The sequence below is a fragment of the Indicator indicator genome, chromosome 11 (genome assembly GCF_027791375.1).
Source record: "Indicator indicator isolate 239-I01 chromosome 11, UM_Iind_1.1, whole genome shotgun sequence".
Taxonomy (NCBI): domain Eukaryota; kingdom Metazoa; phylum Chordata; class Aves; order Piciformes; family Indicatoridae; genus Indicator; species Indicator indicator.
In genome coordinates this window covers 30,719,828-30,864,006 of record NC_072020.1, presented here as the reverse complement: position 1 = coordinate 30,864,006, position 144,179 = coordinate 30,719,828, and the positions used below count along the sequence as shown (strand labels likewise).

At 41.2% G+C, this 144,179-nt stretch overlaps 1 protein-coding gene across 1 annotated transcript; it reads left to right on the top strand.

Annotated features, from left to right (window-relative positions):
* The first annotated feature begins 48,832 nt into the window (after positions 1–48,832).
* Positions 48,833–126,339, top strand: SATB1 (SATB homeobox 1). The gene is made up of 12 exons (XM_054384871.1): positions 48,833–48,976; positions 51,845–52,080; positions 55,937–56,113; positions 57,032–57,158; positions 57,922–58,045; positions 76,473–76,584; positions 79,166–79,620; positions 88,516–88,728; positions 98,342–98,497; positions 122,405–122,608; positions 123,084–123,179; positions 125,851–126,339. Exons 2-12 carry the CDS (start codon positions 51,870–51,872, stop codon positions 126,337–126,339), a joined length of 2,364 nt encoding a protein of 787 aa, XP_054240846.1. The 5' UTR covers positions 48,833–48,976; positions 51,845–51,869.
* The last annotated feature ends 17,840 nt before the right edge of the window (positions 126,340–144,179 follow it).

The window sequence follows — 144,179 nt, the reverse complement described above, 5'->3', positions numbered from 1 at the left end:
GCCTGTGGCTTGAGGCTGTCTTAGTCCAGGCTGGTGTCTCACCTCTTCTGCTTGACCTCCCTCTCACTGCCTAACCAATTCACACAGGGTGGAGAAAGCATTTGTGTGGAGTAGTGGGGAAAATCCCACCCTTAAAAAATGCTAGGATGGTGTGAAAGGGGACATGGTAAATTAAAATGTTCAGTTTGAATGAAGCAAAATCAGGGCTCGCAGTATGGGTCTCTGTCTTCCATGTGAGTATCCTAATGACCTCTGGGTTACTGGATTCTCCAGAGTCACCTTAGAACACTTGTTTAATTGTGATACAGAGGAAAGTTTCTGGATTTTTGGCAGGACAATAAAACCACCCAGCTACAGTCTCAGGGCAGGCACCCTCTCTCCATGGGAGGTGAGCAATCACACTCCACACTGTTCCCTCAGGTACTGGCCGCACTCCATGGGCTGATAAGGAGGGATAATAAGTCTGTGGCCCCACCTCCTCCCTTTGCCTTTTTGACATCCTGCTCCCCAAATCTGAGTGACAACAACGGCTAGTGCTGTAGTTCCTGGGCTGTCTAGGACGCCCACAAGGAAGCCTGTCAGGTCCTGCATGGAAGCCAGGGCTCATCTGGGAGCAGATCCTCCACAACACAAACAGCTTTGGAGATGTAAAAGCACGCGCTTTCATTTCCAGCCACTGGCAGAACCACCCTGGCTTACCTGAACGAGTCCAGGGTCCAAAGTTTCCTTCCTACTCTGCCATCCCTCTCCTGCACAACATATTCCCTATGGGTACAGGCCAAACCTCACTTGCTGGAGGGGTGGGAAGAAGGGAGGAATTAAGCAGACATTGCAAAGGCTCACTCAGAAAGCGGAAAGATAATGACAGCTCCAGCCAGCGCCGGCAGTCCCTGCACAAACTTCCCTGCACAGCACTGCCAACCTCGCTCGCTCCTGACTGCGGCACACCTGCTTGCTGAGGGCTGTGCTGCTCCCTGCCAGGGCTGCCCACTGCACTGACTGCCTCTGACTGCTCTCCTCCTCCACACTCCAAAATAATACATGTGGTGGAGGGGACTCAAACAGCCCTGTGCACTCCACTTTTCCATGCCAAGAGCCAAATTTAGACCTATAGCTCTCGGTCCTGGTGTAGCAACCCACCCTTTCACATCCTTACCATGCTATATACCAAACCAGGCAGTCACATTCTCCTGTCTGTGTAGAATCCTCTTTGTGATTTGCAGAACATCACTGAGTTCATTTGAGGAAAAATTCATTGCTGGAAAATGATTTCCAGCATGAATGTTTTATTAATCAACACAGGCCAAATTGTTATCTTCACCCAAAAGAACCAAACCAAAACAAAACACCACAAAAATGTAATCCCCACAAACTAAAAGAACCCCAAACAAACACAATAGAACAATTATTGCTTGAAGATTCTGATTGCCTATAAATGACAACTCTATTCAGCTCCATGACAATTTATGTGGTTTCATTTATGAAACCATTCTTGTTATTAACTTTCAATCTTGTTTGCTGGGGGAAGTAGGAATACACTAAGCAGACAAATAATTTTAAACCACGTTTTGAAAACCGAGGGTTATGGCACATGGGACACATTTATTACCACTGTTTTAGAGCAGATGATAAGTTTCAAATGGAGCCTTATTTCAAAAGACAAGGGGTAGTTAGGACAAGGAACTTAGCAGGCCCACAGTTTCTGGTGTGAAAGCGTCATTGTGCTTGGTAAATGCATAATGTGTTTGTTCTCGTTATAGTTTTCAATTTGTCAGTGTTTTACTGGCATGCAACCACAAAGCATAGACTGCTATTGCTGGTTAACCTTGTTATTGCAGACAAGTTACAAGTCCTGACAGGAGTTTGATAACTGTGCCTATTTATTTTAAGCTGTATATGAGGAAAGGGTAGGAGGTTCAAAGTAAGTTATGCTTTCCTGTGTGAGTCCCCATATGATCACTCAAAGTTACAGTAAATATAAAAGCAGAAATGCCTGATTGTCATTTTGTCACTGCCACAGTAGACAAGAAGGTAATAATAATATTAAAAAAAAAAAGCCAGAATCAAACATGAGGCTGAAGTTACGAAAGTGTAAAACTCAGAGGATACAATCCTCTAAAGCAAATGTGTGGATTTAGTCACCTGTGCAGGTGTTCGCAGGATGGAGGACTCAAGCACTTGCAAGTAATCTTTCCTGGAGTCTATATCCCAGAGGAAACAGTGAACAAACAGGTAGAGTGGAAATTATTATTTCTTATGGAAAAAATATGCTTTTCTTCTCCTCCTCCTCCTTCTCTTCTTCCTTTTGCCATATTACTGCCTATTCATCTGCCTCAGCCCTTTGTTGTATCTTGTTGTAGACTTTGATTGTAAACTTGCTGGGTCAGAATAATGTTTTTTCCTAATAGTTCAACAAAGGCAAAACAGCTTGCAAAAAACCCCATCATCCAGTCCTGACCCTTGGCTAAGGTCACATATCACTACTGGAATGTAAATATAACCTTACTATTTGAACAAATGCTCCACAGCAGTTAAATAAGAAATATACGGTGGCAGGGAAAAAAAAAAAAAAAAAGAGAGAGAGGGATAAAAAGATACATTAAAAGTTGAGGCAGTTCCTGGATGCAGTTTCACAGATCATGGTAAATAAGATCTCTTTGGACTTCCCAGAAAGAGACACACTTAAATAAAATTGTTTTGATAGTCAGAGACATTGGCCATGTGCTGTTCATGAGGGTTGTGGATGTGCAGCCCTACAATGAAAAGACTGATTTCCTATTTACACTTTGTCATCCAAATTAGAAAACCTCCACAGACTTCCCCCCCCCTCCCCCCAAAAAATGTGAAGGTATATAGAGCATGAGAAAAGATTTAAAAAAAAAAGAGGGGGGGGGGAAAGGTCATCGATCTTTAGCAAGCATCTGCCAGTGGCCATTTGCACATCAATTCTGATTGTTGTCCTGCTGTGGAGAAACGTGATGCTTCTCCATGTGTACCTTTGGCTTGAGCAAAACTTCCTTATCATTAAGATCCATTAGTGTTCATTAGTGTTCTACAACATGAGCAGCCAACATATGGGAGGCAGAGCAGAGGGAGGCAGAATTCTGTTCCCAAACGGCATCTGACACAGCTTGGAAATCCTGCTTCTTGGGTCTGGGAGCATGCTGCCTCTGAAAAGGAAATATCTTACATGGTGCTTAATATCAGTGGAGGTCCATTTTACCAGAAAGTTAAAAAAAAAAAAATTAAATAGCAGCCTAACTCAGAGAACTGTGAAGCTGCTGTAAAATCAAGAAAATCATTCTCTCATTCTTCTTTTTATTGTTCCTTCAAATTAGATGGAAAGGAAATGCAGCTTCTGGCTTCACCCTCGCACCCTTCTCCACCCTACCACTTAACCACACAAAAGACTGATCTGTAACAACAGTAACTTCTGCACTATCAGACAGCTACAAGTTTTTCTGCCTGCACTTTTGCTTGGCATGAATAAGTACTACAGACTTCACGTGCTTCCAAAAGTTACAACTGTTTGAATGAGTTGCTTCGAAGGTGACTACACTTGTGAGAGCAAGCAGTTCTTTCAAAGGTCTTTCCAAGTGAAATAAGGCTTCTGAGATTTATTATAACACACACAATTCTTTTTCTTAAAACTCAGTAGAGTTATGCTTTAATTATTCTTAGGTATTTGTGTGGTGGGTTGAAATCACCCCCCAGCTAATTTAGAGAAACTACCCCCTCCAAAAATAAACTTTCAGACTTAGCTCAGCTTGGGATGGAAGCAAATGAAGCTCTAGTTACAAGCAAACTAAACTCTAGAAATACGAAATGCAACGAATATGTACAAAATATACAAGAGATGTACAATATATATAGATATATTTACAAATTACAAACGCAGAAATTCCTCAGTCCCCTGGACCGATGCAGGGGGACCTGTTTACTGCCTCCCCCACTCCCTCCCTCCTCCCTATTACCTCACACAGTAGTCAAAACAGAGATCCCCTGGCAGGGCCACAGAAGAGAAAGAGGAACGTTGCAAGCAGAAGAGGCAGAAGAAGAAAAGAGAGAGAACTGTTTATGCCTCTGCTCTATATTCCCATTAGCAATCCAATGAATTCCATAGACCTTAGCATTATTTTCCTTTTGCATCCAATGGTAATTTATTTTACTTTCAGTCTTTGCCATCAGGGACTAGGCTAAAGTTCCCCCTTCAAACTGTAACAATTTGAAGGTTGGTTATTTTCTTCTTTGAAGGCTGTTTTGACCCAAGATTGGTTTTAAAAACAAACAAAAAAACTCAAAACTATCCATTTCTGTATTTGTTGTTTGCAGCCCTTTGGATCTTCTTCTGCCTTAGGATACTCCACCTCAGAGAATACATTTCCTAAATAATTTCACAAAACTTCAAGATGGAACACTTATTCTTGCAATATTTTTTTTTTTTTTTTTGAGAAAAGCCTCAATTTTTAAGCTCCCTGGTGCCAATTTTGCCACCTGGTAGACATTAATAGGTGAGTCTATGATTCTGTGAGGGCCCATCTCTGGAGACATCCAAGGTCAGGCTTGATGGGGCTCTGAGCAACCTGATCTAGTTGAGGATATTCCTGCTCACTGAAGGGGTGTTGGACTAGATGACCTTCGAAGGTCCCTTCCAACCCAACCCTTTCTGTGATTCTGAGTCACAAGCTTCTGAACAAAAGCTTTAGACTAAACCTGAGTGAAGCACTGATGGTAACATGCATATTCATGTTTCACTTCTCAACCTTGTATCTGCTGCTATTCTAGGAAAATCAAATGCCAAATCATTCTTCCACTATCTAAAGGGGGCCTGCAAGAAAGCTGGGGAGGGATGTTTTTGGGTGTCAGGTAATGATAGGACTAGAAGGAATGGAACAAAAATAGAAATTAGTAGATTCAGATTGGATGTTAGGAAGAAATTCTTCCCCATGAGGGTGGTGGGACACTGGCACAGGTTGCCCAGGGAGGTGGTAGAAGCCTCATCCCTGGGGGTTTTTACAGCCAGGCTGGATGTGGGTGTGAGCAACCTGCTGATGTAGTGTGAGGTGTCCCTGCCTATGGCAGGGGGGGGTTGGAACTGGATGATCCTTGAGGTCCCTTCCAACCCTAACAATTCTATGATTCTATGATTACAATCAATTTCGGTTCTATATTTTAAGCTGTGTCTAAACTCTACTTCTTGAGGCTCATGCTGAGGTACAAACAGAATGTTTCTTTATGAATCATACAGAGATGTCAGCACTGTGCATCTTGGGTAAAGTTCACACACCTAAACCTTAAGGGACTTTTTTGTTGTGTCTGTGAGAGTGAAATGACATGTTGAAATCGATTCTGTTTAGAGCCAGCACACAAAAGAGACTTATTTTTATCCTCTGGTACACCTTGGTATCAGGAGGTGAAACATCCAAAGCAATAAGGAATAAAGGGGGTCACGGACGTTGCACCAGCAGCAGAACAAGAAGACACAGTCCCAAGTTGTGCCAGGGGAGGTATAGGCTGGATATTAGGAGGAAGTTCTTCACAGAGAGGGTGATTGCCCATTGGAATGTGCTGCCCAGGGAGGTGGTGGAGTCGCCATGCCTGGAGATGTTCAAGAGAAGCCTGGATGAGGCACTTAGTGCCATGGTCTGGTTGATTGCTTAGGGCTGGGTGATAGGTTGGACTGGAGGATCTTGGAGGTCTCTTCCAACCTGGTTGATTCTGTGATTCTATGACCAAAATGAATAAACTTTATTGTAGATGAGTTGCCATGCCAGGGATAATCCCATTTTTAGCTTTATGGCTGACAGCCCACAGGGACCGTGGTGCCTCCACACAGCTGTGTTACGTAGCTGCCCTGTGTAACTGTCACAGGGACAGTAGCTACCCATATGAGCACCCTGCTTGAGAAAATGTCACTTTAATTAAAGGGTGGGTGGTTGGGCTTTTCTTCAAATGGAGTGACGAAAGGAGAATTTAAGAAGTGATGTGAATAGTGTAGGGCCCATCACCACAGGATTCCTGCCCGCTCTGGTGGGTTGAAATTACCCCCCAAATAATTTGGAGAAAATACCCCCAAAATAAGATTGTCAGACCAGCTCAGTTCAGAGCAAATGTATCACAGAATCAACCAACCCTCTTGGAAAAGTCTATCAAGATCATCAATTCCAACCTATCACCCACCATCTAATCAACTAGACCATGGCACTAAGTGCCTCAGCCAGGCTTATTTTAAACACTTCCAGGGACGATGACTCCACCACCTCCCTGGGCAGCACATTCCAATGGCCAATCTCTCTTTCTGGGAAGAATTTCTTCCTCACATCCAGCCTAAACCTCCCCTGGTGCAGCTTGAGACTGTGTCCTCTCCTTCTGTCACTGGTTGCCTGGGAGAAGAGACCAACCCTCACCTGGCTACAGCCTCCCTTCAGGCAGTTGTAGATGGCAATAAGGTTTCTGCTGAGCCTCCTCTTCTCCAGGCTAAACACCCCCAGCTCCCTCAGCCTCTCCTCACAGGGCTTCTGGTCCAGACCCCTCACCAGCCTTATTGCCCTTCTCTGGACACATTCAAGCAACTCAACATCTCTCTTGAATTGAGGGGCCCAGAACTGGACACAGGACTCAAGGTGTGGCCTAACCAGTGCTGAGTATAGGGGCAGAATGACTTCCCTGCTCCTGATGGCCACACTATTCCTGATGCAGGCCAGGATGCCATTGGCCCTCTTGGCCACCTGGACACACTGCTGGCTTATGTTCAGCCTACTGAAGCTCTATTTACGAGCAAAACTACAATCTAGAAATATGAAATGCAACAAATATATACAAAATATACAATATCTGCATGTATTTACAACTTATAAACAACACAAGAACCCCTCTGGACAAAACCAGGGGGCTTCCAATAGCTTCCTCCTCTTGACCCCCTTCCCACTTCTTGTACAAGGAAAAAGAGAATGGAGAAGAGAAGAGCAGAGAGTAGCTTATTAGTGCTTAGCCACAACAAGAACACAGCCAAGTCAACAAGCCAGTAGAAGCAACCAGCTAGTATCTGCTAGGGCAAAGAGCCAAGAAAGAGAAAGAGTTAATTTATACAGCTAACTTTATGTTAGTTATCAGCCCAGTGGGATTATTTAGACCTTATCAATATTTTTCTTTTGCATCCAATGGTAATTTATTTACATTCTACCACTTTCTGCTCAATCTGTGGAAAATTCCCCAGGCATCAGCCTAAAACTGCCACACCCACCTATTTTACTCCAGTCATTCCCCATTTTGAGAACGCAAGACAAGTTTTCTTGGCTTGTTTCATCTCAGAATTAAAACTGGATTCACATTGGCAGCCTGTTCTGAGGGCAGCTGCTGAACACGTGCAGAGTTCAGGATTCCTTAGCTGACCAATTCCTTAGCAGGCTGCCTAGAGCAAAACAATCACATCCCATAGGTGCCAAGAACAACAGCCTCACCTTGGCACCCTTGGATTGGAACATGCTGCAGAAGCCACCTCCTTGACATGCTGGCACCTCTCACTGGGAAAAGATTTGAGCTTAGAGATGTGGTTGGGTTTTACTGGTTAAGGGATTGATAACAAAGAGGATAGAAACAGCCACTCTGAGCAAGAGTTACTGGGGTTAGGCACTTAGGGTAGGAACAGATTGAGGGTTTTATAGCTTTGCTAGGGACTTCTGCTTCTGTCAGCTACTTCTGGCTAGGTCTCTGGCGTAGGGCTGCTTCTAGGGATATGCTCAGGACTTCTGTTAGCTGCTTCGTCTGTTAAGGGCTTCCAGGACTTCTTCTGTAAGTGGGACTCTGGGACTCTGTAATGCAAGGGCTTCTACAACACCACAATAAAGGACTAGTGGGAGGACTTCTGAGATTCTCTGCATTTCTGGAATCTTGTTGCTATACAGCAATGGAGTTCGTGCCTTCATTCATTACCCAATGAGGGAGAACAACAGATTCAGATCAACAGGGTTCTCTGAAAGAAAAAAATAACCAAAACCAACCCACAACAACCCCCAATATAGTCTCAGATGCATTCCTCATATTGCTCTTCGTTAGGCCAAGATCATTTCATATGTAGCAACACCAATCACTTCAATGCAACAGGAAAATTAAAGATGTCAGGCCAAGTGCTTTGCATATCTCTGAAAATCAAAGTTGGGAACGTGAATCCCAACAGAAGTTGCATTCACAAAATGAGCCCTTTACAGAAATACAAGGAGGAAAAGACCTTTCCCTCAGTCATTCAAGGTAAAACCACAGCAGGTATTATCTTGCAGCCTTGTGCACCGCCTGAACTGTTCAAGTGTCACAATGACATACTTCCCTTACCTATAGCAGAAGAAAAAGAAACAAGATTTAAAACAAAGGAAAGGTTGTTTTTTTTTTTTTTGGTGGTGGTGGTTTATTTGTTTTGGTTGGTTGGGGTTTTGCTTGGGTTTTTTTTTGTTTTTGTTGTTGTTTGGAGTTTTTTTTGTTGTAGCTTGAAGTTTGTTGTTTGGGGGTTTTGTTGTTGTTTGGGATATTTGTTGTCTGGGGATTTTTGTTTGTTTGGGGACTTTTTGTTGTTTTTTGGGGATTTTTTGTTTTAGTGGTTTGGGGGGTTTTGTTTTGTTTTGTTTTTGGTTGGTTGGTCTGGGTTTTTGGTGGGGTTTTTCTTTGCTGTTCTGTTGTTTTGGCTTGGCTTGGCTTGGCTTGGCTTGGCTTGGCTTGGCTTGGCTTGGCTTGGTTTGGTTTGGTTTGGTTTGGCTTGGATTGGGTTGGGTTGGGTTAGGTTGGGTTTTTTCAGATGTTTTCAATTTGGAAAGATGTGGCAGAGAAACCTTAAAGGAAAACTGGGCCAGGGAGATCACAGCTGAATAATTGACATTCTTATTATTTCAGTCACAACAATTGATGGACCCAGGGCAGGATCTTCATAATAAGGTGAGACAGAGAAGGGTTTGAGTGGACAAGTAATACAAGAGTTATAGAGTAAAAAGGTGAATTAAATGTCCATCAGTGTGAGACTTGCTGACAAACAGCACATTTTCCTAGTGTTAACAATGAGGACTGTAGGAAAAAACAAAACAAACTAAGTGCAAGCCAGTATGGGAACAGCTCCATAATTTGTGGACAGACTGCCCCATTTATTACAAAGGCATCAACTGTGACATCCTCTTGTGGTGTTTGAAAGGTTGACAAGATTACCCTTAGCAATACCACACTTAAGAAAGTGTGCAAGAACAGGCTGATTATCAGAATCAGTACAAATATTTTGTTTCCTTGACTGAAAATAGTTGAAAGCAATAGGAACAAGTATCTGGTGCCAAAAAAGTAGGAATAATATCACTCCAGCACAGGATTCATCAGCCAGCTCTCAAATGTAAGCCCAAACATTACTGACAATTCTTTTAAAAATAATCAGCAACATGTTTAAAAAAAAAAATAAAAAATCAAATGTTTCTGTAATTACTGCTTACATCCAGATCACAAAGAAGAAGCATTCAGAATGTGAAGGGAAAGGTCTAGTAGTCCTGCTGAGCAAGATGAAAACACAACAAGAACTAGGAGACTTGTGAAAACAAACAATTCCTCCCAACTCTAGTTTTTGGTGGGTAGTTTTTTCCCCACATTTTCCCAAACCAAAAATTGGAAGAGTGTTAGTATAGTGAGAAACTTATCCCTACAGGATTTGAAAGATTATTATCAATATTGGCTATTAAAATACTATTTTTTTTGTACTTGCTGAAGGGGTCCTCTCAAAATCACTGAAATCAAAAGCACCTTAAAGCAAATTTCCCCCACCCTGTGTTTTCTGTAAGAGCCTTTGGTGGCAGGAGACAAACCAGTACCCAGTGGTGCTTACACCCTCTCTGTGGCTGTAGGGGCAAGTAAGGATCCCAGGAGGTTGTACAGACACCTCCACCATCCAGGAGAGGGACCACGGAAATCCACATCCTGACTCTGCATGTTAGTAAGCCTTGGGTAGACAGAGAGTGTCAGCAGAGAGGAGAGACAGGGAGATGCCTGAGTGATTTTTAGGGTGAGATCTGAGAGAGGAGCAGGGGCTGGGGCTGGGGAGGCAGACAGAGGCACAGGTGTCCGCAGCCGGAGTGCCGGAGGGAGGGTCATCTAGCCAGCGTGGGCCCAGATGGCAGTGCACATGGCTCTCTCCCTGCCAGAGCCATGTCCACTGAGGCTGCACCTAAGGTCACAGCAAGGCTTGGCAGAGACCCTGCAGAGCTCCCTCTCCCCTGCAGTTGCTTGGATTTGGAAGGCCAGGGGGTTTGCAAATGACAAGCTGCTCTTCTCTGATTTAGGGAGGACTACCTGGTGACCTTCCAGAAGACAGTGCCCACCGGTCTGTGCCCTGGGATAGGCAGCTTACCTGCTCCAGTCAAAAAAAGGAAAAGCACAACAAAACACAGTGCTGCTCCTTTACCTGTCCCAAAATTACAGACACAGGGCTGGCCATGCCTTGCCTGAGAGGCCACTGCAGCATCATTTGGCTTCCAATACATACCTAGAGAAATGTCCAACCTGGGCTCAGAAGCAGCAGCTCTTCTCACGAGCCAGGTACTGTGCACAAAGCACAGTAGATAGTGGTACCTGGTCAATCTACTTTGAAGGTCCCAAGAAAACCAGGACTCTCTATCTCATGCTTGAATAAGTCCTTGCCTTCTCCAGCTGTGTGGTGGCCACATGATGCAGCATGCATGCATACTGGTGGTACCCATGCTCAGGACCACATATTAAAGCAGCTTTGCCAGGGACTGTGAGAATGGAGACAAGTCTAACAGCACATCACACAGTATGCCCTAGGGATGGCATTGGGACACGCTAGGGATAACGTAACAGTACCTCTCACAGGGCTATGACAGGAGTCAGAGGTGATTCTGCTCTGGTGAGACCTCACCTGGAGTACTGTGTCCAGGTCTGGAGCCTTCAATATAGGAAGGACATGAATCTGATGGAGAGGGTCCAGAGGAGGGCCATGAAAATGCTCAGGGGGTTGGAGCACCTCTGCTACAAGGACAGGCTGAGGGAGCTGGGGGTGTTCAGCCTGGAGAAGAGGAGGCTCCAGGGAGACCTCAGAGCAGCCTGCCAGTACCTGAAGGGGGCTACAGGAAGGATGGGGAGAGACCGTAAAGGCCTGCAGGGACAGGACAAGGGGCAATGGCTTTAAGATGGAGAAGAGCAGATTTAGATTGGATGTTAAGAGCAAGTTCTTTACTATGAGGGTGGTGGATCACTGGAACAGGTTTCCCCAGGGGGTGGTTGAGGTCCATCCCTGGAGATATTCAAGGTGAGGCTTGATAGGGCTCTGGGCAGCATGGTCTGGTTGAGGATGTCCCTGCTTACTGCAGAGGGGGTTGGACTAGATGACCTTCGGAGGTCCCTTCCAATCCAGACCATTCCATTATTCTATGGTTCTATGATACTATGATTCTATGACTCTATGATTCTATGATTCTATGACTCTATGATTCTATGACTCTATGATTCTATGACTTCATGATTCTATGACTCCATGATTCTATGACTATGATTCTATGACTCTATGATTCTATGACTCCATGGTTCTATGACTCTATGACTCTAAGATTCTATGATTCTATGACTTGATGATTCTATAATCCTATCTCAGTCATCCACAGTTAAGGAAATTTTGAGAGTGACAAGGCAGTCAACTCCTTCCCAGGACCACAAACTCCAGGAGGCTTAAGACTCATACATAGGTTTTGTGTTTTTATTTCACAAGTTCAAAGAGCATGAAAACATGATTAAATATAACGAATACAGTTACACAACTACACATCACTCAGCCTGAAACAACAAAGAGGTTGGACTGCATTATGCATCTCAGCAAAGTGTTCCTATAATAGGAGGTGTACCAGCTCAGCTAATAAAACATTCCTCATTCTTGCTCTTGAGTTTAATGTTGTAGAGACACACACCAGAAGTTGAGCGGTTCAGCTCATTTCAGGAGTTACGACCCAGCACCATGCCAGGGCTATCATGTTCCATCATTGTGAACCACAGAGTCCCAACAGATCCAGGGATGAAATAACATAAAAATTGTTTGGTAAACAGTGTGTCTGCACTGAAGGAAGGCAAAAGGTAAATCTGAAATATTTGGAAGTAACTGTTAAAAGAAAAGACATGAGTTCTTATCACATGTTTCCACAAAAGCTCTTTGTGCTGCTATTACAATGTACCTTCCTGGGATCAATGTATGGTTTACAGCATCTATATTACAATGTAGAACTGGTGTGGTGTGGTGGGCTGAAATTCCCCTCCCACATTAACAACTCCAGACTAGCTCAGTTCAGAAGCAAATGAAGCTGTATTTACAGGCAAGAACTACAATCTATAATGAAATGCAACGAGTGTGTACAAATACGCACTCTTCACAACATTTACAAATATGTACAATCAACAGAAAAACACAACAAAGCCCTCTGACCCCAAGAGGGGCTGTGCTTTTTTTCCCCCCACCTTCCCCAGCCCCCCCTGGCAAAAGGAAGAAAGACAAGAAGCATAGAGAATGTTAGAAACTTAGCTTTTCAAGGTCAGTATGTTATCTGCAGAAGAGAAACACAGAACTGCCCAGCAGAGAAGTACTACACAGACAGACAGACAGAGAGACTGTCTGTACTTTGAGTACTGACTCTTAAAATTTCTATTTCTCCAATGGAAGTGTTTAGAATAATCATTATTTTGCTTTCTTACACCCAATTGTGATTCATTTACATTCTTTCACTTTTCTGCTCAAACTCTGTGAGAAAAAACATTAAAGGCACAGCCTGAAAACTACCACAAGAACCTTCAGCAGGCACATGTTATGCTCTAACACAAGCACAGACACCTTTGCTTTTCTTTTTCTCCTCGATCTTCTTCTTGGATATGATTTCTTAAGGCTTGTATACACAGGGGAAGTTAAGCAGTATAGTAATTCTGAGATAACTACTCCATGATGGCTCCCTGTGAACACTTATCACATTAAAAAAAAAAACAAAAAAACCCTTTATTTGGGAATAATTACTCTGCATTGTGAATGGAATAATTATTCTAGAGTAAAAATCAGCCTAATTTTAAGATAAAGTGGAAACACTCATTCAGGATTTTTTTTCTGTTTAGTTGGGATTTGGTTTGTTCTTTTTTTTGGGGGGGGGAGGGGGCGGGGGCGATTGTTGGTTAGTTGTTTTTTTTACCCCAGATTATTAATAGTGTACAGGAATAGATGGTTAGGAAGAAATTCTTCCCCATGAGGGTGGTGAGACACTGGCACAGGTTGCCCAGGGAGGTGGTAGAAGCCTCATCCCTGGAGGTTTTTGCAGCCAGGCTGGATGTGGCTGTGAGCAACCTGATGTAGTGTGAGGTGTCCCTGCCCATGGCAGGGGGCTTGGAACTGGATGATCCTTGAGGTCCCTTCCAACCCTCACAATTCTATGATTCTGTGATTGTTTTTCTCCCTAGAATATCTGTGTTAGGTCATTTTTCCTGACGGGTAAAGCTATGCTATCAACTTCAATAAAATGTCTGTCACCTGAATTCTTGTTAGTTTGAAGTGCAGTTTTCCTCAGTCCAAAATATTTGTGTTGGCAGCCAGCATCAGGCTGATGGGCCTTTGTTTGACAGGATTTTTCTGTTTCTTGGTAACAGGGGACTTGCCCTCCTCAGCATATTCTTCAGATAAGAAATGTGTGGCTGGAAGTCAGTGTTACGTGTTTTATTTTGTGGGATCATGCTGGAGACTGTTTCTCTTTTTCACTTCTCTAGCAAAACAGAGCAATTGTCTCTGCCCCATAAATCCAGAAAAGTCAAATCATTAATGTCAAACCTTTATCTAATAGTGTTCTTTCTTTTCTCCCTACATGCAACTGGCTATTTATTTTAAGCAGTTAGGTTAGAGACAGAGATCAGAGAAGCCACGATGGTTTGTCTGTTAAGCAAAGCTGAAATAGCTCTCCACCTGGCCAGGGTGCAGGCCAACCACAGGCATCTTTCCTGGTCTTTTATCACTGATCTTTCTCCAAGTTCACTCAAGCATCCCTTACCTCCTGTATTTATGACCTCTCCTGCCTTTGTATTTTTACTGGCTCTGCTCTCAGGCTGTGGGTGGAGTGAAATGTGTAAAACCACCTGCCCATGATACTGTGTTTCCATTCAGCTTCAGGAAATAAAGGTTTATTAAGTAATTAAAACCTGTTTTTTATTATTTTTTTTTCCTCTAGATGTGTCCAAGTGTTTCTAGCAGAAATGCAAGTCACAAACAAATCCACTCCTCATTCTTCTTGCTGCCCTACCTTTGCTTTTTAAAGACATGGAATTCTGTTTGAAGGTGATCTTCAGGATCCTCAGTCCTTTCATTTCTCTCCTTACCCTTCAGCATTTTTAAGAAGATATGGCAGCAAAGGCCATCTGTTTCGTATATAACATATATCTGTTTCAGATATAAGATGTGCTCATGACACTTGTAGTGGTTAATGCATGGTCCAGTGGAGATACTTAGATCATCATAGGAACCATGAGGAGTTAAATTCAACTGGCTTCAATATGAATCAGCTTTTATGTGTAGATAAATTGCCAGGCAAAGAGCAAACTGCAAATGTTGCTCCTGATTCTGTGTACACCAGCGTTTTGGGTAATTTTTAAACATTCTATATTATCTTTTAAACAACAGATGGTGTTATTAAAATTATAAGCCACACCCCATAAAATGCCAAACAGCAATAGCATTTTTCACGGAAATAATACAAGGTATCATATTTCCACATTTATGAAAAGCTGAGCGTGAAAAACATTCACATTGCAGAAGATAAGACCCAAAATACTCCTCCTTAATGCAGCTTCAGCATTTTAATTAGGATCAATTACTGCAAAAGGAGTTTTGAATGTGTTTTAACTTGTTCAAAAGTTTAAAAAAAAAAAGGAAGTTTTTATTTGTTTTATATTAGTCTTTCGCACTGCAAGTTCAGATGTGCAATGTGGAAGAAAAAAAAAACAACAACCAGATCTGCTTTAAGGAGCAGAGTTTGCTTTGAATCAGGTAAAATGAAAGTGATGAATGACATGCTAAGTTTTCTGTGAGCTCTGAGTATTAAGTTACTTAATAAAGGAAACTTAAATTTGGCAGTGCTGAGTAAGAAATCAGAAGATGATAAGACCACTCTTAAATAGGTGACGAGTCAAAGCTGCATCAAGGGCCAGTTCTTATTTCAGACAAATTCACATTAACTTTCATTGAAGTTAGAGCTTTTGGTACTTTCACAGATGGAAGAGAGCACAGACTAGTTAAAATGTGGAGATCTGCATTCTACTGACATTTTTTCAAAAGTTCATAAACTAGATGGAAACAGACTGGCTCTCCCCTTCAGACTAAACTCACGGTCTGAGTACCACTCCAGTACAACACTGCAGTAGCTTCTCAGCTACGGTATGGAGACATATGGACAAAACAAGTGTCTTCTATACATGCAGGAGAATGCCACCCAGCCTGTCATCACTTGGGTCATTCAGCACTTTCTCTGCCTATTTTGAGCCCAGCCTGCTGCCTTATCACATTATACTGAAAGGAGAATCTGTTTCTTCTCTCCTCCATCTATCTTTTTGATATTCACAAGGCAGCCCTCTTCCCCCTGAGAAGCCCAGAAATCGTTGCAGCTCAGCTACTTATCTTAAAGAAATGAAACCAAAGTGTATTCGTTAGAGAGCTGGGCAAGAAGTCTACTACTGAAGATCTGAGCATAGCCAGACCACAGCACAATGAAGAGCAAACTCAGTCAGGCTCTGCACTTCATTATGGAAAGTAGTGATTATGCAGGATGAAAGTCCCGTCTCAGCCAGCTGCTGCCAGATCTACCTGTCTTAAGGTGTTCCAGCAAGGTGTGTGGCTAATTCTTCATAGCTCCACCCTCCTTTCGCAGCCTCCTGTGGCATGTGTGCGTCTTCATTTTATAGTCTTCAGGGCTAGTCCTCTGAGTGCAGTTTGTATGAGTCAAGAGACTCACACTGGTGTTACTGAGATCAGAATCTAGCCATTTGTATGTCTGAGCACATGTTCTCCTTGAAACAAGTTTGTGGTAGTGTATTCAGGAATATTTCTCACTCAGGTTCAGATCTGGTTCCAGCTGGAGTTCCCTTGTAATGTTCCAAATCTCATTAAGTTAATGAGAGGGTTGTTTTTTTTCCAGCAGTTTCAACGGGATTCCCTGTTTCTGTGCCCACATCCTCAGCTCAACCTTGCACACAGGAAGCCAGGGCAAGTGCCAGGAACAAGAGGTCACACTCCACCCCAGCCACTCCCTTTGCAGCAGGACGCTGAGCAGAGGTGTCAGGGCAGACATGCCAGAGGTGACTGGCAGCCACTCTCACCTTCCTCATGCCTTGCCTCTTCCTGTTCCTCAGTTTTCTCTGTTTACTGCTACGGTCTGAGATTTGGATTTAGGAGTTGGAGCTAGGAAGGCAACAGTGTGACTCCCACCTGCAGGTCAAGTACAATCATTTAACACGTGCTCTGCTTCCTTCCAAGTATATCATCAAACTGGCCTGTCACATCCGACTGCCCTGCTGCCCATCTGAAAACAAGAGATTGCAGACAGGACAGGTTGCCCTCAGATGAACTGAAGGATGGCTGGAAACTTTGCACAGCTGGTGACAAGGCTTATTTTCATGGAAAGAAACTGCAGCAATCAGGACAGTCAAACCAGTACCTTTAATGAGAACTAGATTCACCCACACAAACAAGTTGTGTGGACTCCGAGATATGTATCTCCTCATATCCAAATCATACACTTCCTATTAGCACTACAATTATTACACAGACTCCCTAAAAGAAGACAACCTTCCTAAATATTTATTTAGTGTTGATAGAATTGCTTACAAAATGTCTCTCTCATTCTGAGAATCCCTCACAAGACTCCCTCGTTCCCAAGTTCATTATAGCTACTTATATTATTCCTGTAAATCTTCCTAATGCCTCAAATGTTTGGCTCCGAAGAACATTTTTATAATGAGGGTGGGGCAATGCAAAACTTTTCCTCTCTTAATTCATTGCTAAATTGTATTTGCAAGTTCAAATGCCAGAGTGATGAAATCACAATATTATTCATTGGATTTTGTTTGATTATTTGGTGAGTGTTGTAAGGAAGGTATCTATAAAACAACATGAAAAGCAAAGCAACAGAGCTTTAGGGGTTTTCCGGAACTTCTCTTCCGCACACATCAATTTTACTGGATGACTGTCCTGAAAGATTTATGCTTTGTGTTTTGAGGGCCAGGTTTTCAAATGGCTTCATAGAATAAAAAAAGAAAAAAAAAAAAAGAAAAAAATTAAAATTTAAATGCAACTTTAAAAAATGTGTGTTGGACCTTTGGGCCTTCCGAAGAGGTCAAGTTCAAGACACTTATAAAAAGACCATTCCCACAGAGGCTGCATGGGAAAACCTATTAACATTGCTGCTTTCCCTTTATTTCCCCTTTGATCATAAAATACGGTTATGGGTGGCAAAAGCTGTAATGGTGGGAAGATCCCAAATAGGATAGTATGATTTAATCTACTGAATATAAAAAAGAAACAAATCACCACCGACAATATTGTGGGGTACAAAGTGCCTTGCTAAAGAGAACCAAAACCAAAACAACACAGGGGAAAAAAACCAAAACAAAACAACCACACCGTGCAAGTCCACAATAGGAATGAAGTTATTTTGCTCTTTGTTTGGTTGTTTTAAAAAAATTAAAAAAGGGGAAGAAGAAGAGCATCTTAATCTCCTCCTCCTTCTTTAATTAAATCTCATTTTTGTCCATGTGACAAAAAACATAACTTATTTAAGGAGGTCCTAAATCCTAAGTAAAAGTAAACAAGCCCCACATCTGGCGTAAGAAAGAGCAAGAGACAATTATCTGTTTATGCTTGGTGCATGGCTCCAAATCTTCACATTCCATATAATGAATACTTCAGCCCTCTTTTGTCTTCTTCTGCAAACCTAATAGTGACAGGGACTGATTAAGGAAAGAGAGAGAGAAGGTACAGGTCTGAATGAACGATTTGGGGTTCATTTTCATACAATTAATCTGGGGTTTGACCTCTTATACCTATTTTCTAGGTATAGAAGCTGGGGGCTTTTTCCCCCTCAGTTTTACTCCTTGAGTTAAAATGTAGAAAATACACTGTATGAGGAGTCTTCTCTTCTTCCTAAGGCCATTTTATACTGTGTGGTTATCAAAAGGTCCTTAGTGCGAAACAGACTCAAGCTCATTGGCTTTAAATAGTCCCTTTCAAATAAAAGCAAAATTTGCCACTAAACACCTCTACCAGAAAACTCTGTTATTGTCATGAATATCTTAAGTGTAATCATTTCTCTTTTAATTAACATTCTAAAGAGAAGAGGAAGTTGGAAATCCAGATAAATCTGTTATGAGTCAATTAAGAAGCCAAGATTAGCATATGCAATCGAGATGGGTGCAGCAAGATTTCATGGAAGAGTTCATGAGGAAGCAACCAGGATGTGTCATTTGCATGGGCAACCTCTTTGGTTTATGTTCTTCTCAACCTCAGTATTGTTGACTTGACTCACTGCATGAATATTGCCAAGCAGTAGCAGACCACGGTTTCGTTTTCCTGCTTGCACAGAGGTGACTTACCTCAATGTGTGGTTTCAAAAAAGACAAATTGTATGAACTATGACAAACTCTCCTGGTCTTTTTCCTTTGTCTGCAGCTATCCTTTTTGGATCAAATTTCTTTCTGAACCCCAGTTGTATAAATATCATCAGTAGATACTGCAGACTGTCCTACTCTTCCTTAATCAGGTAGGTGATATTGAATACCCCTCAGGGACTAAAGTGAGATACCTCATGCAAAGGTCACCTGAGCAAGCAGAGACTTTATTAGGGGTGACTGATTAGTGGAAGATATAAAAGGAGTTGATGAACTCACAGCAGTTACTATCAGATATATATTCTAAAGCTAATGGCAAATTTACAAGAGAATACAGCTTTGCTTTATTTTTTTTCTTTTCTTTCTTGCCTTTTTTTCTTTTTTGTAGTAAACCAAAAAAAATATATATGAGCTTTATGAGTATAAAGCCTGAAATTTTTACCATTTTTGAGCTGATTAATCAGGTCACTGTGGAGAATCTTACAAGTCCACTATCCATGGTGTATCTTTTCTACAAAGAAACTGAAGACTTGCATCTTCTTGGCTGCAAAGCTAATGTTTTCCTAACTTCACATTTCACAGAAGGAAGAATCGAAGCCTTATCAAATATAATACTCAATGGAAATAAATATAATTTCATATATATACCTATGCTCTCAACTGTCCTGAATAAAAGCTGTCCATGGCACTGTGAAACGATACAAAGTCTGCACAACAGCTGAAGCACAGTCACTACTGAACTGATTTCCAACATGTGGCATGACTTTGCTTAGATCTACAGATTGTGGGAGTTTGATGAAAACTGAACAGTAGCTCCTAAATCTCAAGCCTCAGTTACCATGGTTCACAGGAAGCCATACACCTAATGAGATTTTAAAAGATCATTTCATAGAATCATAGAATTGTGAGGATTGGAAGGGACCTCAAGGATCATCCAGTTCCAACCCCCCTGCCATGGGCAGGGACACCTCACACTACATCCAGCCTGGCTGCAAAAACCTCCAGGGATGAGGCTTTTACCACCTCTCTGGGCAACCTGTGCCAGTGTCTCACCACCCTCATGCTGAAGAATTTCTTCCTAATATCCATTCTGAATCTACCCATTCCTAGTTTTGTTCCATTCCCTCTAGTCCTATCATTACCTGACACCCTAAAAAGTCCCTCCTCAGCTTTCTTGTAGCCCACTTCAGATACTGGAAGGCCACAAGAAGGTCTCCTCAGAGCCTTCTCTTCTCCAGACTGAACAGCCCCAACTCTCTCAGTCTGTCTCCATAGGAGAGGAGCTCCAGCCCTCTGATCATCCTCATGGCCCCTTCTCTGGACACCTTCTGGCACATTCATATTCTTTTTGCAATAGAGGCTCCAGAACTGGACGTAGTACTCCAGGTGAGGTCTCACCAGAGCTGAGTAGAGTGGGAGAATCACCTCCCTTGACTTCCTGGCTACACTTTTCTTGATGCAGCCCAGGCTCTGATTTGTTTCGTAGTAACTAGAGTAAGAGCATAGAACATGAAGAAAGAAGAGAAACTGAAATTTCAGCCACCAAAGATAAAGTTGTGTTAGGAGAAGCTCCTGTCTGTTTTTTTCACTCAGCTTCATATTCAGTAGTTATGACAGGCTTTGCACAGCACCACTTGTCCTCACCAGGAGTTACATCAATGTGATCCCTTCAAACTCGTCAAAGAAAATTAGACTTCACAAATGCACTTTACTCATTTGAAGTTTCCTGAAACAAAAACACAATGCTGTTATTAGGTTCTTTTTAAACATGCTGCCCAACTGGAAGCATTTCAATTAATATGAATGATGGCATGGCTCTGACACTGCAGTAAAGAATGACGACTAATAATCATGGCAAGATAAGCCTTTAAGGCAGAAACTTCAAAGTATCCAAAGAAACACATCTATTGGGCCTTTTTTTTTTCTTTTACTGAATTTTGTTCCATTATATTTCTCTACATCATAGTCAATCTAAAAGGAAAAGAAAAAGGAATAAGGAGCCCTATACGTCAGAAATGCTCTACATGGGCTCCATCTGTAGAGAATGTAAATACATCAGAATATATCAATGTATATGAACAAATTAGGGTGGAAGGGTGTGTTTCAGAGGCTTTTCAATGTGTGCACACTATTAAAATCTGTCTGAGATCTGTTTGGAGAGAGCAACAATTATATTTCTTATTAAAGAATATGCAATTACAGCCCTCTTTACACTTCCTGCTTCCTTCAACAATGAAGACCTGTCTGCACTGAAGATTATAAAGTCCTGCACTGTTTCACTAGGTCACCAGACTAAACAGGTCAATCCACTTTCACAGCAGTTTACTCCAGATTTTCTCTTTTGGGCCATCTTCTAATAAAACTAGGCCTAGCTGGAGATTTCCAGCATTGGCACTGGCAGAGAATTAGCCTCTACAAAATTAAATAGAATGCTGTTTATACTTTAACACCAACAACTTTTGTGAAACCCCTTATGTATCATTCTCAGGTCTATTATCTTCAAAGTTTTCATCAGACACTGATAAATGTGATCTTCAGAATTCCCAGTTTTCCACAGAAGGTACCACAGCCCTAGCTGGTGCAAATGCTTTCTGTACTAAACCATTATTTCAGCTGCTTTTTGTTCATGGTATTTGTCTATCATCAGCAAAACCAGTAAGTCTACAGTTCAGATTTCTCAGGATCATAAATGGTTTGATTAAACTACAGATGTTAATTAAGACCCAAATCTGTATCTTCATGCACAGCCAGAATAACCAGCTTGCTAGCTAGGGAAAGGCCATGATCTTTAGAATATTCCATATTTTAGGATGCAGATCACAAGTGGAAGGGTTCCAGGGCAGCTTTGTAATGCCCTCTTCAGCTGAATTAAGTAGGTTTGGGGGAGGCAACATGCATGGGACAGACTGTCCAAACTGTGCCTATACATCTTCTATGTGGCAAAAGCAGTCAGTTACACCATGGCAGGGGAGGAATCTGTACACTGGACTGCTGTCATGTTGTTACCTCTTTGTGATGGTTTTAAGACTGTCTTTTTAATTTTTCTTCACAAAGTTCAAGCAGACAAAGTGAAAGAATGTAAATAAATCACTACTGGGTGTCAGAAAGCAAAATAATGATTATTCTAAACACTTCCATTGGAGAGAGAGAAATGTTTAAGAATCTTTGCTCAAAACAAGGTTGGGGAGTTGGGCAGTTCTCAGATTGCTTGCTGGGCTTCTGCCTCCTGCTTCTTCTTTTCTGGCTGAAGATAACACACTGGCCTTGACAAGCTAAGTCTAACAACCTCTCTGCTTCTTGACTCTCTGCCTTCTGCCAGGGGGTATAGGGGGGATTCCTTCTGTCTGGGGGGAGGCCCCTTGGTGGAAGCAAAGGGGGCTTGGTTGTGCTTTTCTGTTGATTGTACATATTTGTAAATGTTGTGAATTGTGTCTATTTGTACAGATTCATTGCATTTCATCATAGATTGTAGATTTGCTTGTAAATACAGCTTGCATTTGCTTCCAGACTGAGCTAGCCTGGTTATTGTTGGTGTGGGGGTGGATTTCAGCTCTCACACTGTTACACTCTTTTTGAAGGAATAGAGTCCTCTGATGTTGGAACTTTGCAAGCAGGTAGAATTAAATTATTTTTAAAGGATAAATTAACATCTCTGAATATCAGTGCATGTTTCCTTAAAAAAAAAAAAAGAGGTAAACATTTTAGTATGCATTTTTATTTTAATTTAGTTACATTCCATAAAAATATAACTCTAGCCTTATACCTGACAGGAATCAAACCAATATGAGCGTCTAGCCACGCTAACCCTCTCAGGTTCTGATAGGAAACAGTGAGAATTTTCATCATGTGTGATATGGAATGGAAGAGTTTCCTGTGCTGTCCTTTGTAATACAAAGTACAAGTGGACCAGAAACTAGAGAGAGAACAGTTACCAGCAGATACTCAGTATTGGTGTTAATATGAAACCCATGAATAAACAGATACTGATTGATATGGCTTATGGCCTAATACTATGAAGGATTCTGGCACTCCAAAAACTGGTTCTGGTGTTCCAACATCGATTTTTTCTGCCCATAGTCCCTTACCAAGTACTCAGGATCATATTTTAGAAGTCAGCTTTCCTGCAGTGCACATGGAGAGACACCTGGGGAGCCTGGAAAGCAGCCAGCACAGTGTACCTTGACCTCAATACAAGATGGCTGGAATTAACCAGGGAAAAAAAATTAGGTTTGTCCCAAATCTAAAATCCTGCCTCACTCTAAAGCCAAGGCTCTACCTGAGGGCTACCTCTAAAGACAGGGTGCTACCCAGAGCTGTCTGAGAGATGCCTCCATCCACTCAGTATCTACACCTTGATTCTTTTTATGAAAATAGGTTCCTGTGATCTTTCCTTCAAAACTTATGTTTTATTAAAACATAGCTTGAGGAGAAGCTGGTTTCCCATCTCCCTCTATGTAACAACTCTGTGATTAGAGCACTCACACAATCATGAGATTCATCTCTCCTGCCCTGAAAAGCCCCAATTCACAACTCCTCTCACCCCAGGGAGGACTCTGACCATCAGGCTGATGTTGTTTTTAGAAAAGGCAGTCTCGACCTTTCTACTGAAAGAGTGCCCTTGAGCACAAACAAATTCAAGATTCCTTAGATCATAATCTAATGTTTAGATTATTCCCAGGGCTGGAGCACACACTGAGTTTTCTCTGAATTATTTCTGTCTTTGCTATGTTAAATTGTTGGAATACACACAACCCCCCACTGGAAAAAAAAAAATAAAGTCCCAGGAGTAAGTCCCGTTATTACCATGACCCTGTTGTGTTTTGACAAGAAGCCAGACATGAGGTCAATTTGATCAGGTCACTTCTGCGTGGACAAATGTCATAGTCCTACAGAGGACATGGGCATGAGCTCACCTGAAAAGCCACTTGGGAGTCCCAGGTGGAAGAGGAAGTAACTCCAAGGCATGAATCATGAGAGGCAAACGTATTGCTTTGAGGTTTAGGAAACTGCTTAGCAGAGGTTTTTCTGTACTACACCTGTTTGTCCACATGCTTCAATTCCACCCAAGTCCCACATTTCACACCCTCAAGACCCTCTTATTGACCAAATCACAAGTATTGACAGACGCATCTCTGTGCTCACCAGAATATCTTTTTATTTATGAAGAAACCAGCCGCAGTGGCTGAGGACAGTTCACATTGCAAGCACTGAGTTGTTATGTTCACAACATAATCCTTGTCATGGCCCAGCTGACAGCTTGGTTATTCAAAGTATGGTGCACCTAAGCTTGGGAATCATATTGCAATGCTTACAGCTTTACACTAAAACTGGCCTCTCTGTTGATAAACTCCGAAGGAAGCATTGTGTTAAATCCTGTTCTCACTTCACAGTATTCCTGAGGTGAAAACACAATTTTGTGTTTATTTTGACGTCGTGACTGACGTCTTGCACTCCATGACAGAAAATTAGCAGAAGGCCTTACTAACCAGATGAGCTACTCCAGACCAAAACCACATTGCTTTAAAATTTCCTTATTCTGGGCATGTTCTGTTTAGGCCTTTACAAAATCTCTGCATTTTTAATAACAGTGTCTCTAAACAGTCCGGTTTAGAGCAGGAAAAGCCTCTCCACTGAATATACTGAGAATCCAAGGAAAAGAAAGATTATTTGCTCTTATTTCTTCTGTTTTCATAAAGACTACTTAGTAAACTCTAGTGGCATACCTTGTAACTCCTTGTTAGGCATTCAGAATAGAAACACAACTCTAAGTTAAATATAATTTGTGAAATATATGCCATATTTAATAAAAAATGCATGTAGTCAGAATCATATGATGGTTTTAATCTGCATAGATGTAAAACCTGAATTTATTACATACAACCTATATTTGTAAAAGTAGACAGTCACCTGGTTTCCCTTCACTGGTTTAAACTGGCAGTCCCTCACTAGAGGCAAAAGAATTTTTAAAAGCAGGCAAGACAAACCAGACACCAAGGGGAAGGAGAAAAGAACAGACAATGTGCAGGAAAATTGGTTCACACAAATATTAATGCAACTCCTTCAATCCTTAAAAAAAAAAATAATTTTCAACTGACAGAAGATGGAAAGAACATTCAGGCAAAACAGCTGTGAGTCTGATATCATTGATGCACCTGCAGAGAGTTGATCTTCTCTTCTGTAAAGCTTAGGTTTTAAGAGGAAATCTCCAGAATTTAATTTAATTTTTTAGGTAACCAAAAGATGTACTTTTACAGAGATGTGGAGCAGAAAGTAGTTACCATCTTGGATAAAAGCTGAGTGGACTGAGGTATTGTGTATCATCAGTGCCTGGAACATGACCATTCAATGAATGACTGGAGGAAACTTAAGCCATGATGGCCTTTCAGTGAACAGATTTTCAGGAGAGACATTCAAATAGTGAGGTGGCAGAGGTCTAAGGTTGGGAGATTGGTACCTAACCAACAAAGAACAGGAACAATCAAAAGACTTCAGAAATACATTGAAAGCAGCAGCCACGTTCAGCAGTTTTCTAATGACCCCTTGGTGAGATGAAACATCAGACAAGGTTATGGTGCTACTGATAATGGCCACTTGTATTTAAAATATGCACAGAAGGCCACTCCACCATGGTTGCATTTGTTCACTGCCATTTCCATCTACAACAGATAATGCTAATAGTACCTAGAACATAGTTATTCAAAACAAATCTTTAATATCATCGAGCTACTGAGACAGGTATGTGTAGACCGTGCTAGCATGCAGGGTTTTTTTTGCTATGTTTCATAAACATTAACATACCAATAGATTACAAAACTTAGGCTCCTGGTTTTCTATGTTAAAATGGAAAAAAAAACCCAAACAAACCACAAACTCAAACATTATTTTCAGTTTCTGATGTGTTTAAAGCAAGACATGAAGAAAGAAAGTGATCATAAGTACTAGGGGGCATGTAGTGGTTTTCATGTCTATAGCATTAACCATATACTACAAGCCAGAAATAAACCATACTTGCTAAGGTACATATCACTTGGGAACAACTTAAGTACCTAAGTATTACAGAGAACTCTGCTGATGATCAGTAATTTCAGGCTGCAGGTGGCCTTCTTTATCAACCACAGGTCAAAACAACTCTAAAGTACGCACACATTCATACAGCGTTTCTTCTTCATAAGGAACATTTCATTTTGAGCCCCACTTGACATCAGATACAGGAAAAAAACAAACAAACACAAACACAAACAAATAAAAAAAAAATCACCCAAACCTACAAAACCTACATGAATTTATTTGGTTCTTGGAATTATGTGGATACTTTTAACCCCCACGCTACTCCTCACTCTACTTCCCACCCCACTTTTGCTCATGTCTAAACACAAATAAATTTACATGTCTGAAAGGAACTGGAAAGCATCTGGGATATTTCCCAGAGGATCTGATAGCTCTTCTCACACAAAAGCCTATTTCCACATCATTATGTCACAGTAGTACTTCCAGTAAGGGGAACCTCAGGAAGGGCCTCTGACATAATTTCAATTCACCACTTTCATTACCTCACTTGAAAGAGAGATTTGAACAGAAATATTTTCAGTTTTGTCCTTCACTTGAATTGGTTATGTCTATAAACCTTGTAGACATATAAGGGATCATCAACAAGATGGTCTTTGAATAAATGTATTTTCACAATCTATTCCAAGTCCCTAAAACTCATGGGATTCTGGCATTCCTTGGCAGGCTCTAAATTCACAAATTCATGAGTGGCTTATTGTGATTCATATGCCATTTTCAGTTTTGGCAGGTAATGCTAATGCTACTGGAGAATGATTATTTGAATGAGATCTGCACCCACTTCCCTCAAATTAGGACTCTGGAAAAGCTCAGAACGGAGCTGTCGGCATAAATACATAAAAATATATGTAAGCACTTATTCTGTATAGGGTTTTGACTGTACAATTTCAGCCATCAGGGATTAGCAGGATGAGCAGGACTTTCTGTAGTTCCTGCAGAATGTTGAGCAAGCAAACATCTGGGGGTGGACACTGAGGAAAAGGAAATATCTATGTGTCAGTAATAGGAAACTTATATTGTACACCTGCTTGTTAGGCATGCCATCTGCCTTCAGTCATACCATAATGCAGCTTTGATGGCATGCCCACAGCTAAAGGGCAGGCAATATATATGTGTCTTGCTTCACTGACATGAATGACACAGCCTGGTAAAACTCACTGCTTAATGAGATAAACCATAATTCTCAAACACAGATTATGGCTGTCCCACGTTTTTCAATGCTAAGTATTTTGATACTGAAAATACTGAAGGAGCATCATGGTGAAAGCCAGTACACACCAGGTAGGCAATAGCACCACACAGTACTGATGCTGGACTCGCCATTGTATTTTGTTGGCCTCTTAACTACCCCACAAGGTCCAGCAAACACTGCTTGCAGTAACTTAATAACAAGCAATTCTGTTCCCATTACTGCTCACAATCTCGTATTCAATGTTTCTCGTTTCCTAAGTAAACTGCCTTATGCAATTCAAAGGTATCATTTTACTTTTTAAAAAGCTTAGAAAAAGAAATGTAATCTGAAATAAATTTTTAAAAAAAGAGTATTTTTACTAATATACAAAATTGATGGGGAAAAAAAAAAGAAGAAGGTTTACATTGCGTTTCTTTTTTAAAGAAGCATTTTCCATAGTGCACTTGAGGATCTTCAAGAGAGAGCTTGATCTAAATTCAGTTCCAGTCCTGGCTCTGCTCTTAAATCCATGTGTGGCCTCAGGCAAATGTGTTGAATTTTCGTATTTCAGTTTCCCTGCCTTTAAAGTGGGGATAATGCAATGAACCCAAACAGCTCAGGTGCAGTTTATAAGAATGTGTAACTTGATTATTAGATTTCTGAGACAGGAAACATAACTATCACTAGGACTTTCTGAGCAGTCCCAGTCAGAAGGGTGTGATACAAATTAAGAGATGGGTCTGTGACAATAGAAGGGTGCCTGTTAAGTGTCAGTCAGCCTGAATAGCTATGTCAGGGGGCAGCTCCAGGGAGTGGTCAGTTGGACCTATCAAAGTAAGAATGGCCAACTGTGTACTGACTTTATATTTATTACCCCTTGGCACCTAAAGACTCTAAGAATCTAAGCCTTCTCTGAGAAATGAATAGGTCCAAAGCACTACAACAGATCAGCTGCAAGCACATAAAGTGTTATCCCTATAAGAGAGCTCAATGTTATTTTCCAGTGGAAATGTCAGAATTGATTAAAGACTTAACATTTCTATTCAAAATGAGAGAGTAGTGGATGATACATTTTAAAGGGAGAAAAAACTCAGAGGTCTGATAACACGGAGATAATGGGGTAAATTAATTTCTGGTGCTGCTGCAGTGATCTGGTACTCAGCGTATTTGGTCCACATTTATAGCGTTGTACATAGTATAAATAGGAGTGCCTTTTAATAACTATGACAAAAATGCTCTTCCCACTGGCAAGGTCAATATTATTAATTGTTATTCCTATTATTAACCTTTGAGCTTATGCGCCCTCCACAGATTAATGATTATTCAATAACCATGCTACAAGATTGCACTTTCTAATAGCAATTAATAGAAGGGCATACCAGTGGTTAACAAGGAAAAGCACTGACATATCCACTTCATGGTCCTGGTCTTGTTTCCAGGACATGCAAAGGTGTCTACAGGAACTGTACCTGTCAACTCCCAGGGCTAAAAAAGGCCATCTGCCTCAAAGTCAAGACAAATAAAACCCAGAGACTGGGCTGACATCCAGGGTCCCCTTTCTTCGCAGTCTCCTAGGGAATAAGAAACAGACTCTGCTTCAAGGGAAACCTTCACTCTCCTGGATCTCCACTTCCAAATCCTGCATCAGCAAAGATGGGAAAGAAGGTCTTAAAAAACAAAAGAAGAGAGCACAAGTCCCTCCCCATGGAGAAGTTACACGAATAAAGACAATTCACAGAACCGAGTTAGTGAGGAGCACGTGGTACCAGGTGAAAACACCAGACTAGGGAACCGGGGGTGATGTGCGGCGGGGCCTGGCTGCTCTCCCGGCCAGCCGCGCCCCCAGGGATGCCTGCCCCCTCGGGCCACCGCCGTCGTACGGAGGTCGCCAGCGCGGTTGCGGAGCTTCTGCCTCAGCAGTTTTAATGGCTCTGGGCCGAAAGGGGCCGCCGCTGGGGCGAGGGGAGCAGCGGCGGGGGGCGGCAAGGGCGGGTGAATAAAGTGGAAATAGATGTGCGAGGGGAGCATGCGGGAAAAGGGAAAGCGGGGATGCGGGGAGGGGGCGCAGTGCTCGAGGCATGAAAGGCGGGGGCGCAGGAGGTGTGCTGGCCCCTCTCGCAGGGCAGAGGGAGTTGCAGGCATGGACGCCTTCCTCCCGGCACTGCCACCAAGCCAGCCCCACCACCACGCGGGACCGGGAGCGGGCTGAGGCGAGGAGACGCCGCGCACATCGCACCAGCGCACACACGCACACGCTCACACTCTCACTTGCACACGCACACCTACACACTCACGCAGCCGCCGCGTTCCAGCCGCTTCTCGCTGCCCTCCCCCCCCCCCATTTATCCCCCCATCCCCGCAACCTGCGGCCGCCGTGCAGGCAGGAGCAGGCAGGAGGCAGCCGGCGCGGAGACCCCCGTCCGCATCCGGCCTCTCGCCGCCGCGCTGCCCCGACGGCATCGCCGCCTGTCCCCGGGGGCAGTGCGCACCTCCCCACCCGAAGGGGCCGTACGAGGCAGCGGGAGTGGGGGGGCCGGGGCGCGCAGACACGCAGGCACACGCAGACACACAGAGAGGCAGAGCTGCCCTGCGCCGGTACCTTGCTGCCCTGGTGTTTTTCGTCCGGGCTCCTCCTTGCTGAGGCAGCTCGGGAGCGGAGTCGAGCGGGCGGGCGGGCGCGTGTGTGTGTGTGCGCGCGTGTGTGTGTGTGTGCGCGCGTGTGTGTGTGTGTGCATGCGTGTGCGTGTGTGCGAGAGCGAGCGACAAGCGAGAGAGACTCTCCCCCCTCCCCTTCCCCCTCCTCCTCCTCCTCGCTCTCCTTCCTTTAAACGCCCACTCCCGATGGGTGAAAAGACAACTTGAACTTCAGTGCAATTAACTTCGCCGGCGCCTCGGAAGCCGGAGGTGTCGCCGGCCTCGCCCGCCGCGCTCCCATGAGTGAGTCGCTCCCGCTCCTTCGGCGTTGCTCCTCGGGGACGGGGGGGACGGGACCGTGATGGGGACACCCACCGTGGCAATTTACAGAGGCCGGCGGTGCCGACTCGGGAGGGAGGGAAGGAAAGCGGGCGGGGGAGGCATGGTGCGGAGGGGGCTCCGCTTGGCGCTGCCGCCGCTGGAGCCTCCGGCCGGCACGGGCTCACACCTGCCACCGCGACGCGGGCGCCGCTCTGCTCTCCGCCTGCCGCCGCCTCTCCTGCCACCGACACGGGGGCAATGAAAAATGCGGGGGGGGGCAGAGGAGGAGGAAAAATAATCAAACCACTTAAAAGTTTGACAAAGTTCTTTCCTGGCCCCGCGCACCTCCCGGCAGCGGCAGGCGCTGGGCGACGGGGCGGCGGCACTCTGTGGACGGCGGGGGGCGCGGGGCGCGGCGGCGGGTTATTGCGGGTGTGGAGGGCACGAGAAGGAGGGGGTCGTGGGGTGGCGCTTCCGCCGGGCGCGGGAGTTGCGCGGGCGGCGGAGTGGCGGCGGCGTGTGGCACGGGCCCCCCCTCACCCGCCCGCGGCACGACCCGGCGCCGCCGCTGTCATGGGGAGCAGTGCCAGGAACTCGCCTCTCTGCTCCAGGATCTTATATTTGATTTTTCCGCTCCGTCTCCAAACCCACTACCCGAGGTTTTGCTCAAACTGTCGTCCTTTTGAGGCCGTTACCGCTCGCTGCCGGGGGAGCGCTCCTGACAGGCACCTGCCCGATCCGGAGTTCCCCTCTGCCAGTCTCCAGGCTTCTCTGACTGCGAGAGAAACTTCGCTAAAATGCAACTTTGATGAAATACTTTTCACCAGCTCCTAAGCTGAAATGAGTTTAAACGGACGACGGCTCTCCGCTGTTTTTTAGCCAGTCCAACTGAGCGCAGAGCTTCTGTGACAGTAATTCACAAATTCAGATGCAGAGGCTCCGGGGCGTATGATCCGGTAGTGCCCTTTCATTCTGGTCCATGCTGCTCGGGTGGGAGTTAGCAGCAGTTCCTTATTTCTACTTTATGTTATTTTGGTACAGTGCATTCGTATATTTGTCTGCTGTAGTCTGCTGGCAAACATTAGCATTCAAGCTTACATTTTTGACAAATGTGCAGACAGGAATAGCATGAATAGGCATCTTAAATATTAACAACCTAAGCATCTGTTATGAAACAAATTTAATATATTTACTCTGTTTTTCTCACATTGTTAGAAAAGGTTACAATAAGTGTAAAATTTCAGCTGTAGTTAGCACAAGGAATGCTTGGATATTTCACTATCTCTTCAAGCATTTAACACAATCACCAGATAGAAATGTGTCAGATCAGGCGCACTATTCAGAAACAACTTGAAGGAGTAAGCAGGAGTGTAAAAACACGAATGCAGGATGTTCTCTGCAGCTTGTGTCTTCTAATTACTCTGCAGCACTATTTGTAGAATTTGACAGGACTGTTCTCAGTCCAGTATTCCTATCAGCTCTTTTAATTGATTTACACATACACTCATTTTCCAATTCATTTTTTATTTGAGGTTGTTACTGGCTTTACCTTGCTTTTCAGGTCAAAACAATGTTTTGCACAGGAATGTGTAACAACAGACAGTAGGTACACAAAATGAGCAGGCAGAAAATGCAACATGTTCTTGTGTAAGCATGCATCTAAACAGATAGCACACACACATAATAAGGCAACAGAAGAGAAATTAAAATGACTGGGTAGTATGCTATGTATGCCCACTGCAGAACACAAACAGCTAGTGGAAGAGAAACAACTGACTCCAAGGAATTCCTCCATCCCTGGAATAAAACTGTTCTGAGTAGAACAAGAACACAGAAGAGTGAAGTCTCCAAAAAGACTGTAGAGTTATTTCAGGAATCAGTGCATTCCTTCTTTTTTTTTTTTCCCCACAAGTTCAAATATGTAATAAATAAGTCCTTTGTACACAAAAGAGTTCACTGGAACAACAACAAAAAAAAAAAAAAAACATTTAAATTGAATGCTTGTTGTTCACATACTTTGAAAAACTGGCCGTTTCCTTTTTATATTCTTTGTTCTTAACAGTTTAAATAGAAAAGTAATTTGTAGTTTCTCCTCTCCTGTTACTTTAGTGATGTGCAAGAATCCTGACCTGCTGCTGCATACTCCCGAGGAAGCACTCTTAAGGCAGGCAGAGTCGCTCTGTAACTCGCTAATGGGACATAGTGCTTTGACGGAATGAGAAGCAGAGAGGGTCTGCCCCCGTAGCCTGAGCGTGTACACCAGCAGGACACCTTTTTGGTTCACAGCATAGGCCCAGCAGGTCAGCTGATGAGCATCTTCCCTCTGCTGCTGCTGTGCTTCCCAAGCCAGGGCAGGCAGTGCCAGCCCTGCCTACAGCCCTGCCTGCAGCCCTGTCCAGTCCTGCCGGCAGCACGGGCACATCCACTGCTGATACCAGCACGGAAACCTCTTCGGAGTAGCAAAGTTCTGAATAAGCACTAACTCATCCCACATGTCAGGTCTGGGATAGCCAGAAGTCTAAATGTGTGCAACTGCCATTTGGAAGACGAACAGCTGAAGCCTGGCATTCCTGGAAAAAAAAAAAAATTAAAACCCCAACTCTTTTAATTGTATCAGCTACTGAATTTTTTGAGGTATTGTCACTTTTTTAATTGTCACATATTTTCTTAATCTAAGCATTGTCAGATAAATTTGAAGTCCTTAAGGTTTCCAAATGCATTTGTGGAAAAAAAAATCAAGGACATTATTAATAAAATAGTTTGTGATATATAGAAAAAAATACAGTAGGTTTCTGAATTAAGGCTGGAGGAAATATGACTTTGAAATGTTTTAGTCATATTTCTAGGAAATACACAGTTTTAATGTAGATTCTACTGAATCACTTTATTACATTCTTGTATAGAGCTGCCATTAGTCTCTCTAGATATACTTAATATATATCCAATGAAGCCACAAACTTTCCTTCTACAACAGTTTAAACACATCTGGAACATTTTACTTTCTCATAATTTATGTTAATAGATGTAGAGTGTACATACAATCTTCTCAGAAATCATTGCTTTTTCCAGAGGGGAATTTTTTTTACTTTCAGTCAGGGAATATATTTATAAGAACAAAATAACTCCAAGTATAGGCAATTGCATATATAATTTTATTTTCTGTTATATTAGGCTGATTATATAAAGCTTTCATTTAGAACGATGGGATGATGAAATTACAGAGGAGTGATTGGCTTTTGTTTTTTCAAATGGTTCACGTTGAGGGCTGCAAAAATGAATGTTTTTGGTAAAGTTCTTTGAGCACATAAGATTTTGCATAGAATTCTGACAAATTAATTTAATAGAAAAGCCACAAGTCTCTTAGCACATGAGGCTATATTTTCAGGTAAAATGGAAGTTCTGCTTTTGCCATTATAGGCATCAGGCTTCAGTAATCTGCTCCTCTTGTGGAATGAACACTTTCTACTTAAAGCTATCATGCACCTACTGTTTATTTACGCTGCATTAAACTGACAGCACGGCAATCAGAGGAAAAATATGACTTACTTTCCTGAAGTAAACACCAGTTTATAGGTTAGTGCATGTATTTATATTCCTGTCGCCACTAAATAATGGCTGTCTCCATTTTAATATCTACCTGTGGTGTTATCCAAGGCAGATGGCTCTTCCTTGTTTAAAATGAGGGGGAAAAAAAATGGAAAGGGGGGAAGGATGGCTTGAGGAAGAAAAGAAAGTTTTGTATCATTCCACTCCAAGAGGAACTTAATAGAAAAGTGATTCAGTATTCCTTTCTCTGGCATGTAGAAGCCAGTTTTAAAGACATAGCCTACAGTTTTACTGGGTGTATTTGAATTGCATCTCAAACAGGGAAAACAGAATTCCTTAACAGTATTTGTCTATCCAAGTCACCGAAATTGTATATTCAGGCAATGGCAGATTAAGGGCAGAAGCATTTTATTAATAACTGAAAGCACATATGTGTGTGTGATGAAAAATGTTCTGCAAATCTGTCACTATGCAATCAAGTGCATTTTTTAAACTTTAGTTGTCACAAAGTTGCTACTGTTTCTAAAAAAAAAAAAAAAAAAAAAAAAAGAAAAAGTCAAACAGTTTGATGGTTAAAGAGTAACTTACAGTCCTTATTGCTTGCTATACTGAAATTCTGCAACTTTATAAAGTCCCTAACAGAAAACCCTTATTGATGTTACTTTTAATTTTGGACAAAGGCATCCAAGTAGCTGGCATTTTAACTGAAGGTAACTGCAGTCAGAATAACACCCAGTTTGCAGAAAACTTCCCTAAATCCCCCCTCAGAAAATTCCGTTAATAACCACTACCTGAGAGGTTTTGGGTTTTTTTTCTGAATTTATTACATTTAATATTAGGTTAACTTGCACCCCAGTTCCCAGGTGAGCGGTGTCATGAAATCTTAACAGCTCAGGCCACAACTTGTAACTGTTGCTTCAAATACTGTATACCCCAAAGTTCCCTTCAAAAACATGTTGTCAAACATTTGCCATCCTGTGGCATCTAAGCTTACCACAGTTATCACTGACAGTTAATCGATATCTGATTTGTCGCCTTGCAAATGTCAGCTTTCTAATGGTTTCTGTTCTGCATTGTTCTCAATAGGTATAAATCGTGACAGAGGTTAATTTTCAAGAGACTTGCCAGTACTGGTTTTGTTCATATGTTCTGATCTAGTCCTTGTGCCTTGTAACAGCTGTAAACTACTCTTAATCCATGGAATCTGGTGCAGTGCAGTAGGAATGGCATAGTGATAGTAGAGTACAGTAGGAAAGTGTAGTAGCATGGCTCAGACACTCTCTGAATTGTAAATATCTGCTTTTAAACTTGCTGGGCCTGACTTTCCTCCCATGCACACAGGTCTGTCCCTGCTGAGGTTGGTAGACCTTCATTTTCTCAGTTCTTGTGAGGGACTGGTGTTGGGTGTTGATGGGCCGAGGGACATGCTAACATTTAGTACTTATGCCAAGGTCACCTTTGAGCTATTTATTTGGATATACCAATACCCAGGAGTCTCTCTGGACATCAATTTTCCTGTGAGACTGCGTGCATTTGTGTATGCTGGGATTAGGATGGGCTGTGAGAAGGTTTCCTTTCACTGGAGGGTAGGCTAGCTCTTCTCTTTCTGAGCCGTTGTAAAGCTTCCTTGGGAAAACATCTCCACAGCTATGGGTTCACAAGAGTTAGGTTTCGCCACCTCGTGCTTTTCTGTTGTGAACTGCAGGTTAGGTAGGCAGGAGAGTTTGCTCAACTGCAGATGGACCTCAGTTACCCGAGCTGCATGTGGGTGCAAAACATCAGGATGGGCCACATCTCTCAGCTGTCTTGGCCTTGCATAACTCTCAGCGACTGTCTGCTCCATCTCTTTCCCTTGGCAGATTATGACATGATATGACCTGAGGAGATAAGGGAGGTGCTTTAAACCTCAAGTGCATCTCATCTTCCCAGGATCCTGCTCTGACAGGATTTATTTGGCCAGAAGCAATCATTTGTGTTTTGTTCCACTTGCTGCTCACTAGAAGAAGTAGTGATGCACTTGGATCATATTGTCTCGTAATCTTTTCTGGTGTCTGGAGTCCTGGTTCTGGTTTCAACCCTGACAAAGATGTGTGATCTTGGCCATATTTGCAATCCTTAATGCCATAAACCCCAATTTTGAAAATGTTCAGCACTCACAACTTCATATGAAAGAAAAGAAAGCTGCCACTCACAGTCCCTCTATAAATGCAGCCTTAATATGCCCCTAGTTTATTTACTCAGCTATAAAATTAGTAATATAATAGCTTATTAGTAATAAATTCTATTGTAGTTTATGTATATTAGTAATAGATATGTTTCATAGAGTACTGAAGGATTAATTCTTTGTATTTGTAAATCAGTCCTAGAGTGGAAAATACTGTGCACAAAAGTAATTGCTTCTCTGAAGTCAGTACAAAGGTACAACAAAGGTATTTGTTTTTCAGTAACTGTACTTAGAATTGATGTCAGTTTGTAACAGCCAGGAGAAAAATTCTAGATATCATACACATCCTGTATTCCAAATTCTAATACATTAAATAAAAGACAAAAAGAGAGGAGGGGGGAGAGAGAGAGCGAGCGAGTGTGCCTGTATGCAAACACACAGAAGGACCAAAGGCAAAAAAATGAAGTGGAGAGAAATTGCAGAGTGAATTTAAAAACATTTATAATCAAAGATTAGATTAATATTTTTTTTGTGGACAGGTGTATTAAAAAAAAAAAATTAAAATCATTAACACTTCTCATTGTAGGTGGGCTTCCTTAATCTGAGAATCTCAAGAATAATTAGAGGCATCTTAAAAAATGACAGTTTTAGCTTCTAAGGATTCATTGCAATATAATAATACTGTATGCTTTTTAGTGTTATTTCTGCACTAGACATTTAATTACATGCCTTTGTGAGACATGTTATCTGTATAAGTAACCAGTGCATAAAAAGAATGATACATACTTTTGCATACAGGCTTTTGCTTGCCAGCTTTCTTTTCAAGATTATAGATTAAGGGCTCCAGTCCAGAATGTTCATGTCTTCAATGGAAACAGCTTAATTTTACGCTGTTTTCTGGAGTAACAGGGCATTTATTGCAAGAGCATTTCTTCTGTAGTTACAGTTCTTTTTGCAATAATACTTGAACTGTTTGTTTAGCAGGTTGGTTTGGGTTTGTTTTCTGTGCAAGAGCCCAAAGTCAGTGTTTCTTTGCTTGTTCACAGGATAGGTTTCAGAATACCAAAGGGAAAAGCGTGTTTAAGTTGTACATTGAGAAGTGAGATTTAAAAAAAAAAAAGTAGTAAGAGTCTTTTGGTAGATTTCTCACATGTGCAGATCAACGTTTAGAGGAAATCTGGATGTGTTCATGTGTGACCTGTGCTAGACTCTGTGGTCCTGCTCTGGCAGGGGGTTGGACTCGATCTCTGGAGGTGCATTCCAACCCTGCATCCTGTGATCCTGTGACCTCCAGAGGTCCCTTCCAACCCTAACATCCTGTGATCCTGTAATCCTGTGAAACGTGGAGCTTGCCTTTCCCATGTAAGATACTGAATACTGTCTGAAACATGTTCTGGATCATGTAAATTTATGGGATTCCTAACTTAGTCCGCATGTTGCTGTAAAAAAGTGAGCACATTTGCAAGAAGGATCAGGTGCATACAATTAGAGGTTTTCCTTTGATACATTGCACATTCCTGTAGTGGCGGAGCTTGTGAAAAGTGCTCCTCCATGGACTGAACTTCCCACAGCTCCCTGTGCTTTGCACTGCAGTCATTGCAGGCATGAGGCACAACGGGAACTGCATCCAACCATTCCAGAGCAGAGCTTTTCAATCGATCAGATGCGTGTCCTCTTTTGGGATTTGTTTTTCACTTCTTAGCTAGCAGCATTGTGCAGGAATAGTACAATATTGGTGCTGAGCCCCTAGTTCCAGTATGCTTTAGAAGAAAATCTCCTGGTAAAATTAATCTCTGTCCCATTGACTGTGCTTTATTGACTTTCTTCCTGTTTTTCTTCACTTGACTAACTGAACATTATAATCCTTTTGGCCATTCCTGAAGAACTTTGTTAGATACTTTTGAAGATAAAGGATGTAATAATTTTAGAATCACATGTTGGTATTTCCAATTTGTGATTCCACTACTTTCTTTATTCGGACTGCATGTCCTATAAGAAACTGACTTCTGCATTGCCACTTGAAATTATAGTAGGATACTCATAGTTATTGTTTTATAAACATTCCAGGAAAAAAAACTGACAAACATTTACAGATGCCATGCAAGAAAATTGAACCAATAGAATTTTTTTATGTGTGGCATGATGACAGATCTGCCTTCAGAGGCGTTATGCTGCCTGGTAAGTTGCACTTCCAAACAGTATTTTGTATAGGTTCTGTCTCTTTAAAAATGCAGTCTCCTCTATTTGCCCTATTAATTGTTGATATGTTGCCATCCACGAGACAAAAATTAGAGCTGTAATTAAATAATCATGTGATGCTCCTTAGTGCCAGTGAGAGCAAACTCATTTTTCCAGGCCCTGATGGTCACTGATTATTGTATTACTACTGGCTTGCTTTATTTTTTTTAATGGCTCTGTATTGCTGGGTTACCTAACCACTGCCCTTCTTTTCAAAATTAAAGGAATTGAAGAACATTAAGTCACTTAATTGGCCAGTGGTCTATGGGGACACAAAGTAGTCATACCTTCTCTGCTTTTTTGGTCACTCAGTTGGTTCTACTGGGAGAACTACATCAGTGGTGTGGTTCTGTGCCATTTAATTTACACTGGTGTTTTGGCTGGGATGGATGCATATAGGGAATGCCAGGAGAATTACAAAAGGAGCAGGGTATTAAAATTCAGAAATGATTAAAATTGAAATAAAAGGATGCTGCTTCTTTGCCAGTACTCTGGCAGTCATAATGACACATAGAGATTAGTTTCCACCTTCATCTTTTCCTTCTTTCTCATTTCCTCTTGTTTATTGTTGACACATTTTCCTTATGTCTCTGCTTCTCAGTGATTTTTTCCCTGTTACATATTCCTACTTTTTCTCTTTCCTTAAGCATGGAGAAGCTTACTTAACCTTATTATAACAATAACAGAATAGGTTATTAATATTTAATATGCACATGATTAAAATTTCTCTCTTAAACATAGGTCAGCTCTATTATTAACTGACATGTTATTTTTCATTAAAAATTTTTTATTCTGCCCTTACGGTTTCTCAAACACCCTTTACTTTGGTGGTGATTTAACACATAATGTTTAGAAAACTGTGTTAGGCTAGTGAAAAAAAAAGAACTTACCAGTCATGGATAATCAATTATGCATGAATTCAGATATAACAGATGGAAACTGGTGAGTTAAAGTTTCTCTTTAGCTTCGTGATTTTTTTTGTTTTGTTTTTGTGACACCTGTCTCTTATGTATAGATAAACATCTAACAGCATACTGCTTTTCATGCATCTTTGTGTTTTTGCTTTTTTTTTTTTTTTAGTGTGTGTGTGTGTTTGAGGGGTTTTTTTTGTGTTTGTTTCTTTTTGGTTTTGTCAGTGTGGCATAAACTCATGTTCACCTGTTTATAACTCACTATTTTTAATTTGTTTGTCTGCTGTAATTTCTATACCACATTCACTTTTCTGGGGCTAAATCATCCTGTGATAAAGGCAGCATTTTATCTTCTTAAAAAAAAAAAAAACCACAATGTCATTTAGCCTTAAAATTGTGTCAGCACAATATTTTAAATGATATGAGTTCACTTTTGCCTTCAACTGCTCATGGCCTCTGGTGTTACAACATTAAAGCAACAGGGCAGCCAGTGGCTGTGCATATGTATTCATATATGCATATATGCACATTCTTGTGATTGTGATACTTATATAGGCGTTCCCTCCAAAGCTTTAATTATATTTCTTTCCATCATTCAACGATGAAGCAGATTGCTCTACTGCGTTTTTATTAAAAAGTTCAATATGGACTAGACATAATCTTTTGGGCATGAAAAAAATGCACAGACATAAGCAAAAAAATAAAAAGATAGCCCTTTTTTGATATGCTCACAGCAACAACCAGTTGGTATTAAGTAAAATAAGAGCTAAATATACTTTTTCCCCCTTTTTACATAAAAATAGCTAAAAGGCCTTTAAGCACAGGCTGAGATGTGAGATGACGGAGTTTTTGTGTACATTCACGGCAGCATATCAAGGGGTTCTTGTATTTGAAGGTCTCAGGTATTTCAGGAATATTGGGGTAAGTTGATTTGGACATTACTTTTCCATGACTGCAATAATTTGGATCATTTCTTCACCTGTCTCCACCCACTTTTGAAGCACACATAAAAGAAAAATGAGTTGAAAGAATGCACCACATCTTTTTCATGAGTGGAATACTTCAGACTTTCTTGTGAGCATCCTACCAACATTTGTGAAGAGAAAAAAACTCTAATACAGGAAGGAGTTTGTACTATAACCCACCAGAAACAAATTGCACTGAAGAGATCCTAAGGAAATTAATAAGGACACTGTGACAAGTGTTAGTGTTCACGTTACTTCTTCTATCACAGTTCAAGCCCTGCTATGGAATTTCATGTGCATGGCTCAGTTACTTCTTGCTCAGCTATTCTTATGTCAACCTGAAATGTAAACTTTTCTCCCCAAATTTTTTATTTAGAAGCTAATTTTTACGCTTTTATTCAGTCATTTCCTTCTAGTTCTTGCATGAGTATAAATGAACTATCAGAAATATTAACCTCATTTTGCCCTAAAAGTATTGTATTCTAGTGGGTTTCCAACTGCATCTCTCCAGTCTCAGTTTGTTGCTGTTGTAGCCACTTAGCAGAAAATCTAGAAAGGTAGTTGATTTAGCAATAAAAACATGAAATACTTGAATATTTTTGTTGTTGTTAATTTCTTATTTTCCTTTCCTTTTTTTTTTTTTCTTCTGTTTTTCTAAATCAGGACAAGTATTTTGGTCATTTACAAAGTACTTGGAGTAACATTATGTTGCTTGAATTTAAATTAAGCATACTCAGACACAGGCATAAATGACCTTTATCTTAGTGACACTGAATATGTTACACCTTTCATGGTGTTAGCACATCAATGTTATATTAACAGGGATCTTGTTCCTTAAAAGAACTGTGAATATTAACAGCTAATTGTTCCTGAAAAGGACTTTGAAAAACTCATTCATTTAGTCTTTGTTATTGTGGAACCATCTGAGTTTGCGATGGGAACAGCTGTCAAAGAAAAAGTGAATTCGGACAAAACCACCAGCTTTCAATTTGTTTTACACCAAAACCACACATTTTGCATGCATTTTATGTACAGTGAACACTGGCTCCTATCAAGTTTGACCATATTTAGATGCAGAGTTTTACTTAAAAGGTTTTGAACCTTAGAAAAAGTCTAGCAGAACTGGGCAGAATTCTGAGTTAATGAAACTGGAAACAGGACATTTCATGTGGTTTTGGGTTCGTTATGAAAGTTTGACATAGTTCAAGTCATCAATCAGTTCTAACCATTTCCTTATACTTAAACCCTTCCATGTGTTCATTTTTTTATCAGTAGATTTTATTCATACTATCAGAAAAAATATTATTATCCCATTGAAGCATTCCTCTGTAGCAGGTCACTATGGTTTGAGCTCAACAGCATGAGGATCCAGCTAATGATGCTTGAATAATTCTCTGTAGTGCTAACCGCAATGGCTCAGACTGTTTTCTACCATAATATGGAGCTTTGCTTTGGCTGTGCAAAATTCATTCTCACCCAGTCCTGTTGGATCAAACTTCTGTATTTCTAAAAGCAGCTTTTTTTTCCCCTTCTTTTTTTTTTCCTTTTTTTTTTCTTTTTTTCCTATTTTCTTTCTTTTTTCCTTTTTTCTTTTTTTCCTTCGGACTAGAAAAGAAATGCAGTGGTTGGAGGTGATGGCAGAAGTCAGGAAGGCGGAGAAAAAGTGTTTTCAGTCAAAAACATTGCAATGCACTTTGGACATAACTTGGTAACTTTGCTTTTAACAAGAAAGAAAGTAAATAAGCTGTGAAATTGGTGATCTGCTGAACAAACTCATATGGCATACTTAACTTGGCTGATCCTAGGATGCTATCTTTCCTCTCTTTTTTTTTCCCAGCTGCCTAACTGCATTACATATTATATAAAGTTTTATTGCAATTTTTTTCTTTTTTTTTTTCTTTTTTTATGGAAGTAGTTGGCTTTAGCTGCCACATGGCAATTACGAGTATGATTCATCAAGGATCTAGTATACTGTTATGGATGGAAGAGGATATGATCCACAAAACGTTTTTTCTTAAGCTGAAGCTTGTTATTTGAAATAATTCTGAAATCCATAGCCATAAAGAATATTGGCTTATATTAAATAGCATATAAATAGTGTTTGTGGAAGTTGCAATGCTGATACACTTAGGAATTGAACTCATCTTGTCCACACAGTGAAGACTGTGAAACTAAAGAGGAAGATTTACGTAATTAGTCCACTAATGGTCATTGCTGTGATCTTTTATGGAAAAATGGACACCTGTCTTATTACAATCAGCTGGGGTTTCTCACATGGCAGCCAGAGGTGAAAGCCTCTGTTCCCAATAGTGGCCATGTTTACCCTTCACTTCATTATGCCAACTGGTTTTGTTGGGTTCTACTTAATAATTTTCTTCCTGCATTTTGCCTCTCTGTGACAAATTTGGCACCAAGGGGCAAGTTGAAATGACTGTTGGGGTGACACCAGGAAATTTACTTCAGTTGTACAAGGCATCTTAGTCAAAATAGGCATACAGCTATGAAAGGGACTTAGGCACAAGGGTTCAGTACCTTGAAGAAAAGTAACTTGTTTTATCCAAAACAACATTTTGCATACTCTTACTCAACTATGGTCTTTTTCCTTTAAAAAAAAAAATTCTATGATTAAGCTATACTGCAGAAAATGTTTTCAGGAGTAAACGAGCCTCGTCACAGAGGCAATCAATAGGGAGATGTCTGTTTGTATATGATTTTACATATCTGCAAGCTAGCTGAGACATCCAACTACAAAATGCTGCACCATGGGACACTGTGTAGATATCTGATACTTTCCAAGGGAATTCGGGTCTGTAAACTAATGAATGCACTACATGTAGCCATATATGTAGGTTTTTCACCTCTAACGAATATGTTAAGGATAATTTACTTGACTTAATAAGCAATTAAGTGCAGTTCAATACAGCTGACTATTGTAAGTTAAATATTCATTTTACGTAACTGTTTCAGGACATCATGTCTGAGAGAACACAAACGAGCAGAAATTGCTCATGCAAAATGTGAGAGGGGACGACAGCTTGTGTGTGATGCCTTTCAGTGCTATGAATTTCATTTCATAGCACTTCTGCTTTTTGACAGGCATCCTATCCAGGCTGGGGCAGGTTGCAGTCAAAAAGAAAAAAAAAAAAATCTAGGTTGGTATGTAACTTTTGAGTTCAATGTGGGGGATGTCACAGATTGCTGTGATTCACATCGGTGCGCATCGGATTCTTGGGCTGTATGTAAATTGAGGTTGCTGCAGTCAGGTTGGCTGAAGCGTCTGAGTGGTGTCAGGCAAACAATCGTTGTTCAGGGCAAAATGGAGGGGAAGTCAGTCTGAGCAGACTTTTCAGTCCAATGTGCGAAACTTGGAGGGCCAAGTGCCACAGGACTGTGTCTGCAATGCAGTGGTGGCTGTTCCAAAGATTGCACAGATAGATGTGGAAAGAACAGTAAGGTGCATCCTTTGCCTTAACCCACACTTGTATCTAACCAATGCAAGCAACTAGGCACAAGGCCACCAGGAATCCATCCACCATTTGGCCACAGATGTTTACCCCTCCAGAAAGCCATGGATTGGTATTTTCATTACCTTGCTGTCCAGCAGTTACCGCTGGCTGTAAATCTTCCCCACCAAACTGCGTTTCCCGGCAGCCTCGCTGCTGCTGATGCTGCTGCACAGCTCAGCATCACCTCCAGCACGGGCTGGTGCTTACAGGTTACCCAAATGGCCACAGAGTTTTCGGAAGCATGTATGTATAAAACCCAATCAGCCTGATCTCCCCAAAGAAATCTGATAAAGGAGAATACAGAGCCATGCTGGGTTTGCTCTGCTGCCAGTTAATTTCTGTTTATGTTGCACAAGAGCCAAGCCTCAAGATTTGGGCCCATATTTCCTAATCTATTTTTGAACAAGAAAAGATTGGAATTGAGACCTTAGGAGGTACCAAGGCAGCATGCCACACTGGAGGATTCATTTTGTTTTGCAGCTACTGAGACTGCTGCTCAAGAGTTAATTTCACTGTGGGGTTGTAAGAACGCCGTCCAACTTTCTAAGTATTTGTCTTGTTTCAACACAGCCTAGTGCAAAATGCATTTATAGATCATAAACACAATGCAGCAACTTTATTATGGATTAATAAGCTTTATTAAGCATGTATCTGTCTGCTGTAACTTGACTAGAAGCTATGAAAAATGTTATGTTACTATTGCAGCATGTTTAAATGATTGCCTGCATATGTATCCATGACAATATCTATTCATCTTCAGTTCTTTATATATGTTTTTATTATAAATATCTTTATTCTAGTGGAACATTTTAATATCAAAGTTGGAACAGCGAAGTGCAAATTGGAATAGGTCAAATGAAAATCAGATACCCGTATCCTGAATTTATTCCAAGTAGTTTTGTATTGATAAGAGGTATCTGCCTTCTATGCATCAAGACGTAGCAGCCTTCAGTAATCTGTGCTTTCTAGTCAAAGCAAGGGTTCCACATTCAGCCTTCCAAGTCTGTAGTAAATACTTTACCAGGCATAAGTGATGTAGGTGAATTAGATTAATCCATGTTATAGGGATTTTATAAGGTTTAGTACACATATGCAGTTTCAAGAAGAGTTATTTTCCATAATCATTTATCTCAAGCATAGGAAGCATATGCATGATTATATAATTAACAGAGTATTTGTTTGTCAGTGTTTGGTTAGTGTGCATAATAATATCATTATTATGTCTTCTGTGCTCCTGTATTATCAGATTGTTATCTTGCTGCTCCTTTAATTCACTGTCTCTGCTTTTTTAGATTAATCACTTTGTTTTAATCTGAACATTTTATGTTTGTTGTTTGGGTTTGTGTTGGTTTTTTTGTTTTGTTTTGTTGTTGTTTGTTTGTTTTCAGTTTTTTTATGTGACCATTGAGGGAATGGTTTGTGAACACCAAAGCAAAAAGTTATTTTAGAAAAGATTTTAATATTTTCTTCCATTTTTTACTTTTGGGTTTTATTTGTTTGGGTTTTTTTCTTGCTTTCTTATTGTCATATCTGGCAATCATCTTTATAAGGTGGTGTTTTAGTCCCAAATCTTGTTTCAAATCATATTTGTAAATATCTGCTCTATTCTAATCAGCTCTGCATCTCTCAAATTATCTTCACTGTGCTTTTCCTCCATGATACGGCTGGCAGCATACTGCCAGCTGAGAATCTCTTGTCTTTCATGATTTTCTTCTTTAGTGGTCAGTCTTGCTCACTGCTGAAGTTTACTGTATCAGGCTTTCTGGAAAAGGATGTAAAAGGATACAATGTGGATATGTTCCATCATGCCTGAAAAGTTTGAATTCAACTAGTTACCACTGGTTTTCCTCCAAGTATTCAAATGTATTGAGAAACGTTTTTCTTTCTTTTTCTTTAGTTTTGTAGGGACTGAATAATATCCTACCTTGTTGGAAAAAAAGAAATTGGTTTCTAAATAAACAACCTGCTAGATAGTTATCCCTGTATCACACATTTTGAACGATGTCATCCACATTTTCCCTTGCTTTTCATTGTGAAGCATGCTTCTTGGTTTTTCTCCTTTTCAGCACTCTTGGTAACAATCTTAGTAACCTTTCTCGGGACATGCAACATAGGTACAGCTTTTCATGTTTTCTATGTATGCCACCTCCACTTGCTCTGCTTTGAATAATACTATTATGTAACAGTGTATTCATTTTCCCCAGCCTTGCATTTCTTTGCTTCTGAGATTATAATCTATTTTGTGATAAATATTTCATGTATTTCACCCTATTACCATTTTCTACTTCCTGCCTGACCTGTATGCTGTTTGTGCTTATTTTGGGAAATGTCAGCTTCTTTCTTTACCTAATCTTGTTGCATTCCTCTTCTTTTCACAGTAATATACATGCAGCGATAATTTGTGCTCTTACTAGATTTATTGATTCGCCTTTTCTTTGTTCAGAGGCCATGCTTATTTTGTGTATCACAGAACTGGTATTTAGCCTCCCCCACTTGCCTACTTTTGCTGTTGCTTCAAGTTTGTACGTGCAGTTTGGTATGGGGGAGTTTATTGGTTTGTTTTCTTTCAAAGTTACTACCCTGAACATTTTGTCTGTATGTCTTCCTGCACAATAATTCACGTTCCCTTTGCTGATGATGTAACTTTCCTTTTAGATATAGTGCATTCAAGCACCGTGCATTTTTATCAATAAAGAAGTTTAATTTTTCTCTTATCTCGTAGCTTGTACAAACTTGTTGCTTTCAAGTTTGTCTAGTCGGGTTACTTTTTCCCAAGTGCATGATGGGAGAAAGTTCTGCCTATCTCGCAGTTATTTTGTCAATAGTTACCACCTTTGAGTTTTCACCTTTTACGGGTGGCTTTTGGTCCCGGCCTGCAGACACGAGACAGGGACATTTATTTTTTTTTAACCGTCCCGCATCGCGGTGGGGCTGTAGCATTTCCCCCTTACGAGCACGGCGCGATGGACTGCTGCCACTCGGTGTGTGCTGCTGGATGATCTGGCTCTCTCTCCGGCGCCCATCGCTTCACCCCAGCGAAAGCTGTCGGTGAGCTGCCGCAGCGGATACCCTCCGCCGAACGGGGCCGTTTCACCCGCCTCCACTGCCTGCGGGAAACGTGCCGGGTGCTTTCCCTTCGCCCTCTGTTGCTATCCAGGCCGGGGATGGAAGGCTTAAGAGGAGAAACTTCTTTCTCCCCACGTGGCCGGCTGGCTCCCTGGGGCTGCCTAACCTGCAGGGGTCCCGGCCACCCCCGCTCTCCCCGGCGACGCGGAAGCCTTGCAGAGCGCTGCTGCTGCCGCCGCCGCCGTTGTGCACCTGCCCGGCGCGGCCCGCGCAGGCTCCGCGCAGAGGGGCGGGGGCTGAGCTGGCGCGGCGCACTCGGCAGCGCCGGCAGGATATTGTTCAACCTTCACCCCCGCCCCTCCTCCTCCTTCTCCTCCTCGTCCTCCACTTCTTCTCTCTCCCCCGCTCCCCCACCCCGTCGCCGGCTCGCCCCCGCAGCCGCGGGTCCCCATCTGCTGGGTGCGCGCGCAGGGAGCGCGCGGCCGGCGGTGGCTGCGCGGGGCGGCGCGGCGGGCATTGTGCGCGGCGCAGGCTGGGCCGCCTCACCCGCACCCAGCTGCCTGCAAATTCGTGCGCGCCCGGAAGCCGCACGCCCTCTTCCCCCGGCCCCCCCTCCGCCCCCCGCTCACCTACCGGCGGCAGCAGTTACCCCCCTCCCCCAGCCCGGCCCTGCGCCCCCTCCCGCTGCTGTCCCCCTTTGCCACCTCTCTTCTTCTCCCCCCACCTCCGTTGGCTTTCCCCTCCCCCACGCCTTTCTCTTCGCCACCTCCTCCTCATCCTCCTCTGCCACTTTCTCTCTCTCTCCCAGGACGCGTCGGATGATCCGGGGCCGACGGGGAAGGGCTCCGGGCAGCAGCAGGGAGGCTGCGTCCTCCTCCCGTCTCGGGCTGTAAAAAAAAAAAAAAAAAAAAAAAAAAAAAAAAAAAAAAAAAAAAAAAAAAGCCGGTGGCCTCGGTGTTATTTTGTATTAAAATGAGGAGGAGGAAGAAGAAGCAGCGGCAGCAGCAGCAGCGGCAGCGAGCGGTAGCGGAGAGGAGGCTCTGAGCAGGGGACGGCGGCGGCAGCAGCAGGAGGAGGAGGAGTAGTGATGAGTCAACTAATAATTTAATGGGGACAGAAACAGAGAGAGAGGGGGAGAGAGCGAGGAGGAAGGGGGGAGAGAAAGCAGAGGAAGGCAGCTCGTCCGGGGATACACACACACACACACACACACACACACACACATACATACACACACATCCATGTAACATTCAGCAACAACCACCAAACCGGCCTAAATAACAACCGTACCCAGCCAGCCAGGGAAAGCGAGAATTAGGGGAAAATAAAAAAGGCAACACCCCCTCAGAGCCTATCATTATTATTTTTTCCCCCAATTATTATTGTTGGGGTTTTTTTTTTTGGTTGTTGTTTGGATTTTTTTTTTTTATTGCTGGCTTGGTTTTTGTTGTTGTTGGGGTTTTGCAGCCCTTTTATTTTGTATTTTTTTTTACCCCTTCTTTCGAGTAACTAACTCTTCTCGGAGTTCCCAGATTTTTTTTTTTTTTTTTTTTGTCCTTTACAGAAGCAGGAACAGGTTTTTGTTGTGTGTTTGTTTTGTTTGCTCCCCCCCCCCCCCTTTTTTTTTTAGTAGAGGGTTTTTTTTCAATTATAATATCTGCCGGTTTTGGACTCGGAGGGAGTGAAATCTCGTCACTTTTTGTAGTGGTGGTGTGCCTTGTTGTGTGTTTCCTTCCTCCTCTGTTCTTTTTCTCTCTCCCCTCCTCTCGCTCCTTCTCTCCCCCCTCACTCACACAACAGCCCCCGGTAAATGAGAGGAGACAGGTCCTCTCTGTCTTTTTTTTTTTAATTTTCTTTTTTTCCTCGGACCTCAAAGGCGAGATTAAAAGTGGCATTTTCGTGCTTTTTCCTGCAATTTTCTCTACACTTTTTTTTTTCTTTTTTTTTTTAAATTCCCCCTCCTCCTCCCCCCTTTAATCTCCAGTAGCGATCTCTGGAGCTGAGGTTTCCGCAGAAAGTTTGGGGGCTGTTACGGTGTGTATTTTTGCGGAGGGGGAGGGGAGCGGGCTCCTTCTGTGTGTGTGCTGCTCCTCTGGGTGCCTATTGGAGAATAATAGTGTAAGTGACAACCTAGAAGTAGACTTTCTGCTCTTCACACTGGATAGAAAAGCTGCTTTTCTTTTTCTTTTTTTTTTCCTTTTTTAATTAATTTTTTTAAAGAACCCCCTCTTGCACTTGCTTCTCTACGCATTGATTTTATTTTTGAAAGGATAGCTAGACTCAAGTCACCCTCCACCTCGATTTAAACCTGCTACTTTATTTTTATTATTATTATTAATTCCTCGGTTTGAGTGTTACACTTGTCTGATAATTTGATCTTCAGCTCCTTCTTCTGTTGCTAAACCTCGAAAACTGGCTCTCTCAAAACAGATTTAATCTGTATTTTTTGTCCATTGCCGGTTTTGCTCATGGCTACTCTGTTTCTCGCTATCTATTTTTGCCCCTCCCAGCCTAGAGGAAAATAGCAACAAGCAAAAAAAAAAAAAAAAAAAAAGGAAAGAAAAAAAGAAAATAAGAGAATATTAGGGGAAGTAGTCCTCAGGTCTGCTGCCCCCCTTTCCTCCCCCCCTCCAAAAAGGGGGGGACCTAGAAAACATCAGTCTTGAACTTCTTCCTCTTCGAGAGCTCGGGCTGCAAAGGAAACCTCCTTTGTTTTTGTTATTTATATGCTGTCAAGTTTTGAAGTGGTGAGTTTCGGGTCGGTTTTGCTAATTTCACTCAGAAAACTGCAGTGTTTCTGTTTCTAGATAAGTACTTTGCTTCTTTGTCTCTTTAAAAGGTCACAGGGAAAGCTTGGCCTGGATTGTGAGAGCCATATGGAACGGATAAGTGCGGAGCCTCTCTCAAATGTGATTATGGGTTTTTATGGGGGAGGGAGGGAAGAGGAGGGGAAAGGCATGGGGAGGGGGCTGATTCAGGAGGAGAGGAAGAAATAATATAATACTGGTGGCGTTACATCGCGACAAAAGGAGATACCGCACCGACTCCCATTCAGAAATTGCGCGGTGTGCCCATACGTGTACGCTGGCTCTGGGAAACTGTGCTTTGAAATCGTGCTCTTCTCTCGATGCCTGTGATGAAAACTTGTAGTGGTGAAAGATGCCTAAATGTGAAACCCAGGGAAACTCTTGGCCTGGAACTGGTGGGGATGATAGTTCTGAAACCCTCTCCCTGGGCAGGCCACGCTCGTTGTTGCTCATCACTTATTCCAAACTGAGGTTTCAGTGAACTTTAGCCTTGGGCATGGAGTTTAAATGAGTAAATTAGGTGTTTTATGTGCATGTAATTTTTCTTTGTAACATAAAGCTTTTTACAAGATGACTAAGCGGTGAAAGGCTGCCGATGGGTGGGTATTCTCAGGCCAAGCGAAAATGACCAGTTTGGTGTTTTGGTTGTAGTCAGTGTATTAACTAAACTGCAATCTATTACTTTTATTCACTGTACATGATGTAGTGCGATTCTGACTCATGATGACTAGATACTTTTTGTAGCAATGAACCTCAGTGGTTTAGAGTACTTCGGAAGTTGCCAAAATTGACAAGCATTTTCTTGTTGGAGGCTTTTTTTTTTTAAGTTTTCTTTTACTCTTCCCCCCCTCCTATTTTTTCTTTTTTTTTTTTTTTTGTTAATCCTCTTATTCCTGAGAGAGACAAGTCTCAGAAAAGAAGCCCTCTAATATGTTAACATTGTCAGAAACATTGTAAGATGTTAACAGTTCGAGTCTGTAATAATTTGGTTAGACTGCAGTTAAAACAGTACAAAAAAAAAATCTTTGCGAAAAGGGGCTACATAGGCACGTTTACTGCTAATGAGACACAAGCCCTAAAGCGGATGGGATCAAGATGAATGGTAAACCTTAGCCTGTCACCTTACAGCATAAGGAAAAATAACCATTTTCTGAACTTTAGCTATTCAGTGGCATTCTTGAGATTGTTTGTAAATGTTGGGATTAATATATTCTTTCTACACCGTATTGAGAAATAAGCGTGGTGTTCAAACGAGAAATGTAGTTTACACAACTGTAATCAATGTATAGCTCTTGACAACATAGAAGTATATTAAAAAAAAAAATCCCAAGATGTGTAGACTTTAATAGCTTTTCTGTGAAATTTGTAGAAAATGTATGGAATTACTAGACAAATAAGAAAAAGTGGCAGTTACCTGATTCACACCAGGCTTTCTGACTTCCCCACTATTGGAATTTGTATTTCCTAATGTAAATACTAGTTCATAAATTACTGACTAGTCACCTGTCCTTAGTGATTATGTTATATATGTAATGTAATTGTCGGTATACTCACACCTTTCTCAGAGAAAACTAAGGTAAAATACCTAACAGTCACAATAGATGAGTGAAATCGTAACCAGAAAGATGTCTCTGTTCTCAACAACTGATTTTTATTTTATTATTTTTTTTAATAGAATTCACAAAACAGATCCTGATGAGTGACAAAAATCCTCAAAATGCAGTCCGTTGTGTTCTAGCCTTGGGAGATTTTTTGGAGTGATTTAAGTGGAATTATTATTCATGTTTCAAAAGTTTATAAAAAGGGAAATAAAAGCATGCTACCATATACCTTTTCTTCGTTTAGTATTGAAATTACTTCTGTTTTTTTGGCATCAAATAGCTGTGCCAGCATGTAACTTAGCATCACCTCGAGCTGGAGGGGTTTCTCTACACTTAAGACCTTCAAAAGTCCTGTAGAAATAGTGTTTTTGCTCCCCTCCAACATGACATTTTGTGAGATGCTGCCTTCTCAGTTATCTTTCTTAATTCAGTAAACTTCTCCATTTAACACTTAAGGTTCAAAAAATTTCATGTGCATGTTTTGAACTTTGCAAAAGTTGATAAACTCTTTGTGTGTAATGTTGGTTAGGAAACTGAAAAAGACAACTGTCGCCCGTTCCTGCTTTTTGAAGTTAAGTATTAAATTCTCTTCTGACTATTGGTTTTTAAGGGGGGAAGGAATTGTAAATGGGCGATATTCTACATTTCTAATAAATCTGTTGCTCCCTCAACTAAAGTTTTAACAATGTCTCTCCTGTTGTGCACCCATATTTTTTAATCAAGTAAATTCAGAAATGTTGCACTAGAATCTTTTTTCTCTCTTCTTGAGACAATAAAACCACCCGGGATTAATAACAAACCTTTCTGTGAGATTTGTAACAATAGCTGTGTTGGAGCACATACCTTGACAGTCATCATCATTTAGATGAGTCTTAGTCTCTCTCAGGTTTAGTAGAATTTCTCTGAAGTTGTGTGTTTGTTATTTTTTTCTTTTTTTAAGGGATACTCTAGTTGGCTATTAAAAAAGAATTCCACCAGTTTATGATGCGATCTCTCTGTAAAAACTGGGGTATGAGGTCATTTTTTGGGGGGGAGAATAAGTTAATTTCTTTTACAAATGGCATCTTCTTTCCAGTTAAAATTAGTCATTTATTCTCTGTGAGGTTGTGCTACATGCCTCTCTCTGTACATGTGCAGGCTGTGTGCGTATACATATGCGCACACGTGTACAACATATATATTTTTTTTTTTTTTTGAATCATGGCAGGTGATCTTTAGAGGCGGGACTGAGTATGGATCATTTGAACGAGGCAACTCAGGGGAAAGAACATTCAGAAATGTCTAACAATGTAAGCGATCCGAAGGGTCCACCAGCCAAAATTGCGCGCTTGGAACAGAATGGGAGCCCGTTAGGAAGAGGAAGACTTGGAAGTACAGGAACTAAAATGCAAGGAGTGCCTTTAAAACACTCTGGACACCTGATGAAAACTAATATTAGAAAAGGTAACAGTTTTGATAATTCTGCATTAGAGAAATATGATATATGATATTTTGGGGGGGAAAGCTTTCTTTTTCAGACTCTACTTCATTTATATTTCAGGATTATTAAATTTCCATTGGAAAATACTATATATTCCCAACTTTGATATAAATCACATTTGGGAAATGTAAGCTTCATGCTTGGGTGGAGCATCTTGCTTTCCAGGGTGGAGTCTGATTTTTTGTTAAGGTAAAGGCTAGCTGCCCTGATTAAAGCCAATTCCTGCATTGAAATAGAAGTAATAGAATGCATTAATTCTTTGAATAAATGTCTTTGGGCTCAGAAACGCAAAATTATGTAAGAGGAAATACCAAACCCCTAAACCAAATTCTCGCCTTTCCTCTTAATGCTGGTCCAAGCTTGGAAGGGCAGCAGTATTTCCTCAACAGTTGCAAGTTGGTTTAAAGGCAAGAGTGTAAATCTTTAGGTATCACATTGGAAAAGTCATTTATGATGTCAATCTTCGCAGTTTATTTTCTTAAGTACAATTCATTATTGAACAATGAACAACTTGGGTGTCATATTTTTCAGTGGCTGGTTTGCTGTAATTAGACATTTACACAAGGAAAAGGCACATTCAGAAGCATTGATGTTTGTATGTGGATGGCTTTTGTTTGCCTTGAAAAGACTTTTAATGGACAATAATCTATAAATTTGGCTCCTCAACGTGCGTTAAGTCTTTTTGACCACGTTGCAGGCTTGCTAATTTAAATCAAGATCTGCCGCCTATAATTTGGCATTTGGTTTAAAACAGCCTCTACTTTTCGTACTGTAATCGGTGTGTGTTTATAATCCAGATTTTTCTTGGGTTTGCTGAGCAGAGAGCAAAATGCAACCACAAGACTGTTAAAACGCACAAAGTTAGAAGGCAGAGGAATTTCATTGTGCTTGATGCATAACATTTATCGTACAATCATTTATTTTTTTCCTCGGTTTGGCGAAAACAAAGAATATATTGATCCCGAAATGAACAGACACAGCAGTCCGTATTGTTAGATCTTTATCTATTAAAAATGGAAAAACAGCACTTCAGCAAATTCTTTGGCCTCTGCTCATGATTACCCTATTTATTGATTGTTTGCCAAGAATGTATGCATCTTAAGAAAGCCAGAGTAAGAGCATTAAAAATATAATTTATTACGGCTTTTCAAGCAGAGTGCATTAATATTGTACAGGGAAGCAGTGGGGCTGTATAAAAAGGACTTTCTGACGCCTGCAAACATATAAGTTCCATAAATTCCTAAATAGGAGATTTCAGCTGTCTCTAGTATTATGTGATATTTGCACAGCAAACTTTAATGCCAGGACAGTTTTAGACAAGGATTCTACAGACTTCGCTGCTTCTTATGGCAGACGTGCTGTTTACCCAGACTCATAAACCTTCAGCAAAGCTCTAACACTGCCTTCAAGTTTAAATCATGCTGTATTTTTAGCAGCGAGCACTGACCAATGCTCTCCCCTTTTAATACTAGAAGGTTATGAAGCTGCTGCGCTTGGAGGTCTTGCCAAGTACTAGCAGGAATGATCAGCCAGCTGAGATTGTGCTCTCCTGTATAACATTTTTCACATTAACAGAAGGACACTAGTGACAGTTTGCTAAAAGATTTAGTGGCTTGATTTGTAGTCAGATGATACCTGCGCCGCACTGCCAGGATCCACCTTTGATAATCTGCGCTGTACATCAGAAGTTGGCCAGGAGGTTCTCCTGTGTTCTTTTGAGGTATCACATTATCCAGAACGCTGCAACTCACAAGGCAGTGTACCTGGCAAAAAAGTGTGCTGATATACAGCAAAGTACCTGTGTATTGCTAGTTTTGTGTCTGATCATAGCTTAATTTGTAGGAACTGATAAGAGGAAAAGCAAATACACTTCAACTGGTTTTGAGTGTGTCTGCACTGTTTGTTAAAATGAAGCTTTGTTTACATTTTATCTTCAGGTATTAATGGTGAAACTACTTACAGATTTTGAGCCCTTACTCTGAGTCAGATGGTAGTAGGTCAAACGCCAATTGTGAGAGCTTGGAAGGTTAAAAAAAAAAAAAATCCCACCAGCTTTTTGCAGATGAAGCATGTCTGTGTTTTTGAAAGCTCTATGCAGCTTAATTAAAACAAACAAACAAAAAATCACCAGTTTGCATGTACTGCTTTTGCTTTGGTCTCCTCTCCCTGACCAGTCTTGCTTAGATAAAAAAGAAAAAGAAGAAAAAAAAAAAAAGGCTCCTTCCTGCACTATATAAATATTGGCAAGCTTTTAGTCTTGTCTTTCATGCTGAGCCTATTGGGCAAACTGGAGTGAGTTTGTGAGCTTTTCCAAGCAAGCCTGAAGGGGTTTGTTTGCCAGAGACTGACTCTCTGGTGAGCAGATGTAGTTCAAATATACGTGCTTAAGAGGTATCTTTTGTCGTGATTTCTTGCTATACATTAGAGCACAAATCAGCAGACATGGTCTTAAAGCATCTATCTATTGCCAAGAGTAAATCTTCTCTTTAGACTACAGCATGCCTGGTGCACCTCAGTAGGTTAGGAGGTTTCAGTAAGTCTAGAGGGCAGTGGTTATTATAGAGGCATTAACATTGTAGGACTAATTGGAGTTCCTGGGTGCCCTGTTAAAATAACCCTTGTCATCATTTATGCTAAAGATGATACCCCTCTGGCAGGCTGCCATAAGACAGTTCTGTACATCTGCTTTTAACCCTTTTGCTTTCTGTTATGAAGAGATCCTAACCTGTGCTGCTGGAGACAGTGGGACAGGGCCTAAAACAGCAAATCTGAGGTTGTCTGTCACCTGTGTCTGTCTGGAAGGCCAGGAGGGATTTTCACACACTCTAGGAACCTGATTGTTGGGAGAGACTTCACCCCTAAAACTGTTTGGGTCATTTGTTACTTCTCTCTTCGTTGTTGAAAGGGAGAAGAAAAAATATTTTTAAATAGGCAAAAGGAAAGGAAAAAGGTCATTTGCTTAATATTCTCTGCAGGGTAGGGTAGGGTTTGCTATATGATGCTACAAACCTGGAAATCAGTCATTAACTTTCAGCCATACCGAAATAGCAAGGCATACCAGAAACGTGGAATGTAAAGTGCAGGAGGCAACAACAACAAAAATAAAGCCCAACCAAAAACAAACAAGCAAACAAAAAGCCCCCCTGAACTGCAGGTAGACCTCTTAAAAAGGCATTGAAATCATGATTTGTTTCTTAAAGATGCGAGTGAAAGTAGTGCTCAAGTGCACTCAGCGAATGAGGCATGAATTAGCGTTAACTTTTGCCTTCTTGCCTTGTATACTCCTTTCAGAGTGAGTGAATAACACACAAGGTGATTTGTTGTTGATGTTTGAAGGCAATTAAATATTTTTGGCAGGGCTAAGGAGTATTTTAATGTTAACGAACAAAATCATGTAGCTGGTACTAAAATGGCTTACAGTGAAGACATCTGCAGTATGTATTTAGGTTCTCATGCTGCCTGCTACTCACAACAAATCAGGCAGGACAGAGGGAATCAACTTCTCTTCAGTCAACCTTGTTATTTCTGTAGAAGGTAATTCTTTAATCTGTATCTGATCAAGCAACATAAATTTGCATTTCTGCTTTTCAGACAGATGTGTGTTTTGGAGAACTTTATCTTTTTTTTTGGGGGGGGGGTGGTGTAGGAGGGTGAGGCAAAAGGACTTGGGGAATATGTTTATCAAATATTTGTGATGATCCTTGATGCCTGCTCTGCCTGTTTGTACAGGTTTTATTTACATAATGCTGGATAGACCCACCTACTTGACTCTAACTCCACTTTAATATGTTAAATGTAATTTTATTTTTTTTTTAATAGGAAGTATGCTTCCAGTTTTCTGTGTAGTGGAACATTATGAAAATGCTATTGAATATGATTCTAAGGAGGAGCATGCAGAATTTGTGTTGGTGAGGAAGGATATGCTTTTCAACCAACTGATTGAAATGGCATTGCTATCACTTGGATATTCTCACAGCTCTGCTGCCCAAGCAAAAGGTAAATAAGATTAGGAAATTGTACAATGAATCGTGTTTGGGGGGCCTCGGGGGAGGGGCAGGATTTCTTGCAGGAATGCGATGCAGGCTTTACTTCTTAAACTTCTTGCAGATTCTGTCTCTCTGTGTGTATATATACACACACATATATATCCTTAACATATTTTTGCTTAGTGCATGTTTTGTTCATGGGGAGTATGGAGGGAGATTTTTCTTTTTTTTTCTTTTTTTTTGAGGGGAAAAAAAAAAGGGAAAAAGACTTCAACCGAATCATTAGTATGCTTATTGACCTTAATAATCTGCTCCACTGAGGATCCACAAGGAAGTGTAAAGCATATTTGAGCAGATGGACTGTTGAGAGTCAACTTGCATTTATGACTGAATATCCATCTCTGTTTCTTTTATTTTGTTCCTGATGGTTTTATAGACTGCAAAGTTGGTTGTTTGGGGTTTGGTTTTGTTAATTCCTTTTGTTGTTGTTGCTTTTAGTTGGTTGGTTGGTGGTTTGTTTTTTTTTTTTTTGTTTGTTTTTTTTCTCAGTCCTTGCACTGCAAAATCTTTTCTAATTTATTAAGAGGAATGCTAACAATTATGCCATGTCCTATTGAATTAATAGGAGCTTAGAAAATACACTTGTACACTTATTAAAAAAAGAAAAAAAATCTCTCCTGTAATGCATTTGTATAATTTCAGAATATAGATAAAGCATATCTTTGATGATGTGTGGGTGGGGGTTTTCCAGGGGGATGTTCTTTTATTTTGCCAAATTTAAGAGGCTAGAAACAAAGGTGATGATCTTGTTAAAATCAGATCTTTTTCTCTTGCCACTGGGAATTAACAGATAAATTACTTTCTTCAATTTTTCCTGCCTTTCTTGTCCATTCCCCCTCCCCTCAAAAATGAAAAAAAAATCCCACAGGGCTTATCCAGGTTGGAAAGTGGAATCCAGTTCCACTCTCCTATGTGACAGATGCCCCTGATGCTACAGTAGCAGACATGCTGCAAGATGTGTATCATGTGGTCACACTGAAAATCCAGTTACACAGGTAAGTTGCAGACCAGCTCTGGGACCTGAACTGTTACTTGCCTGTGCTCTCCTTGCTAATATTGCTTGTATTTAATTCCTGCTGTGCTGTGTGCTTGAAGTACAAAGGCTTATCTAAATTCCTTTTCAGTTAGTCTGATTCTTCTTTAACTTCCAGTATACCACTGCAGCAAACTTTTATAGCTCTGATACATAGATTTTCCTTTGGATATCTCATTAAAACTATATTGCATTTTAGTCAATTAAATGATGCATTACAAGAAGGCATTTTACATAAAGTTTACTTAAGAGAAAAATATTTTTGCATATCATGAACAATACCATCTGTGTGCATTTCGTGGGGAAAAAAAATAAAAAGAATGACTTGCTCACACTTATTGTTGCTGTCTAGGTTCTTAAATTTCACAGTGACAAAAAAGGGGAAAAAAAAAAAGGAAAAAAACCCCAGTTAATATATTAATGCTTTTCATGATCAGTCGTGAGAAAGCATTACACCTTAAATTGTTTTACCAAGCGCATCAGAGCAGGAAGGTAGAAGTAACATGAAAAAATAGTCGCCACATGCAGCTGATGTATAATTCATGCATCAATACAGCAGATGTGTTGTATAAAGTAATTAACTAATCGGAACAATCAGGAGACCGAGAGCAATCTCCAGATGCATCTGCTTGATGCGCGAAATGAAATCTGTCTGTCTTAAAGGAATGTTCTGCAGCAGGATGCAATCTTGTAATAATCCCTTTTCTAATCTGTGTTTCAAATAGTTGCCCTAAACTAGAAGACTTGCCTCCTGAACAATGGTCTCACACAACAGTAAGAAATGCTCTGAAGGACTTACTGAAGGATATGAACCAGAGTTCATTGGCCAAGGAATGTCCCCTTTCACAGGTACTTAGCATAACATGTAATAAATAATAAAGCACTATAGGCAGCACTGATGTGAGATTTGAGGTTTCTACAGACTGTAGCAAGTAGTGCCCATGGAGTGAATCTGCCAAAAATGCAAATTCATTTGACCACTTCATGATCTTTATAAATATGCCTGATTCATTTTGAACGTAGTCTTGCCACGTTCCCCATGGGGAGTCGTGAAAGGTTGTTTACACCACACTAAAACTGTCTCGCAGCAAACTGGATTTTAACTGGTTTTTGTCTTCAGTCTTTGAACTGCTTTGATGCAACTACTTTTTTTTCATGCTCATGTGTTCAAGATGTTAAAAGGCTCTTTACTTACTGCTGTCAAAAGTACTATTGAATCTGAATGCTTGTTAGATAACCTACAGTAGTTTTAAATGCTAATTCATGAAATGAGACAGTCCTTGGCATGCTATGTGAGAAGGGAATAAAGAAAAAAGCCATTTGGATGATGTGTTGTTGCTGAAAACAACCAAAGGAAAATCAGCTATTTATTAGTTCTAATCAAAATATACCTATATAAACAAAAAAGGAAGCCTCAATTTATGCATTGCTAAATATTGAACTGATGCCTTCCTCAGCCTTTAGCTGTGTTGTTCTCTTTTTGCCATTCTTTTGTCAAAATACTGTGAAGGCACAACTTCTTTTTCCATGCAGTACAGTGTCCAGTGATGCTGCAGTGGGAACATCGTATCTATTGTTATTGTTTAACTTATCAAAATGTGTTTTGCTGTGGTGCAGTGGAGACAGATTCAGTGTACAAACAAATGCTGCTACTTGTGGTAGGGAGGGGAGAAAGGAAATCAGGGAAGTCAAAATATTTTTATGAGGATCTTACTTCTCTTGCTCAGAATATTGGACTCTGTCTCCAAAATCTTCAGGTAACCTATAGGTAATCAGGAGGGCTGCTCTCTTTCAATCTGCCTTTCCAGTGGATATATTAGCAAACAGTTTTCCATCCACTTTTTTTCCCCTCATGGTTAGATTGTTTTCCATGATGTGGCTCCGATATAGGAAGTTTTGATGTGGAAATAATCAAAATTATCTTCACTGGTTGTAAACCTTTCCAGTAATATGTCTGCAAAGATATCTTGTATGTACCTGCTGTAAAAGCATGTGAGCTTTTGCAGTGTGGGCTTTTGGAGGCTGCAGATAATTTGTGATTTATCTCCCTTTTTATCTAATAGTGCTAGTTTTTACTTGATACTGATGCAAGTAAATTCTATTGAGATGGAATATTTTGTTTGTATTTGGACATCATGTCTCACATAGGAGCTTCCCTATATAGGTAGATGATGTATTGATAATGCAGGAAAAAAGTTTTTAAAGGGAATGCTTCACTAGAGACAGTATCATGGTACTGAAGGCAACTCAATAATTGCTTTTTTAAAGTGTTCGTTTAAAACTACACTGAATTTTTATGTAACAATTTGAATGGACAAAAACCATCTTGCCTAATAACAGCTTTTGGGGTTTGTGCTTGAGATGACCCAAACTCCAGATTACAGAACTCTGCTTTGGGGCTGTTTCTTTACTGTTTTGCATTTCTTTATTTGTAAAAGAATATCCTTATAGCTGTGAGCTTCTTTCTGTTGTTAAAACCACGCTTATTACTTTTGTCACATCTCTCTTCACCAGCGCTGTGGTAGTTGCGTTGTAAGAATTTTAATAGTTTCTGCTTTTCTTTTTTATTTAAAGACAAAATTAAATTAAGCTTAAAATACATTTATTTAACTCTTAAATTTTTGGGGAAAAAAAAAAAAAGCTGTTACAGTGATTGATTGAGAGCCCATCAGTCAGTCTAAATCTTCCCATTTTCCTTCAGGAGCAAAGGGGGGACATGTTGATCTGATGGTGTGCTTTTCACATGACTAAATTGATCTGAATGCTTCTTCCTCTGTTTGCCTAACTAACAGTTCCTTTTATGTCACTCTTATGGAAGGGACACTGATTGTAGAGAATCTGTGTTTTGCCCTGCAGTGGTATGCTGCTGCTGCAACAGAGGTGAGAAGTCTGAGCAAGATAGAGGTCGGGAGAAAATGTTTCCTTAGAAGGTCCATCAAAATGCCAGCATGGGAGGTTTTTCTGAGAGCATGAAAGTGTTCTCTCCTCTTACGTACTTTCATGGGCATAGGTAATGCCATATGAAGTGCTTCATCACAAATGCAAACTAATGCAGTGACACCGTACCATAACTTATTAACACTGTTATGGATATAATTTATTAACCACAGAAAAATGACTCAAAGTGGAAATGAGAGTAGTTATCGTTTTCTGTCACTGTCATTAGCAGTACTCTATGTTGTGTAGGGACAGAAGGATTTGTTGTAGTTGTAAAGTACTTAAGTTGCTGTGGCATGATGCGGCATTTCCAGAGCCCCCATTGAAGTATGAAAAACTAGGAATCATCATCCTCACTTAGGATTTACTGTATTTTCTTACTTAATCTTGCATTTTGTGCAGTTAAAAATTCCTTATAGTTATTCAGAATAATGGCATTTTATGTGCTTTAAAAAAAAAGAAGAAGAAACCCAAGCAGACTGTTTTTGTAGTGCAGATGCATTTAATATCTTGAACGTACGTGAGGAAACAAACTTTGGGATACAGTTCATCTTCATGACAGAGTTTTGAAAACAGCATCATCTATTTGAGTTGTGGGTTTTGGTTTGTTTTGGGTTTGGGTTTTTTTGTTTGGTTGTTTTTTTGTTTGGTGTTTTTGTTTGTTTGGGTTTTTTTTGGTGCCATTTGCTTTCTTGTCCAGTTAAAACTTCGGGGCGTACAGGTATGAACTCCTCGTGCCTTCCTAGATAAAATAGAACTGTGACTCTTACTAGGTGAGTTGAATACATGGTCTCTTTTGGAGCTACTCTAATTGTCTTGCTCTGTGACTGCTGTGACCAACCCCAAAGGCCAGGTTTATCACTCAGTATATGAGCCTGCATCATGGGGAATCTTTGCTGACATGATTCGGAGCGCTTGGGACGGACCAGAGCAAATGCATGGCTCTCGATGGCCGGGAATTGCAAGCACCTGTCCAGAGGTATCAAGCAGGCAAGAGAAAAGGATGCTGCAAATTTCACATGGAAAAGTAAAACCTGTTCTTCCTTATGCATTGTAGTGTGTATTTTCATGCTTTGCCTTGGGTTTGCAGACTTTATTGCTAGAGACTAGCAGCGTATGCAGATGCCAAGTGAAAGGCTTTTCACGTTTGATACGCACTGCTCGCTTCATTTCTGCTTACTCTCCAAGCTTCTTTTGATGAGGAAGGCAACTTGGAATTTAATATAAGGCTCAATTTTGAGCCATCTTGTGCATTCCATTAAACTGGTGCATCTCATGAGTGGCCTAGATCTCATTTCCCTCTTGTTTTGGCTCTCCAGTCTCTAAAGGGTTGTGAAGAAATTGTTCTACCATCAATTCTTATTTTTCCAACCCCCTGCACAGAAGCTCTACTCTACCTCAGTCTGTTGGGAACTGCTCTAAAGTGATCAGCCAGAGAGGCAGGCCTGTTGCATTTATTTATTTAATGCTAGCTCTTCCACCTCTCTACTCAGCCTTAGTCTTGGCATTTTCATGCTTCACTTTGACAGTTTTGCTTTGATTTGGTTTTTAGTGCAGAAGTCTCGTATCACTTCCACAGTTAAAATACCTGAAATAATAGAGACTGTGTTTATTAAGGGCTTTAAGTAATATCAACATGGGCTTTTTTGGTTTGTTTTGTCCCCATTGAATTATTCTCTCTCTCTCTCTCTGTGTCTCTGTATTATATATGTAATTAGATAAGCTTTTATGAGGGAGAGGAGAGTTAACATTGGGCTATTGGTGTGAGAAAAGACTGGAAATTCTTTTGATAATTCAGAAACAAACTCACTATCTTCTTTTGTGCATTTAGATGTACCCTTAGCTTGAGTTCCTGTAACTTTTTCCATGAAAGGAAGATAACAAGTCACCTACCAAACACAGAGATCATAGAGATTAATTAGTATCTGGGCACTTCTTTGAAACTGTGGCAGTGATCAAATGACACAGATTTTTTTTTTTTTTTTACTGGTATTATCTTACCTGATTATTTTTTTTCCTACCAAAAAAAAAATTATAAACAATTGTTATTAGTCTTCACAAGTAAGCACTTTATCAAGCCACTGCAACAACACTTCTGAAGCAAGGTACTCTTTCTTTTCCCTGATAATATCCTGAAATGTGAAGGTTTTGTTTCTTGGGTTTTTTTTTTGGTTTATTTGTTCTGTTTTTTTCCTTTTGGTCATCTTCTGAAGATGCTTAGCCTGACTTTCAGGACCACCAATAGTCAGTGCACTATGGATGAGAAATTCTAGGCCTGATGTATAGTAGAATCTCCCAACTCTTAGTTTATAATGTTCAAAAATGTTTTGTAGGGGACATGCAATATTTCCATGCAGTGTATCTAGTGTATCTAGAGACTGTGATACATATGGACACAGTCATTTACAGACATTGCATTATAAAATATAATTGTGTGTACCCCCCCATGCCTCTAATGTCTTTTACACAATTTTGCTCTTGATGATGAGGGAATGGCATTTTTTTTTTCAGTTAGAGGGATATACCCTTGCATTCTGTGAGACACATGAGCAGAGTAAGTGCTGATATGATACCAAAGCCTGAATAGTTTTGTACTTGTGACAAATGTAACTATCCTGACTGCATTTGCTCAGACTTCTGCCCTGTAGTGGATGATTGTTTGCATCTGACATGGGCACAAAATAGATTATATATGCCATGAATTTGCAATGCTATTTTGTGCAGAAATTGGACAGAATCCATGTGGTCTGGAGGAAATGCCAGACAGCAAGCTTGCTCCGAACATCAGAGTTTCTCAGTTCACCTTATCTGAAGGCTCTTGGCCATCATATCGAATAAGCAGCATAATAGAAATCCTCTTGCATTTATTTGCTGCTGTTCTGACTGCCCACCCCTCCAAAATCCCAACCACAAAAAGTTGTGTTGGCTAAAATGAGAATTTCAAATAGCCAAGGACTGAGCTCTTCAGAGTTGCCAAAATACAGACTTTTTATGAGCAATTTTTAATTCATGCTTTGCAAAACTAAAGGTGTTTTTGCCCCTCCCCTTTAAGTTTTACCTGCCTAGACCTGAGATCAACTCTTTGGATTTCGTTGTTCATGTGATTCTCTTCTTTCCTTCCCTTCCTCCTACACTTCCCCCAATAATTAATAACTGGAGTAAGGAATGCAGTTCCTTTTTCTACTGTAGAAGTTACTGTACTTTAGATTGTTAAAATGTCATTAATTATTTCAGGGAAGCAAATCCTTGAGGGCCTGGGCTCAGTTTTGGCAGGCAGGGCCTTTCAAGCCACCCCTCAGTTGCTCAAGAGCATTCCCTCTGATGTCTCTTCAAGCTGACTCAGTATCTGGATTTTTAAAACATTTTCGATTAACTATTAAAACTTGTGCCCATGATTTTTTTAGTCATGCAGATAGAATGGGCAGTACAGAGCCTATTGCTGATGGGATAGGGAAGATGAAATATGCATGTTGGTAGAGCTGTGTGAGGACATTTGCAGGATGCTCAACCTTTAAATTGCCTGATTTTTTTTTTTTTTTGATCACTGATTAATGTTCTTTAGATGCACCTAAATACTGTTGAAGCTATGTCAGTCTACCTGCACCTGTTATATTTCATCAGCACCCTATTAAAGGAGAAAACATAGAGCTATTTTTTTTTTCTGCCTCTGTATTCAAATTACATATAATGAGAATGTCAAAACCCCTTTCCACAACAATTAGGGGGCCTGGAATTATTGTGGGGATGAGGAGAACGTACCTTGTTTCTCAAATATAAATTCAGTTTCTGACCCCAGAGGACTCTGTAAGGTGTACATGTCTCTTAGTACTTGTCCTATCATGAAGTCTTGTGTTTCTGCTTCTGAAAAAGTGGAAATTTTCTATTTATTAAAAAAAAAAAACACTTCTGAAGTCAGCTGTGTGAAGATATAAGCAGGTGTCTTCTGCCAGGCTTTCCTGGGGCAGGGGGCAAGTATAAAATTCATGCTTTTTTAACAGCATAGCATTTTAGGGACTACACTCCCTACTTTTGTATGCCCAAACACTTGGGATTAGATTTCGGGAATTTTGAGAGCTATGTCATGTAGATGATTATCTGCATCAGATAGACTTCAAGTTTTAGGGAAGTAACAGAACAACAACAACAAAAAAGAACACAGCACGTTCTCTTCTGATACATTTTCCCCTTCTAAAATATGCGTGTCGTAGCACTGAGCCCTCCTTGACTTTTGTTTTCACTCAGTGATCCTGAAAATGGTGTACAGAATAACTGACATTCTAAATATTTGCAGTGATGTTCTTCTTTATAGATATGTATATATAAAACCATGCTTCTTGGTTTGGTTTTTTTTTTTCTTTATCACATTTAGTAGCTTAAGAGGCAGTCAAGCAATGCACTGCTACAAAATTCTGTATTCATTCATTCATATTTCTTGCATACTTCTTAACACAGTCATGGCCAACTGTGAACCTTGATTTATTTATTTCTTTTCCATAACTTTATTAGAGGGTTCACAAGCCACTCCTCTAGTGCTCTTTAAAAACAAGATTGCAAATAAGCTTTTTTTTTTCTCTCCCCCTTATTGGCAAATTGTTGGCTGTAGAATACTGCACAAGTATAAACAACATGAGAGATCCTTTAACATAACATGAGAGAGCCTTTAGTCGCTTTGCTCCCTAGCTTTGGAACTCATTGCCAATTGAAGTAAGGAAAGCTCTGGCTGTTGGGACTTTTAAATCTAGACTTAAAAGTTATTTGTTCTGTTTAGCATTTTTAAAATTATTCTATTAGGAATTGTATGTGCTTCAGTTTTAATTTTAACTCATAATGATTGTAAAGCACCCTGGGATGCTTGCACGAAGGGCGCTACAGAAACCCAAGATTGTATTGTGTGCTGTGTTGTAATGTATTGTATTATTACATGGTGCAGGAGTTGGACCACGGACAATTCATACAGAAAGCATTTGAATACTTAGCTAAAGATAAGGAGTGCTTGTGTTGGGGGCAGGGAAAGGGGGGGGTAAGTGTCTCTTCTTGCTTCTTTTCCCAGTTTTCTGTCAGTTATTTTATTAAAGTAAATTAACATGGCAGCTATTCCCTAAGAAACGCCAGCGTAATTTACTGCTGCAAAGGGGCTCAAAATGTAAACCAGATGATAAACTAAAAATAAAAAAAGAGTCCACATTAAGATTTAATTGCACTTCCCTTTCTATATTGCGTTCTTATGTAAAATACATTACAAAACAGCACTTTCTTTATCACTTCCTTCACTTTTAACTGAATTTCATTAACAATAAAGAAATAGATTGTCGGTAATGTCACTTGACGGTTAATCCCTTAACTTGATGTACATGTCTTGAAGACTTCTTTTTCTTTTTTTTTTTTTTTTTTTTTTTAATAAAGAACATGATAGCACTGACTGGAGCCAAGTATTGCACAATCATGTGATTTGCAAGTTTCCCAGCTCGCAGCTTTGCCAGTGCAGGTCAATTCACACCTGCCACACTTATGCCATTCTGGTCCTCATGTTGCTTTTCCTTGGTGATTGTCAGAGGTAGAGAGTTGTGTGTGCAGCTCCTTCCTTCCCCCCTCCCCCCCCTCTTGCCTCCCCACTCCAAATGTGTGGTAAACCTTGTGCATTGGAAGTGTCTGCTCAGGAATTAAATGGAATTTAATTTCTGTCCATTAGGAAGTTGCTATCCACATCGCCAATTAAGCCTTCTATTTAAAGGGTGAGAAGATACGTATGTCTACATCTTAATCACTGCTGTGACTGGCTTGCAGAGACCTTTTCTGACTGGTTCAGTTATTACTAGCAGTGGTGGGAGGCACAGAGATCAGCATGGTTATAAAACCTACCCAAAAGCTGAGTAAATTCTGTAGGTGCTGTAGCGTCACTGTCAGCAGATTTAAAGCTGAGGTACATCTGTGTTAGGGGACGCAGGAGTGTAGGCATAAAGATGCGTTGGGAGATAATTACTTGAATTGGTAATAATTTTTTTTACCTGACAGGAATGAAAGCAAAGCAGGACCCACATATTCAGAGGCAATGCTAAGAGATGAGCAACTCTCACCTTGTCAGACCAGGCTCATTGCATGTCTTTGCTCTAATCATAGCTTAGAGGAGATGCTTTGCTCAAACACATTCTAAGCAAAACTCTCAAAGCTTGCTCCCTCCTTCCACCTTTTTTTCCCCTCTTTTTAAATTAATAATCAGGTTCCTCCTTTTTATTTCCAAGAAACACGCTAGGAAAACCTAAGGTATATGTGAGTTTTATCTCTCTTTCCCTTGGACACTTCATTAAGAACAGCACAAATAGTATCAGATTCCTTTGGTGCCTTGCAGCAGCGATCAGAGGACAGGTTTTTCAGGACAGTGGCAACCTCAGACCTGCCTCACTCTAAGCCATGGCATAAACTACCCAAAAGGGGAAAGGTTTTGTTCCCCAGGGGTGGGAACAGATGAAAGGTTGTCCTCATGTACGCTTGTCTCATTTTATTTTATTTTTTAAGTACTGTGGTTTGCTTACACTGAGAGTTGCTTTTGTAAGCTTGTGCCAAATGATGGGAGAGGGAGGAAGTTTGCTAAGCCATAACTTGTGCCTGGCTGTGCCACCTTTCCAAAGGATCTAAATACTTTTTAGTAGGCTGTCATGGAGAAAGATGGGTTTGATGCTGATGAAAAACTGAGGCACAAAGGAAAGGCATTAGTGTCAATGGTCTTTCTAGAGATGGAGAGATTTCAGCTCCCTGAGTTTATCTTGTGTGTTTATATTTGAATCAGTATATCTAGCTTCTCTCACATATATATGTGTGTATATATGTATTATGATAAAAATCTCTCCAAAATTTACTTGCCAGCTAGTTTGTCCCCAGGCTCTTAAAGCTGTGCCCTGTATTCTCCACTTTTTGCAAGGAGGAATTTTGTGTGGGAAACCTAACCTACCAAATTATTATTATTACTATTACTATTATTACTATTATTATTACCATTATTATTATTTATAGATTTTAATATAGAGGATAATTAACAACATTTTTAATTAAAAAATGTGCATATTCAACATGGGAAGCTGGACTTCTCTTTCAAGATACCTTCATTGAATCTTGCATCTTTGTATGAGTTTTTCAGAGCATCTATACTTTTTACACTCTTGTCAGTGAAAGGTGCAGCAGCATAGAGGGGAAACTGGTCTCTTGGCTGACATAGCTGCTGAAAATGTCACCCTCGTGTGATTTTACTGAACAGAAATTAAGAATCCATAGTAAATTTCACAGTATAACTCATTTTTCTCCTGACAAAGTTCGACGTTTTCAACAGGACAGAACGTAGTTTGTTCATGTGCTTTTCAGCAGCAGAAAGAGCCTCCCAGAATTTGAGTCTATATGATGAAGATGTACAGGTGGCTCATAAAGAGGCACATGGCCTGAAACAATAAATCTGACACCTAACCATTTAAACAAAGGACAGGCGAGGGATATTGTTGACGTTAGAGAAGTATTTAAGCAAGCAGAGGCATGAATGAAGCACTGACTGGGAGTGGAAATCAATGAAATTCAAACTAAAAGCTGGTCATAAAATAAACAACCAACCAAAACCCCCAAAGAACAACAAAAATCAATCAAACAAACAAAACCACCCAACAACAAAAAACAAACCAAAGAAGGTACATATGTAGTAAGAGATTACCATGGGATGTGGTGAAAGATCCAGCACAAGAAGTCTTCAGCTCAGTATCAGATGTTTGCTCTAGCTCAGCCACAGATAACTTGTCTGAATTCTGAAACTGCTAGGTGAACTTCCATGGTCTCTTTTTATGTAGACTCCAAATAGATGCTCAAAATGGTCCCTTTTGGTTTTGAAAATCTGCAAAAACCTGTGCAGGAAAAAAAGAAAAAAAGAAGAAAATAAGATCAAAGAAAAGGCTTATCCTAAATACCAAAAGAAATTCAGCAAGACAACTGTTAGTGCTACTGAGTCTGATGACTTCTTGTCTGGACATTGTGCCTTAGGGCTCAACTTCATGCCAGACATCTGATGCTTTGCCTAGCAGAACAGTGGAATCTGAGGAGAGACTTGCTGAAAATCATGTCCTATTTCCCAGCAAGGAAGTCTTCCTTAATGTGGTGGAAAATGCTAAGAGATTTTGAAGAGCCTTTGACAAAAAGTGTAGTGAAAAGAGCTAGTGTGTCCGGTTGAAGAGGGAAGAATTACCATCATCTGTATCAGGAGAATGTTTACACTTCATTTTTGTGGAAGACTTCTATGCCTCCAAAGCCGAATTGAATGCATTGATAGATGTAAAATGTCCCCTATAATACAAAGCATTTTGTAATAGGATAGCATTTAGAAGCATGTCCATTGTGATTAGCATTTCCAGATAGGAAACAAGCCAGAAGCACTCTGACCTGGCTGAATCAGTCTTTGGGAATAAGTTAAAGCCACCTGAGAGCGAGGCTGAAGGTGTCTTATGTCATCTTTTTGGAAGCTGTGAGGTCTCCAGTGCCCCACCTACACTAGTCTTTGTTTGAGTACAAGAAATGCTGGTTTGCTCTGTCTGCTTTCATTGTGCACAATCTGAATTGTCCTCCTGGATTTCAGCTTCCTCTAGTTTCATTTCTTGTGTCCCAAGGAGAAGAGGTGAGCTCACAGGCTTCAAGTAGCTCATTGCCTAGTGTAGGAACAGCAGCAGTCTGGAGAGGAGCTGGTGACTGTTCTCTGCAGCATGGAACTAGGAAGGAGGGATAGAACTTATGGAGTAACTCAGCTCTGGTCCTGTGGACATGGAGTCCAACCACGATTGGACCACAGCTTCTGAGTTTGACGTCATCCAGCAGAAATTCTTCCTGCACACCCTGGGGTAGCCTTATGATGGGTGCTGAAATGGGAGCAATGAAGGGAGCCCTTGAAAATGTGCCTTCCCAGTTCAAGCTAAAAGAGCAGTTTAAAGCCATCTAGATACTTCATAACAGTTTTTCCAAGCATATTCATGGATAAAATGGAAAGTGCCTACCTTACCTGTGGAGCTCTCAGGTTTCAGAGCTTTTCTGGAAAAGCACTTAGAGAATCTGAAACGTAGGGAATGGTAATTCACCCTACAAAATATAGGACCACTTTCATTCTATGAAGTAAATCAAGAATTTGGTTTACTGATTATTTTGCATCTTGCATTTTATCCTGATTGATATTAGGAAGGGTTTAGCCAGGACTTCTACTGCTAAGTACATGCCATTTATAAATGCTGTGAAATGAAAGTCAGGATTCTTAAAAAGATTCATGTTGGACATCTGACAATGAAGACAAAAATGTGTTATGTCTTCTTATCTTTTGCATGTTGAGGTTGTGACTTCTTTTTGTTGTTGTTGGTTTTGTTTAAGGCACTATGCCATAAAGTAGTTATGAAGTTCTTCAAGTCTGGATTAACATTTCCCACCTACCTATCTGTCTTTCTTTTAAGCTCTTAACCTTTGTATATGTAAGACTAGGATCTTGGGAAGCAGCTTTTTATTTGAGCTTTATTTATCTCTGTCAGTGGGAGATGCTTGGGAAACATGGGGAGAATGCTGCTCTGTTATGCAGCAACTGGGAATTTACATTACAGAATGGTAAAAATAGTGCAAGGATCAATTTCTTCAGATGCTGAATAATTTCTGATTTTCAAACTCTTCTTCTGTGTATGTTTCTATACATATATAACTATATATATAGATGTATATGTGACTGGGGTTCTTTGTTTTATATCTTCCCTCATTACATTCAGTGTAGGTTTATGTTTATGTTAATATGTACATTTATAATGCTTAAAGACAACATAAGGCAGAAAAGAAGAGGAGATAATTTAGGCTCTACAAGGACAGGGGAAAAAAGGAAAGATGTGCTTGTGCATTGGAAAAAAATCTTGTGCAGTCATTTTAAATATGCCTTTAGACAGTTGTAACTTATATGACCAGCATTTACCATGCAGTTCCTTACTTTTCCTGTCCCTGGCAACAGGATGGAGGTCAGATAGCCATCCAAGTGCAATGCCAAAGGCACAAACAAAAAGTTTTTTTTTCTTCTCCGTCCATCTGTGTTTTTTTTTTTACCCTCATCCTACGTGTTTATAGGGCAGATGACAAATTCCATTGCATTACTTGCCGTAGTTCAAGGTAATGGACCACAGAATTTGACATTATTCTTAAATGCAATTTAACTGTCCATTTCGTGATTCCTTATCCAAAAAAATAAAAAACAAAACCCAACTAGTGGCTGGATGTATTTGGTCTGCTTTTATTTGGAGTGGCCGATGATTATTCTCTACCATACCAGAACACTGGGAAACAACATTTTGCCCTGGTTGGGTTTTTGCAGTACGTGGGCTGGCGTCGGCTCAGGCAGGCTAAAATCTTTTGATTTCGGGATAATCTTGTGTTATCCGGTTGGGGCTTGAATGCTCCCTTCTCATTTGAAAAATGTTAACGTAGAGCCTCCTGAGAAATAAGCACTCCTAAGAGTTCAGCTTGCATTAAATCTGATGCTGGCAATTTCCATGTGAACAAAAGCCACTGATAGTGGCTAGAATTGGGGAAACAAAGTTCCTCTGTCCTGCATGAAAAGATCCCCCCCCACCCCCCTCAGTCTTTAAGTTCTGTTCTGTTCTGCAACTTTATCACTATTCAAACTAGGTCTAGGGACACAGGCTCATGGCTTTTTCTCTTTCTTTCTGTATTTCTGTATTTCTTTCTGTCTTTCTGACTTTCTGTCTGTCTTTCTTTCTGTCTGTCTGTCTTTGTCTTTCTGTCTGTCTTTCTGTCTGTCTTTCTGTCTGTCTTTCTGTCTGTCTTTCTGTCTGTCTTTCTGTCTGTCTTTCTGTCTGTCTGTCTTTCTGTCTTTCTTTGTCTTTCTTTGTCTTTCTGTCTTTCTGTCTTTCTGTCTGTCTTTCTCTCTTTCTTTCTCTCTTTCTCTCTTTTTTTTTTTTTTTTTAAGGCCTGTTAGGTTTGCAGGCTACATGCTACCCTGCTGCTGTCTGAAGATGTAAAGTAGAGGATTTATGGAAGAGAAACTAGAATAGAACCTTAAAAGTTTGGCTTAAAAAAATGGAGCCAGTAGCTTGACAGATTGTTCAGTAAATGTTCATTTTATTGAGAATTGTAAAAAAGGTGCTTAACACCTCTGTGCCATTAATATAATACATTAAAAGGTTACTGTCAAGATTAGTGTTTCAGCACTGGAAATTGACTGTAGGGTTTATGGGCAGCACTCTTCATATTCTTCTTGGGAGATGAGGTGTCTTCTACTTACCACTTGACAAAACCATTAGGCTGTTAGAAGGCTTTATGCTGACAAACTGGATAAGCAGTAAAACATAAATAAAATCTCGTTGGAAAAATCAGGAGAATAGTTGCTGTCTTATAGCCAGATTTAGCAGATGCGGGTTTGAATGTAGAACAGTTGTGAAAATAGCCAGTGTCAAACCAGTGCAAAATTAAACTTGTGGGGTGTTCTGTTTTCAGTGTCTGTTGTTGTTGAAGTGCTCCATTTCAAAAGCATGCATTCCTTCCTACAGGAAAAAAAAAAAAAATCAGATTCCTTGGTTGAAATTAATTAGCATTCAGAAACCAGATAGCATGTTTTTGGGTATTCATGAGATCTCTGTTTGAAAAAATGTTTTTAACTTGTAGAAATGTGTTGCAACACACAGATGGGAAGAAAAAGGAAAAAAAAATCTCTTTAGCAAGCACTGTGTGTAAAAGGAATATTACATTTTGCACGCTCCTGATTACCCTGTGTAAACAGTTTTTGACATCTGTCTTTATAGTTTTCGAGGAGAGGAAGACTTTGTTAAAAGAACCATTTTTATACAGCAGTCACCATTTCAGTCTTGCTTTACCTGTATTATGAAAGCAGATGGTCTGCATGTCTTTTGAATATTTATAACTATCAAAAACAATCTCTTGCTATTCACCCTTAGGCTTATGAGATGTCAGGACTGTTCTGGTTGGAAAAAAAAAAATCATCTTGGGTGTTTACAGAAAGAGGATTACATTAAGCTGAAATGACTATACATTTTCCAGTTTAATATTTGTCCATCAGCTGTTTAATCGTATTTAGATAATTGTGTAAATAAGTTGTTGCAGCCCTTGCCCCTTCCACTGTGCAGACTTCAAGCTTTAAACACCAATGAATGAGTTGCAAAAAAAAAAAAAAAAAATGCTCAGGGTTTTTTTTTTTTTTTATTCCTAGTTAAACAACCTGGAAAGCCTTAAATAAATTTTGGTTACAATGCTCCTTTTGAGGGAGATGTTTCGTTTGCAAAGGAATCCCCCAATATCTAATTCAGCCAAGTTGTTTTAGGAAGCTGCTCTGTCTGTTACTCACTGCTAAGTCTGTTAGCATGTATTTATTCTGTGTAAATACTGCAGCCCAACTACCCCTTCATGAGGCATGAAAACAACCTCATTCTGCCCATATAAAAATAATTTTAAGGTTGTTTAGGGGAAGTTTTGGGACTGTGGGGGTTAAAAGCTTTTTTGACTGGAAGCTGAGCAATCACTGATAACAGATTTTGCTGTGGTTGGTTGATTTGGCAGAAAAGCATGAACAGTTTTGGTTTAGATGATTGAATTAACCTGATTAACATTGTTTTTGTTGGTTTGCAAAAAGGACAATAGTATACTTTTAGCAATGCTCAAACAATGCCTTACCAGGTTGGGGAGCAGTGTTAGAGGCAATGACTCAGAAATGCCTCCCTTGCAGCACCTGCAGTGGTGGCTGCTGTGACCAGCTGTCATGAAGGTCCTTCCCGTGTCTTGCAGGACATGCCTTGCATTAGATTCTAATGCAATATGGAAGGTATCTGATGCTGTTGCTTTGTCAGGTTTTATTTGATGGGCCTATGAAATCAGTTCACATTGGGATTGAAGGTATTTCCCTAGGGAGTTCCCCAAATTCTTAGAGAGACGACGGTGTCTGGTTTTCATATCTCTGGCATTTAATCTTCCTGAGAGAATGGGATTTGGTTCAAACTACTCTGAGTAAACCTCAGCTGAACTTCAGAATGAATTCTGCCCCTACCTCCATTACCTCCAACATTTGTTGGATGCCTAATTATAATTAACTTATTTGGCTAAAAAAAAAAAAAAAGAGCACTTGGGCTGCAGCAGATGGTATCATTCCAGAATAGTGGAATTTCTGTGAAGGTGGCACCATTTCAGATGAGATCTTCTAATTCTCAGAACAGGATTGCAAATTATCTGATTGTGGGGCAGGAGAGATGGAGAGAGGGGAAAGAGGGAAATTTGGGATCTTGAAGTCTTGCAACTTACTTTTAAGGATAAACTTGTAAGTGATACATGAAGACTGCAGATCTATGACCAGTTTTTGCATTCTATCCATTTTCTTTGTGACATGTGAAAGAGAAATCAGATTATGAGTGATGGATATGATGCATTTGAATATTTGTATGTTATATTTGTCATCCCTTAACATGGAAAACATCTGTGTCTGTGCCTTGCAGATAAGAAATGTCTATCTACAGTAGTACCTGAATGTGATGTGCTTCAAATACAATAATTTTTCATTTTGATTATCGATTGATATAAGCTAAGACATAGGGAATTGCTCATGTGTAGGGACCTGGGAACTAAGAAGAACTTCAATGTGTCTCTAGTCTAGATTGTGGATCTCTGACAGACACTGCCTTAAAGGGTTAATATTCAAATTTAGGCCCTAATCATAGTGGGCATTTGTATATGTAGATTGCCCTTAAATCATACAGGAAAGGTACAGCAATAGGAATTTCTATATCAAAGTGCATCTCTCTGCATTGACGTGACTGCAGGTTTGATGACAATAAATAAAGCATAGAAACAATGAAATTCAAAGTTGTCACGTTATTTTCTGAGTTAACAAGGTAGTTATATTTTATCTAGCTTGTAAAATTTTGCCTTTGGTGAATTAGTAAATAAATCATTGGTTCCTCCTGATGAGGATTCTTAGCGTAGGTAATATCACTTGAATGTTTACATGAAGTCTTCTCAAAGAAAAAGCATTTGTAAATGTATAGATGATATCTGTGGTTCATGGTTGTTTTTTTTTTTTTTTAATCTGCTTTGAAGAGGTGGAGTAGAATCCCAATATTAGCTGTTGGAGCCTGAAATTTGTGTTGTGTCAAAGAAGCTAAAATTCCTAATGGTGTAATACAGACCAGTCCCCTATTTAATTGTAAAATAAGGTTAACTGCATTAACTTTATTCCTGAAGAAGCAGAGGATGTCACAAACTGCCATGTCATTGGCATACCTTCTTTGTAAAATGATATGGAAAGGAGGAGTAGAAAATCCTAGACAAACATCTTCGTCACTGATAGGTAATTTGTTAACATTATTACTAATGTATGTGTGTTTGTACTTAGTAAAGTTACTTGGGCAAAAGAAGACATCTAAAAGGGGCAAAGCAAAATGATAGAAAGCTACCCTGAAGTCTTAAGTGACATGTAGAAAACATGCTGCACAAGCTAATATGGGATGATGGCATTTTGTACATTCAGATCGACAGGTTTTGAACGTACAGTTTCCATGTGTTCATACAATTTACCAGTTCAGAGCTAAAGGACTTTTTAAAATCGTGCCTTATCTATCACCTGCCCGTGTTTCAAATGGTTTAATCTGTAAAAGAAGCTTAAGCAATGATTTTGTAAGTATTAGACATGAATGAACCTCCTACTACGACGGGCATTGAAATTGCACTCAGCTGTTCAGGTCGTTCAGGCTGAAGTTGCGGTAGCCAAGCCAGTTAAGGTTTCATTCTCCTTTTATACCACTGTCAAAAGGCTTCTAGCTAATTTCAGAAGTGCCAGGTGAATATCAAGGATTGGTAAGAATTTTGGTGATTCAGAGGAATCATTAAAATAGCTGCCTGGTGAGTAGTGGGTATACCCACATTTGGCATAAGTAATACTCTCTCTCTAGCAGCTCTGAGACTCCACGAATAGCTTGTTACTGAGTGATGCATTAGAAAACTGTTATAATGAACTTCACTAAGATCAATAATCAAGGTACTTCTACTCAGAGGCTGAACTAGCCTTATAAAAGAAGACATATAGTAATATTTATTGTGGTTTTACTCCAAATGCTTTCTTCCAGTGGTTATTGCTGTTTGTGTAAGAAAGGGTTGATGCCGCAGATTGATTTTTATGACAGCATAAATACAGCTAAATGCTATATGCTGAATAGCAAAGAAACATAATAATCAGGGCTTTGTCTTCTTGACTTGTCATTCTTTTCTCAAGAGGATGGGCAATTCCTGTAGTTAAGCTAAAAGTAACTACTTTCCACATAGAAATCTAAAGGGTTGCAAAGTTCAGTCTGTTGAAGTGACGTTTGCTGATTTTGTTGTCCCCAGATGATCCACTGAGTATAACTTTCAAGTGTTGTGAGCATTATCTCATTTTGCAAGAATTAGTCTTAATTGGTCTTGTAAAAGAATGTACTGGCACTGAAAGTTTCATGCATTGTAATTTCCACTATTTTAAAACTGGTCAGAACTGAGCAGAAGGTAAATTTCTCACTGTAGCTATCTGATATCTTGAAAACCTTTGAGGGGAAAAAAAAAAGTGTTTCTAACATCCTTTGATCTATTTTGCAGCTAATACTCAGTTACAGAATTAGCCATGACAATAAGAGCTTTTCATAAGCCTGTCTCTTTGAATCACTTAAAATACCCTCTTTAGGAAAAGCAAGTTTGAGTTCCTTTTGGGTTGTTACTTTGTTACTTTGGGTTGTTACTTTATTACTTTGGGTTGTTATTTTATTCCACTATAAACCTCTTTTGTTTGTTTTTTTTTTCCAAGTTCTACTAGTAGGTCATTCAGATATACAATCATAGGATGAAAGTTTGTCATCTGCTCTGTGATAAGTGGCACAAGGGGAATGAGCATAGGCTTACTTGGGGCACTGTTTGCATTTTTGGAGTCAGCGTAGGATTTATATGCCAATAAACTCGTGTGAGTAGTACATGAAGGGTAAGTCAAATTTAAAGCCAAAGTAGTGTGAACAAAATCAGCATCGTCCATTCAGAGCCCATCCCATTGCCTGATGTTTCTTGGTCAATATCTTTGTTCTTCCCTTACTGCATCTGCTTTATTGCTCCAGTTTAGATTATTTGGTTTTGGTTTTATGCTCAATTAATGAGTTTTTTTTTTTAAAGGCTTTGGACAATGGGATTAAAAATGAGTTATGGTCCTCAAATTCTAAGAATACAACATTTTCAACAATTGAAATAAATTGTGCTTTGACTTGCACTGCTCTGTATTACAGGGTTGTTTTTTTTTTCTTTTTTTTCTTCTCCTCTTTTCACACAGAGTATGATTTCTTCCATTGTGAACAGCACTTACTATGCAAATGTCTCAGCAGCAAAATGTCAGGAATTTGGAAGGTGGTATAAACATTTCAAGAAGGCAAAAGATATGATGGGTAAGCAAAAAAAAGAAACCACAAAACACCCAACAAAAAAGAAAAAAACCCAACCATGATGGTGGATACATACCATTATATGTCACGTTGAGGTCTGTCACAGTCATATAAGAAGCCAGGTCCCTTCATGACAAGTTTAGGATGCTTTTGATGAGTAGATGTAGAAAGTGCATCTATAGTGAAAGAATTCATTTAAATAAATATTTGCTGTTTGAAACAGCCAAACTGACTTGGGTTGCCAGAGATGTAAAGCTGTCATTCTGTAAATCTAGAGAACTTCTACCACCCAGATAATTGTTTAAAAAAACCTGTTCCTAGAACTGTGATGGAGTGATTTATCTTTTTTTTCCTAATGCTTTTTTTTTCTTGCTCTGGCCAACGTGTGTTTAAAGAAACAGTCTTCTATAACTGCCACTGCCTTCCAACAAGAATTCTATGATTTTATAAATCTATTTTAGCAAATAGTTTTTTTTGTGACAGTTATTTGTTTGCCTGTTGCAGCAAGCAGAAGTAAGTTTCTGGAGAAAAGATCCATCAGTGGGATGTGTTAATTCTCCAATACCTTTTTATCTTTCTTGTACTGACCCTTTCAAAAACTGTTTCTTAAACCTGTTAACATAATTTTGAACACTTTTTGTTAGAAAGTTTCTGTGCAGCTTTCAACACAATGAAGACGTGAGACTTCAGTTGGGATTGAATTTTTAGCTTGACTTAGCTTTCACTGTTTGAAACCAAATCATTCATCTACCAAAATGGGTTCCTTGCCTTTTATAGCTTAAGGCTGTAATGAAGACAATGCATCACTTTTGTGATAATTGTTTGAAGTACAATTGTAAGTGAATGGCCCACTTGGGTTGGTCTCTACTTTCTGCTGGTGAAGGCAGCTTCTTTACTTGATCTACTTTGTACCTTCTCAGGACCAGGGAACCCTTATTTTGAGACCACTGAAGTCGGTAAGACTTCACTTGCTTTCAGGTGGTCCATGTGTGAGGCAGCAGAGCACCTGCATGGGAGGGTGACCTTTCCACAGCATCCTCTCATGCATCCTTTGCAGCAGCGCTTCTGCATGGGGCAACCCCTGAAAAGTTTCCTTATGTGAGACAGTTCAGCACCCATTCATTCAGGGGCAATGAAGCCAGTGCATAGGAAGTGTGCCTGTGCCTTTATCCCTGTGTAACCTAATGCAATGCCCTCAAAGCCACACTGATGAGGAGCAGCAGGTGCTCTGCAGTGGGACTGATCCAGGCTATGGAGACCACACCTCTCTGCAGAGCAACTAGCTTGGTTTTTAAATTTCTGCCCATAATAGGACAGAGGGGGAAGGAAGTACTGTGGGTAGGAATCTAGGTGCTGATTTCATCTTCCAGCTCTCACCCCTGTAAAGGAAAGGGTGGTCTTGCACTGAATGGTATTGAAGATAATAATTACTATCAAAAGCCCAGACACTGCCTTTCAAAAAAAAAACCCAAAACAAGAATAAAAAAAAAGTGCTACAACACTTTTGTGACGATTAACTAGAGTTTTGGGACTTAAATAAAGTGCTTTGCTTTTTTTTTCTTTTAAGGCTGTTTCCAGACCAGCATTAGTAAAGCTCTGGATCTGAGATTGTTTAAAATGAAACCATGCCATACACTGATAAAAAGTATACTCCTTTACATCAACATAGAGTAACTTTATATTGTATTACTATGGACAAGAGAGGAGCAGGAAAAGCTCCTGTAATTAAAAAAAAAAAAAAAAAAAGTGGTGTTAATTAAAAAGGAAGGTGTGTCAAGGCAGATGAGTTAATATAAGAAAAAAATTCAACCGTGTTGCAAGTCACTGAAAAAAAACCCCATGCATACATGGTGGCAAGATAAAGCAGCCCATCTGTGTAATTTACATAAATTATACTAGTTCCTAGCAGTCCCATACAATTGATGCAGCATCTAGAAATTTGAAGAGGGTCCACACCCCACCCTGCTTACTACAGATTTCCAGTGACTGGGAAGTGCAGCTGTTGTGACAGGGCCACCACAAAAGGAATAAAACCATCACCAAGAGCTTCTCTCTCTCTCTGGCCAGGGTATGCTTTGCTGTAACAGCCCTCCTTACACCTTGTGCAGATGCACTTACTGTTTCACCTGCATCTCCTGCAGTGCAGAGTGGTTTCCTGGCTCTTGTCTTAGCTCCTTGTCTGAAGTCCCCTGCATCCATCCCTGTGGGGATGTGCTCCACAGCTGCATGCTCAGTTTGATTGCATTGCACCTTTGCAAACTCTTGGCGAGTTGCACCTGTGACATGCATGGTTTCCAGCACAAGGCTTTTGCCTCTGATGTTTTGCTGGTTCCAGAGCTCAATGGCAATGATGAGCAGCTTGTTGGATTTTTTTATTTTTAATTAAAAAAAAAATATTCACTACATCATTATTTGTAGGTCGGTTTTGAAGGCAAGTAGCCACGAAAGTGATTTCAGCTGGAGAGTGTAGTAAGCTTGAACCTCAGTGTTTATATTGTATATTAGCATGTCTTGTGAAGAGCCTTCAGTCTGTGATTTTTTTCAGTCTTATGTTGGCTTTCCCAATGTTTCTTTTCCACTGCAGTTGAGATGGATAGCCTTTCTGAACTATCCCAACAAGGTGCCAACCACGTCAACTTTGGTCAGCAGCCAGTCCCAGGGAACACAGCCGAGCAGCCTCCATCCCCTGTTCAGCTTTCTCATGGTAGCCAACCATCCGTTCGGACCCCGCTTCCAAACCTGCACCCTGGACTTGTATCTACTCCCATTAGCCCTCAGCTGGTAAATCAGCAGCTGGTAATGGCCCAGCTGCTGAACCAACAGTATGCAGTGAACAGACTTCTAGCCCAGCAGTCCTTAAACCAACAGTACTTGAACCACCCTCCTCCTGTCAGTAGATCCATGAACAAGCCGTTGGAGCAGCAGGTCTCAACCAACACAGAGGTGTCTTCCGAAATCTACCAGTGGGTCCGGGATGAACTGAAACGAGCAGGAATCTCACAGGCAGTATTTGCACGTGTGGCTTTTAACCGAACTCAGGTCAGTTGGTTATTTGGTTTTGGCTTTTTTCCCCTAATTTTTTCTTAAAATCCAAATGATCCTTCTTTCTCTCTCTGTATTTAGTAATTATCACCTTTTAAGTCTCTCTCCTCATTTCTACTTGTCACTTAGCTCCTGTGAAGGAATCATACTTCCTTGCAGGACCCCAGTGTTGCTGCAGTACAGAAATCTTCCGTGATGGGTTTGTGGAAATACCTGGCTGTTCTTACAGACGCCTTGCTTCCTCTCCAGTTGTGATGGTTTGTGAATAGCTGAGCCTTCCCTAGAAAGGAAATGAACAACTCCATGCAGAACCCTTCACAAAGTCCCTCAACAACTTGCCTTTTGTTTTGCAAAGGTATACCTGTGCTGACCACATGCATGCCTTCTTTCACAGGTGTACTTGGAGATGCTCTTTTATTCTTCCTTGCATTTATTTCAATTGCTTTTTTCCCCCTATTGACAGTCTTAATAGCATTTTTGTCAGGCTTCTGGAAAGATTAAAAAGATAATAATTAAAAAAAGGCATTATTTTTAGATCATGTACTCTTTCCATGTATTTTTTTTTATTTGCAAAAAAAAAAAAAAAAAAAAAACCACAGTAGCTTCTGAGAGATTGCTGATGTCCACATCAGAACGTAGGCTTCAGCTTTTCAATGCAGAAAAAGCTAGCCCTAGCAAAGCTGATAAGTAACACTAAAATGTGTTATTTTTTACACCTGTTTTAGAAGCTAACCCTGTTATAATTTATTCTGCTCTATGAATTTAACTTTAATGCCATGTTGCATGGAATTTAATCAAGCAGAAATTATGGAAGAAATGTCAGTATATCCAATGCAAATAAGTAGATCTCAAAATTTTGGAGGCCTGTTTGAACAGAAAAGTAAAAATGGGAATTTTTTTTTTTAATAGGAAATATTTATTAAATATGTAGGTACATTGGCTTTGGATTCTATATTGTTTTTAGCTTTTAAACTTGATGAATAAGTATTTGTCCATTGAAGACTAAATTTTATTTATTTATTTATTTATTTTTACTATAGTTTTCTTTTGAAATGTTGATTTTTTCCCCTGCATAGCTTAGTGAATAAAAATTCTGGTACCAGGTTTGACTTAGCAAGTAATTTGCAGTTGTTTTGAATTATTATTGCCTTAAATATTTAGCTAAGAGAAAGCAGAGTCATGGTATGCATTCCCTCTAGAGCTCTGTGTGTGTGTGTCTTTCCTCTAAACAGCAGGGGAGGCTTTCAAGATCTGGGACTCATCCCAGATTTCATGGGATACATGAACTTAAGCAGGGATTACATACAGGCAAGTGTCAGTTGTTATTGCAGGATGTTATGGGTTGGAAGGTACCTCCGGAGATCATCGAGTCCAACCCCCCGTGCCAGAGCAGGACCAGAGAATCTAGCACAGTTTGCACAGGAATGCATACAGATGGGGCTTGAATGTCTCCAGAGAAGGAGACTCCACAACCTGTCTGGGCAGCCTGTTCCAGTGCTCTGTGACCCTCACAGTGAAGAAGTTCCTCCTCATGTTGAGGTGCAGCCTCCTGTGCTGTAGTTTCTATCCGTTGCCCTTCATCCTATTGCCTCTTGTCCTATCCCAGGGTGCAACTGAGCACAGCCTGTCCCCTCCTTCTTCACTCCAGCCCTCAGATATTTAGAAACATTTATGAAATCCCTCTGAGTCTTCTCTTCTCCAGACTAAACAGCCCCAGGGATCTCAGCCTCTCCTCATCAGGCAGTGCACCAGACCCTTCTTCATCCTCATATCCCTCTGTTGGACTCTTGAGTAGGTTCCTGTCCCTCCTGAACTGCGGAGCCCAAAACTAGGTGTCGTATTCCACATGAGTTCTCACTAGGGCATAGTAGAAGGGGTGGAGAACCTCCCTGGATCTGCTGGACACACCCCTCTTAATGCACCCCAAATAAGTGGCATAGAGTTTTGTTGAACACAATATTTAAGTAACCATATCATAAAATATTGAATTAGCGATAGCAGCGTCAAGCTACAATGGTTTGCAGCTGCTGTCTTACCTGAACAAAGCAATTAATTCAGGAAAGAAATAGTTTAGTGTTTATTTACTTCTCAGACTTGCTTAAAAATAGCTTGTTTGCTTTCATCTTTCTCCCCTCTCCAAAGTAACTTGTGCAGTATTTTGTCAGGTAGTTTAGCAAAGAGCTTTTAGTCGATCATTTGTGCACGAGCAGTGCTTGGTACCTGAAATACAAAGGAGGATTGGTTCTGACTGGGAGTTGAGATGTGATGAGTGCAACTGCAGAACCAGAGTCCTAGTGCAAAGACTGATTCCTAATTACTGTATTTTTCTTACTACAAGTGTTAGTAAATACTTGTTTAGTTCAATACTTTCAGAGACATTTTGGTTAGGCAGCTTGGTGTTCAAAATGACCCAAAATGTGAGGAAACCCCAAAAATGAACTTTGAATACAAATCCTATGAAGAGCTATGAAATATAAATGTAATATATTTTGGCACTTTTAAACAAAATCTACTTGAAAGAACACAGATTAGTATCACTATATGCTACAAATGATGTTAGCTAAACAAATCAGTATTTGCACTTGGCTTCATAAACCTATGGTCCTGCTTTGGCAGGGAGGTTGGACTTGATCTCTGGAGGTCCCTTCCAACCCCTAACATCATGTGATCCTGTGATCCTGTGATTTTGCAGTATTTGTTATGTATTGGGGCAAATTTAGGGAACAGAAAGGAAACACACTTGGAGCCCACACAATATTAGCCTCAGTGTTGCCAACATCTATCTCGGTATACTGTGCATATGAAGCATGAAGCAAAGCCCCACTGAGATCCAGAGGAGTTTGTTGTAGGCACATTTCACCTTTGCAAAGCTGAAATTTGTTAACTTTACCCGCAGCAACAGCTATGAAGAGAGTCTGAGAGCCCTGGGGCTGTTTAATCATGAGAAGAGAAGACTGAGAGGGGATCTGATCAATGTCTATCAATAACTGAGGGGTGGGTGTCAAGTGGAGGGGGCCAGGCTCTTTTCGGTGGTTCACAGTGATAAGACAAGGAACAATGGGTTCAAACTTGAACAGAGAAGATTTCACCTCAACATGAGGAGAAAGTTCTTTAGAGTGAGGGTGACAGAGCCCTGGAAGAGGCTGCCCAGGGGGGTTGTGGAGTCTCCTTCTCTGGAGACTTTCAAAACCCACCTGGATGCATTCCTGTGTAGACTACCCTAAGTGATGCTGCTCTGGCAGGGGGTTGGACTTGGATGATCTCTGGAGGTCCCTTCCAACCTCTGATATACTGTGATACTGGAATGCCCAAGCATGAACATAGGCTGAGAGATCTGTGGTGATGAAAACGTTTAAATTTGTTCTACTTGCTGTAATTTGGAATTCAACACGGTTTATTCAAGGATACATCAGATTGAACTATAAGTAGGGCAGCACTTTAATAACTTGATGCTATTTAGAAGTTATTTTCTAACATTGATGTAATATCTTTTGTCTTTTTTTCTTTTTTTTTTTTTTCACTAGATCAAGTGAGAAGCTTGTTTAAATTCATCTACTGTTTTCTGAGATAAAAAGCTAACTCAGGCTTACCACTGACATTTTTTAAACTGTCACAGGCATATGTGAGCTGTGTCCAGGGACCACATCATGCCATTAGTTTGTAAAGGCAGATCATCTCAGTGAAATCAGTTAGGAGTTCTCTGCAAAAAACCCCACAACCCTCATGTTGAGATATGGTCTTAGATGAGGGGGAAAGATTTACTTTCAGTGTAAAAGTTATGAAAGGAGAAATTTAGCTTAATGTTTTGATAAGATAAATGGGCTTTTAAATTGGCTGAAGAAGGTGGCACCTCTTGTTTTGCAGACTTCCCCTCTACAGTGTGAACACACAATTTAGCAGCTCTTTTTGGGTGAGAAAGCAGGAATCTACCACCAAGTGGTAACACTTGTCCCTAATTTTCAAGAGATGTTGATGTGGGGACAAAAACGTTGACTAGAATTATTCCTACCTTCTCCAAGCTCAAAGGAAAGGATTTATTAAATTAATTCTGAAACCTAGGGTGTCTATTTTTAAATTATCATCTGCTATAAGGCAGGGAAAAAAAAGCTTCAGCCACATCTTAGAAGAATGAAAAAGTGTCTTTAATAGCTTCCTGGATAACTTCCACTGTAGTCTTAACTTCAACATGTGTAGTTCTCAGGAATGTGCCTCACAAAGTTTAATCAAAGAGGAGTCCAGATAGCTAAAACTTGAATGAAAATTAACATCTATAAAGGCACAATAGGACAATTGTTGTAAGGAGCAGAAATGGTTTCGAAGCACCTCTTCCCCACAACAAATTTCACAGTTGTCCTTCTAGGAAGGCTTCAGAGCACAGTGGGGTCTGAAGTGTTATTTGTTCTTCAGCAGTTGTGATTCCAGCTCACTGACTGCAGAGAAACAGATCGAATCCTGTTAGAACCTCTTTGTAGTGCCACCATGGAAAAGTTTGTTGAGTCAGGCTAGCAGATCCAGGTTTCACCCTGAGCTTGGCTACCAAATGTGTCTACAAGCCTGTTTGCTAGGCTGGTGTTGGTAAATTGTTTTGGTTGCTGTTTGACTGAATTAATAAACATGATATTTTTTTTCCAGCCGATGTCAGTGCACTGTGCATACCCCTCCACTCTTGAAAGAGTGAGTTCAGTATTTTCCTGTGCTTTGCTGGTCAGAAAAAGGCGTTTGTGATCAGCTCACTGGCCTAGGTGGCACAAAGCAGCTGTGAGGTGATGGCACTGCTGCATTGGTACAGCCCCTCAAAGCACAGTGCCTCTTGCTGCAGCCTCCTGTCAGCCAAGAGGCTCAGCCTGCCTCTGCAAATGTGCAGCTAACCTGAGAGGCTCTTTGCTCTGCTTTGTTCTTCTTGAAAGAGCTGGAGCAGGGCATTCATTGCTGTTTGTTTGGCTGCATCACCTTCAGAGCTCTAACCAAATAAACTCCTCTACCACTCCTGTCCTGTGTTTTGTTTAGTTTTTTCAATGTAAACATGAGTCAGGAAACAGAAAGCTTGGGTTCCCACAAGCAAAGTCTGACGTTTGACTTGAAGGCATGGCTTAACCTGGTGCATGGCAGGGTGACATGTACACACTGTGTGAGCAAAGAATTGTGTTAGTCATGGTTGTGGTTGGAACTGCAACTTGGGGCTGCCTCTCTCTGTGTACACTTTCAACCATTACACGAACTCGGCTGCTGCTGTATGGACCTGACCTCTCAGCTCCTCCTTCCTGGGTGCTTTTGCCATGCCTGGCTGTTGTAACTTTTCTTCTTCCCATAAGTGGCAGTTTTTCATCTCATTTTTTGAGTACTTCTCAGTGCTTCTGCCAGATACAATTTTTTTTCTCCCCCTCCTTTTTACTTCACCCCCATGCTTGTTTGAAATATTAGCTGCTGGAATGCATTGGCTTTTCTCATATGTGAAAACTTCTGTATATTTAGGACTGTGCTCATGCTAATTCTGAGCAACTGCTATTTCAAGGGAGAACACTTGGATGCAGTAAATGGCTCTGTGTAATTTTAAAACAAAATATGAAGTTTACACAAACCACCTTCTCAGGCATATATTTTTATTTTTTCCCCTTCCACTTTGTCTTTGGCACATTTTATTTTCCAGTAAAATGAAAAATGAAGATGGATTATTCAAAATTGATAACAGTAATGGACCATCATGTAATGTTTTATTGAATTTGAGTTCTGTAAATTATGTGGGAGAGAGAAATTTGCCTGCTTAAGTATAACAGAAATTGCCACTGTATTCATATAATTCTTCGTAGTGTAATTTAAGAAAAAGCACACTATCCATATCACTATTGAATAAAAGGTAAAAAGGTGCTATTAAACTATCCTGACAGCTCTCCTCTTGCTCCTAAGCGACATAGATAAATGTGTCTGCTTATAACTTACTTGGCAGGAATCCAGGCTTGCGGGTGGAGCTTGCAAACAGTCCTCCACCTGGACACGGGATGGGAGCACCCTGCAGTGGGAGAGGAATAGCATTCAGGGATGTTCTGCATGTTTTGGGGAGGTTTGGGCAAATTGTGTTTTTTTGTTTTTTTTTTTTTTTTTCTTCTGGGAGCTTTGAAGTTCTATCAGGCTGATAACATCTATTTGAATCAGTGATTACTTTCAAAGAGGAGACAAACTGAGGGCCAGACAGTCAGTGTTTTTTGTTCATATTGGCAGACACTTTAATTTATCTCCATTTTTTTTAAAGAATTCTTAATTAGCTTTTGAAAGCCCTGATAATATTTATTGAATATTTTTGTGTAATTAGTAGTGAATTATACTTGTGATGGCATGTAAACTTTCTTTTTTATTTCTTTTACCAATGAAAACTAGTAACATTTTAAGAAAATATGTTTCCAGAGCAAAAAAAAGAAAATTACAAGGGAGGAATAGTGAGGAGGACTCTGAGCCTAACACAGTTTATAATCTCTATGCAAAACAGCATTTAGCTTTTCTGCAACCTGAGACTTGTACCTTGGCAAACGAGTTCAAGCCTGGTAAAAGGAGCAGTCAATCTTTGCACGCCGGTGCAGGGCAGAATGTGAGAGCTGATCTTTTTCTTTCTAGGATCTTCCCAATCTACATCCTGTCTAACAATTGCTAGCTGAAGTTTCGAGCTCAGAAAATTGAAGCAGTAGCAGCAACGTAGTTTTTAAAGCAGGCAAACTGTATTGTAAGGCTTTGTGTGCACCTGGTAATACACTTGATTTGTTGTGTTATTTCCTCACATATTCAGACCTTTAGGTTCAAGGCTCTAGAAGCAAATGTTCTCCTTGCCTTCTTCCTGCTCTCTCATCTCCCCTCCTCTCTGCATCTGTGTTCTCTGCTCTGCTCCCAGCTCATGCAGAGTCATGGTAGTGACAAGGGAAGGAGAGGGGACTATGAATGCCTCGTGGTGTTTCTAATCACCAAGATGTGCAGCAATAAATGCAGGAAAAAGCACAACCCCCCCCAATTTTATTTGCTTACTTATTTAACTGAGGGAAAGTTATACAAGAACAGCCTCTTTTGTTTTGTTGGTTTCTTTTTTTTTTTCTTTGTTTTTGTTTTTTTAGCTGCCCACTGTGTCAAAGGCTTATAAAGGCAAGTCTTTTCTATTATAGACTAAGGTGTTTTTCAAGGATGTTTCCTGTCACTAACAGGAGGCTGCCTATTAGTAAGGAATCTCCTCTCCTGCCTTAAGTTTAGGTTTTCTTTCCTCTTTTTGATCCTGGTGTGGTTGTTTTCAGCACAGTGCCAGTCAGAAATCGCATCTCCATTGTACAACCTGTACTCTGCAGACAGCCTTGCCTTGTCTCCAGTAGCACAAAATAATTTTTCTGCCTCCCTTGGAGAATGGGATGTGTAACCTTACCACTCACAAACAGTACTGACTGTGGGTTTGGGTACTTAGGGGAAAAAAAAAAAGACAGACAAAAATTAGATTTCCGTATTTGCTAATAGGTACATTTAAAAACTTATACTCTGCCCAAACACCACTTTTGCCTGTTAATTCATTTATTTACCTTCTGAGTAGTTTCTGCCTGAATATTAGGAAAGAGGAGAAATGAATAGTGGGAAGAAAGTATCCCACATGATTAGGATTTTTTTTTCAATATTCCTCCAGATTATTCTTCCTGCTTAGTGCTGGAATGACTGTATTTGCCATCCCATACCTCTCTTATGTGTGCAGGCACAGACAGGGCCATGATGACCACACTGGCCTCAGTGCAGTGGTATGCATCTCTGCCCTCATTGCCCATGAGAGGTGGATGTGTGATGGGGCACATGCAGAGCTCAGAGGCACACTGCATGGACTCTGACCCTGCCTAGGCACAGCTACCTGGGAGAAGTGGCTTTGCACCTTTATAAGAACCTCCTGCCTGACAGGATAGGAACTTTGAGAGAGGTGACAGCATCCATAGGTGCTGTCAGCATCAGCTTTACTGAGAAATGAGATGAAATGACTATGTAGGAGACCTGGTGTGGTGTGTACAAGCTGCTAGTGGCATGCTATCACCTGCAGCCTACCCACTTCTGTCTTGCTGCTATGGATGCCCAGTGTGCTTTTTTTCTTCTTATTCCTCAGTGCTCACTTCTGTCTATCATTGCTGGACTCTGGAGGTAGTCAAAGCACAACCGTGGTAAATGGACTTAGGAAACAGGACCTGAACAGCAGGTGCTCAAATATGTAGCCCAAGCAGTGGACTGGGTGACAGTTTGGGTTGTCCTGGTGAAGAGAAATGGGACTGTGGGAGTAGGAGGATGGTGAGAAAGGGGGAGAATTCCATAATAAATTTCCTCATTTCACTCCAATATGCAACCCTCAAAGTACTGAGTTGAAAAAAAACACAGCCCTGAGTCAACTGAGCAGTACTTTTGTACCATGGTGAGTTTGTCTCAGATTAGTTGTGAAATATCACTTCCTTTCAAAGAGCTGTTCAAGTTGCTAGAATTGTGGAAAGTAATTTTTTTTTAGGTTGGGTATGCATTTTGCCTGGGAAGCCTGAGGACACCCCAGTGTCATGCCTCTGAACTCTCTGTATTTCACTTGCTCTTAACATCTTGTGATTGTCGGTCGACTGTGAAAAATTTCATGGCAAGTTAAGCCAGTGAAAGGAAGGAGACCTGGTAGGCAGGTTCAGTTTATGGCTTATGTAAAACAGATACTTAATAAAATTAAGGGTACAACACAGGCTCAGCATTAATCCATTCCTGTGTGGAGTGAATAGTGCATTTGCTGTTCTCAGCCTAGTGTAAAGAGGACAGAGCACTGATGAGCAGCAGCTTTGCAGAGTGTGGTTTTGCAGGCACTCCCCCGGACTAACTCTGCAGCGTATTTTTGTTTTGTTTGTTTTGCTTCCCTCCTTACAGGGCTTGCTCTCAGAAATCCTCCGAAAGGAAGAGGATCCCAAGACTGCCTCGCAGTCCTTACTGGTAAATCTTCGGGCTATGCAGAACTTCTTGCAGCTGCCAGAAGCTGAGCGAGATCGAATTTACCAGGACGAGAGGGAAAGGAGCTTGAACGCAGCCTCTGCCATGGGCCCTGCACCGCTCATAAGCACACCGCCCACCCGGCCTCCACAAGTAAACCACTCTCTGTGTCTCTCAGATTTGCTCATTGTGTTGTCTCCATGTTCTGCAGTGTGATGCCTTTCAGCAGAAGAAACCTTTCACTCTTGGGTTTGTAAACACCCGTGGAATCATTTGCAGTGCGCATCACAAGTTGCATTGAAGAAATAGGATGCTGATAGGAGCAGTTTATTACTACCTATTATATATTTTAAAGATAATTTCTATCCATTTATGCCCCTACAGAGGTTTTGTTTGGGTTTTTTTGTTTGTTTGTTTGGGTTTGGTTTTGGTTTGGTTTTTTTTTTTTTTTGCTTGTTTTGTAGAAATACAAGCTCTAGTGGCCTGGAAGAGATTGACTTTTAGCTGTCTTTACTGGCCTGGAAGATGTTGAGTTCTAGCTGTCTTTACTGACCTGGAAGATGTTGAGTTCTAGCTGTCTTTTACTGGCCTGGAAAATGTTGAGTTCTAGCTGTCTTTACTGGCCTGGAAGATGCTGAGTTGTAGCTATTTTTACTGGCCTGGAAGATGTTGAGTTCTAGCTGTCTTCACTGGCCTGGAAGCTGTTGAGTTCTAGCTGTCTTTACTGGCCTGGAAGATGTTGAGTTCTAGCTGTCTTATTTTTTTTTTTTTTACTTCCTATAATTCTCAGGTATTGTTTTTTAATGTTAGAAATTCATGTAGGAATTTGGAAGGATTTGGACCAAAACTGGGAATGAAAGCAGAAATATGAGTGCATCACATTGCCTTAAAAATTAGCTCCAGAAAGTCGAATAGGCAAAACTAAATGGATAGGGGAAAGAAGACTCCATCCCTGAATGCTGGGCATGCTTTCACCAGGTTGAGCTGCTGACAAGTGGATAACATAACAGGCTTGCTACATCCATCGTTCTGAAAGGTCTGAGTATGGTCATTAAAGCTTCCTTTACTGTTTGTTCAAATGAAACTCCTGTTCATTTCTGTAAAATCTAGTGGCACTATTGGTTTAATTCTCCCCAAATGATAATGTTTGATACAGAGTGGGATGAAGAAATTCAGTGGGTTTTAGTCATGTGTCTATCAAGGAAACTGATGGAGGTTTTTAGGGTACATGAGAAACACAGGTGTTGAGCCATAGGAATGCAAAGGATTTCCACAAAGGAGAGATGTGGTTGTGAATGAGACACTCCAAAAAACCTCTATCTTCTCTGAAATATTCTGCATTGCTGTGGCTCAGGGTTGTACCTGTCCTGTTGTGAAGGACAAAACAAACAGATCTACTGATTGCTCTGGCAGGGTGGTTGGACGGGATGATCTGTTGAGGTCCCTTCCAGCCCCTAAGATTGATTCTGTGATTCTGTGATATGGGGTCTGCAGATCACACTGCATGCACAGCCCGGATACACAGCAAAGCTTTGGGCTTGTGGGAATTTTGCAATGGTTGAGTGTATAAACACAGAGCAGTTTTTTTGCTAACCTGGCTTAGACTTGTGCCTATGACTATATTCCCTGCCCTTTCTGAATGCTATGCATTCCTTGAGATTATTTTTCTAGTTCTCCTGCAGCTAATGGATACTAAGGACAGCACTAAAGTAATAACAAAATTGGAGGGAAAGGGAGGACAGAAGATCACTGTGACCTACTGCAGGACGTTTCACATGAAGGGGGAAAAAAATAGCAGAAAGAACAGACTGTGCTAATGGTCTAATTTAGTTACCATTAACTGAATTTAGTCTGTAAAATCCACTATAGATATTCTTCAAGATAAAGGATGGGAAACTATTTACATAGTAAGGCTTTAGTGGGAAATAGTTACATACAGATAACTGTGTTTAAAATAACCTTTGAGTTTGTTTTAATATCTGTCCCTGCTCCCACAGCCCAGGTAATTCAGAACAAAGGCTAACTCTCCTTCTTAACTTATCTCTTTCTGCCAAGGTAATGTCTCACTCTGTCTCAAGTGGTCTTGGGCAATTTCACAGCTAAAGAACAGAGTTAATTACAGGACCTTCCAGAAGGATGTCAAGTCAGAGGTAGTCCTTGTATTGGTTTTAATTCACACTTTGAACTGTATAAATCCCTTGCAGCCAGGAAGAAAGTGAGACTTAGGGGTTTTCTTAACTAAAGGTACTGTACATCCAAATTTAGGGGGCGGGGGCAAGGGGAATCTGTCTGCCTCTGCTGTGTTCTTGTTCGTAATTACATTTCTTCTTCTTCTTCTTTTATTTTTTTTTTTTTTTAGTGGGAGTCAGGAGTATGGTTAACCCAATTGCAACAGTTCAAAATGGAAATGGCATATGGTTTTGTTTTGATCCTTTTCAAAATGAAAACTGCTTTACAAGTAAACCTTACAGGCTAATACTTGAGCTCTACAGGGCAAACCAGTTGATTTTCTAGTTGTGATATTGTTTGCTGGCATTCAGCAAAACATAGGCACTTTACCAAGTGGATGGATTGAGGATGCAGAAGCCTCTTTAAGTTAGGATTCTGTGCAACCTTTTTACTTGTTGCCACAGTTACCCACCTATAAACACGTGTGACACTTGCCACCTGCTACTAAGTGCTCAGAGCCCTAAGTTTTACAGTTTAAATGCCTGTGTTGGTGCCATAAAGACAGTACTTAATGTTATAAATAATAATAATTCTAATTGTTGCACTGGCAAGTAAGACTTCACAAATCATAGCAGAAAGAAATGATATTCAGGATACTGCAAAGTTATTAATGCATGGTATTACTATGATATCCCCCACCTCCCAAATGACCTCAGTTTATTGGATGTTTGATACTAAGGAAATAAAGCTACTAGCATCTATACTACTGAATTTATCATAAGCAATTATTTAAAGTTCACTCTACAGGAATGAAGCATAATATGTTTCTAGCTTAGCTATGAGCCTCTTAGATAACTACTGAAAGGCAAAGCAAACCTTTTATCCTGACAACAGAATTTACTCAAGAGCCAACATACTTAATATTAAATCTTCAGACCAGTGTAGCATTTGAAACAATTAAACTATGAAACCATGAAAAATGGGAGCTAATGTGCCACACATGAAGGTTTATTTTGCAATTGCAAGTTATCAGTTTCGGAAGGATGTGAAAATAAACATCCTGAAAAGGATCTATTTTGCATTTTTGTGTTGCCAACTGGTGGCCAGACAGTAGAGCAGACTTAACCATTTAGCATCTGAGTTTGCTCTGTGTGAATTGTGCATACTGTAGTGTGCACAAACAGAAAGTGTGACCTCAGAGGTCTGATAGAGTAGTAGGAACTCGCCAAGCATAAACCCTGGTGCTTGAATTAGAAGGAACTGTGTGGAATTTATCTCATTTTTACAGCATTCTTACTAGTTGCTACTTGAGCTAATGTGGCTGGATTGCTTCCAATTCTTTTCTGAAATCCTTTAAGAAGCTCTTTGTCCCATTTAGTGCTCCCTTTCTCTCTTACTTAAACAAAAAAGCAAAATCTTACTTTTTAAAAATTTTTTTTAATTGAAATCATTAGCTCCTAATGCATAGGCTTTTGGGAAGTGTGTATAGCCCTCTAAGCTGGTCAAGTTGTAAAAGTCTGCTGCTGTTTTCCACACTGGTGGACTGAGTGCAAGGAGACAGTACTGGTACACAAGAACTTTTCACCTCCTGGGGCTCTTTTCTGAGGTAGTGGAGTTTGTAAATATTAGTATCTCCAACAGGTAGGTACTGCATGGAGACAGAGTTTAACGTTTCCAAGCTCTAAGGAAGAAAATTTGGCCCTTTTTCATTCTCTTTCTTCTATTAATTTATTTTTACTTTTCTACACCTTCATCTTGCAGATCACCACACAGAAGTCCTTTCTGGATATCACTAAGTCAAGGGTCAGAGGATGAGTCTGTTACATGTTGTGTGGGAACAAGAGATACTTGAGAGGATGCTGAGTGTGGAATGATGTTCAGGGTGGATGGAGTTCCCCACGGAGGCATTAGGGACAGCCTCACCCTCTTATCAGGACAGTTCAGGATGTGGGAAACGAGGACTCCATCTTCCCCTCAAGTTGTACTAAGAAAGAGAGAGACAAGTGACCAAGTCACAGATTTTGTTTTCAAAAATATTCTAGTTAAAACTCATTAGCCATCCTGCAGTTGTGAGCACTTCCTTCTCAGCAGAGGCGTTTCAGCAGAGCTGAGGAAGAAATCCTTGCTGACACTCATATTTCCCAAACAAATTTGTGCTAACTCTTGGGACACATCATCATCCTGTATGAAAACAGAATATGTGTAACATCAAGAGCAGAATGTAATATTAACAAAGCATCTTGGAAGAAGTATCCTCAAATCTTGCATGAGTCATTATTCTGGGTACTCAGCTGACAAAATCTCTCATTTTCATAAATACAATCCTGGCCTCCCCCTGACTAAATATCACAGAATCCCAGAAATATTCAGGTTGGAAAAGATCCTCAGGATCACCAAGTCCAACCCAGAACCCTACTCCAAATTACAGTTCCTTTGTGCCAAAGGAATTTCCGTTTGGGTCCAATGATAGGATGTTACTCTGAAAGACTGGTCTTGGGAACACTGCTTTGCTGGTGTTTGAGGACCAGTGATTTGCTATCAGCATGAGGAGAAACTTCTTTACAGTGAGGGTGACAGAGTCCTGGAACAGGCTGCCCAGGGGGGTTGTGGAGTCTCCTTCTCTGGAGACTTTCAAAACCCACCTGGATGCATTCCTGTGTGGACTACCCTGGGTGATCCTGCTTTGGCCAGGGGGGTTTGGACCCAATGATCTCTGGAGTTCCTTTCCAATCTCTAATGTACTGTGATACTGTAAGGATCTCTGGATAACTCCAGCTCCCATGAATTTTGACAGCAGAGCCCTGGAGTTCAAACATGCACACATACCCCCACCCCACCCTGTGCATCACCACCATCAACATTTGTATTTTTAGGCCTGCAAAATTGGAGATTTAGGTCGATAGTCTTTGTGGCAAGTTGTATTTTAATGAAAGCAAAAATGACCAAAAAGCAACCCTCTCACCACTCTGCCCCCCTCCAAAAACCACTGTAGAAGAGAGTTAATGGAAACTCCGACATTTAACTATAACTGCGCTTCCAGGCGCCACTGCAGTAATGGAGTAGTAAACTTTGTCCTGATAAAAGCTGTTCTGAAAGCAACAGCATTTATTGTACCTCCTGTGCTATTTGCAGAGCAGAACTGAAAAGTAGTTTGTTTTGCCTGGAATGAACTACTTTATGAATTTTAATGTACGATGTAATATTAAAAGCTAAACCAGGATTAAAGAAGATTTTTTTTTTTTTTTGTTCCCAAGCTAAAACAGTACTTAGGAGAATGTGTTATAAAAGATTTTTTTTGTTGTTGTTTCAGTTTTGATGGGGAAGAAATCAGCTTCCAGTTTTGTGAAAAACCTCTTCAGATTGGTTATTCCTCCTATAACAACCTGTCCTGCTTGGGAAAATTGAATTAGTCCAGAACTTCTTCCTACTGTAATCAGTCTTATTTGATGAGAACTTAACACCTGGGCAGGTCAGGAGGGATTGGATGTGTGGGTTGTTGTGTTGGGGTTTTTTTTTCAAGTGTTTTTAAAAGGCAAAATTGATTTGTGATAGGAAGATGACCAAACAACTTTCTTTTTTTCCTTGTGTTACATTTGCAAAATACTGTTCCCTTGTGTTTGCAAAATTTGGTTACTGTAAAAAAAACAAACAAACAAACAAGCAAAGCCTCCAAAATAAACAAGCAAATTAGCTGATCTGTGGTTTCACTCCTAAAGAGAAAATGTGGCTAAAGAGAAAAGTGCAGGTGGGAGGTTGTGCTAAAGCGTGGATGAAACGAGAGATTATGTTTTGGTTTGGTTTTCTCTCCAAAATGAATACTTTCTCCACCTCCTCTCTCAAGTCCTGAGGTTGCACTGTTGAGGACTTTTTGTTTTCTGTTTTGGTTTTGTTTTTTTTTTTTTTTTTTTTTGAGGAGGAGGGTGTTTTTTCAACCCAGCTTCAACCAGCCTGTCTCTTGAACTCAATTCTAAATTCAATACAACAACCAAGATGCTTGCTATGTATAAATTATGAGGAGTTTTATGTATGGATATTCTCCAAGAGGTTCATTAGCATTATTGCATGGAATTCATCAGACCAGAGCAGACCAATGGTCCATCTAGTCCAGCCACAGTCTATTCCTGATCTTTGAAGAGAAATTATGAAGCTATAGCAGAAAATTTTTATATACTTGGTCAATGATGTAAATTGGAGAGGTAGACAGTAAGGCTGAGAACAGCTCTTGATAATCCATGACCTCTCTCTCTATATATTTACAAACTTGATAACACATCATTTTGTAACTTCAGTACTTTTATTCTCCTGAAGTCCTTTGGGTTACTACAGCTTTTTGATGCAGATATTACCTGCACTAGATTCTATGGTCCTGCTCTGGCCAGGGGTTTGGACTTGAAGATCTACAGAGGTCCCTTCCAACCCCTAACATCCTGTGATTAGTCTTTTCTGTTGTTCACTTGTTAATTCAATATCAACAAAGGCAATAGGAGGTTTGTGTGTTTGTTTTAAACTGCAGTGACATATTAGATGAGTTTGTTGTATCTGTAAAAAGATAGCTGTGATTTGCTGGCTGGAATGAGGATTTTCAGTAATTCCCCTGGGTTAAATGCATATCCATACTAACTAGACATTGAAAAGTGTGGACCAAGATGCACAGTTTAAATTATATCTCTAGTTTGGTGTTTGATAATCTGGGTGTTCACAGCTCAGTTAAGTGTCTGAAGGGAGCCTACCAGAAAGCTGGAGAGGGACTTTTTAGAGTGTCAGGTAGTGATAGGACTAGGGGGAATGGAGCAAAAATAGAAATGGGGAGATTCAGATTGGATGTTAGGAAGAAATTCTTCACTGTGAGGATGGTGAGACACTGGAATAGGTTGCCTGGGGAGGTGGTAGAAGCCCCAGCCCAGGCTGGATGTGGCTCTGAGCCAGCTGATGTAGTGTGAGGTGTCCCTGCCCATGGCAGGGGGGTTGGAACTGGATGATCCTTGAGGTCCCTTCTAACCCTAACAATTCTATGATTCTAAGTGCTCTATGAAGTACCTCTCCAGTATGAAGCTGTCTTTTGAAGCTGAGTAGCAATCAGAAAGGCAGTGTGCTTGCAGAAAGGAGCCATTTTGATTAGGTTCACAAAAGCAAAGTGTTCTCTTCCCCAAAGATACTGTAGACTTCTGTATGCTAGCTGAATACCTCCATCTTCCCCTCAGAACCCTCAAAGATTATTTAAATGTTAGAAATATTTCTTTGGGAAGGACTGGAATAACTTTGCTGAAACTTAAACCAAAGGTTCAAGAAGGTGTGTGGACAAAACCATAACTTTTTGTATTTTCTAATTTAGCTTAGCCCCTATTTTTATAAGCAAGCAGAGAAGGCTTTTTGTTGTTATGTATTTAACAACTCCACTGGTTGTCAGTTATCTTTTATGGAGTCCTTCTCATTTGAAGGTTCTAAAATTGCCACTGATTTGTAATTTTCAAATGATTTCACTGTATGATGTTCAGGATATGCACCTGCTCTTATGGTCCCATGCTGATTTGCCAGTGTGAGACGTGGACTTTCCAGCTCTGCAGTGGGAAGAAGGGAGGTTCATGGTGCTGCTGCTTATGCTTCCCACTGCTGGGTGTCACAAATGTTTCTGAGCAGCTGTTGGCCCAGGCTTGGCTCTCCTCTACTGCAGTGTCACCTGTAAAATGTCACACTGCAGAAAAGGAAATGCCTCACTCTTCAGGTCGTGGCTGCAAAGTACCAGTTGTGTTCAGATGAAAGCAAATCACCTGATAAAAGTGCATGCCACATTCTGGGATTTTTCTTCAATTCCCTTGTCATTTAGAACTCCTGTTTTAGGGCACTAGGAAGGGCTAATGCCTCCCAGAATGAAGCAGGTGGAAATGTGTATGGAAGCCTTGTTCTTGGGGAGGTTCTTGCTGGTGAAACACCCCTTGCAGCTAGTGGGCATGTGGTGGCACAGCTCCTGGAACACACAAATCAGGCTCAGGAAAAGTGGCATGAACTTTCAGTTCCTAGGCTAGATTATTTTGGTTTGAAAGCTCTATGGAGGATAGTTAACACAAATTGAGCATCACATTTCTAGGGAAAAAAAAAAAAAAACAACAGATAATTTGCCTAGGTATGTCTCTCACCCAAACCCTTTGACTCTTATTGTCATGAGACCTGTGGCATATAAAAGCTCATAGAAAATGAGGTTAAAAGATGAATTATTGTGTTGTCATGATTTCCCTCTGAACCTCAAGGGACATTAGAACCCAGGAAAAGGCTGACTTACACTGATAGTGAAAGTGGGGGGGTTACACACATAATTAAGAGTAGGCTGAGTCACCCTCTGCAAGTGCCAAGGTCTGTCCCTTAGATTTAGAGGTAGCCTGACTGCCTAACTTAGACTGGACATGTATATTCTGAATAGCTAAATGAATTAATCTCTCAAGAACCTCAATATGAACAGCTGGCTTTGAAGTGAAATCTAAAGGTTTGATTCTGCATCATCACCTTGTGTGTTCTTGGCAGAAACCCAGCATTTCATTTCCTCTGGTCCACTTCAGGATTAGTGGTCCTTTATGTCTACTAATCTCTGAGAAGCACTGCAAGAATACCTGCTGAAGAAATGTTATCCTTGACTATTAAGAATATTGTAGGATAAGCTTGAGTACCTGCTGATTTTATTTTATTTTATTTATTTTTATTAATTTATTTTTGGGTACCTCTCAACTGATATTGCAGAAATTGCACTGTGACCTTGGTGAGATGATTCATGGTTGTTTGAAACATCATTTCCAGAGGATGAAGGAAAGAATAGTCTTCTGCACATCATGTCACTACTGATATGTTTTTTTATTCTTTCCCTTAACAATGCAGATGTGGTAGTGTAATCATTCTGTCTTGTTTTCATGTCTGTTGTGTTGTACTGTTGTTTTCTTTGTTTTTTTTTTTTTAACCTGGACTTCAAGAAGAATAAATATTTAATGTTACAAGTGAAGTACAACTAGAATTAACAGTTTTAAGAAAGCCCTATCTTGATTTCAGAAATGAATGGTTAAAATATGCATTATTCTAAGTTATCACTGTCTTAAAAGCAGCTTAAGAATTCAACTGATAATTTTTTTTAAAGTTATATCTAAAGCTACAGTTTTTCTATGTTATCATGCATGTGAGTGTACTAAACATGAGGCATGAATGAAGTTATATGTCAGTATTTTATTGCATTAGAGATTCTTCTACGCTGCTCTTAACAGTTTTCACACAATTTCAGTGGGGCAAAGAAATGATGTAAGGATTCAAAATTCTCCACAAGACTCTTTGACAGGTTCACACCTAATTTGTTTTATGATACTGAAATTCATAGTGGTCAGTTAATGATAACTCATATTTTAGATGCTCTCACCTATTACAGTGTGCTGAATTTTCCTCTATCCCAGGTGACTGAAGCACTGATAACTTACAATGCTGTAAGTCTCTGAAAGCTGAAAGAATATCAAAGCAAGACTGAATAAAAGGAATAAAATGGAGAGGGAACTGCTTGGGGAGGGAAAGAGAAAGAAAGAAAGAACTTTTTCATAATGAAATATGTCTTATCAAATATATTTTCTAGGTCAAAACTGCTACTATTGCTACTGAGAGGAATGGAAAAACAGAAAATAATTCCATGAACATTAATGCTTCCATTTACGACGAGATTCAGCAGGAAATGAAAAGAGCTAAGGTGTCTCAAGCACTGTTCGCAAAGGTTGCAGCAACCAAAAGCCAGGTAAGGTTCCCAAGGTGCAACAGACTTGCTGCCCTCTGTGACTGTTTCCCATCCCCCCCAGCTTTGATCTAGTTCTGTGTGAGTAATGAGTGGGTTGGCACACCAGCCCCATACCACAACTTGTAGCTCCTTGCTGAGTTTAGAGGTAACCTCTGGTTACCCTTCGCTAGGCAGGGTTGGGAGGCGGCTTCCCAAGCTGCCTCTCTCCTTCTTCCCACCTGTGAGATGCACCCATGGGCCTTGCACGGCTCAGAAAGCATCAGGTTCAGCAGATCTTGGCTGGTGTGGGCATGGGAAAGAGCTGTGTGGGTGAACTCTGTGTTTTTCTGCTGAATTCATCTTCAGACTTTGGTGTTTTGGAATCACGTGTGCTGCAGTGGCACTTGCTGAGCTCTTGGGGTTGTGAAAATATTTAGTCAGGCCCACTGGTGAGGCTGTGCATGGGAGTTGATGCAGCACTATCCACATCAAAAGCAACAACAAAACCCCCAACAAATTACCATTATGCAAGCTACATCTGAGAACACACGTATGATGTCTATGGAGGATGCTGGCTGCTTGGTTACCTGCCTGCAGATATTGCATATTGAGATTGAAGCCTTGGTTGTATGGTTCTCCATGAGGGTGGTAAGACACTGGAACAGGTTGTCCAGGGAGGTGGTAGAAGCCACATCCCTGGAGGTTTTTGCAGCCAGGCTGAATGTGAGTCTGAGCAACCTGCTGTAGTGTGAGGTGTCCCTGCCTATGGCAGGGGGGTTGGAACTGGATGATCTTTGAGATCCCTTCCAACCCTGACAATTCTATGATTCTATAATAAAGTGATTTTGATATAAAAGATGATTCTTTGCCTTCACAGAGCTCTCATTCAACATGGTTTTGGTCCGTTTAAGCAGACTTAAGTGCACTTTTTTGCACAACTGCAGCCTCAGCCAGTGGTACCTAGGTACACGATTGCAGGGTCCTCCGTGGCTTTATTCTGCTATATGGAAAGAAACAGTAGGGTGAAGTAAAGCAACTTCTTTAAAGCACACACACAAAAAAAAGCTGTTTGGGGTAATATATGGCTCAGCCTTATAGAGGGAAAAAAATGTCTTCTGGGTGCAATAGAAGTTAATTTATTTTTGTGTGATAACCTAATTGATGGTGTCTTGTTCTGACAGAAGGAGCGGCAGCTCTACCCTGATAGATTTCCGATCTGATGTGAGTTGTCCCTGCCCATGGCAGGGGGGTTGGAACTGGATGATCCTTGAGGTCCCTTCCAGCCCTAACAATTCTATGATTCTATTCTGTTTTGTTTGGTTGAAGAATTTCTGTTGAGTGGCAAGAGAGGGAAACGAGCAAGCGCTTGTTAGGTGTGGTTATCGTAAGTGACATGGCTTCTGAGAAAGATAACCAGAGTGTGCAAAAGCATTGATTTAAGTGAGAATGTACTGGGAAAGTTAAGTAAAGGAAAACCAGGAAAATGGGAAAGACTAGAACTATGATTATGCCAACACTTGAAAGAAATGCTGAAGTCTTGCTCTGCAACGCTTTTGCTAATGCTTGCAATGTTGAATTTTCATGTTAGATTAAATGTTAAGTCCTCTTAGTCTCTGTTCCTTTACTTTTCTAAGATTGCTTCATAGGAAAATATAGCACCTTCCAGGAAAGGCTGATGATGATCAGTTAGACTAATGATTCTTCAGCCATCAGCATTTTAGCACGGGTTTTCTTTTCAACAGTCTTTAACTTTTGACTTCTGCCTCGTTCACATGTTGGAGTTTACTGCCTTTCATGGTACAGAAAGGATGCTGTCTCTTAACTTATATGCTGCAAGGAGCATTTAAAGAGATATTTTGGAAATGTTATATCAAAATGATTAAACTCAAGCTGTGGACTGTAAAAATTACAGCTTTATAGGCCACATGCCTGCCTACCCTTCAATCACTGTCAAAGTGATAATTTCTACAATAATATGTTTCTTTTATTGTGGGATTCTAAACACCAAGTGCTGTTTAAACATTAAACTGAATTGTTTATGTTAGTGCTGCACTCAGTGTGTCATACATCAGGCCACTATAATCTCCCATGGAATGTAAAAATTCTGTCATGAATCATGGCTTGTATATCAGAAATTACTGTAATTTTGATTGGAAATTACAGGGCTCTTGAAATGTTTCTAATTATGATAGAATGTTACAGCAGCTTCCAACCTGTGTGCTCCTCAGATGTCTTTATTCACATGTCAAGACTTGGGGTTAGAAAACTGTTTTTTATACACCTTCCCCTTTCCAGCGCAGTGCTCCACAAACCCAAGGTATGAAGCCAGTCTATCAGTCCACAAAATTGTGCTCTGCTCTGATTTGTGTGACAGTATGTTTATTTAAAGTGAATAGTCTTAAATTTTTTAGGCCAGGCAGCTCTTCCATTTCAGTCTTAAAAGGGGACATGTAATCAAGTGAAGCACGAAATCTACCCAAGGATGTAGTGCAGCTCTTTTAATGTATCGTTACAATGTTTAGATTCTTGTATCAGCTTTGCTACCATGTATAGAATACAAATAGTACAAACATGTAGTTCTTTTCCCTTTCATTGTGGGGATTATGCCTGTCTTCTCAGAAGTTCTTTTTCTCCTCAGTTTAAGCAATGCAAAAGTAATTTGTGTTGAACACGTTTCCAGGTCTATAGTTAGCCAAAGTGCCGCTTGTAGTAGCGAGCTGCTCCACAGAAGTAACCTCTTAGGTGAATGGAATGTTTTGGTTCTGCTTGAACCAGCTGGCTACTAGTCAACCAATTAATAAGCCAAGTATATTGAAGGAGATATTTGTGTTATAAAAAAGTCTGCAATGGAGCTTCTCAGTGATACAGAGAAATATTTCTCAGGGACAAAGAAGTCTCACTTGCACAAGAGCGAGGCTTGTTCAAAGGTTCTTTAAGAGAACCTCACTTGAGAGATGTACATTGTTGTTTGTTGGTTTGGTTTGTTTGATTTTAATTTGGTGATATTGGTTTCCTGCTCAGAACTGGAAATACTGGGATAATGACTTCCAGTTGTAGTGAAAAGTCTAGAGGAGACATATTGGAAAATGCTGTATTGGTTAACTGTTTTGTTAGAAACACTGAATCACACGTTGCTGCTCTTCTTTTGGATGTAAAAACTTGAATAACTCTTGAGTACTAGTCTCAGGTTATGGAATAAAACAGTATGCGACCTAAGCCAGCTCTGACAGTGGAAAGATTGTTGTTTGCTGCAGGGCCTTTTTATTTCGTTTTATTTTAAGGGGACTGATTTGAGCGAACATTAAATTGAGTGTCTAAGCAGCCAGCATCTGCAAGGTGGATGGGCTTGCCTGAGCCAGGAGACTGCAGTTAATGTTCTGCTGACTAGAGCACTTTGTACAGAAGAGCTATTAAACGATGCGCCTCAGAATTTTGTTTAGGTAGTGCCAAGGTAGGAACTGAGCATCTTCCCTTGTGATGTGTTAGTGCCTTTGGCAAGAGCTCAAGAGCTACCTGATTGACAGAGGACCATCATACAGACCTGATGCTTAACAAACCTGCTGGCTACAGGGACTCAGTGCAGCAGAGGTGATAGTGCAGGGGAAGGAAGGGTTGATGAGAGCAGGAAGAGGTTGCAGTGATGCTGGTGAGGTTGCGCTCTGGCTCAGGTGCCGTACAGTGCACTTCGCTGGTGGCTTGTTGGCTTTTGTAAGGAAAAGAGACTATCTGGCACATGGATTTGAACAACTTGGGGGACTTAGTTGAGAGATTCCTTCAAAGGTTTAATTCTTTTCCCACATAGAAATGTATGCATTCTGTGCATTTCTTTAAAGCTTCTTTGTTTTTAGGGATCAATATATTATCTCCAGAATAAATTCAGATCTTGTTAACTTCAACATGCATACTTTAAAGGTTACCATGGGTATCCTGAGGAGCAAAGGAAGAGATTCTATTTCAAATTGCTTCAACACATCATATCTTTGGTGATGTGATACTGATCTATCATCAGTATTTAAAACCTCACGGTTCTATTGCAAGTTGTCTAATTGGCCTACATATATTTTTGTTAGATTATGTTGAAAAGAGAGCTTTAGAGAAATGCATGCAAAAGGAAGACAGAAAAGGTTTACCAAGTGCTTTGTATCTGCTCCCAGGTCATTGGTTTTGATTTTTTGTAATGGTAGAATGGCAGTGCTAACAATATTGCTTACCAGAATTTAATCAGCACACCTGAATAAGTCAAAATGAAAAGAATTCACCTGCATAGATGTAGATGTAGATATAGATAGAGATATTTGTGTGTGGTATATGTTACTCTTACAATGTAATTATATTGGGTTTTTATTAAATTTATAACCTGACAGTCTGATTCACGTAATTGTGAAAGCACATTCTTAATTTTGTTATTTCAAACAACAACAGCAAAAAAAGTTGATTTGTGTAGTGATCATTAAGGCATCATGGTTCAGCAACTGTGCATTGGTTACAATGTTTTCATGTGGGAGCCAGGGATGAGGGTTTTTTTTTTCTTGATAGTGACAGATGCTGAAATCTAATTTTATTCCATAAAAAACTGACTGACAAACAAACAAACAAAAAAGCACCACAAACGTAAGAGGCCCTAGAGATAAGGCAAGGAGAGAGGTGTAGTGATTCTGTATGTTTGCTGTGTTTGGAGAAGTTACATTTATCTTAATGGTCTGTCCTGAAAAGCTGTGGTCTGCACAGACTAGTAAGAAACAGGGAGAAAAAGGCAAATCAGCTGAAAATCAGCATAAGTTGCTAAGGCTTTCTTAAATTTAGGAAATTACAGCTTGCAAAACTTGAAGTGGTATCAGTTTCTGTATTTGTGCAAGTCCCATGCACTGCAAGGCTATTAGACTGTGTTATTATATCTAAAAAAGGTTACATGGTAGCAGAATAAAGAGGCAGAATCACTACTTCTCTGCAGCATCAGTCCTGCTAGCAGCTGTGTGTGGCCAGGTGGGTGCCTAATGCCCTCGCTTCTCACCAAATAAACGTTGAACATGAGACATTTGACTCTCGCAGGATCATGCTCTGATTTTAATTTTAGCATGGAACCACTGGAGTATTACCCATACCTCCTGAAACCTCATCTAATGATGGAGGGTTTTGACCCGTTACTTCTGAGCTGTTGCATTGTGTTGCCCAATTTCCTGTCCTCCTGTCCCCATCTTTCACTTCGGTTAGGCAGTTAGCCCCTTGTAAATGAGTAGCTTTGCATGCAAGGCATGGGGGTAAAATCAGAGATTCAAACCAAGCTAGAGACACCATCCTAAGTAATCAGGCAAGTATTTTGCCCAGTGATGTTTTCTTAGAAGCATTCAACTTTTGCCTTAGTATGCACCTGGAGTGTCCCTGCCTAAAAGGCTGCCTGGGGAGGCAGACGAGGTATGCATTAGGTGGTATCTAACACTCATGAGTAGATGGGAAAGAGTTAACCGGGAAGGGAATGCAAAACATTGGCACTAAAAGTGCTTTTGGCATGCAAATACCATGCTTTTCTTGACACAAATATTTTCAGAATAGGCCATTAGATTTCAGGTATATAAAACCCCTGTTTTTACTGGAAATTTTACTGTTGTAGTAAACCTGGAGATTTACACTCGAGAACTGATGTCTGTTATCTCACTTTTATCTTTTTCAACCAGCAGTTTTATAAATGCTGTATCTTTGATCTGGGTTTTTCCACCTAGAGATTAAGCTATGTACTCTAATAGGAAAGTCGTTCTTAAACAGCTTCTCATCACTGAACAAGCACAGTACTGTGGGTCTGGCATGAAGATGTAACACGCCATTACCACAGAAAGAGAACAATTTATTCAACTGTTTTCCAGTGGGGGGAAAAGAAACCTTTTTATGACCAGGAGTAACCCTCTGGTAACGATGGGGCTTTAACGGGGGTGGGGTTCTTGAAATTTATTTCCAAAGCTGTTTCCTCAGGGTGCTGCACCTTAAGCTGCCCCAGTGGGGTCCAGCCTGTGAGGCAGGAGGGGGCTCAGTCTCAGTCAAGTGCTCTCCAGCCTTTATCTCCCTCAGAGCAGCTGAGTCACTTCCTGGGTTTAAATCCTGGCTTAAAAACCTTCTTTTTCCCTTTGGCATACAATGGATTCTCTGTGGAGCAGGGAAGGGTACTGCACAGGGAGACACAAGGTGGAAACAAAACGTGCTCCGAGGTTTGCTGTTGTTTCACAGGTCCACCTGGAAATCAACTCTCTGCCCTTGTGGGGAGATGAAATACTATAGTTAGCTAGAAAACATCAGCTGCAGAAGTACTCCAGACAGCAGCCTCTATGTTTTTGATATCTAAAATGTATTTTCCTCCCCTTGCCACTACCCACGGGCAATTGCTCTCACAGTTGAAGAGGTGCCGGGAGCCAGGACAGGATCCCATGCCAGTGGGGCTGGGAGATGATGAGTGTGAATCGCAAAAGCAAGATGGGCTTCTGCATGCAGTGGGGAATGTGATGTGTTATTCAGTGACACTATGAAACTTGGCAGATAGAAGAGGTTTGTCTCTTCCCCAAAACACCATGTTGCAGAGTCATAGTGCATTCTGCTTCACCCAGGTCGGAGAGAAAGAGATTTTCCAGGTTTCTATTGTGGGAACAAAATGAATGCTTAGAGTGTTCCAGGTCCTTCTTGTGCCCCATGTCTGAATTTCTTTTACAACATCTCTCCTCAGAAAAAAAGTTAAACCCTCAGCAATTATTCATTTAATTTTTAAAAATTATTTCTCAGGAAGGGGGTGGAAAAATAGAGTTTGGTTAACTCATCACTCAAGCTGGATAGACCTGGAGAAGGGCCAGTGCTGATCCTGGCTGTAACCCACTTTACGGCTATGACCTTAGTGGAGTGGATTGACTTTAGTGAGTCTTGAGTTCCTGCTAGTAAAAAAGTAGGCAGCAATTTCTTGAATCAACAGAGATGCACTGAAGAGAAGCAATCTAAAAATCTCCAAGGTGGTTCATAGGAATGTGCAATTACCCACAGAAATCTGCATAAACTGTAAAAAAAAAAAAAAAAAAAAAAAAGGCATTAAACTCTGAAATAGTTCAAGCCAAAGTAAAAATTACAGAATGGAAAATATTTGACTGGTAAGAGGATTATATTGACCTCTTCAAACAGCTCCTTGGGGCCATGCAGTCTTTTCAGCATGTGAGGCAAAGGCTGGATTTGTTGACGCACCGATGACAAAGTGTACTTCCTGAGCATGCTTTACACGTGGGGTCAAATCAGCTCCAGCTAGAGGTTCACAGCCAGGTGTGTGGCAGTGCAATGCAGGCTGTTTAAACGCTGCCTACATTCCACATAGAGGCTCTTTAAAAAACTGGTAGCAGCTTCAGGATATTGGAGCCCTAAGGAGACCTTCCCCTGAGGGAAGAGGTGCACACCTGCCCTGTGCTGGTTGGGAGTTAATGCTTTCATGGCCTCAGCCTGCAGAGCATCCCTGGGAGGCATTGGGGCTGGCATTGCTGAGAGCCTGGCAGGATGTGGCCCTGCAGGTGACCAGAAAGAGCAAAGGGGGGTTCTTGGTTGTGTTGGGTTGGTTTGTTTTTTGGTTTTGGGTTGTTGTTGTTTTTTTTTTTTTTTTTTTGTGGTGAAAGGAGAACAAGTGTGTGGGAGAATGCAGGAGAAATACAAGCTTGAGTCAATAAATGTACAAATGAAAAAAGAGAGCCAAGTAGAGAAAGCTCTTTGCAAAATAAAAAACTCTGTTAAAGCAGCAAGACGGCACAACATAAGGAATGTTTGGTACATGTTATTGAAACTGAAAAATCAAAGTATGGAATGAATTATAATTTAGCATAATCCATAATTTTGCAGTTTTGGTTCTGAATTATTTATCTTATATGATTTGATTAAAGATAGAACTGGCTGACAAGATCTTGAACATCTCGGAATGTCTTAATGACAAATGAGAAACGTCCTCGTTATAGCTTCACCATTTAAAAAAAAAAAGAACACCCAAAACTAATTTATTTGTATTGTTTCTATATAGCTCCCTCTTATTTTTAAAGCATATTTCAGATCTGCATTGTGTACATGCGATTCCATAACCCATCAGGCTTCAGCATTGCCTCAGTACCTCTGATTCAGTAAATCAGATCATAGGCAACATGCTGTCATATAATAAGGTGTCTGATCCTTATTACCAGTTTGTTGATGCACAGACTCCTTCAAATTGACCATTGCAACACATGGTTTCCCCTGAAACTAGCTGTGATAATTAGCGTGGCTCTAATGAGACAGAATGTCACTGATCTTGTGCTGAACTGTCGAGTATCGACGCTACGGATGGGAACTGTCAAAGCTTGCCATCTGTGACAGAGCTTGGCATATTCCATTTGCAAGGTAGAGCATGCTCAATAGACTGTTTTTAAACAAATGGTCCATTTCTTGATTAGGGCTCTGTGTTCTGTTACCGTGGAAGACTTTTATATCATAGTTAAACTTTTTTTCTGAACCCCCCCTTTTTTTTTTTCCTGGGGCAAGCTTGTTAGGAAATGAAAATGTTACTAATTCTCAAACCAGTGCCTTCAGTCTTCTGTTAGCTTTTTGGGAAGAGGTGAAGGGTTGCTGGTCACATATTTATCCTTCTTCCCTCCCCTACTTACAGTTCTCTAACTGCAGTTCTCCTAAGGCTAGCACTTCCACGAGGCTTTTGCCTTTTTTATCTTTTCAATGTTTTTGTGTGCTTGTTTTTTTTTTTTTAAAGCAGTGAGGCATGGGGACAGTATAGTGTTGAAGGGTAGAGGAACAAAAATTAAAGTGTAATTTTGAAGGCTAGACGAATAAAAATTAAAGTGTAATGCTGAAAGCTAGAGGAACAAAAATTAAAGTGTAATGCTGAGAGCTAGAGGAACAAAAATTAAAAGTGTAGTGTTGAAGGCTAGAGGAACAAAAATTAAAGTGTAATGTTGAAGGCTAGAGGAACAAAAATTGAAGACTCGTAGATGATGCATATCAGGAGCCTGGGATGGAAGATTGAGTCGGGCAGGAGAGTCAAGCACCCAGGCTCCAGAGAGCAGCCCTGCAAAAGCGCTGTGCAAAAAAGTCCAGCGCTGCTTATCATTCCAAAATATGCTTTGTTGCTCTTTATTTCCTCCTTCTCTGGCAGACCACACAGGGCTTGTTCTGAAGAACATTTTCACTAATCTGATCAGGCAGCCAAATACGCCGGGAAAACTGCTTTAATGATCCCACTAATTACCTCAAGTCAATATGAACTGTATTATTAGACTGAGGGAAAATATTCCATTAGGTCTCCCCCTTGGGAGTTTCTCCGCTTTGTGATGTCACCGAAGCCTTCGCCCTCTCGCTTGTAATTAATTTTATTTACACACGCAGGCACGCACAAGGTCACACCTGCACAACCAGAGCTGGCCAGGGAGCTAGTGGCACTCAGGCTTAATCAGATCTGTCATAATTACCATTCTGCATGTTTCTGACACACGCTGTGAAATATTTCAATTTAACTGCCGCTACCAGCACAACCAGATGTAGTGTGAGTGTGGCTGCATTGGAAATATTATTCCTCAGGATAAACTCTCTCCTCCTCCTTTTTCCTCCCACCCCCTCTCCCTTTTACAGCTAATGTGGCACAGAAGCTGATGTATCCTGTAAATCTTGAATGCAGTGCTAGATTGATAACAGCAGATTAGACAGTTTAACCACAAACAGCTTGTTCATTTTTCACAAATGAAAACCACATGTGGTGTAACTAAAATTTCAGGCTCCCTTCTTTCTTTCTATTTTTTTTTTTTTTTTAGATTTTTTTTCTCTTTTTTTTTTTAATTTTTTTCCCTCCTCTTTGGTTGTTGTTTCCTTTTTGTGTATGCATGTTAAGGTCTGCCTTTTGCTGTAAAGGAGTGAAGGAAAAAAAAAGAGTAAAAATTCAGGGGGAAAGAGACACTGCTGTCTTCAGAGATGATTTCTCTGTGACCTTTATTAAAAATCTTCCTTGCTTTGGCAAAGAAATCAGATTATCACACAGGAGTTTTGTCACTCACTCTGAGACTTTCTAATCTCTGGGTTTTATGCCCAGTTATTAAACAAGTCATCCTACCGTGCTGCTTTTCAAACTACCGTGCCAGCAAACACCTCGCTTTGATAAGAGCTGCTAACCCAAAATGTAGGCTTCACTGCTACCTAAAAATTTAACAGGAATGAAATTTTCTGCCAAAGCTTTTCACCACAAAATTTGCCTCATCGCTAACTCTTCCTTCTAAGTCTTCCTTTAGGCAAAATATTCTTCCTAAAGAAAAAAAAAAAAAGAAAGAATCCTCAAGGTGTGTCTAGAGTTTTGGCAAGTGGAAAATGGATTTTTAAATTATTATTATTTTATTATTAAAACATTCCAGGATTTCTTCTGAAAACAGAACAGGGTTAGCTTTTAGGAAACTAAATGTGTTAAATGTCTGTAAATTATGTTGTTTTGGGTTTTTAAATAAATCTATTAGTTATGTTGTTCAATTTACCCTAATTAAGCAGCCTTCATTACTTAGTGTTTTTAGGGTTTTTTTTGTTTGTTTGTTTTTGTTTTGTTTTGTTTTTAAACAATCTGCACTTTAGTAGATCACTGTTGGCTACTTTTCATACACAGAGAAAAAATTAACCCAATTTTGATCGAAAGTTCTAATTATAAGATTCTAAACCAAGTCTTACAGTGAGGAGGGAAAAAAGAAGTAAACATGCAGGATGCAGCTGAGCAGGTTCCCCAATAGCTGTTGCAGGTACTGTCAGGTGAGAGCAGTGGTGCAGTGAATCTGATAGAAATCCATCAAATTTAATCTGTAATAAGGCTTCCTGGGGAGTTGTATTTGTTTCTGTTTTTTCAAAAAGAGAAGAAGTAGCAGCTTTGGTTAGAGTTTGGTTTATCCATTGCCTGTGACATGTGATGCAGTGGCAATATCAATAACATAGGAGATGGGGAGCTAAGACTCAGTGTCAGAAGAATGTAAGTGGGATAGATTTTGAAAGCTACTGAAGGGACAGCTTGAGAATCTGCAATATAGATGACCCCTCAGACTTGCTGTGGAGAGGGTTAAAGACCCATGCAGTTACTGATAGCATTACTAGTCAGTCCCCTGGAGCTGAGCTGGAGTAGGTCAGTGTAGGTGTACCATCAGATGCGTGGCAGTGCCACCTCCATTACTGACTTCCCGGAGTCTGTGCAGAGCTCAGACAAAGGGGAAATCTCACCCTGGAAGTGCTATGCCTGCAGATGTCTCAAAAATTTGTCTGGAGTAAGGCAAAGTGGAGGGCAGTAAGGACTCGGGTTGGAAGAGTTAATGCTGCAGTGAACTGTCAGGATCTTGCAATGGTTGGGAAATTCAGCTCTTGTTTCTTTGCAAAACTGTTTGAAAAATGTTGTTCAGCTGAGAAGCAGAAAGGAAAAAAGCCTGGCAAACTCTCCCACCTCTTTGGAGTCACTTGCTTTTTTTTTTCAGTTTTGCTTTCTTAGGTAGAGGTGTTTCAGTTCCTACACTCCAGATGCATGAATCAGCTCTTCCCCAGGCAGCACCTGCTGTTTGCCTGACAAGAAATGCTGTTTCTGGCAGGATGGATTTTCTTAATCTCTCTTCCCGCTTCCTGGATCCTCACCTCCTGTTTTGTTTTCCTCTCACCACCTTCACTAATTCCTCTCATTACAGCTCTCCCCTTATCCCTCTGACTTTTTCTCACCCCATTTCTCTCCTGTGTTACACCCTCACTATCCACTTTTGCTCCATCTGCCTCTTTCTCCTGTCCTACCACTGTCCCTAGCATGCCAGAGTCTCACCCCAGCTCCATCCCCTGGCATGCAGTCTCTTTGCACAAGCATTTCCCTGTGCATGGGGTGCAGTGTGGGCACCCCATATCTTTGGGCTTCACTGGGTGGTGGGGAGCTGAGGGCTGGTTGCCAGCACTGCCAGCCTCCTGGGTGAAGCATCATTCCTTCCCCCTCATGGCAACACGAATTTCGCTGGGAAGGGAGCCACGTTCTTGATTTCTCAGGTTTCTGGTGCCTGCTGTGGGCAGATCACAGAATCGAGAGGCTTTTGAAGATTCAGTGTATCAGTATTTTAACACTAAGAAACTGAAGTGTTATTAAAAAAAAAACAAATAAAAAAAAAAAAGGAAGGAAAAGAAAAGGGGAAAACTCTGAGCTGTACGAGAGTTAATGATGTACGGAAATGGAAACAAAGCTGCGATGCCAGAGCTGAGGAGGGAGGAATCTGAGGAGTTAGCGAGCAGCCTGTGGTTCCTGGCAGTGGGGGAAGCAGGGTACCAAGTAAACAGCACAGAAAACAAAAGCAAGCTCAACCCATAACTAAACAGGAAAAGACAGGGAAACAACACTCCTGGAAAACGGAGCACTGCTAGACATGTCACTGACAAGAATAAAGGCATCTGATGCAAGCAGACACAACTGGACAGCCACGGTCCGAGAAGTGCTCTGTTAAAGGACTGACAATTGCAGTTCAGGTGAAGGGTTGTTTCCCACTCTGTAGGAAAATATCTTTTTTTTTTAGAACAGCTAAAAAGGTCTTAAATTAAATTTGTTCTGCTTTTGCTTTGAGGCAACCAGTTTGCTGCTTCTCTGAGAAATCATTTGCTGCTCTCTGATATGAGGAGAGAGTCTAACTAAAGTCGTTCCCTTTTCACCTAAGGAACAGGATGGCTGGATCAGGGCAGGAAGAAGTGTGCCTGCTCCATGCTACATCTGATTTAAGAGCAGAAGCTGCTGCTGAAGCTGCTGCCTGGAAATGCAGCTGAGGCTCAGCTTGGCTTGTTCTTTTCTTGGCTCCTAAGGAGAAGTCTAATGCTAAGCACTGCTTGCTCTAGGAGCTTTTCTTTTATGGCTGTTCTTGTCCCCATCCTGATGGCAAACTACCTGAAAACACTCTTGTGTGGATTCCCACCCAGGAGGGAGAAACCTGATCTCTCCAGCTTCCCTTTTGATCCAGCTTTCCTATTCTTTTGTCTGTGCCCCCAGCAACCACGCTACAAGTAAGAGTATTTTAGCTTTCTAAGGGCTTCACTGCCTTTATTTTACCATGGGTGAGAACTGTGCTTCTGGCTGCTCCTTTATAATGTGCTGGAAGTCATCCCTCTTTCACAGGTGTAGATTTTAAAGACTTCTTTTAAACCACATTGAGGTAATGGGCATAATTGATTTGCTGACCGTTTCTGTGGTCAACAGAATCTGGAGGAAAGTTAGGGAAAAGTTTCTTTTTGAATTTCCTTAACACTTCCCTCACTTTTGGCATTATCAGAGCATTAAGTGTTCTTCACTATCAAGCTGAGAAGCCAGCTGAACTACAGGAGGCAAGTGAAATATTCTGACAAGATTTCTTTTAAATGTCTAATTCAAACTAAAAAATAACAACAAGACAAACAAACAAACAAAAAAAAAAACAAACCCAAAAGCATTTAGTCATAAAAATGTGAATGGATGTCTGAGATTGGAATTGAGCTGTCTGCTTTGGAATAGTGTTGCTAGTTGGAATATCTTGTCAGCTGAATTGAATTTACAATGAAGTCCAAATATCTACTAGCCTATGATTTCTCAGTGTGTGGCAGATCTTCCCTTGATCCAAAATGAATTCTGGAAAAAAAAAATTAAAAATAATCTTATGACAAGAAGCCACAGATTTAAATTACTCCTTCTGGGAAATTATGACTGAGAAGCCAACAACTTTAAAAATCTGTCAGTGTGATATCCACATATTTAAGTAATTGTGGAAGTGACACTTCAGCCCTATGACCTTTTTTTACTGCAGGTCTTTCCTCCAAAGCAAATGTTAAATCTCTGTAAGCAACACAATAATAGATGTTTGCTGTTCACTTGTAAATTGATAGTAGTAAAAACGACTTTTTTTTTTTTTTTTTTTTTTGTAAGTTGCCATGTTCTTTCTGTTAAAGACTCTGACTAAACTGCAGATACATCTCCCATAGAAAAATGGATTGCTTGTGTAAGAATAAGTAAATGCAGGCTATTAAAGGTCATGGTTGAGTTTAGGGTTGTGTTTGCTTTCAAGGGAAGCATTGGTATTGCAGTGAAATCAGTACTTCTCTCTACTTAAATGAAAGATAAAGGGACATATATTGCCAGTCATCCTCTGTGAAACTCACTGACCCATTTTATATGCTTACACTATAAAAAGTAATGTCCCAGACTAAGACTGACTTATTTAATAATTAGCAGTTGTCTTTTCTTGTTCAGATTTTTTTTTTTTTTTTATTGCTAAGTCCATTTTGGTCACATGTACCTTCTGGTAGCAATGTCAATTGAACTTTCTGTGTGAAAGGGGAAGAATCTGGAGTAGAGGAAGGCAGAATAAAACTTCACCCACTATTTGTCTGCATCTATTCCCCCCCCCCCCTTCTTTTTACATATGAATGTAGTTACATTTTATGTAGGATTTTCAAAGGCATGAATATTATGTTTTTGATTAGGGCTTGTGCCTATCTATCATTGCTAGGCAATTGAAGGCAGTGCTATAAAAAAGCTACATTTGAACAAGGGAAAGGAAAGGTGGAGGAAGCAGAGAGCAGAGGAACCAAGCTTGAGAGAAGCTCTTCACGTAGACTATTCAATTCCCTCTATACTCAACTGAAAAATAGTAATACTTAAGTTTCAATCAGGTTTTTTGAGTTAAAGGTTAGGGTTTTTCTCTTCCCCTGTGCTGGTGAAGCACCTCAAGTGTTCATATTCAGTAAATGTACCACAAGCCTCAGACCTTAATCCATGAAGTTTTTCAGGAGCACTGGCTCTCAGCCACTCACTGGAGCTCTGGGTAAAAGGTCTAATAAAGCAAACAAGAAGTGATGCAGCTGAAGAGAAGAAAAATCAGAGAGAAGAGACATTATGAATCTCTTCCCCCTTAAAATATCACCAAAAATATACAGCAAAATGTCAGTACTGCTGCTACCTGCTTGGTCATTTGTTTTCACAATCCAGAGAAGAGGTGGAGGTAGCATCCAGACAGATGGTGTAGCTGAATAATAGGTTGGAGAAGAAATTTAAAGAACTGGCATAATCTGTTATCAATATTCCTCAAAGGCAGTTCTTCCTGCTAGTGAAGTTTACCTTTCTTCTGAAAAGCCCTATGAGGTTGGAGGGGCTTCAGTTTGTTTGTTTTGCTAAATCTCCTCTATTATGATGGCAGATACAGCTTTATTTAAAATTCACATCTGGCTTCCCCTTTCAGTGTTGTAGTAATGAAAGCCAGTAAAATAGATAAACCAGAAATATCTGGAGATAAAGGACAGCTTCAGGTTTCAAACTTTTCTCTGATTTAGGGGAATGCTCAAAGGCAAAGCCTGAAACCTAAGGCTGATTATTGTAAGCAGAATGCTAAGGCAACTTTTTTTTTTTTTTTTGGGGGGGACATTTATTTTTAGCTTACATCTCAGTAAGAGGCATTTGTATTGTGGTATCTGTCTTCTGGAGCAAGCTGAAAACCAGCTTCCATTTCTTGAGTTAAAGAGGCAGAGTTTTGTGAGGAAAATAGCGAAATCCCAAAGCATCGAACATTCACAGCAGGTTTTAAAATGACTCAGAAGTATGCACCTTGCAGAAGTCAGTGCTTAAAACTACTTGGAAATAGAAACAAACTGAAAAGGTTTTCACTGACAGGGGTGTTGGGCAGCATCAAGAGTTACTATGTCTGGAAGATTTTCCTGAAACTGATGGCCTTTCTTTTAACGAAAACTTCAGCTCTTCTGTGAAGCATTTAGGTCTCTTTGGCTTTGCATGGGAGATAACCAGGACAATCCCTGTGTTTCAGGAAAGACACACCTGCAGTCATAATAAATGTTCCTGCAGTCAGGCAATTGCAGAACAGTTAAGGGGCAAAAGGACTACTCTCCTAATGTAGCCTTGCTCCACAGGATCACAGGATGTTAGGGCTTGGGAAGGACCTCCAAAGATTATCCAAGTCCAAACCCCTGCCACAGCAGGACCATAGAATCTAGTGCAGGTCACACAGGAACACATCCAGATGGGGCTTGAAAGCCTCCAGAGGAGGAGACTCCACAACCTCTCTGGGCAGCCTGTTCCAGTGCTCTGGGACCCTCACAGTGAAGAAGTTCCTCCTCATGTTGAGGTGGAACCTCCTGTGCTGCAGTTTCTATCCATTGCCACTTGTCCTATGCCAGGGCGCAAGAGCCTGTCCCTTCCCTCTTGACCCCCAGCCCTCAGATATTTAGAAACATTTATTAAATCCCCTCTTAGTCTTCTCCAGATTAAGCAGCTCCAGGTCTCTCAGCCTCTCCCCATAGGGCAGTGCTTCAGTCCCATAATCATCCTTGTAGCCCTCTGTTGGACTCTCTCCAGCAGATCCCTGTCCCTCTTGAACTGGGGAGCCCAAAACTAGATGCAATATTCCAGGTGAGGTCTCTCCAGGGCAGAGTAGAGGGGGAGGAGAACCTCCCTCAATCTGCTGTGTTTGAGCCTACAGGTATTTCACCCAGAAAGAGCTCAGGTTTATGTATTCTCATCCTGAAAAATCATTTTGCCTTAAAAGCTCTGTTCTTGCCCTGTGGGGGGAGTTCCTTGCTGTATCTTTTCCAAATGCAGCACAAGCAGCACTCCCCAGGTAAATTCAAGCTGTGTCCATCATTACTTATTTGTTGCACTTATTTATGTTGAAGTGAAATTTCTTTCTTTTGCTTCTCAGTACCACATGCATAAACTTACTGATTCAGAGCTCCCTGAATTTTTCATCTTGTTGAATACTGTGAGAAATTCAGAACTCCCTGAATTTTCCCTCTTGTTGGATACTATGAGAAACCTCAGCTGAGGGCTTTAATGCATTTTCTAATCAATGCGTAGGGGAAATTTGGCCTTATCAGTTTAAATGCTGGAGATCCTTTCATTGCATTATGGAAGAATCTTCTCTAAGCAGAGATTATTCTGAAGTACTTCATAACATTTAAAGGTTAATATGTTAGGTAAAGAACAATATCTTAAAGACAAACATTTTTATTACAGGACATGAAGGGATAGTTGTGATTAAATTACATGATTATTTGAATGGGAAAGAAGACAAAGTACATCATTTCTTGCCCTCAACTTTAATGCCTTTAATCAAATAATGACCTTCTGGAAATAGTTAATTTTAAGCATTTGGAAAGATCAATACCACTTTGCCACCAAAAAATGGCCCAGATGATGAAATTTGATGTATTTAAAGTACCATTTCACCCTTTTAACCTAGTAAATAATTTAAATGCTTTCAGTACTCCTTTGCTACCATTATGTATCTCGTTCAAAGTATTACCACTTTTTCCAAAGCAACCTTTCTGTGCAATGAGCAGCTTACAAGTTTAATACTAAAGACTTAATACTATCTGCATGTGTTGTAGTGGGGATGTTGGCCTTTTCTCTTCTGTATGTGGACTGTGCTTTGCAAAGAAATGGAAATCCCTATTTTCTCTTATACACAAGAATTGTGTTTTGAAAAGAAATGGAAATACTTCTGATGAACACATAGCCTCTTTGGAACAAAAATGAGATTTGTAAAGCAAATTAAATGGCTTTTGAAGTGGGGGGAGAAGGGGGAAGTCAATATTTAAAGTTTAGTCCAGGAGTTCTTTCTTTTGTTTTGTCTGTAAGCTTTTGTGTTAAAGGTGAAGGATTTGTGTTGCTCAGACAATTAAGAGCCCATTTTACCAAGTGTAATTTCATATCTGTGTTCCATAAACTGGAGTGCCTTCAGCATTGTAAATAAAAAAAAAAAAAATGCCCTCTATTAGCATGTTTGTGGGCAGATTAAAAACAGTCTTCATTAGCATAAGTAACACTTACAGATTCTTTTAAAAGTAGAAAATTATTTGCTGAATGATAAATTGCTAGCTTTATAGTTAGTTGCTGAAAATGTGCTCATTCAGAATGCCTACTTTAGTTTAGTGTACAATACTCAATTTTGGGGGGGTTAGAAGTACTGTTTAGTGGATTATGTACTTAGTCTTTGTTCGTAGTAGATGCTGAAATGCAATTCACAGTTTCTGCTAAAATGTTTGCACCAAATACCTCCCTATTTTGACTGATTTCTTTGAATACCATATGTCTTTATTATATTATATGCCCCAGAGAATGGTACAAAATAATCCTAAGATATCCTGTACCAAAGAAAAGCTGTTCATCTCTTAGCATCGATGCTCTAAAATGTTTTGCCCTATTAGATTCAAATTACAGCTCTTCTAAAAACGTCAGAGCCTTTCTTAGTCATTCCGTAAGAAATATTCGTAATTTGACAAATTATTAACACTGTAACAAATTCATCAAACAAAAGAGTTCAGTTGCTGTACCTTGAAGCCCTTTCTTCCCTGACTAGATGTGTTTATTGCTGATTTGGAAAGCATTGCCCAGAGAGAACATCTTTCGTGCTTGTAACGCTACCCTCTTTGATCTGCTTAGGGTTGGTATTTGCACCTTAAAGTGCAGTTTTCTGTTCTCTTTGGCTTTTGTGAAGAACAAGAGCCAGATTGCAAGAAGAGCTTCTTAGAAACCCTATGTGAAAGAGCAGAAGATTTTTATTTCAACACAGCACAGGTCAAACTAACTAAAATGCCAGTTGGATACACAGCTAAAATACATAGATGCTTGCTTTAAAATAAGCATGCTCGTGGGTCTTGCAGAGTCGAACGTTTGGCAGTTCTCTTTGCGCTTTTCCTGCAGTAGTTTGGCAGATCAGCTTTCACAGGTTTTTGGTTGGGTTCCTTTCCCCCCCCCCTAATGTCTTATGTTTCTGTACTAAATCCATATCAGAAAACTAGACAGAAGACTCTTATTTATTTTAGATATCTTAGGTTTAGCATCTTTTTTTTTTTTCACCATTTTCTTGCTTACTGTAGCAAGACCTTTGCAGATGGTACTTGGTTACTTGAAAGTGCATAACAGTATTTTCTTTGTAGCAGATGGATTTAAGACTTTTAGTTCCCAATAAATGTAGGTTTACAATACATAACTTTACAGGATTTGTGTTGTATATAACAGGTTTGAACATATTATCTCAGAATTCATCTGCATGGCATTTTCAGCTTATCCAGGGCCCATGCCAGTATTTTAAGTAATAGGGAGAGCATAGTGATTGATAGCAGCTAAAGGCGTGATTTTGAATAGAAACAAAGGTTTTAGAACAGAAGGTGTCAAATTAAACTTTGTCAGTTTGAAAAGTAGTAACATCCTGAAAGTTCTCCAAACATATTTACATGTGGCTAATGTTTATATTTTGCTTTGTACTCTCTTTATATTCAGCGTAATGTTGCCTGGCAAATTTACTGTTTTAAAATCGAGGTTGTTCCCAATGTCACTGCAGAGTTTTGGGGGGTTTGCCTTCCCACACAGATCTATCAGCTTCATTATTTTCAAGGCTGTGTTGTTGTTTTTTTTTTTTTTTTTTAACAATATGCTATATAAACCAGTTGTGATCTAATTGGAGTTGTAAGTATTTCTTTATTATTTTGTAGTCCTTTCCACTTTCTGTAAGACTATAAAAACCTTTTCTTTTTTAAAAGAAAAAAACCAAACCCAACCCAACCCAACCAACCAAAAAAAACCCCAACCAACAAAAAACAGCCAAACCAAACAAAAAAAAAACCCAAACAACTATGGCCCAAGCGCTCCTTCAAAACGAACTGTTTGAACTAGATAGAAATTGCTCTAGACTTAAATGTGAGTGCAAGAGGAGACAAATCGGTGTCATTGCGTTCACTCAACTGCATTTAACTACAGCAGTTCATGCCTCTTAGATCAAGTGAAAACAATTCTTAGAAGTTTTACAGATCTTAAAATTCACTATTAGTAAAGCCTGTGTGATTGCTTTTCCTGAAATTTGCCAAAACATTTCCTACCTTCTCATTTATCTGACTTTTATATCAGCATTGGGTCATATACAGAACTCTGAACCTGAAACTAAATGAAATACTTATGGATTGGTTTGGTTGGAACCAAAAGCAAGCACATGGATGGAAAGTCTTTAGTCTCTTATTAAAGTAAAGCCTCTGTTGCTGACCATGCACTATCTCTTCTGAGAATATTTGGAGGTCAAATTTCATAAATGTTTTCAGAAATACACCATGAAGATTAAAAAAACAAAAAAAAACCCCAAAAAACCTGTTTCCATCCTTGTGATTTTAGAAGAATTCCGGTGGTCATTACCATGTTGTCTGTCTCATGTTTCATAAGAATGTGTCTGCTTTTAAAAATGTGACAAACCTAGAGGAAAAGAGGCATTTTGGTGGTAGGACAGCAGCCTGTGTACCATGTCAGAAACCCCTGATTTCAGCATCTCAGGATCACTGGTTCCTTGAAAGGCTAGCAGAGATGTGTGTCAGGTTGTAATTCATCAAATCATTTCTACAGAAGGAATTAGAATATTATTTCAGTGCAAAAGTTGAAAAGAAAATACTGGAAATACAATGTTTGGCTATCAACAATTAATGAAGATAAGGTCTGATCTAGTAAATACAAAACCGGACAAGACAGTAAAGGGAGAAGGAATTTCTTAGTTAACTAAAACAATCTTCTTGTAAAATATGTTTAACCAGCATAAAATAGGATTGCTTAGAAAATATTTTTTACTACTGGTTGTTTAAAAAGAGTTTTTGCTGTCTTTATTCCACCCCCCCACCCCCACCCCCACCCCCCAAAAAAAAATCTGTGTGTGTGGTCACCATACAAACTATGTGCAATTTCTTTAGCAGTCTGTCTGTGTACCTTAGAGAAGTGTCATGGGAGAGGACAGGTCATTTTGGCTGCTTTTAGTTTCACCCAGCTGCCATGATAGTCAGCTCTGCTCTCTTTTACCACTGTTAGAAAGAGGACCAGCATTTTCAATGTGAAGTAGTGCAGAGTCCAGACAACCAAAGGGGACAATTGGCCTTGAGCAACCCGGTCCGGTGGAAGGTGTCCCTGGCCATGACATCCTGGTTGGAACTAGATCATAGAATCATAGAATTGTTAGGGTTGGAAGGGACCTCAAGGATCATCCAGTTCCAACCCCCCTGCCATGCCCAGGGACACCTCACACTACAGCAGGCTGGCCAGAGCCTCATCCAGCCTGGCCTTAAACACCTCCAGGGATGGGGCCTCAACCACCTCCCTGGACAACTCATTCCAGGCTCTCGCCACTCTCATGGGGAAGAACTTCTTCCTCACATCCAGTCTGAATCTTCCCACTTCCAGCTTTGTTCCATTTCCCCCCATCCTGTCACTTCCTGATATGCTAAAAAGTCCCAGGAGAAGCCTGGGGCTCTCAGTTTCTCTCTTGATAGGGTTGGTGCTCAAGTCCCCTAATCATCCTTGTGCTGCTGTTTTAAAAGCACACCATACTGGGACAGCTGGGACAGGCTTGATATTACATGCTCTATGTGAATGTGTTTGGCCACATTTCCTACTCAGCTTGGTAGACCCTAGGGCAGTACGAGGCATCCACTCTTAGCACATGGTCAAGGAACAGGACACACTCCATCCCCTGGCTGTAAGAGGGTCCTTCTGCTGCTGCCATTTTCCTCCCTCTCCCTGCCTAGAGCCCATAGTGAGCACTCACCAGATTTTGGCCTTGTTTAGATTTTTGCTTTCTCAGCTCTGCTATCACCATCACAGGCTCACAGGATGTTAGGGGTTGGAAGGGACCTGCAGAGATCATTGAGTCCAACCCCCCTGCCAGAGCAGGACCATAGAATCTAGCACAGATCACACAGGAATGCATCCAGGCAGGGCTTGAAAGTCTCCAGAGAAGGAGACTCCACAACCTCTCTGGGGAGCCTCTTCCAGTGCTCTGTGACCCTCACAGTGGAGAAGTTCCTCTCATGTTGAGGTGGAACCTCCTGTGCTGGAGTTTATCTCCGTTACCCCTTGTCCTATCACAAGGTGCAACTCTAACATTTGTCATTTTGCTTATTTCTGTTTCTTGGGGGCATTTTCTCCTGTGTCATTAGTTTAGTTTTCCGTTTATATCCAAGAGAATATAATTCCAATTTGTATACACATCTCACTAAATATTTTCATATGCAGCATGAATGCATTAAAATTATTTGTTTACTTTCACCTCTTCCTATCGTGGCAATATTTTTGCACTGCATTTATTAACTGTTAGCTAAAGTTATGAATGTTTTCAAGAAAATACTTATCTATATTGTATCTCTATGTCTATTGTATCTAGAAGTAAACTAGTCTGGATAAACTAGTTTTTAACTACCAGTACATATAAAATGGATCTAAAAGCTTCTGCACACTTACATTATTTGTTGATTCAATAAAATGTCATATTATCTTTCCTGCAGCATTAAGAAAGAAAATTGCAGGGATGTAGTTTTGGAAACAGATTATTGAAGCTAAAACCAAAAGAAATATGCATGCTTTATACATGTAATTTTTTTTCCTAAAGTTTAATCTACCAAAATTTGCTGCTGATGCACACTCTACTATCCAAAGTGTTGGCAGTCTTTCAAACTACCAGTGCACAATTAAGAGAAAAAAAATCTTCCATTAAGTTTAAAGAAGATGTAAGAATATTGCTAATTTTTCAAGACTGTTAAATTTTCAAGATATCAGTACAGGCTGGATATCAGATCTGTTGGAGAGCAGTGAAAGGGAAAAGGACCTGGGGGTCCTAGTGGATGGTAGGTTGACTATGAGCCAGCAGTATGATGCTCTTGTGGCCAAGAAGGCCAATGCCATTCTGGGGTGGATTAGGAGGGCTATGGTTAGTAGGTCGAGAGAGGTTCTCTTCCCCTTCTACTCTGCCCTGGTGAGTCTGCATCTGGAATATTGTGTCCAGTTGTGGGCCCCTCAGTTCAGGAAGGACCTCAGGGAACTGCTTGAAAGAGTCCAGCACAGAGCCACAAAAATGATGAAGGGAGTGGAACATCTTCCTTATGAGGAGAGCCTGAGGGAGCTGAGGGCTCTGGAGAGGAGGAGACTGAGAGGTGACCTCATTCATGTTGATAAAGATGTGCAGGGTGAGTGCCAAGAGGCTGGAGCCAGGCTCTGCTGGGTGATGCCCATTGACAGCACAAGGGGCAATGGGTGCAAGCTGAGGCATAGGAAGTTCCATGGAAACATGAGGAAGAATATTTTTTTCCCTGTGAGGGTGCCAGAACACTGGAAGAGGCTGCCCAGGGGGGTTGTGGAGTCTCCCTCTCTGGAGATACTCAAATCCCGTCTGGATGTGTTCCTGTGTGATCTGCTCTAGGTGATCTTGCTCTGGCAGAGGGATTGGACTGGATGATTATTTGAGGTCCCTTCCAGCCCCTAGCATTCTGTGATTCTGTGATTAACTTGTATGTCTCATTTGGAAGAAACTTAGCAACCACTGCAGTTCTTGTAGGGAAATCTATAGATGACTTTGTAATCCATATCCCAAAACCACATATGCAGTGATGTAGGTAAGCTCTTGGGCAACTTACTGTCTCGTGATGTTGTGGAAATGGTGTAAAGGATGTATCAGAAGTTTGAGCATATCTTGCTCCATGACCAGCCCTAACAGACAACTGCTCACCAACCTACTGGCTTCTGAAACTCAGTGCTGTTCTGTGGGTGTAGCCTTGCATGAAAGAAAATAGGCAGTCTAGAGAATATACTGATGTCAGTGAAAACCCTGTCAGGGATTCTGCCTTTATCAACCACTGGATTTCAAAGAAATACAATGTTGTGGTGCAGGACCCAAGGGGAAGGTGGTTTCAAACACATTGGTGGTTGGCAAGGGTCTGTGAAAGAGTGCAGCAGCCTCTCACACAGTGTATCAGTGTTTGCTTTAAGCCCAGACTGTGCGGTGAAAGCTTTTTCATATCAGGGGAGTGTGTAAGAGAATGCAGTGCCTCTTCAGTACGTGTTTCACCCTTGGTTTGTCCCTCCTGAAGTTAGGAAAAAAAAAAAACAACTAACATTTTGCTGGTGTTATCTTCAAGGGGTGGCTCTGTGAGCTGTTACGTTGGAAAGAAGATCCTTCACCAGAGAACAGGACCCTCTGGGAGAATCTCTCCATGATCCGAAGGTTCCTCAGTCTTCCTCAGCCTGAACGCGATGCCATTTATGAACAAGAGAGCAATGCAGTTCATCACCATGGTGACAGGCCTTCCCACATTATCCATGTGCCAGCAGAACAGATTCAGGTTAGTTTACCTTGGCCAATCCCACAGAGCACTAAGTAAATAAAGCTTTAAACAGAGCAAAGGAAATTAGTGTTTCTTTCTTTCTGGCCGGGCTAAACGCAGGTCTCCCGGTAGGAGATAAGAGTACGCTGCCAGCCGCTGCCACAGCTCAAAGAAGAGTCTGCATCCACCCACGGCTTTTGTATCAGCTTGTTGGGTTTTCACAAACCTGTGTGCATGCGGTGGCACAGAGGCACCTGCATGCTGGGCTGTCCCTGCCCAGACAGGCGTCAGGACAAAAAGGCAGAGGTGTTTGGCACTGGTTGTCACACACATCTTGCCAGCAAAGCCGGAGGACCTTGTTGCGCTGTTGTTCAAAAGATGTGCTGGAGCCTCCAGCTTGCCCTGGGTAGGAGTGAAGGGTAAGGGATTCCTCATCCTCTTTCAGCCCCAGTCTAGGCAGGGGTGAGTCAATGTTTGTTTGTTTTTCCTTCAGAGCCCCTCTCCCACCACCCTTGGGAAAGGAGAGCATAGAGGCGCTTTCTTACCAGGCCTGCTGACTGCTGGACCTTGGCTGGGTGCTGCTCCACAGGTGAGCTGGCACAAGGACACCATGTCAGGGAGAGAGGAGGGGATGCAGAACCCATGCTGTGGGGCTTGGAAACAGCTGCCCTCTGCTCCAGGGTAGTCCCAGCATTGTGCCCCCTCTATGGGCTGCACCCACCCTTTGCTCGCATGGGCACAGCCAGGTGGGAGCAGGGCTGGCAGTCTTGCTAAGTGTTGTAGCCCAGGTTAGCAGTGTAAAGTGCTGTCTCTCTGAGCTGAGGAGTCTTTAATCCATTCTCGTGAAAGACCTGAGATCAGCTTTTTAACTGCTCCCTCTTAAAGGGCAGATATTACCCTGTGCTTTCCCAACCTCAGCTAAGACCCAGTGTATATCATTTGTATTACCTATAGAGGAAATTATTTACAAAGCTAGGAAGGAGAGAGTTATCTCACAGCCAGAAACAACACAAGGGTATATTAAAGATAAAGCAAACTGAGTAAGACAATCCCTTAGGATATCAAGTACTAAAATAATTGTGAAAGCCTGGAAACTTGCTGTTTGATTTAGCAAAAAGGGAGAGAAAGATCTATATTAAGTAATAAACCAGCACTTGTTTGAAAATGTACATTGTTTTTAATAAAACTGCTTCTTAAAGGGATAAAAGGAGAAGCTTATGCATGGTATAAACATTCAACCACTGTGCCACGTTCTTAGATTTTCTTACCTTGTGGATAAATGTTGTGTGTTTGATCTCCTAAATATTATTCACATAAGGAGTTGCCTTGTAATCTCATAATATGACTTGTAAGAGTGAGGATTGGGAGACTGAGCCTGAGTTTTGTCTCTGCTCTTCTACATAAATGCATAAATATGTGGCCGAGACACGAGTTTTCAAACTGTATATGCAAAGCCTTCAGTCTTGCAAGAATTTAATGTGCTGGGAGTAGTCCTGAATCTCTTTGGGACTGAAGCCTTGAATGGGACTGCTCACAGCCCATAAAACATGAAAGGATGTGAATAGGGATGAGGCAAAAGCCCCAATCCCGCTAGCATTTGTGTCACATCTTACAAGAAGAAGATCACTTGAAGTGGAGGCTTCACAACTGGGTGGTGAGAGCTATGCAGAGTCTCCACAACCAGGAGTGGGCACCCTGAAGTGAGCAGAATTGTAACTCCTCCAGTATTGATGCAATTCTTGCAGCATTTTCTGCATCTTAGGGTCTGCAAGTGAGCTGCAACTGGAAGCTTGGAAACCACTACCAACACACCAGAATTTTCAAGGGGAGAGACTCACAAAGGGAAATGAAATGTAGTGATAACCACTGCTTGTTTTGATGCTGTTTTGTTGGGGTTTTTTTCCAGTAATAGCTGGTGGTTTGTACCATATGACAAGAAATGTGCTGATCCAAAATATCTTACTAACCAGTGCTTCCTGTGTTGTGAAGCAAAAGAATTGTCAACAAAAACAGTAGCTGATAAATTGGCTTTTGATTTTAAACATGATCTGATAGTGTCCTGTGCTTGGGTGGTAGATGAGAAAAACATTTCTGTCCCCCGGGCTCAGCACCTCACCTTCTAAGAATCTTTCTGAAATCCATGCTTGCAAAACTTCATTTTAAGGTCTTGTTAATTATTTACATCATGATTTGCTTTATCTTAGTCTTCTGATGAGCATACTGACTCATTGCCCAAGTTTTTGGCATGCAGCATGTTCCCATCTAATAATAATAGTGCAACTTATTTAAAGCCTTGCATCTGAGTGCTTTATAATATTAACCAAGTAATCCCCAGCACAAACACAGAAGCAGATAAATGTGTTTGTTCCCCTTTATATGTCGGGGAACACGGGCAGGGCAGACCTTCTGCAGGACTACAGGCAAGAGAAGCCAGAGACAGAAATGCAAATACCTGTTTCCTAGCTCTGGATCTCTTTGTCCTTGCTGAGGCTAGGTTTGACAGTGTAATATTAGGCCCTTCCAGCTAATGCATTCTGTCATAATGTTTGCAAGTTTGATGAGACTTCAGTGCATGCTGAGGTCAGATCAACTGTGGGATATTTCTGCTCTCGGCTAAAATGCTCTCCTTCTCCCCAATATCCCCCAGTCTCTTAGTCTGGCTATTGCTAGAGATTTGCAACCCTTGGTTTTGGGCAGCAGCAGCAGCTGCTGCTGCTGGCAGAGCTCCTTCACGTTTGCGCTCATCTGGCACTTTTCTCGCTTTCCCCTTGCTCCAGTTCCAGCTAAGCTGGTCAAGTTAATCCCATACTATGTCACCTGCTTAGCATTTTGTCTTGTCTGTACTTGACTCATGGAGCATGTTCATTAAAATTTGTCAACTAAACCACACTGATGTCATGTCATCAGGGCTTTCAGTCAGCCAAAGCCAGTGTCCCTTCTAGCTGTCTGTTTGTTATCCCACTGTCCCTTTATCCTCCTCCTCCCTTTCTACTCACACACATGCAGGCATGTGAGGTATGCAGAGAGTTACTAATTCATGTTTTAATTCTGGTTCAGCAAAAATGGGTTGCTTTGGGTTTGTTTTGTGGGGTGGGTTTTTTCCCTCTCTTTCCTCTTTTTCCTTTTTGCTCTTTAAACTTACCAAGCCTTTGTTTATAGCTTTGCAATTTCCCCTCCCCCAGGTTTTCTGGGTAACATAAAACACGAGCAAGAATACACGTACCAAAAAGAAAAAAAAAATGCTGTGCTTTGTCTTGCAGCAGCAGCAGCAGCAACAACAACAACAGCAGCAGCAGCAGCAACAGCAACAGCAACCAGGTCCCAGACTACCCCCAAGGCAACCAACAGTAGCATCACCAGCTGAATCTGAGGATGAAAATCGTCAGAAAACCCGTCCGCGAACAAAGATTTCTGTCGAAGCCCTAGGGATCCTACAGAGCTTCATCCAAGATGTAGGCCTGTATCCAGATGAAGAAGCAATCCAGACTCTCTCTGCTCAGCTTGACCTGCCCAAGTACACCATTATCAAGTTCTTTCAGAACCAGCGATATTATCTCAAGCACCACGGGAAGCTGAAGGACAATGCCGGTTTGGAGGTGGATGTGGCAGAGTACAAAGAAGAAGAGTTGCTCAAGGATTTAGAAGACAGCATCCAAGACAAAAATGCAAACACGCTTTTTTCAGTCAAACTAGAAGAAGAGTTATCAGTAGAAGGGAACACAGAGATTAATGCTGAATTGAAAGACTGAGCTAAAAGTATTATTTTCTTTCAACAGTGCCACTGATATTTCCTGACGAAACGAAAATTCCATCTCGCGTTCTGTCGAAAAAACAAAACAATAAAAACCCTTTATCGTTCATTGTTTGGCCAATGAATCTTCCCAAACTTGCACAAAAGTTGAGAAAAAAAAAAAACAAACACAAAAAAAACCCCCCACACACAGAAAAAAAACCACAAAAAAAAAGAGGATAATGCAGACTGCACTAGATGTTTTACTCTGTTTTACAAACTGCTTCGCAGAAACAGATGAAGCGTTGAGGATTGTTTGCTAATTCATTTGTGTTCACTGGATACACTGTGAGTGTACCCAATAAGCATGATACCAGTGATTTTGATTCTGGAGCCTTCAGACAAGCATTACAACTTTTGTGATTTACTGTTTTGTTTAATATTTTTTTTGTTCGTTTGTTTGTTTTGTTTCCGTTTCGTTCCTGTTCGTGGCTTTTTTTGTTTGTCCGTTTGTTTGTGGGTGTTTTTTTTTTCGTTTTGATTTGTTTTGAATTATTACTGTAGCACTCCACACTTGATCTTTGGAAACTCACATTTATTTAAAAAAAAATAAAATAAAATTTTAAAAAAATAAAAATAAAATTTAAAAAAAAGAGAAAAAAAAAGAGTTTGTTACTCTTGTTCTATTGTATGTTACAAAAGAACTATAGACTGTGGAATGCAGTTTAAAGATAACATATGCCAACAAATGCCTTGTATTATATGGCACTGCCGTAATTCAGATTTGTTTTTTTTTTTTCTTTTGGAAATAAAGGTCACTGTATTTTTTTATTTTTATCTTATTTTATTTTAACCCCCCCCCGACCCCCCATTCTCATTGTTACATGGGTTTTAAAGCAAATGAAAAAAAAAGGAAAAAAAAAGAAAAAAGAAAAATGTGAAACACAATTTAGTCCTCATTATTTATTTGTAGATCCTGCAGCATCATGTTGTAATTAATTTTTTTCTTTTTTTTTTTTTTTTTTTTGGAAGTTTCCGTTAAATGTAATATTGCTTCTCTTGTTCTCATATTGGTTTTCTTTTTCTATTTATAAATGTATTTTGATGGGCAGTAAAACAAAGTGTCTTAAAAGTTTTAAATAGAGAAAATGTGCTTTACACAGTTGCCTATAAAAAGTGCTCTATGTTATCCAAGCAATTCATACTATAAGCTTCACTCTTATTGTTGTATGCAATTTTTACTATCATGCAAATAAGCTTAGGTAAATAAAACTAATAGATCACCTTAGAAACTTATGCAATTAATGTGAAAATAATTGATGTTTGCAATGTGTCTTCCTTTGGTTTACAATCAATTTTAAAGCTACAGCTGTATAAATTTTCTGTATAAAGGTGTATTTCTTTTTTATGAGTTTATTGCTATGAAAACACCAGTTATTTTGTTACAGCTGGCTGTTTTTATAAGTGTATCACAATTTTCTTTATGCAGAAATGTTCTGACTAGGAGTGGTTATTGACTGTAACTACACAATTAAAATTGTTTGTATGGTATGATCCGGCAGGGTTTGTCTGTGTATGTGTATCTCTGGGAGGAACAACTTCTTTGTGCACTCTGTGCCTTCTTGCCTCCACTTTGGAGATGACATTTCAATTGTTCTCCTTTAAAATCACAGGCAGATTATCTTATTATTGCTATTTTTTTTTTTAATGACCTTCTTCAAATTTGAATTCAGATAACATACTCCAGAAAGCAACACGGTTTGGTTACGAAAATCATAACCTGTCTTTTCTTGGTTTAAAAAGTTGCCTGCCCAGCAGAGATAGCAGGATATTATTGAGTCAAAAGGCTATCAGGCAAAAACATATTTACAGTCCCTGGCAGTAATGCACTAATAATGGATACAGCTGGGTTTATTTTACACTAGAATTATGCTAACACTATTCCTTGCACTAATGTCTAAACATTAAAGAAAAAACATTAATAGGCACAAAGTAAATAGGAAAGATGAGCTTTGCACATAGCAGTCCCCTTCTAAGCAAGATTACTTTTAATGATCACTAAGAAGGTTCTTGATAAAGCCATAGCAGTTGGTGAGTTCTGAATTGATGCAAGGCTCATGTCTAGGCTAGAGAGAAGTCTGTAGCTGAAAGTTGTGAAGTACACACAACACATTGCTCTCTTTTCCTAGGAGAGAAACAGTTCACACCTGCTGCAATTCAGGATTTGGATCATTCTAAAACGATTAAAAGCTTGCAAAGTTCAGGGTGAGTTTCAAAGGTGCAAATTACTCTTGGAGTGCAGCAAATTTCTCCTTTTACCTCCATTAAATTCTCTGAGAAGATACATATTAGGCAGCAAAGAATGGTTCAAACTGCCACAAGTGCTGCAGCGCCGTTGGGGTTCCTTGAGCTGCTCCCAGCTGCCCTACCTCTTGGCTACTCCTAGAACTGTGTTGGGGCTGCACCTGATTTGGGCTTCAGTTCCAGTCTAGCTAAAAGAAAAGAGCCTTAATAGTGCTCCAGGAGGGATGCAAGCCTTAGGGGGAACACAGATGTGTAATTGGGCATTGTATTCCAAGGGAAGGACAGTTAAACTATGCTCTTAGAGGACTTGTAGCTGTGAAGCTGTTGATAGCCCAAAGTCAGTCTGGTTGCAAAAGGGCAAAACCTAAGCCTGGTCCAAGGAAGCCACTGTGGCTGCTTGAATTTCTTCAATTATTTTAAATGTGATCATTGCCTTGTGCAGATACACAATCCCTTGGAGCTAGGTCAGATCCCTCTTCACAGCTGTGGGACAGGATGAAATGTAGCCCATGCAACACGAGCTGATTTGACACGCAGGACACTACCATTGGCACCCTTTGGCTTGCTGAAATGCAAGGTGACCATTCCAATAGGACTGCTTAAGGGAAAAGAAATAAAATAAAATAGTTTAAAACATTTGCACAGGCAGGGTAGAAGGGAAAGTGAAATAAAGACTTTCCTGGAATATAACTTTTTTCATACTAAAAGCTGATACACACAGCACTCCTTGTATCAGAAACAGGGTGACAAGTCCAATACCCTATCAAAAGAGAGGAACAAATGTTTTGGAAACTGCTTTTGCTGCTTTGAGTGTGATTCCCTTTTCTTTTATCCTTTTAAGTTTTATGGGTGCTGAAGTAGAGGCCATGTGTGCTTGCAGGTGGTTATTAGAGCTGTTTCTTTTCCATTCTCTTCATTTTTCTTTCTCCTAGCACAGCTGAGGTTATCTTCTAAGCAGTTCAGCCTCTGTAGTCGTGTATTACCTGCTCAGAGTTTGAATCAGTGCATTTTTGTGTCCCAGTGGGTGGGCTGTGAGTATAGTCTTTTAACTTGGCCTAAGTGACCAAAAGCACTTTTGTTAAATCCTTAGGAGTGTTTTCAAAGGTGCCATGGGTGTATTAAGGATTCTAACTTTGGGTGGATGTGAGAGATTTATACTGTCAGGAGTTAAGCTCGTACAAGCATATGCCACCTTGACTCATGGACCAGCTAGACTACCTAGAAAATTACCTTATGTCCTTTTCTGTTCAATTTTCTCACCATCTGGTATAATCCTGGAAAAAAAACCCACCACATTTCCATTTCTGCAAAAATTAAGAAATCAGACTGGACTTCTGTAACGAAGAACAGAAATTGAGGCATCAAAACACTTAAAGGGGAAGGTGTTAGTGAAACTGAGTAGAACTTCACTGAGAGCGTGTGAAATGAGCATTTGGTATGTACTTGGGGAGGTGTGGGGGGAAAAATAATATAGGAATAAAATTTAAGCTGCAAAGAAAGCCTAAAAAAAGAGGAAACTGAATCATAGAATAGTCTGGGCCGGAAGGGACCTCCAAAGGTCATCCAGTCTGACCTCCCTACAGTCAGCAGGGACATCCTCAACTAGACCAGGGCTCCATTGAGCCTCACCTCGAATATCTCCAGGCAAGGGGCTTCAACCACCTCCCTGGGCAACCTGTTCCAGTGTTCCACCACCCTCACAGTAATGAACTTGCTCCTAAATGCTGAGTCCCTACTCGAGACTTAATTTTTGCTATAAAACTGAAGTATTTACCATGTTTTATGGTATTTACTATAAATAGTGGAGTATTTTTACTCCCTGCTGATTCCCATTAATCTATATTTAACTAACAAGATTTATGTGTATATCCTAGGGTTCTCTCTGTGGTTTTCAAGCCTGAAGGAAAACTAAAGAGGTCCCAGATCTCAAGAAGTCCATGGCTTGGTTACAGTCTCAAGCCCCAGCCACACACACAAAAGTTGTTTATCATTATAAAGGTTCCCTGTCCTTCAATGTCGCATTTTAGATTTATGTTTTGCATAGCTACCTTAAATTGGTCAGATGATGCTAGGGAAAAAAAAAAAAAAGAAAAGAAGTCATGGTTTTAATGTACATTATTCCACTTCATTTTTTTCTTTAAGTTGGGGAAGTGCAGCAAATGGGAGAAAGTAGGGAAGGTCCCACTTAAACCAGTGATTTTATTTCAGTGATTTAGTGAATCTATACTTTGTGTGCTGGGAGAGCACCAAATATTGCTAAGTTCATTTACTAAAGCAAATGCCCCTTAGGTTAAGAGCAGTATAAATGAGATACTACAGAAGGTCTGCTTGATCATTAAGTATTAGCAGTTCAACTTAACTTATTGAACTTGTGCTTTGATGTCAGCTGCATATGGCAGAGACCAAAGGTGTTTTGATTTTTATATAATGATTAATGCTCTGCTTGAGAAACAGTCCCATAGCAAAGCAGGGATATATACTCCCAGGCCTCTTTTAGAAGACAGATATAATTTTAGTTTGGTATCCTCACAGTGCCTTGTGTTCACAGTCTTTTACTACAACAAATGAGCTAATAATTCAAACTGCAATAAGTGATCCTCCTTGGAGCAGGAGTAACACTCCTTGGCAGCGAGCGTGTTTGCTTTCAGGTTCATATGGGAGCCTTCCTGCCTGCTCTGCTGCTGCCAGTCCTCCCACTGTCCCACACCACATTGTTTCACACTGGCTTGGCCCAGGCACCCTTCCTGCTCTGGGTCATCTTGCCCAAATGGCATCTCTCCTGGTTACATGCCAGCACTCAAATATATGTGCCCCGGTTTCATAGGAGGCAGTAAGGACTGTCTGTATCTGACATCAGCTACCCTTTATCATCACCAGTCAGGCTGTGAGCCCTGCAGAGTTGCTAGAATAGGCCTCTTGTATTGGAAAGAGTAACTGGACCAAACCCACAGGCAGGCAAGTAGTTTCTGAGCTGATGGCATAAAGAGAGAGGGCAAGGGAACAGGCATCCCAGAGGGGAGCAGGAAAAGCAAAGAGGAGGTTGCTGGGGAAGGATGGGAGAGCATCACTGAAGTCACAATAGATGCCCCTGCATGGAGGAATGAGTTCTTTTTGCAAGCTGTGCTACAGTGATACCCACACATACTTCAAGGTACTGCCAAGACTCCATGGAAAATATTTCCTAACCTGAAACATACAATGGTCTCAAATCATGGGATTTGCCTTGGCAGGCAATATCTAGGGTAACACAAAACCCTTGTCAGCTGTCTGGGGCAAAAGAGGTCCCCTAACAGTTTGTCCTCTGCTACTGTCCCTGTGTGTAGGACATGCAGGATTCTTTTTGTCAGCTGCAGACTGACAGCTACCATGGCAAATGCAGTTAGGATTCTTTCCAGATTACTTGCTTACCCACACAATGTGCTGAAGCAACATCCAGGCTGTAAACACTTATATTTTTCCAGGATCACATCTAACCATGAGCAGTAGGCTTACAACCTTGAACCTACTTTTCTGAGCTATCTCCCCCAGCCCTGCTCCTCCTCAGAGCAGAGTTTAAAAAAGGTCAGACATGTTTTATGGCCCAAATGTTTATCATAATGCAAGAGAACAGAGGAAAAAAAAAAAAAACAAACATTACCTATGTGGGTGCACAGAGCTATGTGTAAGCACACCAAGCTCTGAAGTCTTGGAGCATGTAAGCTGCCCCAAGAATCTTCACAGAGAGTTTCCATAGTGGTATAGTTGTCCTAAAGCCTCAGTTACAATGGTTTGAAATTGCTGTGGCCAGAAGAAATCATGCAGAGTTCTATGAATTTCACAGAACACTCTGTCCCAGAACAGAATTTCAGCAAACAGTGCTCTGTTTTGTTATTCACATTACAAAATGAGAAGGCTTTGCAGAACTGACCTTAGAGATGTTGCTACTCTCCCTTATCTGCACTACAACAGGACACTGTCCTGATAACTATCAGCACTGCCCAAAGCTGTGTCCCCCTTCTTGTGTCATCTTGAGGGGGCTCTCCTGAAGGTGAACCTCATGAAGTTCAACAAGAGCAAGCACAAGGTTCTGCACCTGGGCTGGAACAATCCTCACTATCGATACAAACTGGGGGAGGAGGTGTTAGGAAGAAGCCCTGAGGAAAAGGACTTGGGGGTGCTGATGGATGAGAAGCTGGACAGGAGCAGGCAGTGTGAGCTTGCAGCACAGAAGGCAAATCCCAGCCTGGGCTGCATCCAAAGCAGCATTGCCAGCAGAGCCAGAGAGGTGATTCTGACACTTTGCTCTCCTCTGCTGAAACCTCACCTGGAGTGCTGTGTACAGGTCTGGAGCCCTCAACACAGGAAGGACATGGAGCTGATGGAGAGGGTCGAGAGGAGGGCCATGAGAATGATCAGGGGGTTGGAGCAGCTCTGCTCTGAGTCCAGGCTGAGGGAGCTGTGGGTGTTCAGCCTGGAGAAGAGGAGGCTCTGGGGAGATCTAATAGCAGCCTGGCAGTACCTGAAGGGGGCTCCAGGAAGGCTGGAGAGAGACTGTTTGCAAAGGCCTGCAGGGACAGGACAAGGGACAATGGCTTCAAACTAGAGCAGAGCAGATTTAGATTGGATGTAGGAAGAAGTTCTTTACTCTGAGGGTGATGGAACACTGGAACAGTTTTCCCAGGGAGGTGGTTGAGGCTTCTTCCCTAGAGATCTTCAAGGTGAGGCTGGAGGAGGCCCTGGGCAGCCTGATCTAGTTGGGGATGTCCCTGCTGACTGCAAGGAGGTTGGACTGGATGAGTTTTGGAGGTCCCTTCCAGCCTGGACCATTCTACGATGCTACGTAGCATTCCCCCAAATGGCTTAACTCTGCTTTACTCTTCCATCATCAGCCTAAGCACAGCCTTTCATTTTCACCTGGGGAAAGTAATTTAGAAAACAAGTTAGCATAGAGCAAACCATGACAGGGAATAGGTACATGAGAGTGCCCTTTCAAAAGTGTTAGGAAAAGTGATTCTTTATCATTATCAGGATGACAGCTCAGAATGGGAAATAAGTACAGGTGTTGTTGGCTTGCCTTAGTAGAAAAAGTGCTATATCCTTAGCCTAATTGGGATTTAATATCAGCTGAGAGACTGAAGGAGACAGAAAAGGAGGAAAGGTGGGATGAAATATCTAGATAAAAATTTACTGGGGGCAGTCATGCCAAGAGATGACTGGAGAACTGAAAGTCTATTTTAAACTGAAGGAGATCTGAGATATCCATGAGGAAAAACTGTGTGAGGAGCACTTTGTGATTCACATACTGGATGTCCTGCAAAAAGGCAGAAAGAGTGAACACAGTAAAACAGTTGTTTCAAAGGAAAAAACTAAATGGAGAAGGCTTGCAAAAAGCTAGTGGCAGTAAATAGCGTGTGGAAGATGAATCCAGAGAGAAAATTCCAAATCTCTTGTAACACAACTAGAGGCAATGTTTGAAATTATCAGCTAGCAGCACCAGAAAAAAAAAAAAAAAAAAAAAAAAAAAGAGCAAAACGGAGCAGTTGTCTGCAGATTTAACTGCCAAACTCACTGCTATACACACCCCTTCCTACCAAAAGCACAAATAGCTTAAAAGAAAAGTTGTAAGAATTTGTGAAAGCTAAGGGTTGATCTGACCTCATTTTAGAAGTGCCAAGGTCTGCTTTCCATGCTGTAGTGCCATAGAACGTGTTGTGATTGTGCTGTACTGTTTTTTTTTTTTCCCTGGACCCAGTGATGGTAGCCATGTAGACAGTGTCCAGCATCCAGCCAGGGACAAGGTTTCCTGCCCTCCAGAGAGATTTGAGTGGGTTGAAATTTGCACTGTTCTTGCCCAGGTCTGCTACCTAAAGTCTGTGTATTTTTTTCCCCTCTGCGATTCATAAGCAGATTTTCAAATAACTTGTCCGAATGCTTTCATTGAGGAGTTGGTCACCTCCTGTTTACAAAACATTGCCTTAGGTTCATGCCAGCAGGAAAAGTCACACCCAAATAATTTTGGTCATTGCCATGGGACCAGTGCAGTCATTCTTCACAACTGTGCTCTAATTGCAGCGAGAGTACAGTAAGGCTCCTTTGACCCCATTCACCTACAAAACTGGGGCATTTTTTTTTATCATGTGGCACCACCTTTCTTTCAGCCTCCCCTGTGCACATCCCACTTTCATGCAGGTTTAGCTGACCTGTTCCTTTGTCTTCTTCAAAAGCCCACTGGAAAAGTTCATGCTGGGGAGAGATAAGTAAGGGCTTCCAGGACGCTTAGGGGAAAAAAAATAATATATGTATATATATATATATATTTGCATCATCCTTTCAGGAAACATTGCTCCTAAGATTTTTAGGGTGGGAGAAGAATTACGGGAACATACTGCTTTGATCTAAGGTGTCCTCCAGCTGTCACTGGGCTTTCTACAGCACACTTCCAGGAGCCATGAGCAGAGGGATGGTCACTGCAGCTGGAGGTACCACCTCAGGGCACTGCGTGGCACGTGGGCATGACACCGCTTGTAAGCACACTGTTGGACAAAAAAAAAAGCACCATGGGAAGGCAGATCAAAGCAATGTGATTGCATTTCACGTTTGCTACAGCTCATTCCTAAAGCCACGGTGAACAGCCTAATCCAATGTATCATCCTTGTGCAGGCAGACCCTGGGGCTGGCAGCCTGTCCCGTGGAGCACCGCTCCAGTGTGCAGCATCTGCCACCGGCTGCTCTAGGGCTTGGCTTCAGATTGCCGCCTTCCTTTCCACCTTCTTTTGGAAGATGCTTTCACAAACTTGGAAGACCAAAACTCAGGCTGTAACAGGGTATCTATTCCCACACCACTTCCTGCCCTACTTGATCTTTGATCCAGGCTCCTGACCTTACAGATTCAAAGGAACAGATTTCCAGTGATTTAGCTTCAGTTTCACTTGCTCTTCTTTTTTGCAAATCTGTCTATCAGTTTGCCCATTGCCTCCCCTCTTTAATCACTATATCACAGAATCACAGAATGTTAGGGGCTGGAAGAGACCTCAAAGGCTCCTCCAGTGCAACCCCTCTGCCAGAGCAGGATCACCTAGACCAGGCCACGCAGGAACCCATCCAGGCGGGTCTTGAATATCTCCAGCTGTTGATCACAACTGCTGCCACATAGATAGTAGATAGGACAATTGTTCTCACAAGGACTTTTAAGTTCAGACTTTTAACCCATTGTTTCAAGCATGGAGCAGGTGCAAGAGCTCTAAGAAGCAGCTGCCCCTTTCCTGCTGCAGCTACTGAGCTGCTCTCCTGATGGTCTCTGTCTGTTTTGCTAGGGCAAGGGGAAAAATTTCTTCTCTGGAAGTCATAGTATAAAAGCTTAACTCAGGACAGGGATCTACTCAAGAGAGTCCAACAGAGGGCTACAAGTATGATTAAGGGACTGGAGCATGTGCCCTTTGAGGAGAAGCTGAGAGACCTGGGGCTGTTTAGTCTGGAGAAGAGAAGGCTGAGAAGGGATTTGATAAATGTTTCTAAATATCTGAGGGCTGGGGGTCAAGACAGAGGGCACAGGCTCTGCTCAGTTGCACCCTGGGATAGCACAAGGGGCAATGGATAGAAACTACAGCACTCGAGGTTCCGCCTCAACATGAGGAGGAACTTCTTCACTGTGAGGGTCCCAGAGCACTGGAAGAGGCTCCTCAGAGAGGTTGTGGAGTCTCCTTCTCTGGAGACTTCCAATCCCTGTCTGGATGCATTCCTCTGTGACCTGCACTAGATTCTATGGTCCTGCTCTGGCAGGTGATCGGATTTAATGATCTTTGGAGATCCCTTCCAACCCCTAACACCCTGTGATTCTGTAATAAAGAGAGGAGAGAGAAAAGGAATTAAAGGACCTGTAGATAACTGAAATATACACTAATGGCCGTAAATGTCCCACCCCTCATTTTATTCCACATATCACTAAGATCTGCCAGTTTATCGCGCAGCTGGTAGAAACCAAATAGAAGCTATTCCCTCTCCAGAGAAAGGAGTGTTTTAAACTTTAATGGGCCTGGATTCTTCTAAGCTCTTTTTCTTGTTATCATTCTTTCTTTTGGGCTGGTACAGATGACGTTCATCTCATCCACACATGGGGAAAGGGGGGAGGAATGGGTAGGCTTGACTTGTGCTAGCTGTTGGCAACAGTTGTTTTATATTTTTTTTTTGCAACATGCACCCAAATATCCTTAGCCTGAGTAAAATATAAATAAATATGCTCTTTGGAAACCTCATACATCTTTCTGGACTAAGATACCTTCAAATTATAGAAAAACACATGTTTGTTTGGGGTGGTTTGTTGGGGTTTTTTGTTGTTTTGGGTTGTTGTTTTTTTTTTTTTTAAATATTGTGGTGGCAATTCTCCCTCCCATCGCTGTAAACAAGGTCAGGAGGCCAGAAGGAGCCTGTCCTATTTTGCACAAAACAGTCAACAACTTAAGATGTTTCTGCAATAATCAGGAAATTATTGACCGGTGTCAACACCCCCTTTCTGATAAACTGTTGAAATGGTAATATTCTTGGCAAAATTGTTTTCGCTCTAATTACTGCATCCATCTGCTCTATAAGATGGATTGCGCAGCGAGAATGTTTGTTCTCTTGTCTCCTGCGAGGAAGGGCCTCTCCTTGGCGCAGAAGGAGCCCTGCCTCGCCTTTACACACAGACGGGTGAACGGGCAGCAGGAGCCGCACCCACGCTCAGCCTCCCTGCAGCCCCGTGGAAACCCCTCGGAGGAGTGCGTACAACAGAGAGTAAGTGGCTCTCGGATGGACCAGCCGCTGAGAAACTGTGGCCCTGGCCCAGATGAAAAGGGCTGGCCTTCCTCCAGCACAGGATGTTAGTGACCAGGAAGGCCAACAGAAGCCTAGAAGCCCACAAATGCTGGCATTTCAGCAGTGCTGCTGATTCTGCTGAAGTTTGGCTAGCTGGAGATGCCAGACCTCCTCTGTGCCGGCTCTTTGGCAATGAGCAGCTGAGCTGTCTGAAGGGCAGAGCTGTTCCTGTCTTACCTTCCATCAACACCGGCAAAGGCTAATGATACCTGAGATGGATTGGTTATTTTTGGAGCCAACACATAGAGTCATAGAATCATAGAATCATAGAATCACAGAGTCATAGAATCATAGAATCATAGAATTATAGAGTCACAGAATCATAGAATCATAGAATCATAGAATCAGTCAGGGTTGGAAGGGACCACAAGGATCATCCAGTTCCAACCCCCCTGCCATGCCCAGGGACACCTCACACCACAGCAGGCTGGCCAGAGCCTCATCCAGCCTGGCCTTAAGCACCTCCAGGGATGGGGCCTCAACCACCTCCCTGCACAACCCATTCCAGGCTCTCACCACTCTCATGGGGAAGAACTTCTTCCTCACATCCAGTCTGAATCTCCCCACTTCCAGCTTTATTCCATTCCCCCCAGTCCTATCACTCCCTGACACCCTAAAATGTCCCTCCCCAGCTTTCTTGTAGCCCCCTTCAGATACTGGAAAGCCACAAGAAGGTCACCTCAGAGCCTTCTTTTCTCCAGACTGAACAGCCCCAACTCTTTCAGTCAGTCCTCATAGGAGAGGAGCTCCAGCCCTCTGATCATCCTGGTGGCCCTTCTCTGGACACCTTCCAGCATGTCCAGATCCCTCTTGTAATAGAGGCTCCAGAACTGGACACAGTACTCCAGGAGGGGTCTCACCAGAGCTGACTAGAGGGGGAGAATCACCTCCCTTGCCCTGCTGGCCACACTTCTCTTGCTGCAGCCCAGGCTCTGTTGGCTTTTTGGGCTGCAAGTGCACATAGACAGCTCATGTTGAGCTTCTCATCCAATAGCACCTCCAAGTCCCTCTCCTCAGGGCTCCTTTCCAGCCAGTCCCTGCCAAGCCACATAGCATACATACTGTCTATGGCATATGCCAATAAAGACTGAGTATAAAGTGGTCTCTGACATTAATCATTATTAAAGATGATTAAAATAACACAAGAAAAAAAAGCATACATTTTCTTAAGCATGGAAAAAATACAGGAGAAAAAATAATTGGTTCTGGAATGTGCCCTATGAGAAGTGGCTGAGAGACCTGGGGCTGTTCATTCTGGAGGAGAGAAGACTGTAAGGGGATTTAATAAATGTTTCTAAATATTTGAGGACTGAGTGTCAAGAGGCAGGAGACAAGAGGGAGGCTCTGCTCAGTTGCACCCTGGGATAGGACAAGAGGAAATGAATAGAAACTACAACACAGGAGTGTTCCTCCTCAGCATAGGGAGGAACTTCTTCACTGTGAGAGTTACAGAGCACTTGAACAGGCTCCCCAGAGAGGTTGTGGAGTCTCCTTCTCTGGAGGCTTTCAAGCTCTGTCTGGATGCATTCCTGTGTGACCTGTGTTAGATTCTCTAGTCCTGCTCTGGCAGGGGGGTTGGACTTGATGATATCTTAAGGTCCCTCTCAATCCTTCTCAGTCTTCTCTTCTCCAGACTAAACAAGCCCAGGTTCTCTCAGCCTCACCTCATAGGGCAGTGCTCCAGTCCCTTAATCATCCTAGTAGCTCTCCCTTGGACTCTCTCCAGCAGGCGCCTGTCCCTCTTGAACTCAAAGCCCAAAACTGGACGCAGTATTCCAGGCGAGGTCTCACCAGGGCAGAGTAGAGGGACCTGAGCACTTTCTCATTGTTCCCTGCACGAAACACATGGAGGACTGCAGTGACTGAAGGAGGCTCAACGATTTCCTGTCTGCCTACAGACTCACACTGACATCCTGACGCTGTCCTACACCACAGAACTATTTTGCAAGCTACCTTTCCAGGTACATTGGACTGCAAAAAATTGCAGTTTTTTAGTTTTTAAATGAAATCTTTAAACTCTGGAGTAGAGTTCCACAGCTAGAGATGCCTGCTACAGAACCACAGAGTTTGTGGGGGAACTTTGGTTATGGAGAACATGACACCAAGCTGTGTGGTGCAGTAGACAGGCTGCAGGGAAGGGATCCAGCTGGAGGGACCTTGACAGGATGGAGAGGTGGGCACAAGCCAACCTCATGAGGTTCAACAAGACCAAGTGCAAGGTCCTGCATCTGGGTCGAGGAAATCTCAAGCACAAATCCAGGCTGGGCAGTGAGTGGCTGGAGAGCAGCCCTGAGGAGAGGGACTTGGGGGTGCTGGTGGATGAGAAGCTCAACATGAGCTGTCAATGTGCTCTTGGAGGTGATTCTCCCCCTCTACTCACCTCTGGTGAGACCCCTCCTGGAGTACTGCATCCAGTTCTGGAGCCCCTATTACAAGAGGGATATGGACATGCTGGAAGGTGTCCAGAGAAGGGCCACCAGGATGATCAGAGGGCTGGAGCACCTCTGCTATGAGGACAGACTGAAAGAGTTGGGGCTGTTCAGTCTGGAGAAGAGAAGGCTCCGAGGTGACCTTCTTGTGGCCTTCCAGTATCTGAAGGGGGCTACAAGAAAGCTGGGGAGGGACTTTTTAGGATATCAGGGAGTGACAGGACTAGGAGGAATGGAATAAAGCTGGAAGTGGGCAGATTCAGACTGGATGTGAGGAAGAAGTTCTTCACCATGAAAGTGGTGAGAGCCTGGAATGAGTTGTGCAGGGAGGTGGTTGAGGCTCCATCCCTGGAGGTGTTTAAGGCCAGGCTGGATGAGGCTCTGGCCAGCCTGATGTTGTGTGAGGTGTCTCTGGCCATGGCAGGGGGGTTGGAACTAGATGATCCTTGTGGTCCCTTCCAACCCTGACTGATTCTATGATTCTATGAACAGTCCCACAACTACAGATGCCTGCTACAGAACCACAGAGCCTGTGGGGGACCTTTGGTTATGGAGAACAGTTCCATGGCTAGAGATGCCTGCTACAGAACCACAGAGCCTGTGGAGGGATCATGCTTATGGCAGCAAAATTGTCTTCTCAACTGTTCAGCATTGCTGCCGTGTCATGTTACAGTAATAAGTGCAGATGAAGAGCTTTTAATTCATTGATAAAAGCAGAAGGCTGGAGTAGCTGGCTAGCTGTAATGAAGCTTATTATTCTGCAGCTAATTTGCCGATTATATTCGAGTTTTATTTCCGAGCACTTGTACCAGAAGACAGCATCATCAACACAGCATCTAAACACAGAAGGTCCTGGGAAGAATGTTAATGAGCTCTCACCTATCTCTGCAATAGTTCCCATTATTAATAGAGAGTATCCTAAGGACAGATCAAAAACTCTCCCTGAAGAGTGTGCCACCTGTGTGAAATGTGATTACTCATTTGGAACATAACCAGAACGTAATGGCTAAGTCATGTCTCGTTTAAAAGATTGTGGTGTCTTTAGTGATTGTCAGTGGACAAGAGCTCAGATGAAGCACCCTGGTCCAGCAGCTGGATTCCTGCACACCTCCATCAGCCCCAGCCATGGGCTGGAGCCTGATCCTGGGAGAAAAGCTGAATGCTGAGGAGAACTCTGTTGCTATCTTCTTTCTCCTTAACTCTCTTCATTTTTTTCCTTGGTCAACAGATCAGAAGAAGTAGTCCTGAAGACTACTGGAACACAGTATCTGATCCTTCCTCCTACACCTACCATTGAAACTTCCCAAAATCTTGAAAGAGAGAGTACTGGGACAACTCTTTCTGTGCCAGGGAAGAAAATAATGTCATAACAGATAAAGAGGGTAAAGAGGAATCAAGGATATGACATGTCTCTACCCACCCATCATGAAGATCCAAGTGGACTTTCAGTCAGTTACATACCTTGGCACCTTCCTGGAAATATTGAGACTGGTTTGATTTTTTTTTTCCTTAAAATTCCTTCAGAATTTCATTGGGAAGAGAAATTCTTCATGACCTCTTGCTTGCTGTCTCCAGTCTCCTGCTGTGCCCAGCTCCTTATGAATGTTCATGATAGATGGCTATTTATGAGGTCATAATATCACGCTAAAACATTGTCTCTCTGGAGCCCCTTGCAGGAAAAAGCAACACCACTGAGTTCCTTTTGCCATAGCAGTGAGGAAGAGGAAGCATTGCTTTTGTTGTTTGTGAATTTTGTAAATATGTCTGTTTATTGTTAAGCTTATAAGAAAGTCAGATATCAAGTTTGTCTTTGGCATGTTGAGGCTAGACCAAAGCACAGCAGAGATTGCTGTGGGATGTGCTATGGTTTCGTATATAGACTCATAGAATGGTCCAGGCTGGAAGGGACCTCTAAAGCTCATCCAGTCTGACCTCCCTGCACTCAGCAGGGACATCCCCAACTAGATCAGGCTGCCCAGGGCCTCCTCCAGCCTCAACTTGAAGATCTCTAGGGAAGAAGCCTCAACCACCTCCCTGGAAAACCTGTTCCAGTGTTCCACCACCCTCGTAGTGAAGAATTTATTCCTCACATCCAATCTCAATCTGCTCTGCTCTAGTTTGAAGCCATTGTCCCTCGTCCTGTCCCTGCAGGCCTTTGCAAACAGTCTCTCTCCAGCCTTCCTGGAGCCCCCTTCAGGTACTGCCAGGCTGCTATTAGGTCTCCCTGGAGCCTCTTCTTCTCCAGGCTGAACACCCCCAGCTCCCTCAGCCTGTCCTCAGAGCAGAGCTGCTCCAACCTCCTGACCATTTCTGTGGGCCCTCCTCTGGACCCTCTCCATCAGCTCCATGTCCTTCCTCTATTGAGGGCTCCAGAGCTGTACACAGCACTCCAGGTGAGGTCTCAGCAGAGCAGAGCAAAGTGACTGAATCACCTCTCTGGCTCTGCTGGCAATGCATCTTTTGATCTGATAGCCTTTTGGTCTGCAAGCTCACACTGCCTGCTCCTGTCCAGCTTCTCATCCATCACCACCCCCAAGTCCTTTTCCTCAGGGCTGCTTTCTATCACCTCCTCCCCCAGTCTGTATTGATAGTGAGGATTGTTCCAGCCCAGGTGCAGAACTGTAGTAGCACTGAAGTTCAGAGAGGTTATTTATCCTAGTTCACAGAAGCCCATAAGGGAGAGAAAATTCAACATTTTTTTTTTTTTACAGAAATTAAACCACAATCCAAAATACCCAGCAGTAGGTACAGCAGGTATAGTCTGATTCTCTTTCCCATTCATTAAAATATTGCTGTCAAACCCCCCTTGCTTTCATTTCCTAGTGGCAGTGTGCTCTGGTTGTTAAAATCAGTTTAAAACTGCAGTTCATGACTGATTTGTAAAAGCACTAATTGCTGGAGATATTAATGTCAAACTGATGTAGCTGACATCTGATAAATGTCCCTGTCCCCAGAGATGAAGCTATGGCAGGCCAAGGAGTGAGCATGTTTTATCCAATGTGTGGATGCCAGCAGGTCCAAATCTGGTCTTGCCCTTCCGTTTGGGCAGGCTCCCAGTTGGTCTTTGCTGTGTTAAGGGCCACCTGAAGCCCACAGGTGAACTTCCAGCCCAGCCACCTCAGTTGTGAGATTTACTTTCACCTGACCCTTGCTTTTTTTTTCTCCACAAAGGGACATCTGGGGGTCAGTTCCACTTCAAATTGTGCTGTCTGTGCTCCAGCACATGCTGATTAGCCATGGAACACTGGGCTGCCAAGCACAGCAGGCACACTGCATGCTAAGCAGCTTTCCAGGGACACGCCTGAGCCATGTCAGCCCAAATCCCACATCGAGGTGCAGAGTTTCCATGCACCAAGCTGTGTGGTGCAGCAGACAGGCTGGAGGGAAGGCATCCAGCCAGAGGGACCTTGACAGGCTGGAGAGGTGAGCACAAGCCAACCTCATGAGGTTCAACAAGACAAAGTGCAGGGTCCTGCAGCTGGGTCGAGTCAATCCCAAGCACAAATCCAGGCTGGGCAGGGACTTGCTGAAAAGCAGCCCTGAGGAGAGGGACTTGGGGGTGCTGGTGGATGAGAAGCTCAACATGAGCTGTCAATGTGCACTTGCAGCCCAGAAAGCCAACCAGAGCCTGGGCTGCATCAGGAGAAGTGTGGCCAGCAGGGCCAGGGAGGGGATTCTCCCCCTCTGCTCAGCTCTGGTGAGACCCCACCTGGAGTACTGTGTCCAGTTCTGGAGCCTCTATTACAAGAGGGATCTGGACATGCTGGAAAGTGTCCAGAGAAGGGCCACCAGGATGAGCAGAGGGCTGGAGTACCTCTCCTATGAGGACAGACTGAGAGCCCTGGGGCTGTTCAGTCCGGAGAAGAGAAGGCTCCAAGGTGACCTTCTTGTGGCCTTCCAGTATCTGAAGGGGGCTACAAGAAAGCTGGGGAGGGACTTTTTAGGATATCAGGGAGTGACAGGACTAGGGGGAATGGAATAAAGCTGGAAGTGGAGAGATTCAGGCTGGACATGAGGAAGAAGTTCTTCCCCATGAGAGTGGTGAGAGCCTGGAATGGGTTGTGCAGGGAGGTGGTTGAGGCCCCATCCCTGGAGGTGTTCAAGGCCAGGCTGGATGAGGCTCTGGCCAGCCTGATGTAGTGTGAGGTGTCCCTGGCCATGGCAGGGGGTTTGGAACTGGCTGATCCTTGTGGTCCCTTCCAACCCTGACTGATTCTATGATTCTATATCCTAGGACAGGACACTTGTCCCCACATCTGCAGAGGGCAGAGGCTTACTTCTGCAAGTAGTGGAAGGG

Coding starts and splice junctions, on each gene's coding strand:
- SATB1 (XM_054384871.1), top strand. CDS start 51,870: ATGGATCATTTGAACGAGGCAACTCAGGGGAAAGAACATTCAGAAATG. Junction 52,081..55,936: donor GAAAACTAATATTAGAAAAG/GTAACAGTTTTG, acceptor TTTTTTTAATAG/GAAGTATGCTTCCAGTTTTC. Junction 122,609..123,083: donor TGCCAGCAGAACAGATTCAG/GTTAGTTTACCT, acceptor TTTTTCCTTCAG/AGCCCCTCTCCCACCACCCT.